Raw genomic sequence first — 143,389 nt, 5'->3', positions numbered from 1 at the left:
AAAGTCACCGATCGACTCAAACTGCACGTAGGGCACGTTGCCTGAACCAGTATAAACCCTGTGTTATTGAGTGTTAGACCACATCCGATCACAATGTATGGCAAAATTATAAATATTTACGTGTTGGTCACTTTCTGCCCGGTCGACAAAAAATGTCTCTGGACTCTTATTGGAATCGAAAGGACACGGTGTGGCTCTGCATCAAGTGTGTTGAAGCGGCACGTGCGGTCGATTGTTTGACTGCGTGTTGAACGTTAAGTGACCGTTGGCATCCGATGGCTGAAGTTTAAACAGGGACATGTGGTGGCCATCGGTGAGCCCAGACGTAGGGGCGCGTCCGGTCAGTGTGTCCGATTAGACTGAGAGTGCCCAAGGGCTCTTTGAGTTTTGGGGCTCTATAAATAGAAAGGTACCAGCTTGGGGCTCACTGTCTTGGCACTTTGACATTCCTAACATCCATGTGAGCCTAAGTAAATACCTCCCACTCATCTCCATCATTGATTCATCATCATAGTGAGATTGGGAGTGATTCCATGTGCATTTGCTTGAGTGATTGCATCTAGTGACACTTGGAGATCATTGTGGCTGCGGATTTCTTGTTTCTCTTTGTGGTTGCCGCCACCTAGATAGCTTGGAGCAGCGGAGGAGGATTGACATGAGTTGGTGATTGTTCGTGGCCATCTCCCGATGATTGTGAGGGGTCTTGTGCCTTCCACGGCGGAGAGCCAAAAGGTAACTCTAGTGGATTGCTTGTGTCATTGAGTTACCTCACTTGTGGGTAGGTTCTTGCGGTGTCCAATTATGTGGACGAGGTTCGTGCAACCTCTTAGCTGCCAAACCACCAAGTATTGGTTGACACAACAGGGACTAGCATGCCAGCAAGTACGTGAACTTCGAGAGAAAAATGGTTGTCTCTTGCCCTTTGGTATTCTCCCGATGATTGAATTGGTATTCATCTTGTGATTGGTTCACTCCTCTATGCGGCGGTATAACCACCCTACTCACTCATTTACATTCCCGTAAACTAGTTATAGCAAGCTCTTTAGTGTAGCTAGAATTGAGAGCTTTCTTTGTAGTTTAAGTTCATCTAGTGAAGCTCTTTAGTGTAGCAAGTGTGAGAGCTATTAGTGAGTAGTGACTTAGAAAATTGTGTGCCTAGTGATCATAGTAACTAGAATTATTGGATAGGTGGCTTGCAACCTGAAAGTGCAATCAAGCCCTAATTATGGGTTTTGATGATAATGACCACGCAATTAGAGAACTAATGAGATTTTATCGAGATGACAAGCAGAGAATCTATATTCGGGGATGTTACACAAAATGGAGGAGCCCCCAATTACAAATGTTGATGTCTTCAAACTCAAAGGAGGTTTAAATTCTTTTATATTTTGAATTTGAGTACAAGAAAAGTCATACTATAAAGGGGGACACAATGCTTAAGCCAACATGTGCTACCAAGTGATCAATCCTACACATATACCCTCAGTTTCATAGCCAAGATAGTTAGCACTTCACTCTTACCCTTGCTGTCTTGCCTAGTGCGGCAGTGCCGCATATGTAGAGAGGCACTGCCGCAGAGCGGCACTACCGCACTTGAGATGCGGCACTGCAATGAATTAAGTGACCATTGAGGGCTGAGGGGTATTTATACCTTTCCCCTTCCTCCCCAACGTATCTCTCATCTTCCAACCCGTTCAGTTTGACCAGAACATAGCAAAGTGCTCTTCTCTCTCTTCTCCATTTGTGACCTTGAGCTACCAAGCTTCTACATTGATTTCCTCATCAATTCTTGAGAAAAAAGGTCCCAAACTCGATTAGAGAGCAGATCCTTTGATTCCCCAACTCAAAAGAGCATTTGGTTCACGTTTTGGCCAACGGTTGTGTTTATTACTCCTAGAGCTTTGCTCCTAGCCCGCTAGAGCATCGCCCGTGGAGCTTGTCAACTTGTGTGGCAGCCCTGGAAGGTTTGTAACCATCTCTTGAAGCTAGTAAACTCACCCCTCATCGCAAGAGTTGAGTCTATTGACTTGAGAATGAGGAAGAGTTACAAAGCTCTAAGCCTTAGTGGCTAACCTCAACAACGTGGACTTAGGCAAGCCTTGATGGCGAGCTGAACTACGGGATAAATCATCGTATCACCTTATGCTTGATTTACATCATTTGCATTTCATATTGTTGTTGAGGTGATTTTTAGGGTTTGTGGCCGATCTACTTGTGTGTGGTGTTCCTATCACTTTTAGCTGTTGATCTGTGTTATATATACCTGCAGGAAGCTCAGTAATTTATCTGATTCAAGTTTCCATTCACAGTTTTTGAATTGTGCCACGAAGTTGTCTGCAGGTGCGGCAGTGCCACTATTCTGGCTCAGCAGTGCCGTAGAGCGACAGTGCCGCAGGTTGAATTTGATGAAAGTTTGAGTGTTTGTTTTAACAGGCCTATTCACCCCCCTCGAGGTTAACTAGAGATCTTACACAACCCTTGTAGAGCTAGAGCAAGTTTGCAATTCGCTATTTATGATACTAATCAAATTGCTCTAGTGATCTTGTAGATTTTTAATAGGATATTCACCCCCCTCTAGCCATATTAGGACCTTTCATGGCCCCAACGACCCACGCGATGAACTGATTCTTCGACGACGGCTTCAGGAAGGTGGATGACGCAGGCTGCGCCATTGTCGTCGGCCCGAAGCGACAAGCTGGGCAAGGTTTACACCTAGGAGCTTGTTTGACCACGGTCACTGGGGGCGTCCCTTGGCCCCGGCCACCGGCCCCCGGGGCGCTAGCCACCGTAAGGTGGTGGCTCGGCCATGGCCATGGCCAGCAGTCAGCCCCGCTAGCTAGCCATGCCCGGCCAGATCCACTGGTTACGCCTCGCTAGCCGCGCCAGAGACGGCCCACACCGCCAGGAACGTAGCCACATGCAGCAAGCTGGCCATGGACCGGCCAGATCCAGCCTCCAGCCGGCCGTGCAGCTGCCGCCCGCCATTGTCGATGGACACCACGGGCAGCACCCAGTAGGCCGCAGCAGACCCCCGCGGGTGCAGGCACCCCGGTGTCGGGCAGCCGCCGCCCCTAGGCACGGGCATCCCGGCACCGTCGAGGAGATCCGGCCCGTGGAGACCCGATCCGGCAGGGCGGCCACCGACCGAAGCGGATCCGGGCATGGCAACTATAGATCAGGCCCCAGGGAGACCAGATCCGGTTGGCTGCCGCCGCGCTTCGCAAGAGAAGAAGGTGGAGGGGTGGTGGAGGAGGAGGAGCGCCGGGGAAGGAGAGGAGGTGCACACGAGCCCCTTTTTTCGGGGCCGCCGCACGCCCGAGGGCAGCGACGGCGGCCTGAGGGGAGGCACGGAGGGGGGGCTGGGGCACTGACGACGGGGTCGCCCCGAGTCGGCCGAGGGGTGGGCGCTCGGGGGAAGGGGTGTGCGTTTTTTCTCAATTGACTTGTTTTTCCTGACACCTGTGAAAACCTGTAACTTTGTATTGGTAACTGTGTATTCGTTAATGGGTTCATTCATATAACTTTCATGTATATTCTTTTATACAAAGTAGCAACAGTTCGTATTTCTAGGAATAATTTCCCTTTCTTGTAAATCCATTTCCTGTAAGGTCACGTATAGCTTCAGATTTGTAGCCTGCAATGCGTGGGTGATGTGGCCAGTGAATGAAAATGGAAAATTGTAGAGACCCCCAACCAAATTCAAGACAATCTAAACTCTAAAATGAACCATAGCTATCATTATTCATACAAATTACAAGGTAAAGTATTTTACTTTCCTTAAATCAATTGTAGAGACTAGGGAGGGCGAAGCAGAGCATTGTACACCTCAAATTGCCTGAATACCAAGCTGATGTGCTCTCTTTATGCCGATATGCTAGCGTTTTCGCTAATCCTTCGGTTTCTGACTTACAGACAATGCTGGCATCCATACTTGATTTTTCTAGGAGGTGTTGTGAACTAAAAAACAATTTAGCGAAAAATAAGATATACCCTATCAACTGACCAGCGGAACATGTCCAGTCCCTGTTGGCGGTCTTCACAAGCAAGCCGATGCATACACACGCGTTATACATCGGCGCGATCAGGTCTAGTTTGCCAAGTGCGGTAAGGGTTGGGAGTTGAGATAGGGAGCCGTTCGAGAGCAGTTTCTTTCGAAAGATGCTGAAGCATATGACACTGATAGTCAGGGTTCGGCCTACCGGTTGGGAACAAAACCCGGAGGAGACGAGACAAATAAAAATCTTGAGAATCCCCAAAAAATATTTAAAATTTGTGGAATTTTGATTAAAAACTCGAGAATCCGAACAAATCTCATTTGACTGAAAAAATGAGATTAACGGTATATATATTTACCTGAGGTCACCAATATATAGGATAGAAAATCGCGAAATTTTGGCTGAAATTCCGAACACACAGCTAGCAGTTTATTATGCACCTCGGAGACAGACATGAAAATGTATCAACAGATAACTCACTAGTTGGAGCAATAAAATAAGCAAATTAATTAGTGCCATCCGTAATGGAGACTTGGAGTTGGAGAGTGACCTCACCCTCCGCGCGCCCCAAATTAAACAGAGACCTGCTTGTCCTGATGTTACGTGTACTTGGGCCTTCATTTCGTTTGGCGGCGTTAATCGATTCTCTTCCAGCACACGAAAAGTGAAAAGTAGCGTACTCTCCATGCATGCAATGCAACGACCGGTCTACCTCCAGCCTATCGATCCAGCTAGGGCGCGCGGCAACCGGCCGGCAAGGCTTGGGCCGGCAAGTCACCCGATGGAGTTTGGCAGCACACGACCTCGATCTGAACCATGCAATGCACTATGCATCACGTACGTACCCGTCTCCACTTCTCTCGATCATAGTCGATTGCTCAATTAAAACGCGCGCAACAAAGATCAGCAAACGTGAAAATTAAGGTAGGCACTACAGGCAGGGGCTCATCAAGACATCAAGCTAGCAGGGGCAACGGATTTTACTTTTGTTGCGATCCGTGTAAAACGTTATAAGAAATCTAAGCAGTTGAGCTACCTATATACTTATTTTGAGGGATTTTTCATGGTGGCAGAAGTGGCAATTTAGATTAAAATTTAATGGGTCACTAGCTTAGATTATCTATGATAATGGAAGGATCAGCAATTTACCATAATAGCACAGGTGGGTAAATTCAAAAAGGTTATGTCAATATTGGTTAGAGACGTACTACTGAATTGTGATGACTATATATTTCTGGGTTTTTATAAGAATTTCAAGAATTTATTTTTTCTACCGCGCCTTGTAACGAGGATTAATGTGGAGGCTTCGTTAGGACCTTCAATTTGTAATAGCTAGTGAGATATTATATAATTGGTGCTGCAATACATAGTTTGAAACATTGTAAACAGATGCATGATCGATTGCTTGCGTCGATTGTGCTGACTCTTGCACTACTGAACCGGCTGGCTTATGAAGTGCTTATAGTAGCAGATTGCATCATCATCGACACGTTGAATGCTATAATATTAGTATATGTTGCTTCCGGACGTTATAAGCCCCTGTTGCTTCCGGACATCGTCATACCGGGAAATTATATAAAGCATGGTTCAGTTCCTCACATACGCCTAACCGAATTATGAACTGTCACTGCCGTGGGGGCCCTCATGCTCCAACTTTCATGGAGTGCACTGCAAAGAATCTGATGGACATGCTGACTTGTCCTGAGAACAAACGTACACAAACACTCGTGCACGTGCACTATCGGACGTACTCGCATCAACGGCAGCGGGCAAGCAAACAAACGTTAGAATTTTCGTCGTGAGAAATACCTGCAGGTGGACATGATTCAGGCACATTTATCTCCCTTTGCCATGCCTGAAGAATCTCAGGAATCCATGGGGCCTGCATGGGGGTATGCATGGCAAAGCATGCATGCACACTCCACTGCACATATCTGCTGCCAACCTAACTCTTCTTCACAAGCAACGCATCCCGCCTCATCGCGCGCGCCTATATATACGGTCGTTGGCATGCTGCTTACTCACCAAGTCACCATCCAATCCAACACCATCACCAAGCAGAGCAAGCCTAGCAACAAGTTCCCTGTGATCTTTGTATTTTTTCGGTGATCTTTGTTCACTTGAGAGTTCAAAGTCGAGGCCGCAAGACAGCGCGCGTGCGTAGCTCTGACAATGGCATCCAGCAGGAAGCTGGTGAAGCTTGTGTTCATGGTGCCTCTCCTCGCGATGCTCTTCATGTCCGGCACTCTTGAGGCTGCAGGAGCGAACAATGACGACACGGCTGACGGCACGAACCACTTGCACAGCCCTCGCGCCAATGGATCCGCCGCCGCTCCCAGGGGCAGGTCGCTGGCGTCGCCGTCGTCGCAGAGCGTGTTCAGCGTCGACCGCTACGGCGCCCGTGGCGATGGGAGCCACGACGACACGCAGGCGCTGGCCAGGGCGTGGAAGGCGGCGTGCGCCTCGCCGCGACCGGCCGTCGTGCTCGTCCCAGACAGCAGGCACTACCTGCTCAAACTTGTCACTCTCCAGGGCCCGTGCAAGTCCAGCGTTACTCTCACGGTCAAGGGAACGCTGGTGGCGTCGCCGAACAGGGCGGACTGGAGCGACAAGGACAGGAGGCACTGGATCGTGTTCCGAAGCGTCAACAAGCTTACCGTCAATGGCGGTGGCGCCATCGATGGCAATGGCGAGAAGTGGTGGCCACACTCGTGCAAGATCAACAAGGCTCTGGTAAGTGTGGTGCCGACCCTTTGGTTTAGGGCCTATTTGGTTCCAAATAAGTCAACTACTTATAAGTTAAAAAGTAAAATAAGTGACTTATTTTGTCAAACACCACCAACTTATAAGTCACCCCTGCTTATAAGTTTTAAGTTGGTCCACCCCTGCTTAAAACTTATAAGTTATCCTTTTCCACGTGGGGCCCACACCTTTAATGAGCTTATAAGTCATCTACAACCAAACAGGCATAACTTATAAGTCACTGATTTTCAGTCACCTGACTTATGGAAACCAAACAGACCCTTATTTATCTGAATATTTGTAAGCTTGTGCTTTACTAGGAAGTGTCTAACCTAGCAGAATTGGCTTCTCTTTTCTTCAGCCTTGCAAGGAAGCTCCAACGGCTTTGTCATTCCACTACTGCACCAATCTGAGAGTGGAGGATCTGAAAATTGTGAACAGCCAACAGATCCACATGTCAGTCGAGGATTGCACCAATGTGCTACTGGCGCGGTTGTCCATCACAGCGCCTGGCACGAGCCCTAACACCGACGACATCCACATCACTCGGAGCAAGGATGTACGCGTCACAAACTGCAAGATCAAGACAGGTAAGTAGCTTGATGCGAATACTTATTCGTATCGTATACAACATATGCCACTATTGCATCTTCAAGCTTTCGGTGAACTCATCACCGCTGAATTTCGCAGGGGATGATTGCATGTCAATCGAGAACGGGACTCATAATCTTCATGTCTCCAAAGTTGTTTGTGGTCCTGGACATGGGATCAGTATAGGAAGCTTAGGAGATGACAACTCAAGAGCTGAAGTCTCTGGCATTACCATAGATTCCGTGCAACTATATGACACGACTAACGGAGCACGCATCAAAACATACCAGGGAGGAAGTGGATACGCCAAGGATATCACGTTCCAAAACATGGTCATGTATGATGTTAAGAACCCAATAATCATCGACCAGAACTACTGCGACAAGGCCAAGCCATGCGAAGCGCAAGGGTCGGCTGTCGAGGTCAGCAATGTCGTCTTCAAGAACATCAGAGGGACAACCACCACCAAGGATGCCATCAAGATGAACTGCAGCAAGAATGTCCCATGCCAAGACATTACCTTGCAAAACATCAACCTAAAAATGCAGCACGGCAAGGGCAATACACAAAGCACATGCCAGAATGCAAAATGGAGAAAATCCGGGACAGTTCTCCCACAGCCCTGCACTGACAAAAGCTAGGATGGGTTGGATTTGAGCAATTTGTAGCATGTAAATACGAGGGTATACACAAACTAGTCAAAAAATGGTGTGTAATTGTATTTGTTAATTGGTTTGTGCAACATTCTTCTAAATTCTTTTAAGCAAAGCTATAATTGATGCTTCATGGTAAACGCATTTGATATTGGGAGATGAGATTTGAATGTACACACTAAATCAACCTGGTGGCCATACATAATTCGCTGATACTCTCATAAACTTTCGGACAAGCTAGGCAGTCTATATATATTATATTAACTTATGGATAAACACTAGCGGAGGTACATATTACACCATATGTAATTAACTTCTCCCCCAAGTTCCTAGCATACTATAGAAAGAGACAATGGGTGCTAGTTCCACTCTTTAATATATTCAGCTCATTCTAGCAGTTGATGCCACATTTTCCGATATCAGGACCAGTGACCCTGGTGGTGAATGGATCGGATACATGTCAACTATTGGGAAGATCACTTGTGTCTTGGTCATCAAAGAAGCAAAATAGTGTAGCACTTTCAACCGTCGAAGCGGAGTACATTTCGGCTGGTAGTTGGTGTGCTCAATTACTTTGGATGAAGGCTACTTTGAGTGACTTTGGAATCAAATTCAAACAAGTGCAATTGCTATGTGACAATGAGAGTGCTATCAAGCTCACCAACAATCCAGTTCAACATGCAAGAACAAAGCACATTGATGTCTACCACTATTTCATTAGAGATCACCAACAAAAAGGGAACATTTGCATTGAGAGTGTGGGCACCGATGATCAACTTGTCGATATCTTCACCAAGCCACTTGATGAAAAGAGGTTTTGCAAGCTAAGGAATGAATTGAACATACTTGACTTCTCAAATATGTGTTGATGCACCTCCACTATATGACATGCCTCTCCTTCGAGCAAAGCAAGGTAAAATTGATTGTCATGTCGTTCATCCTTTGCTAAGGACTTATTTAGTGCATCTAATCATTCATATCATATCTTAGGCTCATTCATGGAAATCAAATGAATTTAATGCTTGTATGGTACCACTATTGTTTGTATGCTTAAAATGATCTAGTGGTAGCATATGACATGTTTGTGGGCTTGTGAACCTAGTGTTTAATCTAGAGAATGAGTTATAAGTATTTAACTCAACATGGTGCATGATAACCCTTATTTGAAGGACTGAAGAAGCTTGCCCTTGGATCAAACCGAGTTAAATATCTTTTGCAAGTAATCTAGATTGAACCAAATTGGAAAAATGATCCTCACTTCACATGGTTTCACCCCAACCTATCTAAAATTTGAGCTCACCTTTTGTGTTAATTGTTAATAAAGGGAGAGAGAATTCACAAAGATAGTAAGATAGGGGGAGCAAACAAATGAAATATGACATTATAAGGGGATCAATTAAAATTTGAAGCACACAAGTAGGGGGAGCAAGCTCATAAACTTGTATGTACATTACATATGTTTGCTTGTATGGCACAAGTTTTTAAATTCCCTTTCCATGCTTGTGTGATGTATGCTAGATTGTAGAAAATGATTGATGAAATGAAAACTAGCATGCATAGGAAGAGTAACTAGACTTGTGCTCACCATGTAAAAACTAGACCCTTTCATATAATGTTGATCTCACGGGGTTTTCTAGTTTTTTGTGAATGTCTAGTTACTAACGGTGCTAAGGATGGTGTATATTGGCAACTCTGATTGGTATCACGCTTTAAAGGTCCATTCTTTACACCTTAGCATCATTTGGTAGCTATTACTCTCCCAAATTTCCAATCCATGCATATGTGCAAGCTTTCAAATCCAAACTCTTAGCACAGATGTAGGGGAAGCTAATACTACCAATTTAGGTTGATAAAACTTGTCCATAATCTTTACACATGGTAATATGCTTGGGCAAGCAACATGAATCCAAGAAAATTTCATTGAATATCTTTGTAAATAGGTTGTCATCAATTACCAAAAAGGGGAAGATTGAAAGCCTTAGTTTGGTTTTGTATAATTGATGAGACCTAGCACTAACCTTTGTCATGAGTGGTGATATGAGCTAGGTTGGTGCAATCCAAGTGAGTGAGCAAGGTGAGGTCCATGGAGATGAAGATGGACAAGTGTTGATGATGATCAAGCTCTAACTTGGAAAAGAAGAAAGAGAAAAAACAAAAACTGAGAAGATCAAGACAAAGGTATAAGATAGGTTTTTGTTTTGCACTCAAGACACCATAAAGGGTGTAAGTGACTTAGGATCGATAGCCATACTATAAAGAGGGGAAATATTTGGCTAAATGGTTTATCGAGTGCCACTAGGTGCCATGATTCTTGTATATGCATTTAGGAACCTAGTGTGCTAACCTTGACCCTTGTAAAATGCTTTGAAAAATGCTAACACTCGTGCACACTAGTTCTACACTTTGTGGTTAACAAGTTGGAAGCAAGGGTGAAGCGGTTGCGGACTTAGAAAAAGAAAAGGAGGAGACAGTCCACGGCTGGCCGCTGGCCGCGGGGTGATCGGACTCACCCCGGGCGTGTCTGGTCAATTATAGCGAAGAAGCGCTGTCTGGCCGAGGGCGAGCTGAAGGACTGGACGCTGGCTCTAGCCCTGACCGGCGTGTTCGATCACTTCTTCAGGCGAGCGGACGCAGAGGTTAGCACGCGACCGGGCGCGTAGGGGCTGCGTTAGGTCATGGCTGACGTACGCTGACGTCGATAGATTTTTCACAGGCAAAGATGCGGGGAGCTGACCGGACTCCCAGGCATGTCTGGTCACTCATGACCTAACGCGTCCGGTCAACAAAAAACGTCTCTGGACTCTTACTGAAATCGAACGGACACAGCGTGGCTCTACGTCAGGTGCGTTGAAGCGGCGTGTCCGGCCGATTGTTTGACTACGCATTGAACATTAAGTGATCGTTGGCATCCGATGGCTGAAGTTTAAATGGAGACACGTGGCAGCCATCAGTGTGACTGAACGCTGGCCGATCGGACGCAAGGGCGTGTTCGGTCAGTGCGTTCGGTCAGCCTGAGAGTGCCCAACGGATCTTTGAGTCTTGGGGCTCTATAAATAGAAAGGTACCAGCTTGGGGCTCACTCTCTTGGCACTTTGACATTTCTAACATCCTTGTGAGCCTAAGCAAACACCTCCCACTCATCTCCATCATCGATTCATCATCATAGTGAGATTGGGAGTGATTCCAAGTACATTTACTTGAGTGATTGCATCTAGTGGCACTTGGAGATTATTGTGGCTACGGATTTCTTGTTTCTCTTGGTGGTTGCCGCTACCTAGATGGCTTGGAGCAGCAGAGGGGGATTGGCACAAGTTGGTGATTGTTCATGGCCATCTCTCGATGATTGTGAGGGGTCTTGTGCCTTCTGCGGCGGAGAGCCAAAAGGTAACTCTAGTGGATTGCTCATGTCATTGAGTTACCTCACTTGTGGGTAGGTTCTTGCGGTGTCTAATTGTGTGGATGAGGTTCGTGCAACCTCTTAGCTGCCGAACCACCAAGTGTTAGTCGACACAACGGGGACTAGCGTGTCGACAAGTACGTGAACCTCGGGAGAAAAATTGGTTGTCTCTTGCCCTTTGGTATTCTCCTGATGATTGAATTGGTATTCATCTTGTGATTGATTCACTCCTCTACGCGGCGGTATAACCACCCTACTCACTCATTTATATTCCCATAAACTAGTTGTAGCAAGCTCTTTAGTGTAGCTAGAATTGAGAGCTTGCTTTGTAGTTTAAGTTCATCTAGCGGATTTCTTTAGTGTAGCAAGTGTGAGAGCTCTTAGTGAGTAGTGACTTAGTAAATTGTGTGCCTACTGATCATAGTAACTAGAATTGTTGGATAGGTGGCTTGCAACCTGAAAGTGCAATCAAGCCCTAATTATGGGTTTTGGTGATAATGACCACGCAATTAGAGGACTAATAAGATTTATCGAGATGACAAGCAGAGAATCTATATTCGAGGATGTTACATGAAACGGAGGAGCCCCCAATTACAAATGTTGATGGCTTCAAACTCAAAGGAGGTTTAAATTCTTTTATATTTTGAATTTGAGTACAAGAAAAGTCGTACTATAAAGGGGGACACAATGCTTAAGCCAGCATGTGCTACCAAGTGCTCAATCCTACACATATACCCTCTGTTTCATGGCCAAGATAGCCAACACTTCACTCTTACCCTTGTTGTCTTGCCTGGTGCGGCAGTGCCGTATATGAAGAGAGGCACTACCGCAGAGCGGCACTGCCACGACTTAAGTGACCGTTGGGGGCTGGAGTATTTATACCTTTCCCCTTCCTCCCTAACGTCTCTCTCTTCTTCCAACCTATTCAGTTCGACCAGAACACAACAGAGTGCTCTTCTCTCTCTCCTCCATTGGTGACCTTGAGCTCCCAAGCTTCTACATTGATTTCCCTATCAATCCTTGAGAAAAAAAAGTCCCAAACTTGATTAGAGAGCAGATCCTTTGATTCCCCAACTCAAAAGAGCACTTGGTTCATGTTTTGGGCGGCGGTTATGTTTATTACTCTTGGAGCTTTGCTCCTCGCCAGATAGAGCGTCGCTCGTGGAGCTTGCCAACTTGTGTGGCAGCCCCGGAAGGTTTGTAACCATCTCTTGAAGCTAGTAAACTCACCCCTCATCTCAAGAGTTGAGTCTCTTGACTTGAAAACAAGGAAGAGTTGCAAAGTCCTAAGCCTTAGTGGCTAACCTCAACAATGTGGACTTAGGCAAGCCTTGGTGTCGAGCTGAACCATGGGATAAATCATCGTGTCACCTTGTGCTTGATTTACATCATTTGCATTTCATATTATTGTTAAGGTGATTTCTAGGGTTTGTGGCCAATCTACTTGTGTGTGGTGTTCCTATCACTTCTAACTGTTGATCTGTGTTACATATACCTGCAGGAAGCTCAATAATTTATCCGATTCAAGTTTTTATTCACATTTTTTGAATTGTTCCACGAAGTTGTCTGCAGGTGCGGCAGTACCGCTGTTCTTGCTCGGCAGCACCGTGGGCACAGAGCGGCAGTGCCCCAGGTTGAATTTGATGAAAGTTTGAGTGTTTGTTTTAACAGACCTATTCACCCCCACCCCCTCTAGGCTAATCAGAGATCCTACATAACCCTTATAGAGCTAGAGCAAGTTTGCAATTCGCTATTTGTCATACTAATCAAATTGCTCTAGTGATCTTGTAGATTTTTAATATGATATTCACCCCCCTCTAGCTATATTAGGACCTTTCACAGCCCCAACGACCCACGCGACGAAATGATCCTTCGACGACGCCTTCAGGAAGGTGGATGACGCAGGTTGCGCTGCCGCCGCCGCCCCGAAGCGAGAAGATGGACATGATTTACACCCATGAGCTTGTTCGACCACGGTCGTTGGGGGCGTCCCTTGGCCCCGGCCCCGGGGCGTTGGCCACCGTAAGGTGGTGGCTCGGCCATGGCCATGGCCAACATCCAGCCCGGCTAGCCAGCCAGACGCAGATCCACTGGTTATGCCTCGCTAGCCGCGCCGGAGATGCCCCACACCGCCAGGAACGTAGCCGCATGCACCAAGCCGGCCATGGACCAGCCAGATCCAGCTTCCGGCCGGTCGGGCAGCTGCCGCCCGCCATTGTCGATGGACGCCACGGGCAGCACCCAGCAGGCCGCCGCAGACCTCGCAGGTGCAAGTAGCCCGGCGTCGGGCAGCCGCCGGCCCTAGGCACGGGCATCCCGGCGCCGTCGAGGAGATCTGGCCCGTGGAGACCTGATCTGGCAGGGCAACCACCGATCGAAGCGGATCCGTGCATGGCAACTACCAATCGGACCATAGGGACACCGGATCCGGCTGGCTGCCACCGCGCTTCGCCGGAGAAGAAGGTGGAGGGGGTGGAGGAGGAGGAACGGCGGGGAAGGAGAGGAGGTGCACACGAGCCCCTTTTTTCGGGGCTGCCGCCGCTGCACGTTCGAGGGCGGCGACGGCGGCCTGAGGGGAGGCACGGAGGGGGGGCTAGGGTGCCAGTGGCGGGGTCGCCCCCGAGTCGCCCGAGGGGTGGGTGCTCAGGGGAAGGAGTGTGCATTTTTTCTCAATTGACTTGTTTTTTCTGACACCTGTGAAAACCTGTAACTTTGTATTGCTAACTGTGTATTCGTTAATTGGTTCATTCATATAACTTTCATGTATATTCTTTTATACAAAGTAGCAACAGTTCGTATTTCTAGGAATACTTTCCCTTTCTTGTAAATCCATTTCCTGTAAGGTCACGTATAGCTTCAGATTTGTAGCCTGAAATGCGTGGGTGATGTGGCCAGTGAATGAAAATGGAAAATTGTAGAGACCCCCAACTAAATTCAAGACAATCTAAACTCTAAAATGAACCATAGCTATCATTATTCATACAAATTACAAGGTAAAGTATTTTACTTTCCTTAAATCAATTGTAGAGACTAGGGAGGGCGAAGCAGAGCATTGTACACCTCAAATTGCCTGAATACCAAGCTGATGTGCTTTCTTTATGCCGATGTGCTAGCGTTTTCGCTAAGCCTTCGGTTTCTGACTTACAGACAATGCTGGCATCCATACTTGATTTTTCTAGGAGGTGTTTTGAACTAAAAAACAATTTAGCGAAAAAAAGATACACCCTATCAACTGACCAGCGGAACATGTCCAGTCCCTGTTGGCGGTCTTCACAAGCAAGCCGATGCATACACGCGTTATACATCGGTGCGATCTGGTCTAGTTTGCCAAGTGCGGTAAGGGTTGGGAGTTGAGATAGGGAGCCGTTGGAGAGCAGTTTCTTTCTAATCTTGCCAAAAAAATCTAGATTAGGAGTGACTTTTGGAAACTCTTAAAGATGCTCTTAGAACTTGGAAGCATATGACACTGATAGTCAGGGTTCGGCCTACCGGTTCAGAACAAATCCCGGAGGAGACGATACAAATAAAAATCTTGAGAACCCCCAAAAAATATTTAAAATTTGTGGAATTTTGATTAAAAACTAGAGAATCCGAACAAATCTCATTTGACTGAAAAAAATGAGATTAACGGTATATATATTTACCTGAGGTCACCAATATATAGGATAGAAAATCGCGAAATTTTGGCCGAAATTCCAAACACACAGCTAGCAGTTTATTATGCACCTCGGAGACAGACATGAAAATGTATCAACAGATAACTCACTAGTTGGAGCAATAAAATAAGCAAATTAATTAGTGCCATCCATAATGGAGACTTGGAGTTGGAGAGTGACCTCACCCTCCGCGCGCCCCAAATGAAACAGAGACCTGCTTGTCCTGATGTTACGTGTACTTGGGCCTTCATTTCGTTTGGCGGCGTTAATCGATTCTCTTCCAGCACACGAAAAGTGAAAAGTAGCGTACTCTCCATGCATGCAATGCAACGACCGGTCTACCTCCAGCCTATCGATCCAGCTAGGGCGCGCGGCAACCGGCCGGCAAGGCTTGGGCCGGCAAGTCACCCGATGGAGTTTGGCAGCACACGACCTCGATCTGAACCATGCAATGCACTATGCATCACGTACGTACCCGTCTCCACTTCTCTCGATCATAGTCGATTGCTCAATTAAAACGCGCGCAACAAAGATCAGCAAACGTGAAAATTAAGGTAGGCACTACAGGCAGGGGCTCATCAAGACATCAAGCTAGCAGGGGCAACGGATTTTACTTTTGTTGCGATCCGTGTAAAACGTTATAAGAAATCTAAGCAGTTGAGCTACCTATATACTTATTTTGAGGGATTTTTCATGGTGGCAGAAGTGGCAATTTAGATTAAAATTTAATGGGTCACTAGCTTAGATTATCTATGATAATGGAAGGATCAGCAATTTACCATAATAGCACAGGTGGGTAAATTCAAAAAGGTTATGTCAATATTGGTTAGAGACGTACTACTGAATTGTGATGACTATATATTTCTGGGTTTTTATAAGAATTTCAAGAATTTATTTTTTCTACCGCGCCTTGTAACGAGGATTAATGTGGAGGCTTCGTTAGGACCTTCAATTTGTAATAGCTAGTGAGATATTATATAATTGGTGCTGCAATACATAGTTTGAAACATTGTAAACAGATGCATGATCGATTGCTTGCGTCGATTGTGCTGACTCTTGCACTACTGAACCGGCTGGCTTATGAAGTGCTTATAGTAGCAGATTGCATCATCACCGACACGTTGAATGCTATAATATTAGTATGTTGCTTCCGGACGTTATAAGCCCCTGTTGCTTCCGGACATCGTCATATCGGGAAATTATATAAAGCATGGTTCAGTTCCTCACATACGCCTAACCGAATTATGAACTGTCACTGCCGTGGGGGCCCTCATGCTCCAACTTTCATGGAGTGCACTGCAAAGAATCTGATGGACATGCTGACTTGTCCTGAGAACAAACGTACACAAACACTCGTGCACGTGCACTATCGGACGTACTCGCATCAACGGCAGCGGGCAAGCAAACAAACGTTAGAATTTTCGTCGTGAGAAATACCTGCAGGTGGACATGATTCAGGCACATTTATCTCCTTTTGCCATGCCTGAAGAATCTCAGGAATCCATGGGGCCTGCATGGGGGTATGCATGGCAAAGCATGCATGCACACTGCACTGCACATATCTGCTGCCAACCTAACTCTTCTTCACAAGCAACGCATCCCGCCTCATCGCGCGCGCCTATATATACGGTCGTTGGCATGCTGCTTACTCACCAAGTCACCATCCAATCCAACACCATCACCAAGCAGAGCAAGCCTAGCAACAAGTCCCCTGTGATCTTTGTATTTTTTCGGTGATCTTTGTTCACTTGAGAGTTCAAAGTCGAGGCCGCAAGACAGCGCGCGTGCGTAGCTCTGACAATGGCATCCAGCAGGAAGCTGGTGAAGCTTGTGTTCATGGTGCCTCTCCTCGCGATGCTCTTCATGTCCGGCACTCTTGAGGCTGCAGGAGCGAACAATGACGACACGGCTGACGGCACGAACCACTTGCACAGCCCTCGCGCCAATGGATCCGCCGCCGCTCCCAGGGGCAGGTCGCTGGCGTCGCCGTCGTCGCAGAGCGTGTTCAGCGTCGACCGCTACGGCGCCCGTGGCGATGGGAGCCACGACGACACGCAGGCGCTGGCCAGGGCGTGGAAGGCGGCGTGCGCCTCGCCGCGACCGGCCGTCGTGCTCGTCCCAGACAGCAGGCACTACCTGCTCAAACTTGTCACTCTCCAGGGCCCGTGCAAGTCCAGCGTTACTCTCACGGTCAAGGGAACGCTGGTGGCGTCGCCGAACAGGGCGGACTGGAGCGACAAGGACAGGAGGCACTGGATCGTGTTCCGAAGCGTCAACAAGCTTACCGTCAATGGCGGTGGCGCCATCGATGGCAATGGCGAGAAGTGGTGGCCACACTCGTGCAAGATCAACAAGGCTCTGGTAAGTGTGGTGCCGACCCTTTGGTTTAGGGCCTATTTGGTTCCAAATAAGTCAACTACTTATAAGTTAAAAAGTAAAATAAGTGACTTATTTTGTCAAACACCACCAACTTATAAGTCACCCCTGCTTATAAGTTTTAAGTTGGTCCACCCCTGCTTAAAACTTATAAGTTATCCTTTTCCACGTGGGGCCCACACCTTTAATGAGCTTATAAGTCATCTACAACCAAACAGGCATAACTTATAAGTCACTGGTTTTCAGTCACCTGACTTATGGAAACCAAACAGACCCTTATTTATCTGAATATTTGTAAGCTTGTGCTTTACTAGGAAGTGTCTAACCTAGCAGAATTGGCTTCTCTTTTCTTCAGCCTTGCAAGGAAGCTCCAACGGCTTTGTCATTCCACTACTGCACCAATCTGAGAGTGGAGGATCTGAAAATTGTGAACAGCCAACAGATCCACATGTCAGTCGAGGATTGCACCAATGTGCTACTGGCGCGGTTGTCCATCACAGCGCCTGGCACGAGCCCTAACACCGACGGCATCCACATCACTCGGAGCAAGGATGTACGCGTCACAAACTGCAAGATCAAGACAGGTAAGTAGCTTGATGCGAATACTTATTCGTATCGTATACAACATATGCCACTATTGCATCTTCAAGCTTTCGGTGAACTCATCACCGCTGAATTTCGCAGGGGATGATTGCATGTCAATCGAGAACGGGACTCATAATCTTCATGTCTCCAAAGTTGTTTGTGGTCCTGGACATGGGATCAGTATAGGAAGCTTAGGAGATGACAACTCAAGAGCTGAAGTCTCTGGCATTACCATAGATTCCGTGCAACTATATGACACGACTAACGGAGCACGCATCAAAACATACCAGGGAGGAAGTGGATACGCCAAGGATATCACGTTCCAAAACATGGTCATGTATGATGTTAAGAACCCAATAATCATCGACCAGAACTACTGCGACAAGGCCAAGCCATGCGAAGCGCAAGGGTCGGCTGTCGAGGTCAGCAATGTCGTCTTCAAGAACATCAGAGGGACAACCACCACCAAGGATGCCATCAAGATGAACTGCAGCAAGAATGTCCCATGCCAAGACATTACCTTGCAAAACATCAACCTAAAAATGCAGCACGGCAAGGGCAATACACAAAGCACATGCCAGAATGCAAAATGGAGAAAATCCGGGACAGTTCTCCCACAGCCCTGCACTGACAAAAGCTAGGATGGGTTGGATTTGAGCAATTTGTAGCATGTAAATACGAGGGTATACACAAACTAGTCAAAAAATGGTGTGTAATTGTATTTGTTAATTGGTTTGTGCAACATTCTTCTAAATTCTTTTAAGCAAAGCTATAATTGATGCTTCATGGTAAACGCATTTGATATTGGGAGATGAGATTTGAATGTACACACTAAATCAACCTGGTGGCCATACATAATTCGCTGATACTCTCATAAACTTTCGGACAAGCTAGGCAGTCTATATATATTATATTAACTTATGGATAAACACTAGCGGAGGTACATATTACACCATATGTAATTAACTTCTCCCCCAAGTTCCTAGCATACTATAGAAAGAGACAATGGGTGCTAGTTCCACTCTTTAATATATTCAGCTCATTCTAGCAGTTGATGCCACATTTTCCGATATCAGGACCAGTGACCCTGGTGGTGAATGGATCGGATACATGTCAACTATTGGGAAGATCACTTGTGTCTTGGTCATCAAAGAAGCAAAATAGTGTAGCACTTTCAACCGTCGAAGCGGAGTACATTTCGGCTGGTAGTTGGTGTGCTCAATTACTTTGGATGAAGGCTACTTTGAGTGACTTTGGAATCAAATTCAAACAAGTGCAATTGCTATGTGACAATGAGAGTGCTATCAAGCTCACCAACAATCCAGTTCAACATGCAAGAACAAAGCACATTGATGTCTACCACTATTTCATTAGAGATCACCAACAAAAAGGGAACATTTGCATTGAGAGTGTGGGCACCGATGATCAACTTGTCGATATCTTCACCAAGCCACTTGATGAGAAGAGGTTTTGCAAGCTAAGGAATGAATTGAACATACTTGACTTCTCAAATATGTGTTGATGCACCTCCACTATATGACATGCCTCTCCTTCGAGCAAAGCAAGGTAAAATTGATTGTCATGTCGTTCATCCTTTGCTAAGGACTTGTTTAGTGCATCTAATCATTCATATCATATCTTAGGCTCATTCATGGAAATCAAATGAATTTAATGCTTGTATGGTACCACTATTGTTTGTATGCTTAAAATGATCTAGTGATAGCATATGACATGTTTGTGGGCTTGTGAACCTAGTGTTTAATCTAGAGAATGAGCTATAAGTATTTAACTCAACATGGTGCATGATAACCCTTATTTGAAGGACTGAAGAAGCTTGCCCTTGGATCAAACCGAGTTAAATATCTTTTGCAAGTAATCTAGATTGAACCAAATTGGAAAAATGATCCTCACTTCACATGGTTTCACCCCAACCTATCTAAAATTTGAGCTCACCTTTTGTGTTAATTGTTAATAAAGGGAGAGAGAATTCACAAAGATAGTAAGATAGGGGGAGCAAACAAATGAAATATGACATTATAAGGGGATCAATTAAAATTTGAAGCACACAAGTAGGGGGAGCAAGCTCATAAACTTGTATGTACATTACATATGTTTGCTTGTATGGCACAAGTTTTTAAATTCCCTTTCCATGCTTGTGTGATGTATGCTAGATTGTAGAAAATGATTGATGAAATGAAAACTAGCATGCATAGGAAGAGTAACTAGACTTGTGCTCACCATGTAAAAACTAGACCCTTTCATATAATGTTGATCTCACGGGGTTTTCTAGTTTTTTGTGAATGTCTAGTTACTAACGGTGCTAAGGATGGTGTATATTGGCAACTCTGATTGGTATCACGCTTTAAAGGTCCATTCTTTACACCTTAGCATCATTTGGTAGCTATTACTCTCCCAAATTTCCAATCCATGCATATGTGCAAGCTTTCAAATCCAAACTCTTAGCACAGATGTAGGGGAAGCTAATACTACCAATTTAGGTTGATAAAACTTGTCCATAATCTTTACACATGGTAATATGCTTGGGCAAGCAACATGAATCCAAGAAAATTTCATTGAATATCTTTGTAAATAGGTTGTCATCAATTACCAAAAAGGGGAAGATTGAAAGCCTTAGTTTGGTTTTGTATAATTGATGAGACCTAGCACTAACCTTTGTCATGAGTGGTGATATGAGCTAGGTTGGTGCAATCCAAGTGAGTGAGCAAGGTGAGGTCCATGGAGATGAAGATGGACAAGTGTTGATGATGATCAAGCTCTAACTTGGAAAAGAAGAAAGAGAAAAAACAAAAACTGAGAAGATCAAGACAAAGGTATAAGATAGGTTTTTGTTTTGCACTCAAGACACCATAAAGGGTGTAAGTGACTTAGGATCGATAGCCATACTATAAAGAGGGGAAATATTTGGCTAAATGGTTTATCGAGTGCCACTAGGTGCCATGATTCTTGTATATGCATTTAGGAACCTAGTGTGCTAACCTTGACCCTTGTAAAATGCTTTGAAAAATGCTAACACTAGTGCACACTAGTTCTACACTTTGTGGTTAACAAGTTGGAAGCAAGGGTGAAGCGGTTGCGGACTTAGAAAAAGAAAAGGAGGAGACAGTCCACGACTGGCCGCTGGCCGCGGGGTGACCGGACTCACCCTGGGCGTGTCTGGTCAATTATAGCGAAGAAGCGCTGTCTGGCCGAGGGCGAGCTGAAGGACTGGACGCTGGCTCTGGCCCTGACCGGCGTGTTCGATCACTTCTTCAGGCGAGCGGACGCAGAGGTTAGCACGCGACCGGACGCGCAGGGGCTGCGTTAGGACATGGCTGACGTACGCTGACGTCGATAGATTTTTCACAGGCAAAGATGCGGGGAGCTGACCGGACTCCTAGGCATGTCTGGTCACTCATGACCTGACGCGTCCGGTCAACAAAAAACGTCTCTGGACTCTTACTGAAATTGAACGGACACAGCGTGGCTCTACGTCAGGTGCGTTGAAGCGGCGTGTCCGGCCGATTGTTTGACTACGCATTGAACATTAAGTGATCGTTGGCATCCGATGGCTGAAGTTTAAATGGAGACACGTGGCAGCCATCAGTGTGACTGAACGCTGGCCGATCGGACGCAAGGGCGTGTTCGGTCAGTGCGTTCGGTCAGCCTGAGAGTGCCCAACGGATCTTTGAGTCTTGGGGCTCTATAAATAGAAAGGTACCAGCTTGGGGCTCACTCTCTTGGCACTTTGACATTTCTAACATCCTTGTGAGCCTAAGCAAACACCTCCCACTCATCTCCATCATCGATTCATCATCATAGTGAGATTGGGAGTGATTCCAAGTACATTTACTTGAGTGATTGCATCTAGTGGCACTTGGAGATTATTGTGGCTACGGATTTCTTGTTTCTCTTGGTGGTTGCCGCTACCTAGATGGCTTGGAGCAGCAGAGGGGGATTGGCACAAGTTGGTGATTGTTCATGGCCATCTCTCGATGATTGTGAGGGGTCTTGTGCCTTCTGCGGCGGAGAGCCAAAAGGTAACTCTAGTGGATTGCTCATGTCATTGAGTTACCTCACTTGTGGGTAGGTTCTTGCGGTGTCTAATTGTGTGGATGAGGTTCGTGCAACCTCTTAGCTGCCGAACCACCAAGTGTTAGTCGACACAACGGGGACTAGCGTGTCGACAAGTACGTGAACCTCGGGAGAAAAATTGGTTGTCTCTTGCCCTTTGGTATTCTCCTGATGATTGAATTGGTATTCATCTTGTGATTGATTCACTCCTCTACGCGGCGGTATAACCACCCTACTCACTCATTTATATTCCCATAAACTAGTTGTAGCAAGCTCTTTAGTGTAGCTAGAATTGAGAGCTTGCTTTGTAGTTTAAGTTCATCTAGCGGATTTCTTTAGTGTAGCAAGTGTGAGAGCTCTTAGTGAGTAGTGACTTAGTAAATTGTGTGCCTACTGATCATAGTAACTAGAATTGTTGGATAGGTGGCTTGCAACCTGAAAGTGCAATCAAGCCCTAATTATGGGTTTTGGTGATAATGACCACGCAATTAGAGGACTAATAAGATTTATCGAGATGACAAGCAGAGAATCTATATTCGAGGATGTTACATGAAACGGAGGAGCCCCCAATTACAAATGTTGATGGCTTCAAACTCAAAGGAGGTTTAAATTCTTTTATATTTTGAATTTGAGTACAAGAAAAGTCGTACTATAAAGGGGGACACAATGCTTAAGCCAGCATGTGCTACCAAGTGCTCAATCCTACACATATACCCTCTGTTTCATGGCCAAGATAGCCAACACTTCACTCTTACCCTTGTTGTCTTGCCTGGTGCGGCAGTGCCGTATATGAAGAGAGGCACTACCGCAGAGCGGCACTGCCACGACTTAAGTGACCGTTGGGGGCTGGAGTATTTATACCTTTCCCCTTCCTCCCTAACGTCTCTCTCTTCTTCCAACCTATTCAGTTCGACCAGAACACAACAGAGTGCTCTTCTCTCTCTCCTCCATTGGTGACCTTGAGCTCCCAAGCTTCTACATTGATTTCCCTATCAATCCTTGAGAAAAAAAGTCCCAAACTTGATTAGAGAGCAGATCCTTTGATTCCCCAACTCAAAAGAGCACTTGGTTCATGTTTTGGGCGGCGGTTATGTTTATTACTCTTGGAGCTTTGCTCCTCGCCAGATAGAGCGTCGCTCGTGGAGCTTGCCAACTTGTGTGGCAGCCCCGGAAGGTTTGTAACCATCTCTTGAAGCTAGTAAACTCACCCCTCATCTCAAGAGTTGAGTCTCTTGACTTGAAAACAAGGAAGAGTTGCAAAGTCCTAAGCCTTAGTGGCTAACCTCAACAATGTGGACTTAGGCAAGCCTTGGTGTCGAGCTGAACCATGGGATAAATCATCGTGTCACCTTGTGCTTGATTTACATCATTTGCATTTCATATTATTGTTAAGGTGATTTCTAGGGTTTGTGGCCAATCTACTTGTGTGTGGTGTTCCTATCACTTCTAACTGTTGATCTGTGTTACATATACCTGCAGGAAGCTCAATAATTTATCCGATTCAAGTTTTTATTCACATTTTTTGAATTGTTCCACGAAGTTGTCTGCAGGTGCGGCAGTACCGCTGTTCTTGCTCGGCAGCACCGTGGGCACAGAGCGGCAGTGCCCCAGGTTGAATTTGATGAAAGTTTGAGTGTTTGTTTTAACAGACCTATTCACCCCCACCCCCTCTAGGCTAATCAGAGATCCTACATAACCCTTATAGAGCTAGAGCAAGTTTGCAATTCGCTATTTGTCATACTAATCAAATTGCTCTAGTGATCTTGTAGATTTTTAATATGATATTCACCCCCCTCTAGCTATATTAGGACCTTTCACAGCCCCAACGACCCACGCGACGAAATGATCCTTCGACGACGCCTTCAGGAAGGTGGATGACGCAGGTTGCGCTGCCGCCGCCGCCCCGAAGCGAGAAGATGGACATGATTTACACCCATGAGCTTGTTCGACCACGGTCGTTGGGGGCGTCCCTTGGCCCCGGCCCCGGGGCGTTGGCCACCGTAAGGTGGTGGCTCGGCCATGGCCATGGCCAACATCCAGCCCGGCTAGCCAGCCAGACGCAGATCCACTGGTTATGCCTCGCTAGCCGCGCCGGAGATGCCCCACACCGCCAGGAACGTAGCCGCATGCACCAAGCCGGCCATGGACCAGCCAGATCCAGCTTCCGGCCGGTCGGGCAGCTGCCGCCCGCCATTGTCGATGGACGCCACGGGCAGCACCCAGCAGGCCGCCGCAGACCTCGCAGGTGCAAGTAGCCCGGCGTCGGGCAGCCGCCGGCCCTAGGCACGGGCATCCCGGCGCCGTCGAGGAGATCTGGCCCGTGGAGACCTGATCTGGCAGGGCAACCACCGATCGAAGCGGATCCGTGCATGGCAACTACCAATCGGACCATAGGGACACCGGATCCGGCTGGCTGCCACCGCGCTTCGCCGGAGAAGAAGGTGGAGGGGGTGGAGGAGGAGGAACGGCGGGGAAGGAGAGGAGGTGCACACGAGCCCCTTTTTTCGGGGCTGCCGCCGCTGCACGTTCGAGGGCGGCGACGGCGGCCTGAGGGGAGGCACGGAGGGGGGGCTAGGGTGCCAGTGGCGGGGTCGCCCCCGAGTCGCCCGAGGGGTGGGTGCTCAGGGGAAGGAGTGTGCATTTTTTCTCAATTGACTTGTTTTTTCTGACACCTGTGAAAACCTGTAACTTTGTATTGCTAACTGTGTATTCGTTAATTGGTTCATTCATATAACTTTCATGTATATTCTTTTATACAAAGTAGCAACAGTTCGTATTTCTAGGAATACTTTCCCTTTCTTGTAAATCCATTTCCTGTAAGGTCACGTATAGCTTCAGATTTGTAGCCTGAAATGCGTGGGTGATGTGGCCAGTGAATGAAAATGGAAAATTGTAGAGACCCCCAACTAAATTCAAGACAATCTAAACTCTAAAATGAACCATAGCTATCATTATTCATACAAATTACAAGGTAAAGTATTTTACTTTCCTTAAATCAATTGTAGAGACTAGGGAGGGCGAAGCAGAGCATTGTACACCTCAAATTGCCTGAATACCAAGCTGATGTGCTTTCTTTATGCCGATGTGCTAGCGTTTTCGCTAAGCCTTCGGTTTCTGACTTACAGACAATGCTGGCATCCATACTTGATTTTTCTAGGAGGTGTTTTGAACTAAAAAACAATTTAGCGAAAAAAAGATACACCCTATCAACTGACCAGCGGAACATGTCCAGTCCCTGTTGGCGGTCTTCACAAGCAAGCCGATGCATACACGCGTTATACATCGGTGCGATCTGGTCTAGTTTGCCAAGTGCGGTAAGGGTTGGGAGTTGAGATAGGGAGCCGTTGGAGAGCAGTTTCTTTCTAATCTTGCCAAAAAAATCTAGATTAGGAGTGACTTTTGGAAACTCTTAAAGATGCTCTTAGAACTTGGAAGCATATGACACTGATAGTCAGGGTTCGGCCTACCGGTTCAGAACAAATCCCGGAGGAGACGATACAAATAAAAATCTTGAGAACCCCCAAAAAATATTTAAAATTTGTGGAATTTTGATTAAAAACTAGAGAATCCGAACAAATCTCATTTGACTGAAAAAAATGAGATTAACGGTATATATATTTACCTGAGGTCACCAATATATAGGATAGAAAATCGCGAAATTTTGGCCGAAATTCCAAACACACAGCTAGCAGTTTATTATGCACCTCGGAGACAGACATGAAAATGTATCAACAGATAACTCACTAGTTGGAGCAATAAAATAAGCAAATTAATTAGTGCCATCCATAATGGAGACTTGGAGTTGGAGAGTGACCTCACCCTCCGCGCGCCCCAAATGAAACAGAGACCTGCTTGTCCTGATGTTACGTGTACTTGGGCCTTCATTTCGTTTGGCGGCGTTAATCGATTCTCTTCCAGCACACGAAAAGTGAAAAGTAGCGTACTCTCCATGCATGCAATGCAACGACCGGTCTACCTCCAGCCTATCGATCCAGCTAGGGCGCGCGGCAACCGGCCGGCAAGGCTTGGGCCGGCAAGTCACCCGATGGAGTTTGGCAGCACACGACCTCGATCTGAACCATGCAATGCACTATGCATCACGTACGTACCCGTCTCCACTTCTCTCGATCATAGTCGATTGCTCAATTAAAACGCGCGCAACAAAGATCAGCAAACGTGAAAATTAAGGTAGGCACTACAGGCAGGGGCTCATCAAGACATCAAGCTAGCAGGGGCAACGGATTTTACTTTTGTTGCGATCCGTGTAAAACGTTATAAGAAATCTAAGCAGTTGAGCTACCTATATACTTATTTTGAGGGATTTTTCATGGTGGCAGAAGTGGCAATTTAGATTAAAATTTAATGGGTCACTAGCTTAGATTATCTATGATAATGGAAGGATCAGCAATTTACCATAATAGCACAGGTGGGTAAATTCAAAAAGGTTATGTCAATATTGGTTAGAGACGTACTACTGAATTGTGATGACTATATATTTCTGGGTTTTTATAAGAATTTCAAGAATTTATTTTTTCTACCGCGCCTTGTAACGAGGATTAATGTGGAGGCTTCGTTAGGACCTTCAATTTGTAATAGCTAGTGAGATATTATATAATTGGTGCTGCAATACATAGTTTGAAACATTGTAAACAGATGCATGATCGATTGCTTGCGTCGATTGTGCTGACTCTTGCACTACTGAACCGGCTGGCTTATGAAGTGCTTATAGTAGCAGATTGCATCATCACCGACACGTTGAATGCTATAATATTAGTATGTTGCTTCCGGACGTTATAAGCCCCTGTTGCTTCCGGACATCGTCATATCGGGAAATTATATAAAGCATGGTTCAGTTCCTCACATACGCCTAACCGAATTATGAACTGTCACTGCCGTGGGGGCCCTCATGCTCCAACTTTCATGGAGTGCACTGCAAAGAATCTGATGGACATGCTGACTTGTCCTGAGAACAAACGTACACAAACACTCGTGCACGTGCACTATCGGACGTACTCGCATCAACGGCAGCGGGCAAGCAAACAAACGTTAGAATTTTCGTCGTGAGAAATACCTGCGGGTGGACACGATTCAGGCACATTTATCTCCTTTTGCCATGCCTGAAGAATCTCAGGAATCCATGGGGTATGCATGGCAAAGCATGCATGCACACTCCACTGCACATATCTGCTGCCAACCTAACTCTTCTTCACAAGCAACGCATCCCGCCTCATCGCGCGCGCCTATATATACGGCCGTTGGCATGCTGCTTACTCACCAAGTCACCATCCAATCCAACACCATCACCAAGCAGAGCAAGCCTAGCAACAAGTCCCCTGCGATCAGATACAAAGCTCAAGCTGCACTATCGCCTTCAGTTCTGTTGTGATCTTTGTATTTTTCGGTGATCTTTGTTCACTTGAGAGTTCAAAGTCGAGGCCGCAACTCACCACCTGCACAGCGCGCGTGCGTAGCTCTGACAATGGCATCCAGCAGGAAGCTGGTGAAGCTTGTGTTCATGGTGCCTCTCCTCGCGATGCTCTTCATGTCCGGCACTCTTGAGGCTGCAGGAGCGAGCAATGACGACACGGCTGACGGCACGAACCACTTGCACAGCCCCCGCGCCAATGGATCCGCCGCCGCTCCCAGGGGCAGGTCGCTGGCGTCGCCGTCGTCGCAGAGCGTGTTCAGCGTCGACCGCTACGGCGCCCGTGGCTATGGGAGCCACGACGACACGCAGGCGCTGGCCAGGGCGTGGCAGGCGGCGTGCGCCTCGCCACGACCGGCCGTCGTGCTCGTCCCAGACAGCAGGCACTACCTGCTCAAGCTTGTCACTCTCCAGGGCCCGTGCAAGTCCAGCGTTACTCTCACGGTCAAGGGAACGCTGGTGGCGTCGCCGAACAGGGCGGACTGGAGCGACAAGGACAGGAGGCACTGGATCGTGTTCCGAAGCGTCAACAAGCTTACCGTCAATGGCGGTGGCGCCATCGATGGCAATGGCGAGAAGTGGTGGCCACACTCGTGCAAGATCAACAAGGCTCTGGTAAGTGTGGTGCCGACCCTTTGGTTTATTTATCTGAATATTTGTAAGCTTGTGCTTTACTAGGAGGTGAGTGTCCTGACTTAGCAGAATTGGCTTCTCTTTTCTTCAGCCTTGCAAGGAAGCTCCAACGGCTTTGTCATTCCACTACTGCACCAATCTGAGAGTGGAGGATCTGAAAATTGTGAACAGCCAACAGATCCACATGTCAGTCGAGGATTGCACCAATGTGCTACTGGCGCGGTTGTCCATCACAGCGCCTGGCACGAGCCCTAACACCGACGGCATCCACATCACTCGGAGCAAGGATGTACGCGTCACAAACTGCAAGATCAAGACAGGTAAGTAGCTTGATGCGAATACTTATTCGCATCGTATACAACATATGCCATTATTGCATCTTCAAGCTTTCGGTGAACTCATCACCGCTGAATTTCGCAGGGGATGATTGCATGTCAATCGAGAACGGGACTCATAATCTTCATGTCTCCAAAGTTGTTTGTGGTCCTGGACATGGGATCAGTATAGGAAGCTTAGGAGATGACAACTCAAGAGCTGAAGTCTCTGGCATTACCATAGATTCCGTGCAACTATATGGCACGACTAACGGAGCACGCATCAAAACATACCAGGGAGGAAGTGGATACGCCAAGGATATCACGTTCCAAAACATGGTCATGTATGATGTTAAGAACCCAATAATCATCGACCAGAACTACTGCGACAAGGCCAAGCCATGCGAAGCGCAAGGGTCGGCTGTCGAGGTCAGCAATGTCGTCTTCAAGAACATCAGAGGGACAACCACCACCAAGGATGCCATCAAGATGAACTGCAGCAAGAATGTCCCATGCCAAGACATTACCTTGCAAAACATCAACCTAAAAATGCAGCACGGCAAGGGCAATACACAAAGCACATGCCAGAATGCAAAATGGAGAAAATCCGGGACAGTTCTCCCACAGCCCTGCACTGACATAAGCTAGGATGGGTTGGATTTGAGCAATTTGTAGCATGTAAATACGAGGGTATACACAAACTAGTCAAAAAATGGTGTAATTGTATTTGTTAATTGGTTTGTGCAACATTCTTCTAAATTCTTTTAAGCAAAGCTATAATTGATGCTTCATGGTAAACGCATTTGATATTGGCAGATGAGATTTGAATGTACACACTAAATCAACCTGGTGGCCATACATAATTCGCTGATACTCTCATAAACTTTCGGACAAGCTAGGCAGTCTATATATATTATATTAACTTATGGATAAACACTAGCGGAGGTACATATTACACCATATGTAATTAACTTCTCCCGACCAAGTTCCTAGCATACTATAGAAAGAGACACCCACTGATAAATTACGACACAATGGGTGCTAGTTCCACTCTTTAATATATTCAGCTCATTCTAGCAGTTGATGCCACATTTTCCGATATCAGGACCAGTGACCCTGGTGGTGAATGGATCGATACGAACCCACAGCAGGGAAAAGATCGATGCAAGGAGGATAGCCCATACAACAACAATGGTCGGCGTGCGGTTCTGCTTCCCCATGAGGCCCTTGAGGAAGGGGTACAAGTGGACAATCACCCAGAAGGCGAAGAAGAGCTTCCCAAAAAGAGGTCCCCATGACTGGTAACCACTATTGATCGCATAGGAAGTGCCAGCAACCACACCGACCAGGTTGATGATCAGAATAGTGGTTGGTGGGATCAGAAGCGTTGTCCACTTGAACATGTAGAGCTCGGCAAAATCACCTTCTTCATCAGTGGCCTTAGAAGTGACAGTGAAACTTGTGTCAATACCAGCAAGCACCTTTAGGAGACCCTGGAAGACGGCAAATAAATGCGCAGAAATACCACCAATAACCCAAAACTGCTCATTCCTCCACCATTCATCAATGCCAACACCACTCCACCTCATCTCAAGGATACCAGTGGCAAAGATCGAGATAAAGAGTGATATAAACCAAACACTCTCTAGGTTACTAATCTGCATTCAAGAAAAATAAAAGCAGTCAGAATCAATTCTTTGCAATTCTGCCTGCACAGTACATAAATGTGTGTGTTTTACCTTTGGGATGATGAACTTCCCAGTGAGAAGACAAACTGCTGGCAGTATGCAGTACAGGAGGAGTGGGATTGATGTGAGCGGATAAATTGTTGTGTTAATATAAGCAAATCTCTCCAGGAATTTAAGCCGTCCTCCATAGCCATACCATATGGGACAATGCCTGCTGAAAAGAATTTCAATGGAACCAAGAGCCCACCGAAGCACTTGATTCAAACGATCCGAAAGGTTGATAGGAGCAGATCCCTTAAAAGCTGGTCGCTTAGGCATGCAGTAGATTGACCGCCAGCCTCGAGCATGCATCTTGAATCCAGTGAGAATGTCTTCTGTAACAGAACCATAGATCCATCCGATCTGCGGTGCACCATATTAAAGACAAGAAAACATCAATTCAATAACAAATATATCATTTCCAACAACAGAAGTAGATATTTATCACAAAAATCAAAGGTTTTATGAGCAAACCAGACAAGAAACATCAATTCATATCTCAACATTTCCTTGCGTGTGCTAGTAGCAAGTAATAGCACGAGCATCAGCAACGCTGATGTTACTAGTCATAACTTCAGGAGTAATTACCTCAGTTCCCCAGTCAGTTTTGTCCTCATAGCCACAGCTGATGACATGAATAGCTTCTTTCAGAAGAGACTCTGGAGTTGCTGATTGTGGAACACCGCCATACTCCATCAGAGTAGAGGCTACAAAAACACTGGACTGGCCAAATCTCTTCTCCAAGCTCATTTGAGACATAATCAGCGATTTCTCATCATCAAATTGAGAACCTATGAAGATTGTGAAGTACAAGATAAAAGATCAAGGATAAAAGAAAGGTAACTCTACTTGTCTATGGTACCTTATATTTACAACAGATAAAAACAAGTAAATGGGCAGCTGAATCGTGGTGAACAAAAATCAGAAATATTGAATGCACATCTACTCGAATTAAAACACACACACACAACTCAATGATACCTTCAATCCCTTCCTCTATATCTTCAAGATTAAATACTGGTACAGAACTGTCTGCGTGTCTGTGTGACTTCTTCTTTTCCGACCTCTTCTTAGATTTTGACGTCTTTTTCCTTCCCCCACAAAGCGAAGAGAAGAAGCCTGGTTTTTTCTTTTTGACTGGAGGCTCATAACCATATAGGGCCGTTCTGTTAAACACACAACCAGTTCCCACATACACTGGCCCTTGAATGCCATCAAGACCTCTCAAGTTAATCTGCAGCAAACAGAAATACAGATAATTACCTGGCACATTGCGCTCGGATTCTCAAAAACTTCATCACATAACAAGTATTAGCATCACTAATTCATCAAGTTTTCTTTATGCCTCATGAAAATGTGGAAGTGGATGCCCAAAAAACTTTAAAAGGATAACGCTAGCTTACATCGAAAAACACAGTGTTCCTGTTTGCATATCGGTCATTCCTATCAATACCATCAAACCTCTGAGGAAATTGGACATAACAGACATTCCTTCCTAGGTTTGGGTCCATAAGGAAGCACATAGCTTCTCGGAGAGCCTTGCTATTATTGATGTAGTGATCACAGTCAAGATTCAACATGTATTGCCCATTAGTAAGGACAGCTGACACACGAACCTGCAGAAAACATTCAACCTCCATTACATCCAAGTAACTAAAGTTCGCAAGATGCATTTTGAAATTGTTTGTATTTAGCCACTCACAAGTGCATTCATGGCACCAGCCTTCTTGTGATGTTGGAATCCAGGACGTTTTTCACGAGACACATAAACCAAACGAGGAAGTTCATTGCCTTCAACGTCAAGGCCTCCACTGTGACCTAGGAAAACCTGAGAATGACCACAATTTTGAGTTTAAAGTGCAAACAACAATAATCATTCTGTGCTGGGAATATATAAAGGGCGTATCCAGTGCAGAGAGCTCCCGCTCTGTGCGGGGTCTGGGGAAGGGTGTCAGTGGCAAGCCTTACCCTCTATGTTGTGGTCAAATAGTTTAGGGCAAAAAAAATTGAGCTTAACCTGAATCATTCCAGGATGGTCCCTAGTATTGTTCCCAGGCCAAGGTGTACCATCTTGCATGATCCATCCCTCCTCAGGAACTTTTTGTGCCTTGGCTACAAGGCCATTGATACGGACTTTGAACTCTTCATATTCTCTCTGTCAAGTATGTTTCAAAATACAAATTAACGTCATACAGCAGAAGGAACTGCCAAAACCTACACACAAATATATAAATATCAAATATACCTTCATGGCCCGGCGTTCTTTCACAAATGAAGTTTGAACTTTGTCCTTCAAGTAATCAATTTTCTGAGCAAAGTACCACTCCGGGGCCCTAGGCTCTATGTTGTACTTCTTACAGAACGGAACCCATTTTCTAGCAAACTCTGAAGTTTCAGAGAGCGCATCAAAAGTCAGCATAGCAGCTCCATCATCAGAAACATAGCAAGATACCTTGTCAACCGGATAGTCGACAGCAAGGATGGAAAGCACAGTATTTGCAGTGACAAGAGGAGGCTCCTTCATAGGATCCACAGTACTGACAAAAATATCAACAGGAGCTAATTGAGATGGTTCACCTTCTCGGTCGTACCTGACAATGGAAGTAGCATTGTGAAATTGTCAGTCATAGAACAACAAAGACAGTTTTGAGTTAGCAGTAAATACTTCACATCACCTTAAAGCCAGTCTATCAAGGTAAGTTTCACGGTTGATTGGGGACCACTTTGGGAACTGATCCAAAATCCAGGACAGAGCAAACCAAATCTCGCATATGACGGATAATAGCCACAGTGGATATGCATTGTTTACAGGATGTGTGATACGGTAGCGCAGGAATATGCATAGAACAACCAAACGTAGCACAATGACCATTCTGTATGGATTTATTCTGGATGAAGGAATTGGCACTTTCCTAGAAAGAGGTTGCCGAGTTTCATCATTCCTGCAATATGGATCCACAAAGGTTATTGCTAAAAGTAACATGAAAGTCAGCATTTACATGTTTGATAGCGATAGCCGATATCTGCATTCATATAATATAATATAATATATAAGTATTTCCTCTGAAATCAGTGATCTACATAAAATTTGTTCAAAAGGCATGATTTGACAAACTGTCTTAGATTTCTAAACACACCAAAGTACAAACTACTGTTAACACTACTAGTACAGATAAAGGAGGAAACATTAATTATTGGTACATTTGGAGCTGGCTAAAGGTATACACAAGCATATGCGAACTTACAGTAAGGCATCTTCCATGTTATAATCAGTAGAAGCATCAATATCATCAAGTCGACGCCCTTCTGATGGAGCAATGCTTGTCCCATTGGTCATAGGAATTGCACCTTTGTCCTTCATTTTCCATCCATCCACTCTCTCTTTCCATGCAACATTGCCAAGGCTACCAGAGAACTCCCTCGATGGGTTTGCTGATACGAACCAAGACGCAGAAATTAGATCGTAGTAGATGCAGCAGTAGCCAACAAAACATGAGATATTGATGATTGATAAACATACGAGAATGATTGACATAAGGAAATTGATGTCCACGCCTGCCAATGTTCCCAACAGGAGACATCATATGATCAGGGGAAGCTCCAGGAATCTCTCCTGAGATCTGTAAAAACAATCCATATGAAGGAACTGAACATTAGTTCTGTCTTCTGAACTATATTTAACATAATCACCTTAAAAGTCTAAAGTTTCAACTCCAACCTGGCTATGAGTTAGTGACGGGATATATCCACGAGGGATCTCACCACTGTCATACTTCCCATGCCCAATCTCACCGCTGTCATACTTAGCCAGGCCAATATCACTGCCACGTGAGTTTGTCCGCCAGGTGAGCATCCTCTCAGCAATCTTTTGCTTCTGATCCTGGTTGCCGGATGCTTGGTAGTTGTAGTCACTCACATCGTCAGCATCCACATCCTCATTTTCCTCACCGTGTACTGGTGGGCTCCCTAAACAACAGAACACAATTGAGTAAGGAATAAGATTTGGCCGTGGTTGAAGCCAACAAACTCCACTCTTATTTGCTGCTCTTGGCGGCAATGCAACACAACTCAACACTACAATTTGAGTACAATCCACTGAAAGAGGTAGCTTACGGTGAGAATCTGAATAAATTTGCCAGCCACTGAATTAACACCTGCTCCTAGCTATTAAAATGCAACTACCTGATTGGTTTCAGTAAGCCTAACCTGCTGCACTTAAAATAACCTAAAATATGCATGGAAATGAAAGAGGTTGGCATACCCTTGTGGCGCTTGTACTTGGTCTTGCACTGCGGGCACGCCTGGGTGCCGTCCTTGCGCTCGTACTCGTAGCAGGGGCGGCACACGGGGAAGCCGCAGACGTTGCAGGCGGTGAAGAGCTCCCCGTCCGCCGCGGTGCCCACGCCGTCGCCACAGATCTGGCACACCTGCCCGGCCACATGCTTCCCCGAATTCTTCGCACGCGCAGAAAGAAACAGACAAAAAAACACACAAAACACCTTCAGCTCAATCCCCAAACGAACCGCTGACGAAAACCCCAATACCCATCCCCGAAATGCCTGCCACTCACCGCAGCGTCGCCGCTGCCCATGGCGCACCAATCCGAGCCTCTACGGTTCACAAAGGCCGGACCCCCACCGACTCACCGCATTCCTCGGCTTCCCCACCCGCGTGCCAGCGCCGAATCGCCCCCGGGCTCGCGCGCCGATGGGAGGAGACAGAGGCAGCCCAGCCAAGTAGTGGTGGCGGTGGGAGTGGCAGTGGCCCTAACCCAGTGCTCACCTCACCTCGCGCGGGAGCAAGTGGTGGCGCTCGCGCGAGAAGGCGACGGAGGGGGGGAGAGAAAAAGGACGCGGCACCGACGAGACGGCGACGTGGGGTGGGGGGACGCGCGCACGACGCAGTGCCGCGCGGATTGGATCGGCGCGTCCGCTCGGTGACCACCTTCCTTGCGGGGTTTAGCGATCGGCGATTGAGTGATAAACCCCGGGATTTTGCGGAGTAATTTTGGATTCGCGTGCGGGGGGTGGAGTTGATCTGTCCTTGGTTTTGGTTATTTGCACCCTGTTCGTTTGTTCATAAATGATCGTAAATTTTCAATTGGAGGTAGTGTTTTTCTCTCATATCAAACTAACCAGTGATAAATAATCCACGGGAGGCCCGGTGGGTGAATGGGAAGGGATTAGCCGTGGAGTGGGGGTCGGCGGTGAGCTGGACGGGGACCACGGGACAGTGAAGTGGGGGAGTCCGTGTCGACTGTCGTCGTGGTCGGCCGCACTGCACAGCTGGAGACTGGAGAGGGCGCGTGGGGCCGGGTGGCAGGGACTACGGCAAAGCGCGACAGCTGGTGATTCGTTGGCTGCCGCTAGAGTAGTGCCGGAAGGACGGGAATGAAAGAATGGCATGGAATGTTATTTTTTATATATAAGGAATGTCATGGAATGGAATGTTTGGATGCTGATGGTCAGCAGCTGCATATCTGCTGTCAGTCAGGCCTCGTTTAGTTGGCAATTTTTTTAGCAAAATGACACTGTAGCACTTCCGTTGTTATTTGGTAATTAGTGTTCAATCATAGTTTAATTAGGCTTAAAAGATTCGTCTCGTGAATTTCGTCTAATCTGTGTAATTAATTTTATTTTTTATTTATATTTAATGCTTCATGCATGCGTCCAAAGATTCGATGTGACGAAAAATCTTGAAAAATTTTGCAAAATGGAAGGGAACTAAACAGGCACTCAGCCAAACAATTGAATTTCCGCTGTGTATAGTGTACAAATACAGTACCAGGAGGGCAGGAGGTCACACTGCCCCCTCCATGTTTGTGCCAGTGCAAGGTTGAACTGATCGTCAGCTCTAGCTCGAGGTAGTGCAATGTTTTATGGATATTTTCCGACCGTATTAAGATCGAATATGTTTAGAGGGTTCAGATCTGTCCGTATCTGAATCTGGATTTTCAACGTATGATACCGTATCCATATCCGAATAATAAAATCGCATATTTATGATGTCGACATTCAATCGTATCATATCCGGTATGGTTGATAATATCCATATTCGAATCCGAATCTAGACAGAAATATGAAAACAAATATAATATGAGTAATATCCATTCGTATCCGGTCCGTTTTCATCCATGGTCTTTGCACATGCAATGCAACATTCAATCGCGACCGTCGAACCAAAGGCAAAGTGAACTAAACGTGCTCTGCAGGCACATGTGGTTCAGCTTTAGCAGAGCCAGACACATCATCGCTCACTGAATTCTAGAGTATTAAAAATGAATGAAAATGAACAATAATTTGGGAACAACTCTTGTTTTCATTGATTTCTTAGATTATATACAAGTGAAGGGTTGCGCTGTATGGACGCCGTACGGACGTCGTATGGACGTGACTGTTCAGGAAAAGTCAACTGTTCACTGGAACAGTCTACTACCGAAGGGACATGCCCCTTCGTAGTGCTAACTGCTTATACTAACTAACTGCTAATTCTCTTCATCTGTTGATCGAATCTTCTCCTTGATCGAATCTTCTTTGAGATCAATGCTATGCTTGGATTCCTCGAAAAACCCTATGAGAAAAATCTAAGGAATATGTATGTATAGATATGCTATAAAAACTCCTTTAAACCTTATAGAAAAATAAGAAGAAAATAGCATATATGAGTGTGATTTAAATAAATCATTATGTCATTGGTATCCCATTAAAAACCCCGGTGGGAAAAATATAGGAGATACGATATATAGATTACTCCCCCAAAAACTATTTCAGAAAAAATATAAGGAGCAATATAAAGTGATATGTCGCTAAAACTCCTATAAAAACCCAGTGGAAAAATTAGGAGAAAATATGACGACATATTATTGGTATTGCCTCTTGGATAACTCACATGAAAAACCTTTTTCGGAGAAAAACCATGGATGAGTTGTGATGGCAATATGTGTCTTTGATATTTTCCACAAAAACCCCGGTGGGAAAAAATTGAAAATATAACACATGCTTATGTTAATATTACCTCATTAAAAACTTTAACAAGAAATCTTGTAAGTAAAACTTGTGAAAGAAAAGAGTATAATATGATGCTGGTACAGATCAACATTTAGGAGATGTCTCCTCCTGATTTTGGCAAATCTCAAAATCGCCGCATACCAATTCCATGTACCAATTTTTAAAACACAGAAGTTGATAAGGACTTAGTAAATAAGCCAACGAGATTATCACATGACTTGATTTGCAAGATGTTTATTTTTCCATTTTCTTATAATTCATGGGGATAAAACAGTTTAGGAACAATATGCTTAGTGATATTGCTCTTTATGTAACATGTTTGCATCTATGTAACACAAGCAGAATTATCTTCATAGATAATTGTAGGTGATTCAAATAAACCAATACCATATGACTGTTGTATGTGATTAATCATTCTACGAAGCCATACGCATTCTCGTGATGCCTCGTATAGAGCAATAATTTCAGAATGATTAGTAGAAGTCGCTATTAGAGTCTGCTTAGAAGACTTCCATGAAATACATGTACCTCCATGTAGGAATACAAATCCTGTTTGGGATTTTCCATTATGAGGATCAGATAAGTAACCTGCATCAGTATAACCAATCATACTGAAATCATGATTTTTCTTGAAGAATAAACTAAGATCCTTTGTGCCATTAAGGTATCTGAGGATACACTTCGCTCTCGTCCAATGACGCCGAGTTGGGTCCGCACTATGCCTAGCTAGTAAGTTCACTGCAAATACGATATCAGGCCTGGTGCAATTTACAAGATACATAAGTGCGCCAATGACATTGAAATATGGGATCTCTGGTCCCAACATCTTTTCCCTAATATCCCGTGGTCTAAATGGATCTTTCCCTATTTCTAAGGAACGAACAACCATCAGAGTTTTATTATGGTATGATTTATCCATATTGAATTTCTCCAATATTTTCTGGATATAGGCTGATTGATGCACTAAAATCTCTGAAGGACGGTGCTCAAGTTGTAAGCCTAGGCAATACTTGGTCTTACCCAAATCCTTCATCTCGAAATCCCTCTTTGGATGTTTATGTGCTTCATCTATATTCTTTGGGCTGCCAATGATATTTAAATCATCAACATACACGGATATGATACAAAATCCCATTCGAGATTTCTCAATGAAAACATATGGGCAATCATCATTGTTAGTGTTTACACCAAAATTTGGAAAGAAGGTCGCAGTGACTCAAAAGCCCCTAAGATCATGTCATCAAGGAATCAATTACGTGCAGATCGAAACTAGCCGATTCGGATGCAAGAATTAGAATCGGCTTTCTTCAGATGGCGTCAGCAGATAAGGGCAAAGGCTACGAGCAGCGCCAGGACAGAATGTGATGGACTCTCAAAAAGTGAAAGATTAGAGTCCAAGTCATCTTAAATTAGGAATGTTTTCTTTATACTTAGGATTGTAACGAATTGTGATCGAGTAGGTTTCATGTTTAGACCCCAGGTATAAATATCAAACCCCAGTTATTATAAAAAACAATAATCAATCAAACACAAGTCAATTACTTTTTTCGGCTCTGGCCACCCCTTAGGAGTAGGAGTAGAGTAGATCTCGGCGAGTTCTTCAGCGAGTACGGCTGCATCGATTCGGTCGACCTCCACTACTTGTCTGTAAGTACCATCATGGTTTATACCTCTGTTCATATGGCTGCATCGATCTAGTCGACCCCCACTGCAACTCTAGAATAGGCTAGTTATCGACTCTTGCCTAGTTCAAGTATGGCATGTGTGATTCTGCCTCACACCCCACTGCTTGAACTAGATCAAGGTCAAGTTATCGGCTCTACCTTAGTATGACAGTCTTTGATAGATTCATTAAGTTACCGATATTGCTTATTGATTTCATCGTTTATCTAATTACAGCAATATCACTCTGCCCGATTGAGATTGATCTGGATCGGCCTTATATCTTATTTAACTCATCGTTTACTAATTTAAAATTGATCTAATCTACATCTTAAGCGATGAGTTATGTTTTTATAGGCTGTTTTATATTAATCTTAATCGTACATAGCGTGCGGTTAAGGTATGTTCGATCTTGAGTAGATCTATTGGTTAGCGAGAACCATCCTATGGCCCGTCATCACGGTCTGTGGGATTCTGCCTCTCATAGTCTCACCCCACTGTTGGCACCGTGGAGTAGGGATCGTTAGTTGATAGACCCGTTTCTGAGAAGGCATGACCTTAACTGTACGCTATGCCTGAATCGACTGTTTAGTCGATATTGAGCGTTTTCACGAACAGTTCACATTGCAAGATCATTGAAGTAGAGATAAGTTGAAAGATATGTTAGCCCCATGATCTTATTATTGTATTACGGCCTGCATGATTCTGCCCCATGCCCCACTGATATTAGTAATGAGTTAGGGTCATCGAGTCTATTATTGTTACTACGGCCTACATGATTCTGCCTCATGCCCCACTGGTCACGGCGATGGGTGAGATCTAACATGTTCATTAGAATTATCTTTATTAAATGGTTAAGTGGTGTTGAATTGTCTCTTTATATGAAAAGGAGTTTGGTTACTTGTAATCATTGGCTCAGTATAAACCGATCATCATTGATATCTTATTGCCATTGATTAATATTTGCTTAAATAATATTTATCCTGAATGATAACCGATTCTTCTTATACGACCCCATGAGCTTTAATCGATTTATTCTTATGAACATGCTAGAATCGACTATTCAGTCGATCTCCTCTCATATCGACTTTCAGAGCCGCACATTCAGGACTGTCTCACAACACCGACATGTTCCGCCCTTAATTACTGATGAGCTCTCTCTCCTTATCAATTGCAGAGTTAAATTAACTGGCATGTCTTGGGAGGATTGCGTAGGATCGACCACCCTTGCGCTGAAGCTAGGCAGATCTGCTCCATCGAGCGGACCCTTCCGGCTTGCTGCGTGTGTCCTCGGCACGGAGACAAAAATTCTGTGTCGACACATATTTCTGGCATGCCCGGTGGGACACCACAATCGTCATGGTGGCTCACAACAACGACAACATCCTTATGGTACATTATGAAGATCTATCTGATAAAGATAAGGATACCATCAGCAAAGCTGCAGAAGAATTTCAAAAGAAATGTTTGTTGTCCTACACCAAAACACGTGATAGCATAATTATTCAGAAATTTCCACTACCAAGAGTTCTACTACACGGGCAGATAGATATAGTCGAAGCTGAAGATAGGCGTTTCTTTATGGAAGCCATAGACAAATTTGTTCGTAATGCCATATCAAGCCACAATGAAGCTTTCGTTGACGCATTTCACAACGTCATGAAAGAGGCGATTCATGGAATTCCAGTTGGTCAGGTTAAATTGACTTGTTACAACATTCCAGATCCATCGACTCAAGGGACTAATCAAGTTGGTACCAGCCATCAAGAAGCAGCACCAGCTGGTAATGGTGATGTCTAGACACTTCAAGGTTCATCTGAACAAACTTTAGGTACTACTACGAATCAGATACAGTACAATCCTAGACCGTCAATGCAGCATGTGAAACAGCCGGTGGGGCAAGGTCAGAATCAGGTGATCAATTTTGGCACATCAGGCCACATACCATTGTCGGCTCAAAAAATAGCACCATCAATTTAAAGGATCCATAGAGATATAGATCCTTATGTCTATAATCAGAGACTTCAAGCAGCGAGCCAGCAAAGAACCCAACAGAGTGAGATTCTACAAGGCTATCACTATGGCACGGATTATAACACCCTCCACATGATGCCAAATCTAGGATATCAAGGCACGCAGGATCTCAATCCACAGATGGGTCAGCAAGTACCGAGAAACCCAAATCCGTAAGCTGACGAGTTGCTACTAAAGGTGACCGAGATGATGAGGAATTAGTTCGGTCTAAAGCCAAAGGGGCTGACCTTTTCGTACAAATGCTCGTATCCAGAATGGTATGATTTGGTCGCTCTTCCTACAAATTACAGGCTCCTAGAGTTTGCCAAGTTCACCGGTCAAGACAGTACAAGCATAATAGAACATATCAGTCGGTATCTTACATAAGTGGGCGAAGCGTCAGTTGAAGATGCCCATCGAGTTTGTTTCTTCTCCTTATCCCTGTTAGGGCCAGCCTTCACTTAGTTTTTATCACTACCAGTCAACTCCATTACCAATTAGGCTGACCTAAAAAAGAAGTTTTATACATATTTTTATACTAGGACTGGAGAAAAGAAGATAACCGATTTGACAACCATGAGACAGAGGACTAATAAATCGGGCATTGAGTTTCTTCAGAGATTCCAAGAGACTAGGAACTTGTGCTTCTCATTAAACTTGGCCGGTGATTAGCTAGCTGCTTTAGCTGTCCAAGGAATGTTGTCAATGTGGAAAAAAAGCTGCTAGGACAAGAATTTGACAACTTGGGTCAATTGGCTCAACGAGTAGCAGCGCTCAATAACCAATTTCAGAGTATGCGCAAAGATACCCGATTTTAGAAGAGTACCACCATAGCCGAAGCTTACAATCCATACTCAACATATGATGGCTATGAAGATGAAGGAGATGAGGTTGCTGCAGCTAAATAGAATTGGGACAAGAAGATAGTAATGGTGCCAAATTCTTGGGGAAGAGGAGTCGGGAAGAGCTATGAATGGAATTGGGACAAGAAGACAGTAATGGTGTCAAATTCTTGGACAAGAATACCAGCATATGAAGAGATGGTTGCCAAGCTGACGGTTACCCACCAAGCGATATTTGATAAGTCAGTCAAACATCAGCACTTGAAGGCTTTATACATGAAAGGTTTTATTGATGGGAAGTCGATGAACAAAATATTAGTGGACGGAGGTGCTTCTGTCAATCTTATGCCTTACACTACTTTTTATAAGCTTGGCAAGGGACCAGGAGATTTGCTTGAGACCGACATGATGCTTAGAGACTTCGGAGGGAATACATCTAAGACCCGAGGGGCAATAAACGTCGATTTGATAATCAGGAGTAAAACTCTGCTCACCACGTTTTGTCATTGATGGAAAAGGCTCATACAGTTTACTCCTTGATCGTGACTGGATTCATGCAAACTGTTGCGTGCCATCAACCATGCATCAATGTTTGATTCAATGGCATGGGGATGATGTCGAGGTGGTTCGCACTGATGAGTCTGTGAGCATCGCAATAGCCGATCTAGTGTTTTGGGAATTAGGAGACTTCGAATGCCTTTCTGGTAAAACATGGGAAGGAGGCTTCATCAGGATTAATAATGAGGGCCAATAGCTGGTTCAAGCAATCGGCTCTGAAAGTTTGTTTTAATCAATAATCGTGGTGTCGCGTCGGCCATTGAGTTAAGGAAAAATAAACATTGAGTATTGGAAATGGGTTTAGGCCGACGTATGTGAATGCTGAATTAAAGTGTAAGTGCGATTCAGAGTTAAGAGAAGTTCTGTTTCGCTTAATAAGATGCTTGACTTGGATTGATCGATCGTTTGATCTTTGGAATGAAAAATGCATCAAGAGATGTTATCCTAACATCTGAATTTGATAGTAGAATTGTTCTCGGCTCCAATAGTCGGTACCAGGAGGGTCTCACCTCTAGTTCAAAAAATAAAAATCTTTAAAGACAGTAAAAGTCAATACGATATGTATCGCCTATAGAGCAAAAACAGAAAGAGCAAGAAACATTCACAGTCATACGCAAGGATGTCACACTAAAGCACAATCATAAAGGAATAGGAGTCTTCATTCATCGGTTCATCCTAAATACAAACTAGTCGAAGACCTTGTTCACCACATCCTGAGCGGGTGTGATATCCACGATGGCCTCTGCCACTACGGTGAAATCTTCTATCAGATCTTCATGTCCCTCAGGGCCATCATCGATCGGGAAGCCAACCTCCATGGTGTGGAGATCATGCCTGGTTTGGACCTACGCCGCAGCTAGCGCCACCAATGCACTATGACAAACACCGTGAAGGGCAATCTCCTGGACACAGAATGGGATGTCTTGGAGATGAGCATCAATGAGGGAACCCCTGGCATTGACGACGTCCATGGCCACATTTGCCGCTAATTGAAGAGACTCCAATTACACCATTTGGGCTGGCGATTGCAAAAGAATATCAAGACGAAAGCAACGGAAACCAGAATGGAAACATTCATGGAGCTCATCTTACCTACTACCACGGCGTCAGACTCAGCCAGCCGCGCTTAGACGGCATTGGTCTCCTCCTCTACCGCATTAAGAGCAGCTTGGAGGACTCCCAGATGAATCTCTAGTTGGCCGTTGTTCCGAATCGCCTCAGAATAGCGGTCCTCGACCGCCCTCCATTCTCAGAAGAAGCATCGGGCATCATCACCGTCATACGAGTTGGAAGAACTTGACGATGAAGCCAGCGCGGAAGATGCAGCGTTGGCGGGATTGTCAGTCCTAGGAAAAGGGTTAAGGCTATCATTCACAATGAGTTTATAGGCAAGTCAGAACAGATCATCATCATGAACAGGGGTTGCCAATCTTACCTTATGCGTCGGAGACGCTGGGTCATCGGCATGTCTTCTGTTGGGATCTCCTCTACCACGCGCAAAAGGCAACTGCAATTAATAGAAGGTGAAACGCCACTCCACAAATGTTGAAATACGGCACTATATAACTAAGGATAGGAGATCGAAGGGCTCTCTTGACAAAAGTCGTGTTTTCAGACCTAAGTGGGATTGAGATCGGGAGTCTAGAATCGGTTATTTGCAAAAGAATCGGCTCTTTAGCCGAAGCGGAGGTGATCAGTTGACTGTAGTGATTCTTTAAACCTCCCACCTGTTCGAATGCCCCTTGGCCAAAGGGGTTTCACGGTCAAACAAACTCCTCTGAGCCTGTTTCACCTTCAGGACCTGATCTTCAAAAATGTAAAAGGGAGACAAGACTCTGGGGAGGGTTGAGAATAGGTTGCCCTTGATGACCAAGAGCAGAGGAGCTAATATGACCACCTTATGGACTTATGCATAAATACAATGCAGTCTTTCTTTGGGAAGTTCAAACTGGATCAAGGCGTGTTACGTTGCAAAATGATTTATCAAGCCAAAGTCTACCAGAATTTTGCGATGGATGACTTTAAAGACTTGAGGTGCCTTCGGCTGTGTGCTCTTGAAAAGGCATTGAAGCCAATAAACCGAGGGTCCCAAAATATTACGATTAAAAGGTCAAGAATGAGTAATTCTCTGAGATAGATTTGGTCTGGAAAGTAAAATTGCTGATCGAATCAAAAGGCAGTAAATCTGGCAAAATGGTTGTCTAATTAGGAAAGACCTTATCGGATCGAGCATTGTGTGCCAGGTAATACTTATATTTTGGAAATGCTAAAAGAAGAAGAAGGATTTAGCAGAGCAATCAGATGGAGAATATTTAAAGGGATATTACCCTAATATTTGGATTAATATTTGATAACCAATTTGCTCGGTTGTTAGCTCTAACAGCCGATACCAGAAGGGTATCATTTCTAATGTGAAGAAAAACCCAGAGGGGTAAAAGCCGGTACAAAGTGTATCGCTCGCAGGAACAAAGCAAACACGGACAAAGTGATACATATATTATACAAGAGAAAAGGGAAAATCACTTAAGACGGGGAAATTGTTTGCTAATGTCACCTATTACAAACTATTGGCTGGAAAACACTTTGGCTACTATATCATCGGCCTGAGAGATAAGGGCTACGAAATCAGCGGCACTAGAAAAATCCTCGATCAAGCCTTCATAATCCCTAGAGTGCGCCGTGGCTGGAAAACCATGGGGAAGGAATCGAAGCTCATGGCCAGAATGGACTTACGTAGAAACCAACACCATAGCGGCACCATGGTGAAGTAGTGAACGCCGTGCAAAGCAACCTCCCTGACATGGTTCGGGATGTCATGCAGATGAACCACTAGAGCAGCGCCTCTGGTGTTGATGAATCCCGTCGCATATTCCACAGCCATTCGAAGACTCTCTAGTTGAGCAGATAGATCTAAAAGGATTCAAAGGGAAGGCAATCAGAGTCTCGAAAATGAAATTGAAAAGAAACGAGAGCTATGACAGGTATCTCACTCGTAATTCTAGCTTCGGCCTTGGCCAACCTATCCTCCACCGAATCAACCATGGGAGGTGACCGACATTGAACCATGGCCAGGGCCAATTCTGCGAAGGAGAGACATTCAGCGAGACTCTGGCCATGTCGATCAATGGAGGCGAGCAAATCATCATTATTAATCCACCTCCTTTGATGACAAGGGAGCTAGCGGCGAGCTATCGATGAAGAAGGCCCTAAAGTCCGAACAAAGTCGGCCCTATTCCCCGAGGCAGTAGGGGCATCACAAGATATACCCTCCTAACGACGAAGGCGCTGATGTGATGATGCAGATCCGATGAGGGCCTTCTCAGGAAACCTCTTGCTGTTCTCCATAACCTCTAGACCTATGGGAACGTAGGAACTATGCTGAGGACGCAGAAGGTTTGAAATGAAGCGAGTTGTTTTTCCCGGCTGTGGCCCGGAAATATATAACCTAGGAAGGCAAGGAGATAGAATCGACCGAGAACATGGGGATGAAACCAGATGCGGAAATGGATAGATGCTCTAGAATATCAGGGGAAGGATAACGAGGGGGTAACAAATTTGGACTTATTGTTTCCCCAAGATGCAAAATATCACGGGATGGATACAGAAGATCAGCCCAAGATTACTTTGGATTGAAGGGAGTTCGAATCCCCATAGGGGTGAAGAATTATCATGAAATGAATCACATCGGCCCGTTAAGGAAATTATGATAGAAAAACCACCTACCCAACAGGCACCCAACTGATTTCTCGGTGACCGAGGAACCGCTGGAAAGAAGCTTGTGGTTTCCCCACTAAGCGTTTGATCGAGCAAACGAGGGGAAGGTGTCCATACATTTTGGCCCCTGCAAACACTGGAACAGCTCTGTGGGCATGGATAGAAGACCTAGGCGGTGTCACAAGGGTTTTTCTAACTACAGTAGTTGATTCTTTTGCTTGACAAGGCACCAAGATGAATGACACGATCACCCTATACACAAGAATTCTTCTAACCACTCAGGATCTACATAGCGAAAAGGATAGACCATAGAGGATCTAGCGGAGTTGGGAACACTCAAAGAGGCAGATAGAAGGGAAACATGGCTGAATTGTTGAGTTTGCTCTCGCAAGGGTCGAACAGACATTTTATAGTCGGCCTAGAAGATGAATCCAAAAGCCCGTGAAGCAATAATGCTCCGTAAAAGTTTTTGAAGCATGGACTCATGAGCTGACATAGGTGGCAACAAACAGTGGACCCCAAATCAAGATTCTTTACCCATGACTGTGGACCTATCGGGAACACAAACATGGTAATTTTGGAATAAAATTTCTTTTATCCCAAAATTGGGGGGGGCATGTGTTTACACCGAAATTTGGAAAGAAGGTCGCAGTGACTCAAAAGCCCCCAAGATCATGTCATCAAGGAATCAATTACGTGCAAATCGGAACTAGCCGATTCGGATGCAAGAATTAGAATCAGCTTTCTCCAGATGGCGCTAGCAGATAAGGGCAAAGGCTACGAGCAGCGCCAGGACGGAATGTGATGGACTCTCAAAAAGGAAAAGATTAGAGTTCAAGTTATCTTAAATTAGGAATATTTTCTTTATACCTAGGATTGTAACAAATCATGATCGAGTAGGTTTCATGTTTAGACCCCGGGTATAAATACCAAACCCTGGTTATTGTAAAAAACAACAATCAGTCAAATACAAGTCAATTACTTTTTTTGGCTCCGACCACCCCTTAGGAGTAGGAGTAGAGTTGATCTCGGCGAGTTCTTCAGCGAGTATGGCTGCATCGATCCGGTCGACCTCCACTGCTTGTCTGTAAGTACCGTCATAGTTTATACCTCTGTCCGTATGGCTGCATCGATCCGGTCAACCCCCACTACGACTCTGGTATAGGCTAGTTATCGACCCTTGCCTAGTTCAAGTATGGCCTGTGTGATTTTTCCTCACACCTCACTGCTTGAACTAGATCAAGGTCAAGTTATCGGCTCTACCTTAGTATGGCAATCTTTGGTAGATTTATTAAGTTACCGATATTGCTTATTGCTTTCATCGTTTATCTAATTATAGTAATATCACTCTGCTCGATTGAGATTGATCTAGATCGGCCTTATATCTTGTTTAACTCATCGTTTGCTAATTTAAAATTGATCTAATCTACATCTTAAGCGATGAGTTATGTTTTTATAGGCTGTTTTCTATCAATCTTAGTCGTGTATAGCGTGCGGTTAAGGCATGTTCGATCTTGAGTAGATCTATTGGTTAGCGAGAACCATCCCATGGCCCGTCATCATGGCCTATGGGATTCTGCCTCTCACCCCACTATTGGCACCGTGGAGTGGAGATCATTAGTTGATAGACCCGTTCCTAAGAAGGCATGACCTTAACTGTGTGCTATGCCTGAATCGGCTATTTAGCCGATATCGAGCGCTTTCATGAACAGTTCACATTATGAGATCATTGAAGTAGAGATAAGTTGAAAGATATATTAGCCCCATGATCTTATTATTATATTATGGCATGTATGATTCTGCCTCATGCCCCACTAATATTAGTAATAAGTTAGGGTCGTCGAGTCTATTGTTGTTACTACGGCCTACATGATTCTGCCTCATGCCCCACTGGTCATGGCGATGGGTGAGATCTAACATGTTCATTAGAATTATCTTTATTAAATGGTTAAGTGGTGTTGAATTGTCTCTTTATATGAAAAGGAGTTCGGTTACTTATAATCATTGGCTTAGTATAAACCGATCATCATTGATATCTTATTGCCATTGATTAATATTTGCTTAAATAATATTTATCCTGAATGATAACCGATTCTTCTTATAAGACCCCATGAGCTTTAATCTATTTATTCTTATGAACATGCTGGAATCGACTATTTAGTCGATCTCTTCTCATATCGGCTTTCAGAGTCACACATTCGAGACTGTCTGGCAACACCAGCGTGTTTCGCCCTTAATTACTGATGAGCTCTCTCTCCTTGTCAATTGCAGGGTCAAATTAACTGGCACGTCTCGGGAGAATTGCGTAGGATCGACCACCCTTGTGCTGAAGTTAGGCGGATCTGCTCCATCGAGCGGACCCTTCTGGCTTGCTACGTGTGTCCTCGGCACGGAGACAAAAATTCTGTGTCGACAATTAGTGTATCCTTTCTTTAGAAGGAATTCCCTCATTTAGTTGTACCACATTCGTCTCGACTGCTTCAAGCCATATAATGACTTTTGTAGTTTTACACAATACATGTTGCGATTTGCATTTGGATTTAGAATTTGAATTCCATCGGGAACCTTCATGTATATGCCTGAATCAAGTGACCCATATAGATATGCTGTCACCACATCCATCAACTGCATAGATAGATGATTTTGAACTGCCAATGATATTAAGTATTGGAAAGTAATTCCACTCATTATTGGAGAATAGGTTTCATTGTAATCAATGTCAGGTCTCTGCGTGAACCCTTATGCTACTAGCCTCGCTTTATATCTCACCACCTCATTGTTCTCATTCTGTTTCTGGACGAAAACCCATTTAAAGCCTATAGGAAAGACTTTGGAAGGTGTAGGTATTGCAGATGTGAATACCCCTCTTCTAGTGAGCAAAGCTATCTCAGCTTGAATTTCTTCTTTCCATTGAGCCCAATCTGAGTGCTTTTTGTACTCTGCCATGGTCTTGGGATCTGGATCATTGAGAAAGATTTCTACAATTGCTACGAAGAAGTACATGTCAACAATAGTAGTCTTACGATCGTATGATTCTTCAGAATCTATGTAATTGATGGAAATTTCTTTTACCCCATTATTTGACTCAACATTTCCCAAAACTATGGAGTCAGGGTGTTCCGATATCCCAGGATCAGAATTTGGATGCACCGTTGATCCGGGTTGTGGATTTGGTCCTGATGTTGGATTTTTATCTACTATTGGGTGCCTACCAACTTGAGGTTGGCTTGGATTTACTGATTTAGAGGATTTAGCCCTCGATATCCTCGGATGCTTACTTGTAGCATTATCCTTAGGAGCGGCCGTACTTCTCCCCCTCTTCTTTGGAAGTGGAAGTTGAATGGTTTTTATTGGTACCTCCACTCTTTTGGGCGCATTACGAGTAGGATAAGAGAATTTAGTGACACCCTTATAATCAGTAAATGCTTCTGGCAGGTTATTTGTAATATGTTGCAAGTTTATGATTTTCTAAACTTATTATTCAGTCTCTAGAGTACGTGGATCTGAGGGGGGCATTCTAGATGATTTCTTGGCATTTGTTTTGGTACTTGAAATCTCTCCCTAATGCCGGGAAATGATCCTCATTAAATATGCAGTCAGCGTATCAGGCCATGAATAAGTCCCCTGTAAGAGGCTCGAGGTAGTTGATAATTGATGGAGATTGATATCCCACATAGATACCAAGTTTCCTATGTGGGCCATAGAAGTATGCTTAGGCAGTGAGATCGGTACGTATACAACGCAACCGAATTTTCATAGATGGGAAATATAATATGCAGTTGGTCGCAATTAAATTAAGTCAGCAGCGTGTAAGACTGCATGACCCCAACACGAAGTTGGTAGGTTGCAATTTTGTAATAACTGTCTTGCAATGAGTTTAATTCTCTTAATAAGTGATTCTGCTAAACCATTTTGTATATGGATATATGGGATAGAGTGCTGAACTTGAATTCCCAAAGCCATATAATAATCGTTGAAAGCCTTTGAGAAAAATTTAGCAGCATTGTCCATTCAAATTGATTGAATTTGATGTCTAGGATGATGTGCTCTAAGTCTAATAACTTGAGTAATAATTTTTGCAAATGCATGGTTACGTGTGGACAAAAGACACACATGAGGCCATCTAGTAGATGCATCTATTAGAACCATGAAGTACCTGAACGATCCAGATGTTGGCTGTATGGGGCCACAAATATCTCCTTGAATGTGTTTAAAAAATTTAGTGGCTCATTTTGGATCTTAACGGACGATGGTCGTACGATCAATTTCCCTGTAGCGCATGAAGTGCACATAAAATCTAAAGATTTTGGGAATTTAGCAGTATTTAACTCATGACCTTTAGAATTACTGATAATTTTTTGCATCATCCCTATACCAGGATGGTCAAGGCGTTCATGCCAAATTTTGAATGCATCAACATTCTGAAAAATTACCTTGTACGCAACATGCGGTACAGGTTTGATGCATGTGTAGTACATGTAACACCCCAGGTGTTTGGCTTCCACATTTGCACTTGCATTTCATGAACATGAGCATCATTCATCCATTCATGAGCTTATATTGCATGAAACATGTTTTTGAAACATTGCAACATATTGTTCTATTTCATGTGTGATGATTTTATGAGATGAATAGTGTGCAACACTCAAGTGCAACATGTGCAACTCACTTTAGTGAAACATTGCTAGTTAGTACTATGCAACAAGATCATGAAACATGTGAAACATGACTATGAAACAAATATAATATTTCATTGGTTTTTCCTTGTTTCACTACATACAATGCTAGATTCTTGTGTGACCAATATGTGGTGTGGCTAATAATTTTCTTAAGCAACTTAGTTATACTTAGAATGTCATTCGGAACATTGTTCATATTTATCATGTTGCCTAATTATGATTTCAAATAGTGGTTTGACTTGTTTTGACCCCTAAACTCTTTTGTTTGACCATTTAAAAAGTACAACTTAGAGTGTTTGCATGTCTGAGCAATCTAAAGCAAAGTTATAGAAAATTTTATAAGGAACAAACTTTGTTTAGAAACCAAGTCATGAAAATATGCATAACATGCTCAAAAAGGGCCCACAAGTCAGTGTTGAGGGCTGATTCAAGACTTAGAAAATTTTCTAAGTCTGAATTGCAATTCCAGTTTGATTGAGCTGACTTTGGCTTGATGTAACTCATGATCCTTTGAGAATTAGCTGGTGATTTCTAAAGCATTGTTGTAGCCCTATCGTAGCTCTACAATTTTCATGTATATTGTTTGCACTGATTCTTCCCAGTTTAGGAGATCAGACGCTATAAATCTTTGCTGTCAGGCTCGATCGGGTTCACTAAAACGTTGCTACAGTATCAACAGGGTTCAGAACTCGACGGCCATGTGGATGACACCCGTCGACGGCCGCCTGACCGCGCAGGCCATGCGTCGCGGCCGTCCTAGCGCTGCTGGCCACTGCTTGAACCCATGCCCGTCTGCCGGCTTGCTCGCCATTTCATTTCTTGTTTTCCTTCGCCTTCCCCGCTCGCCGCAGCAGCGCACCACCGCTCTGCCATTGCCAAGCGAGCTCCGCCGTCGCCTAGCGCACTCGCCACCACAAAAACACAACCTCTAGCTAGCCCACAGCTCTGCCGTATCCTCCTCTACCTCGTCGACCTTCTAGCTGAGCCATCCGAGCCATAGGTGAGGGCCATTGGCCGTTTTTCCGATGCCGTCTCCATGGCCGCACCTCGCCGGAGCGGAGCTCACCGTGGCCAACCACCACCGGGACCCTCTCGTCCTCCTTTCTCTGCTGGGTTAGCTCCGTGGTGACCTCATGAGGCTTGTACCGAGCTCGAAAGGGGCATTGGGGGCTCACCGTCGTTCGTACACCGCACTGAAGCTCCGCCGTGCCGCCTTGGCCGGCGATGTGCTACCTCCGGTTAGCTCTAGGTCTTGCCGGTAGCACCATTCGACGCGGCTCGTCACGTAGATCATGTAGGTGCCCTCGGTGTCGCCAGAATCCTCGCCGTCGGCGAGCTAGGCCACTGTCGCGCCGTCGCAAGCCGCCTCCCCTGTTCTGGTGTCGATGACAAGTGGGGTCGGCTGACACGCGGGTCCCACGCGTCAGTGACCGTTTAGCTGTAGGATAGTTCAAATTTGTAGATTTGAATACTGTTTTGTGAATTTTGTATCTCCAAATTGGTAGATCCAAATGGTGTGATTCAAATTTTGGTAGAATCACAGTGAAGTCTAGTATTTAAGAAAAATATGACATGAGCACTTAAAGTGGAAATTTTGGATGAATAAAATAGGAACTTGAAATGTGTTTTTAAATGCATGCAAACTTATTTAAATTATATCTTGAGTTTATGTGCTCCAAAAATTATGAAAGTTTGTGGGTAAGCTATTCTTGCTTAGTAGAAGCTCTGGTAAAAATTTGAGAGTCATTGCATATATGGTTTTTGAGTTATAGATTTTCCTTTTATCATTGATTGATACTTGTGTGAATATTTGTAAATTATCTAGGAATCCTATGACCATGAAATTTTGTGGGGAGTATCCTAGTACCTAAAGGATGCTAGAAAAAATATGAAATTTGTTGCTTGACACTTTTCACTAAGGTTTCCTAATTATGTTATTTTAAGCCATTATGTCTTATCATTTTTGTGTAGGCTGTTGTACTTGCTCAAATGGTGTGAAATTTTTATAGTGGTCTACTTAGAGCATGTAGTACCTACTGTAATTTTTGTAGATTTAATGGTGTAGTTTTCATATGTGTTTACCATTTCCTCTAATTAATTAAATAAATTAAGAAAGGTATTAAAAGAAATGTTTTGGTGATGAACACCCTACTTTCTGGTGTTCTTGTGATATGTGTAATAAGTGAGTAAAGTTAGTTTTGTCCAATTATGTGTTTACATCATAAGTTAATAATTATTTTGTTTGCATTATGTCCATCTGGACAGTTCTGGGGACTTTATAAAGTTCCCCATGATAATTTGATTTGCCGTGAATGTGATGAATACACAAGTTGTAGATAATTTATATATCTAGCTCCTGTCAAAATTTGATGGCATTTGTCCTAGTAGTTTAGGAGCTACAACTATTCAAAGTTAGGTTCTAGTTTTGCCTACTCTCTGTCTTGTGAAGATAGATTTTTGTTGATTAAAGAATTTGACCTAGTAAAGGTTAGAATCATGCCTTGAGGTCTGAAAATTAATTGTAAACAATTTCATAAGCTTTCTAGATTGTCTTGTTGCATGTCATTTGGAATTGTAGATCTTCAATTATGGTCAATTTACCGTACCGCTATATAGTCTCTATTTTGCTGAAATACAGATGCTTGGGTGTATGCTTCGTTACAATGTCATTGTTAGTTGTTTAGGGGCTAGCCTAACTTGAGAACATGCTTAGGTGCAGGTGCTAGGTCCTTAACTGAAGATGAGCAATTATACATTAGGTTGTATAAACTTTGTAAGTAAAGTGATTTGAATAGAGCTTAAGTTGGAATATGCGGACTGCAGTGAGCATGTGCATTCCCCGAGCATCCCTAACTTCGTTCATGTACATCCCTGATATTTATTGTGCGCATACATGCAATAGGTGTGCCAGAGGGAGTGACGCTACTGGAATTCGAGGGAGCCAATCAGGAGGAGGAGCCCGAGGTGCAGGAAATCGACGAAGCAGCCGCCGAGGAGGAATTGCCCGAGTGCCCTGACCACCAACCGTCCTCTTTCCTGAAAGGCAAGCCCTGGAGCATATTAAGCCTCCCATGTTTTTACAAATACATTGAGTATCTTTTATTCATTGATGATGCATTAAATATAGGAATCGGTTGGAACCAATTGTTGCATTATATATCCAATCTTGTCCAGATATCGCACTGGAATCCTATTTAAGTTCAGGAACAGGTTAAATGCTTAGTCATGCTTAGTGCGGTAGAAGTCAGGTGATTTCCTATCACCTGTGAGCTTTAGGATGAGGTGGATCATGGTTGGCTATATTTGCTATCGTGGAAAAGAACCATGTGAATAATGAATTAAGACTAGGCGGAGTCTTGTATAGGTTTGAACATAGTGACTCCGTCTGTGTCGTTTAAGGACCAATATATTGTATGTCCTCATGTCATGTTAAACGTAGCCTAACACTTAGCTGGCCGGATAAGTCATTCCGACCGCGAAGCCGAGTAGCTCAACTCAGGCTAGGATCCGTGGGGGTTGGATGCATTTTGGAGATAGTAAGGATGTGCGGAGAGCCATTAGCATAAGTCCAAGGGGAGTCAGGTGCTTAAAATCCTGCACTTCCTGGCAGAGTGGTTCTCTGAGAATATAGGGCGGCCCGGACCCGTGTCTTTTCTTTTATTTTTCTCCTGAGTTGTACTAAAGGTGACTCGTTGCGACCCTGATGGGGGAAGCAGGGTTTGTGTTTAGGAATACCCCTCTAGCTGGATAGGAATCAATTCAAATCGCCATCTCTCGGATAGTGAGAACTTGACTGAGCAGCGGCAACGTAGATTCAATTAATTTAACGATATGGTTAAATGGATGACGATGATAATGTTGCCACGAATTATACCTGCTATGGTTATTATTGTTTGCACCTTAATCAAATGATTGCTTAGTATATGTGCTAATATAGATGACAGGTTAATGGCTAAAAGTCACTGCTAGTTCAGGTTAAGAGCTAATCATTATTACTTATGCTTTTCCGCAAAAAGAAAGTGTCAGCCAGATCCAATAAATTAAGCTATGCATAATCCTTGGTGTCATTTATTTTGGTTTTCGACGGGTAAGTCTAGCTGAGTACATTCTCGTACTCAGGGTTTATTCTCTCTTGCTGTAGATGACCTTCTATATCAGGGATTATGTAAGTATTGTCTCCACCCGGTGGGTGATGAAGACTAGATCATGGGCATGATCTCTGTTTCTCTTATCTGAATGCTTTTACGGGTTGTGATCAGTGAACCAGTATTTATATTTGAACTCGGGTGTGTAAGTTAAACTATTTCCTTCAGCGTATTTTACAACACTTGTTTTGTAATAACGATGACTCTGAGGTGATGTAATCTATTTGCAACCGTCTGTGAAATATAGTGACGTACGATATGTTATGTTGAATTACTGTGATCTTGGTTGTATGCAAGTTGGTTTGAAATCCTTCGAGATTTCAGTTGACTACCAGGTTTATATGGGCTCAAGTGTGAGAATTTAATCGTTTCGGTGATTGTTTTTGTACTTGTACTCTTATAAATTGGTCGGTTCTGTGACAGCACAATCCGGATGGAAAAGAGAGAATTTTCTCAACAATTCGTTTGCCATATTCGCTATTTTTAGTAACAAGGAGAATTTTCTCATTATTGTCATCACGGGTTTCTATATGGAAACCATTTTGATGGATATCTCTATAACTTAACAAGGTACGCTTTGAATCAGGATACAATAATTCATCCTCAATTGTAATTTGGGTACCCATGGGGAGTACAATAGTGGCACGACTAGAGCCAACTATTGTAGCATCGCGCCTGGCGATTGTCAAAATATTTCCTTGTCTTTTGTAAGAGTTTGGAAATATTTTGTTTCTCTAAGTATAGAATTAGTGGTACCACTGTCCACTAGGCATAATTCCTCCTTCATCAGATTGATCTCCGTAGAAACTATATATAAATAAAGAATTTGATATGAAACTCTTTGATAATATATAGAATACATACTTTATTTATTGAATATCAAATGTGTACAATACATCAAATGCGTACAATACATTTATTGGGTATTCAAACTAAATAGTGATGACATTATTAAATATTTACAACACATAAGACATAAATTATTTTTAACTATTATAATCACTAGGACATAAAGACATGAGAATCTAAGGGATTGTGAGCCTATTTAAAGTCTCCAAATATGTCGTTGGATGCATATTCCACGATAATATTCCCTATATCAGCAAGATCCTCGCCTCCTCGTATGATGTTGTTACTTGGTTCCATTGGAACTTGTTGTGAACAACCAACCTCATTCCTAGTGGTGTCAGGTCGAATGTTAAAGTGGGCTTCATACTTCTGTCCTAGTGCAGCACGTCCATGACCCACAGACTTTAAGTAGAGATCAACAAGATGACTTGGGGTACGACATTTCTTTGTAATATGGTTATAATAACCACACTTCTAACACATAGGTTTGTCATTCCTGTGTTTGAAAATGTTCTTACCCTTGTTGGAAACACGAGTTTGTGATTTCTTATTGCGTCTGCGTAGTTTTTTACCTTTCTTGGAATTTCCCTGAGGATGGGTCTTAGAAAATCCACCATCAAATTTGGGTTTATTCTGAGTGTTGGCATGTACTTAGGCAATGGAGCAGACCCTACGGGGCGCTGTTGATTATTCCAAACCATAAGTTCAGAATGTTTTTTGGCCTCAAGTAAAGTTTGTATAAGCTCAGAATAAACCTAGAAATGCCTTTCATGGTATTGTTGTTGAAGAATCTTTTTAGAGGGAAGCATAGTAGATAGAGTTTTTTCTATTTTATCCGCATCTGTAGGTTCTTTCTTGTAGAATTGCAACTTTGAGCAAATCCTATGAACAACATGGTTGTAATCACTCATAGTTTTAAAATCCTATAAGCGAAGTTGCGTCCACTCATAGTTGGCCACAGGCAGGACAAGTGCCTTTTGTTGTTCATAGCGTTGCTTAAGAGAATTCCATAGATTTAGTGGGTTCTCTTCCAACAAGTATTCAGCCTTAAGGTCAGGATGAATATGGCTCCTAATGAGATATAGGGCCATGTATACATGTTGATCTTCAAGTGGTGCAACACCCTCTTCAGGTGGTAACACAGCTCGATAAAGTCCACGGGACGCAAGACTAACCTTTACGTCCATAGCCCATGTGGGATAATTGTGGCCGTCTAGAGCAAGCAAATCATACTCTTTGACGGTCATTGATCCTACACGAGGTAAACCATCAAAACATTTTAAGTTATTAAAATGTTGTGGTATGTTGTAATTATGGAATGCAAAATAGAGACAAGATAAATCTTGTATTATTAATGTTGTAAAAATCTCATGTGCATAATAAAATAATGGAGGTAGTCACCATAAGAGTGTAGACCTCAAATTGGGCATAGTATGTATTAACAGTAGATGCCAAGTAATTATGCAAGTTGTATAAACACGTCTTAAGGTAGTCATCAAGAATGATGTAGACCTTAGTCAATTCGCAAACGAATTGGGTACGCACGTTGAGGATAGTCACTAAGTTGTGGACTTAGTGTAGATCCCACAATAGCAACTATGATGCTACCTTGTGTATGGCCAATAGGAATGTGAATTAATGGTAGTCATCTTTGTGAAAAGATGTAGACCAAATATTCTCATTTGTGATGTTGGGTACGCACGTTGAGGATAGTCACTAAGTGTTTACTTAGTGTAGATCCCGCAGTAGCAACAACGGTGCTACCTTGTGTATGGCCAACAAACAAATAGGGAACATGCGCGTTATACAATTGATGAGAAAATATATATAAAATGTCACATCCATTATTTAAGCGTGTAGTGCTTTAAAGTCAAAAAGCATAAAAGGGGCTTAAATAAAATGATCGATTGCAAAAGTGATTAATGAATAAATAATTTGCAAGATCATGGTCGTAATAACAAAGATATTATTTATTGGATTTGCCATACATACAGGGACAAATACTTTGAATAATATCATAAATGGATATTTTACAATGATAAAATACCACAAGTACAACTATAGTCAAAGTCAGCGACTAAACATAAGAGCACTTAATTTTACAGCACATAATTATAAGAGACTAACATAGTCATTGACGAATTAATGATGAAAAATAAATAAAACAGATAAGAAGCCAGGCCAAAGAAAAGCCATTTTCATTTTGGGCCCATCTTGGTCCAGTCGGCATGCATAGTGGAGAGGAGGGAGGGCAGGGCACCGGCCTTGGGCCGGCCCATTGTCGCGCGCAGCCATAAAAGGGGGGTCGGGTGGCAGTCAACCCTAACTGCTCACCACCGCTGCCATCTCGGAGGCCATCGCCGCCACCGCAAACCACCTCGTCGTCGCACTCCACTACGCCACCGGTGCCGGTCTTCAGTTCGAGGAGGAGTCCCCATCCTCCGGGGAGTAGAAGCTGCTGCCATCGACGACCATGTTCAACACCTCCGCGCTTGGGAGGCCAAGATTCCCTAGGTTCTAGGTTCCCCTGCGGATGTCGGGGCGCCTATCCACCGCGGCCACCCTACGACTAAGAAGACGCCGAATCGTCAGGGGCGTGGTGGCGCTGCCCTCAGCAGAAGTTGGAGGAGCCACCGGGAGAGCCTTCTCCTTCATGCGGGCCGCAGCCTCCACACGTGTCGCGGGCGAAGGAGGAGCCATTGGCGGGGTCGCCGCCGGAGGAGGAGACGAGGGTCTCGCATGTGCCGGAGGTGGAGCCAAGGGTCCGGCCCTATCGAGGAAAAGTACGGCGAGACGCTAGACTTCGCTGCGCTGTTGAAGATGTCATCGATGCCGAGGCCGGTCACCACACCCTCCTCTTCCTGAATCTTCACGGCGTCAAGCATGGGAGCAGCCCGCGTGTTCAGAAACCATGGATCGAGCGGGGGGACGCCGTTGCCTATCGCCACTAGAGTCAGAGAGGCTGGTGTGGGCGTCGGCAGTGAGTATGAGTACTCGAGCGTGTGCGGGATCGAGGTGAACTCCTTACAGAAGTCGCACCAGAAGCGAGACGGTGACGGTGCCGGCGACATCGGCTCCATGGGGACGTACGCGGGTATAGCGACAGGCTCGGCAACCACTTCATCAATGGGTGGCGCCGAGGCTTCCACGACTGGTGCCGCCGGGGCTTCAACCGCTGGAGGCGCAGCGTTGCTGGGGCCGACACTGTCCAAGCCAAGGCGAGGAGATGGTGGCTGGCTCTGCAGACGAAGATCACGCGAAGGAGAAGCATGGCGGCCACGAACAGGAGTCCATCGACGGTGAGGAACTACATTGCAACGGAAGCCACGAACAGCGGAGTCGAAGAGGTGGCCGAAAGGACCATGGCCATGACCATGGGCAATGTTGCGGCGAACACGAGGCCCAAGGCGCTCGAAGACGCTGCGGCGTTGTCCATGGTGGCCGTGGTGGCGGATCGGGCCACGACGAACTCCACCGACGCGGTGAAGGGCGAAGAACAGTTGACAAACAACATGTGACGGTAAGTCGATCCTTGCCATGCTTACCGATGGGGGTTCAGAGGCATTTGTTGCCTCTGCGTTCTCCTTCTCTCTATCTAGAAGAGCGAAAGTACTGATAACATGTTAAAAATGAATGAAAATGAACAATGATTTGGGAACAACTCTTGCTTTCATTGATCTCTTAGATTATATACAAGTAAAGGGTTGCGCTGTACGGACGCCGTACGGACGTTGTACGGACGTGACTGTTCGAGAAAAGGCAATTGTTCACTAACAGTCTACTATCGAAGGGACATGCCTCTTCGTAGTGCTAACTGCTTATACTAACTAACTGCTAATTCTCTTCATCTGTTGATGAGATCATTGGTGTTTGTTAGGAACGGACACCGTTTCGTAACACAGAGGACGGCCACGGTTGACGCGTATGCCACGCGCTGTGCTCTTCTAGTCGCAAATCCATATGTATTAAGCCTGTCGCCGGGTATTCATACCCAGTATTCAAATCCATACCCATGTGAAACGGGTTAGGTATGGGTAGAAAAGCGCTTACCCGTTCGGGTATGGGTAATCCAGTGACATGCGGGTACGGTCCTAGTCATCGTTCCCTAACTTCGTCGCTGGCTGCCCAAATCGTCCGAGTCCGACGAGCCTTCCGCTGCTGTAGATCGATTGTCTTGTTCGTGCTCGAAGACGGTGGCGCCGGCCCTCAGCTCCACGCCCGCCTACTCCGCCCAGCGCTGCTCACCTGCGCGACGCCCCGACGGCCACCGTGCCTTCTTCCGCTGCTCCATGTCTGCCTGCTCCGGCTGCAGCTCCGGTCAGCGCTGCCCCCTGTGGCAGATTGCTAGGTCGAGTACTAGGCATGCCTTGGTGGCCGCACGCCAGAGGGCCCCATAGGATGGAGGCGCCGCCCCGGCCGACGGTGCTGGCGCAAGGGTCGCCACTCCGGCTGTGCCTGTGCTTGCTCCTTGCGTCGCGCGAGCGGACGGCAGTGGCGGCGGAACCCGGCCGGTGGAGGGCTCCGGCGAAGGGCATCGCGCGCGTGCCGCGGCCGTGGCGGCAGTACTCACTGCTCAATTTATCTAATGAATATGGGGAAATCGGGTATGAATAAAAGTGGGGAGGGTAACATGTGGATAAGCAAGATATGGGTATGAGTATGGATATGTACTAGTACAGGGCGCGCGCCATCGCGCGCATACGTGCCACAGGAAAGACTTTTAAAGACGGAGAAAATGTGCTGGATATATAGACTGCAATATAAGTAATAAGGTACATATATTCAGGATGTGCATATTACATATATTGTTCAAGGCTGCAAAGAGGATGGTGCATAGGCGTATACTATATGTGCTGGTACACGCTTTATACATTCGATGGTCTGTATATTACATTAGGTAGAACTGCATAGTTACTGATGGCTTGATGCTGCTCTGTTAGTATTTTGGTTCACGATCGGAGAGGTCGCTGGTGAATGAGGCTGTGCTTTGGCTCCTAGGAAACTGAACCTTGGAATCCCAAAGCCTAGATCGTTGCAAGCTTGCACCCTGCAGTGAATAAAAAGCATGCCAATTAAGAAGCAGGAATTGTGTCGATAATACGTATGAAACAACAAGGTAACAGAAGACATACAGGTTAGGGAAAAGGGAAGCAGTAGCAGAGCAAGTGGTCTGGAGATAAATCAAGCTGACAAAAAATGCAGCGCCAGAACCAGATGGAAACGGACAGGGAAGAAAGAAGAAATCCCTAAATCGGGAAGCGACAAATCACTGCAACGGCCCTGAACTTGTCCTAGGATGCAACCAAAACCAACTGTAGCAGTTCAAAAATTAGATTTAGTAGGACAATTGGTGGACATGGAAAAATGAAGCCACAAAATATGATTCCATCTTGCAAATCAGGAAGATTGGTAAAACGAAGCACTAAAATATGAAACAAAAACCCATATGAAAGCAGTCCATTAATCGATACTGCAGAAAGGTCCATTACCTTTATTATAACATGAGAAGAACGAACACATCAGCATCAGTGTCCACACCTAGAGACTGCAACGGATTAAATTAAATTCAATCAAATTAGGCTTTCTACCAAAAAAACAGTAACCATGCAAATTAAAAAAGAATTTGATAAATCCCACGTCAAAACATTCCCATGGACAACAGAATAAGAAGTATCAAGTGAACCAATCCGAAATATAAGGATCCACACACTGACACCAAAAAAACATACAAACACAAAAAATGAGCAGACACCAGCACATGTAGCGCCAACTCTGAACATGGATATCGAGTTACCAAATTTTGTAAGAATATACAACCATTGCAAATCACATGAGCCTATAGCAAGGACCCTCACCATAGATCTATATTGAGTCAAACATCTAATTTTTGTTGCATGGCATATATATTCAGTTCATGTAGCGCCAACTCTGAACATGGATATCGAGTTACCAAATTTTGTAAGAATATACAACCATTGCAAATCACATGAGCCTATAGCAAGGACCCTCACCATGGATCTATATTGAGTCAAACATCTAGTTTTTGTTGCATCTAATGCTGGGCGGCCAGATTTGGCGTACAAAGAAGCATTTTTTCATATAAAATACAGGCAGTAAGGCACGGGTCAAGCCTAAATTGATAAGGCGATCGCTTCTATAAAAGGCACCATAGGCATTAAGGTAGGATACTATATTTTAAGCTGATCGCTTTTTAGAAGCAACTATTAGAATAGGCGAAAGCAAAAGACCATACAAAGCACTCTCAACTGGTTCCTGAGATGTACAAACTGGAAAGACCATATGAAAAATAAATATTAGCTACATGTATGAGCACAGCAAAAAGGTGATCAAAGGAGAGAACCGAGCCCAAGCAGCCATGGCAAATACAGCATATCTGAAATCGAAAATAAGAAACAGTAGGCCGAAAATAAGGTTCTCACCAAAACAGGAGACCGTCTCTAAACACTGCTTGCTCAGTGAATCGCTGTGAAATACCGCCTTTTGACTGCACCGCAAGGAGCAAAGAAATTAGTGGTGGAACTGATTGGACAGGGGCGCTGCAATTAAAAATGGGCTAGCATTGTTTAAGGGCCTGTAATTTCGATCGTGGAGCCAACAAGCTAACAACCAGTCACTCCAATACATAGGAAACATTAGTAATACAGGCAACATAATTATGGCCAGGTTTTGTCAACCAATATACAGGCCATCTAGAGCTGGTAGCTATTAACTGTGGTGACCAGAAGATAGCTGAAAATTATTAATTATATATTTTAAACTTATGGTAAGCTTGAGCTGTCTATTTAGGGAGGCTATGATCCTACCTTTTATGTTTTATAGGACCACTGAAGCTAAAAGACAAGTTTTATAGGACGGCGATTATACCTTTCTTGTTGTATAGTGCAGAATGTTGGCCAACGAAAAGACGACATGTTCAACAGATAAGTGTCGCGGAAATGCATATGTTGTGTTGGATTTGCGGTCATACAAGAAGGGATCGAGTTCGGAACGATGATAAACGTGATATATTAGGGCTAGCATCAATTGAAGAAAATCTTGTCCAACATTGAGATAGTTTGGACATGTCCAACGGAGACCTTCAGAGGCACCGATGCGTAGTGAAATTCTAAGTCAGGATAGTAACGTGAAGAGAGGTAGAGGAAGACCGAAGTTGACTTGGATAGAGATAATAAAAGGAGACTTGAAAGGATGGAATATACCCAAAGACTTAGCCTTAGATAGGAGTGCTTGGAAAACAACTATTCATGTGCCTGAACCTTGATTGCTTCTGTTGGGTTTCAACTCTAGCCTATCCCAACTTGTTTGAGACTTAAAAGCTTTGTTGTTGTTGTTGTTAATGTTGTATTATGATCTTACCTTTGGTCTACGTAGACCATAATGCACAAGGTTAAAGTGTTTAGAGATTTATTGAAGCTGATATACCGCCCGGGGATAAAGCGGTAAGGTTACAACAAAATTTGGGAGAGCTGAATTTTTTTCCCGTCAGTCTGAACAATGGAATCCCTCTGCTTTGTCTTGGAGAAGTAACCACACAGTAATACAGGAAGTGTAAAAACATGATGGTACCTCAGTCAGATGGTATGGAAACTAAAATGATCCAGGGAAAAATAATTAATACTGAGGCTGCTCCACAAACATGGACACCTTGATGAGGCCAATGTCCTTGGCACTCACGTGGAAGCACTGCCTGCACCACATAAGGCCTCACTTCCTGATGAGTCCACGAGGGACCCGGATTCGAAAAAGCATATTGAGAGAAACAAGGCTATTTGGTCGTATTGTAAAATATACTCTATTTACATGTAGGTAAAAAGTGGTCCATTTTAAACATTTTTTTATTAAATCAGTTCAACAGATATTAATTCCCTGACAATGCAATGTTTCTGGTAGGCAGTGAATGACACCCTACGGTTGAGCAAGACACTATCAGACTACTCAGTTGTTATGATCATAATCCAAGATTAATTACAGAAGGCATTGAGCTAACCACGATCATACTCCAAGATTAATTACAGAAGGCATTGAGCTAACCAAAAACAGGCTAATTTCATGAGGTGATCCAAACAAAAAAAAAAGAACGGCTATCCAAAAACCTTTGCATACACCCTCGCTAACAGGCTGTGCCATGAAAAATTAATCTAGGTAGCAGCCACTCATTCAAAAGGACAAACATATTTTTTGAAGGATGACACATGTAGGTTCACTTACTGTGATGGTAGTTCTATACCTCGCTTTCAATTATGTCTCTAGCATTCTCTCTTCTTCGTTACTAAGAGTGTTTTCTCTAGATGCAGAAGATTAAACTTCTTTTGTTGTTGTACTGGGCCACGACGTGCTGCAAAGAAACCATAACAGAAATAGGTCAAAGCAAAGGTGGGATGCTAAAGTGGATCAATACAAAAAGTAACATCATAGCAAGTGTCGTATATAGTAGCGATGTGGTTTTGAACCCATAATGCAGAAAGCAGGTTGTTAGTCCTATCATCATAGCAAGTGTCATATACAGTCTAAATTAGAAGAAGTTTCATATACTGTGCTTTTTAGAAGTAGGATAAAGAGAGACAAAACAATGCTTTGATAAGAAACTATTCACATTAAGCGATCTGAAAGAATCATTTGAGGAGCACAGCTATGTTTTAATTTGAAAATCTTTCAAAAACCTAAGTTTTCTTAGCAGGAGATGCAAGGATGACTAGATTCTAATCCGTTCCATTCCTCAACCACCCAAGATGGTGTGGTAGACACTTCAAAGTTCACATATGTAGGTGAGGTTTGCAGTAAGGTAATATTACTATCAATGAATTCCTCGGCTCCTTGGAAGAAGACTATCGGCTAGAATACCTGAGCATATTTCCATACTGCCGGTTAACTTGTGTTGCTATGATCGAGTTTGTTGCTAGCTGATAGTTCATATTTGTGCAATCGATTTGGCATGATATTCTTCGGCAAGTCACATATACAAATACTTAATGGTCAATAGCAGGGAAGAGACCGATGTTCATGATTATTGCCTTTAGATAGCCTATTATAATTATAGACTCAGGGGGCAGCTCCTAGTCGACTAAAGCAGATGGACAGAGATGTAGAGAAAGAATAATTTTGGAGTTATTAAGATCAAAAAGAAGATAGAGCTGATGCAACTTTCAGTGATTGCGATCAGATGTCGTCGGCTCAGGAAAAGAAGATCATCGGATCGAAATAGTTCGAAGCATGAAAATTCATACTCCGAACTAGAGGGGTATGTGTTTACACCAAAATTTGGTAAGATTTCCCTGCAAAGGAAGAGATCGGCCGATGATGTCTAATGCAAAAAAGATCTCCTAATTAATGTATATTTACGAACCAACCGAGGAATATTCTTTAAAATATTTTGAGAAAAGCATAATGTCCAAGATCTCTTGACGTGAGGATAAGAGACATCTGGGAGCATGAGTTAGTTTGCATATACGTGAAGAAAATTGAAGGAAGCCAGCCAGACTCCATATGTATCACGTTATACGGGCTATCTCCAATACGAATCGGTCTAGAAGCAGTACATTGATATCCAAAAGAAAAACATACCGATTTCATTATCATTGAAAATTGGCATACGTATGACTGAGTACAAGGAAGCAAGCAAGATGGTCGAATTAATATATGTACGTATACATGGCATGCATGTCCTATATACCTTGCAACGATCGCCATATTTCTTACTATCAAAGCAGCGAGCCTCGGCCGCTCCTCAGGGTGGCCACGGTAGCATATTTATTTTGTCCCGTTGGATCGTCGCTTCGACGTTCAGATTCAGTTCCAGCTACTGTTCTGGAGCCTTCGTTCATCTACTCTCCGTCTCTTTACTGTGACCGTCCTCATCCTCATTCACCCCCTCGTCCCCTCCGTCGCCCGTAGCATCCCTGCCTTCGCTCCTCCCTCCATGGCCCTAGATATGCTCTTTCCTCCGTCCCTCTCCCTCTTCCTGTGGCGGCGGCGTAGGCGCGGTGGCGCGGGGCCAGCGGCGCCACCCCTGGCGCGCCCTCTGCCACGGGCGGCGCACCCTACCGCTCCGTTGCGTGCCCGGCGCTACCTCCCCAGCGCGTCTAGGCCCCACGTGCCAGCTCGGCCACAGCCCCCCAGCGCTCGTCGGCTCCGGCGCCACAAGACACAGGTGAAGGTGGCCTCCCTACCTTATTGTCCTCCCTTTCCCTTGTCGGTGCCAGGGTGCAGCGTCGATCTGTGCTTGTATGCCTTCTTTGCTAGGGTCCATCTGGGGTCTCCATGTCCGGATCCGGTCTTTTCCCCACTGGATCTGTGTACAGCACCAACAGTTAAGCCTGGGGAGCCATGGACGATGGTGGCATGGGGGAGAGCCGCTCCGGCCACACGATGAGAGAGGACTGCCTAGGTGCGCTGGCAGCGTCACTCGACCTCCATAGGTCGACGTTGGTCCTCCGGTGATCGCACCTTGACTGTCCAGATTTACTCTCCCGGTTGCTTACTGCATCTCCACGTGACACCCTCCCAATGGTTAACAGCACCAAAAATATCTTGCCTTCTTCTCTCTTCCAGATTCAGATCCAGATCCGGTCTCTCGATCTTCTGCACTAGCTACACCCTTTTCACTTGACTTGGATAGATGGATAGGTACCGAGGAACATGCAACTACACGTTGTGATTATTGATGATCCACGATTTTGTTGGTAGGCACCACTACTTTCGGTGTTTTTTTGGGTATTGCTCGCCCTTTATGCGTTACTGAAAATCAATGATTTTTGCACATCTATTGGAAAATGAGCTTGTCGTATCCAACCAGGTTCACGTCGCTGCGCCACGGTCCCTACGACTATCTTATTGGTAAGATCTGATACTAGCCTGGTCGATTTGGTACATCTATGCACCGGTTTCATCGATATGTATTCCATTTATTTTTTCCAGATGCATCGGCACTTCATTTGGGGGTAAATCACTAAACGCCCTGGTGAGTCTGCCATAGTGCCATCTACCTCTTCGTATTCTTGATAGTTATTTGTGTGTTGATGGCTGATGCTACTTGCCATTTACCTCTTGCAATTTAGTGACCATCTGCTGCTGCAGCTCCGGCAAGATTAATGCTTGGATATTGGAGATGTTTTCTTTAATTAGTGATGTTACATGGTTTAGGTTAATGTATTGCATGTACCCACATTGCAGTGGAGCTATCTTTGTTTAAGAAATAATTGCATCAAATTATGTGTTTCATGTCCTGACACCGGGCATTAATGAGGTTATTAATTTGAAAGTTTCTGTCGACTGTTGTGCTCATTTTCCACGACATCGCTGGTTGCATTTATTGATGCAGTATTGATTTTGATTCGTCCTTACTCAGGTCATTGTTTACCTTCTCTAATTATGGTCTATCTTTCCAATAGTTATAGAGACGCCAATGGCATCCACTGCTTCTATAAATATGGCAACCTTTAAACTACAATATTTCAGGTACATCCCCATTTGATCATGTTATCTTTATGAGGTACTTAGTTTCCTTATCATATCGCAAGACTCATCTAATTAGACACTTCAGTTTTACTTGGTTTAGGAGGCAACAATGATTACTGGTTGCATCTACATTAAGTGACAAGAGGCCACATCTTTTTGGTATTTCGCTTCTATACAGTGCTGCTTCATGTGCTGCAATGATTTATTGTGTTCGTTTAAGATAAAATATTGCCTTTTCGTCTCCATTTTGATGCGCAATTCCATTTCTGTTGCCTGCTCAGGTTTAGTACAGTGAGATTTTTCCCTTCAGGATGGTATATAATTCTAGTCTGTTATTTTTCCACTTGATAACATTTTCCATTATTTTCTAATATTGCGGGTTCTAATTATATTCGTCAGATAAATTGGTTAATAATGTAGTGACCTTCCCAACCTTACAAATGTCCTCCCATTCAGCTCTAAAATCAAACCGATGGTTCAACTTAATACAATCAATTTCAACAACTATGTTTACTGCTCAGCATCCTCGCTGAGTTTCATTCATCGTTCTGTGGCCAATAGTGCCTACACAATTTTTCAGGATACGTTCCAGAGCACGCTCTAAGTTTGAGTTGTTCTCCTTTTTACCTGATGATGTCTTTTAGCCTTGTAGGTGATTTCAATTTTACAATAGCCATTTCCTTTATGACTGTCTTTCAGTTTCGATTCGTTTTAGATCGTTAGCTGCAGTATTGTGTTCAGTATGGATTTATTTTTCTCACACAAGGTTTTGCATGCAGCTGGCCTATCGACGGTAGCACAAATTTTGCTACCCGTGCCATTCATGTTGTGGCAGAAAAAAACTGAACATGTCTCAATGCGCAGTGCTGCTGTTGTAATCTTTTCAGCATATATAAGTGTGTGCCTATGGTGCCTACACTTAACATATGGCATCACCCTGCCCTCTTCTCTATGTTCTCAGTATGCAAACATGGTTTCTATTTACTCAATTATATGCACTGATTCTGTAATGTACTTTCTTTGTACAGGGACATCATTCTTACCTCAGTGTGCCATCACGGGCAGCTTGCTGATGGTTGCAGGCTTACAGGCTTTGAACCTATAGGGTCTACCGAATGACAGAGTGGACGATCGGGCTACCAGTGCTGGCATCCCAGCAGCAAGGTAATATGGATTATGTGTTTTTTTTTCAGCATGCTCATATCATAGCTCATAAGAAAGGATGATGCTTTCTTTTTCTATTTATCGTTTACATTTTGTGGCCTCTTACTCTAGAGTAATAAATATGTTGAGCCAACTAGGAAAAATGTTAATTGCTTGGTCTACGCCATCTTTTTCAGACTGAACTGTAATTAAGAACTATAACACTACTACCTTTCCTAGGCTCTATCCCTTTCTGTTGTAGGCACTATTCCTTACTAAACTGTTGTGAGACTTTTCAACATATCAAACATTTCATGCTTTACAGGTGACCAATTCGAATGCAGCCACTACGCGGAATGCATGCTGCTATCAGTCATTTGGCAAATTGCTCGGACATGCACACTCCATGCCATCATCTTACACTTCACAGACCAGGTAGATCTAACAAAAGCAAATGGATAAACATATTCATCCAGCAGCTGTGCGGTGTGCCTCACTCTCCATTGGTGAGCTTTCTGACCGTGAACCAAAATACTAAGAACCTTGTCAGCACCATCAACCCAGATGTATAGCCGCTCCGTCAACCATTGTGTGTAAAAAATATGTTGTTATGTGTAAGACAGCATTGCTACTTATCATGCCGCCTAATGTACAAAGTCGCTCTGTGCTATACACTATTATGCAATGTATAAAGCACTGCCTATGCAATCAGTTTAGAACATCGCTAGACTTAAGTAGTGCCGTTATGTAAAATATATACCTATCCTGCTTGTAATACACTGTCAAATATTTCTCATGCAAGTGCTCCAACCTACATAAAAACCAATACTCCAGCTTCCCTATATATATATAATGGATGCATTTCCACCTAACTTGCGATGCGCGCAATGACGCGCATAATGCACTAGTGAAATACTATTATGGAGGAACCTCGTCGATCTAGGACATTACAGCCGGTGCTGAAGATGGATGATGTGACGGTAGGCTTTTGGCAAAGTGCAATATATGCAGGGAAGGGATTGACTAGACCTCGGACTCCAATCCACGCGTCGTGGTTCAGGGAAAGAAAAGGAAATAGGAAAGAAACACATGCGTCGGCGTGGTTACCAGGTCAGTGCAAGGTTTGGCCTGGGACAAGCAAAAATAGGAGACGTAATGGAGTTGGACTACGTATGGCCAGATTAACTGGAAATCTTTGCGTACGTATGAAAGGATCTTATTCTTGTACGCAAAATCCAGCAGCCCTATAAATAATAAAGGGTCATGGCAAGTTGTAAATATACACACATCAATCAAAATCAGTTTTTACTTTTTTGACTTCACGTCAATCCTTAGGAGTAGGAGTAATGTAGATCTCGGCGAGTTCTTCAACAAGCAAGACTGTATCGATCCGGTCGACCTTCGGCTTGCCTATGAGTACCGTCACGGTTTATACTTTTGTTTGTAAGACTGTATCGGTCCGGCCGACCTCTTATGAGCTTTAGTATAAGTTAGTTATCGATCCTTATCTAGTTAAGTACGGCTGCCATCGGTTAAGCTCGATTTCTCAAATTTCTACCTAAGTGTGGCATCCTTCGGATAGATTCATTAAGTTATCGATCTTGCTGATGTTCTTATTATCATTAGTTTCAGCAATATCAACATGTCCGATCGAGATCGATCTAGATCGGCCTCACATCTTTTAGTCCATTTATTTTGCTATATTGTAATATTTTTTTACTTTAAACGATGGATTATATTTTATCGGTCATTCTACTTTGATCTTGATCATGCATAGTACGCGGCCAATGCATGTCTGATGTTGAGTAGGTTTACTAGCTAGTTGAATCTGGTCTATAGCTTGCTATTATGGCTGTAACGATCCGGACGATCCCCACTGTTAACACTTTAAATCAGAGTATGCTAGTTGGTAGATTTGCTTTCGGCCAGGCATAACCTTAGTTGTTTGTTATGCCTGCATCAGCTAAATAGTCGATTGCCCGTACTTTTAACACTTATAGTATGTTTTCATAATTCTGTTAAATGTGAATAGATCTATTTACTTTAAAGATTTAATCTGTTATCTTTATTATGGCTACCATTGATCCGGTCGAACCCCACTGTTAAAGATAATAGGTTAGATTTGATGAGTTTATAAATATATTCATATTAAATAGTCGATTGTTCACATGCTATAATTATTTTCTACCTCAATTGGCTATTTTAGCCGATTCGACTGTGCTTTCACACATATAGCATGTTTTTCATGAACCTGTCAATATATAGATGGTTTTATGGATTCTTTGGCTTTAGTTTGTTATCATTATCATAGCTGTATCGATCCAGTCCAACCTCACTGTTGATGGTAACAGATTAAATTCAGAGCGTTTGTAGATTCATTTGTACTAGACAGTAGATTTGTTCACATATTATATCATTTCTCGTTAAACTTATCGGCTCAATGCTTTACATTGGTTATATCCATCTGCTGATGATGTTTCTTTATATTACTTATATTTGGGTGTATAGTACTTGTTCTGTCTAGATTAATCAATCATAATAAATCGCTATGACCCATGAGGCCATGAGTATCGGTTATTTTGAATTCATACCATCATCATTGATATTAGCCGATAATCTTCAATCCAGCGATCCTTGCTTTACTGATATGCTGGATATCGACTATTTAGTCGATAGCCCCATTGAATCGGCTATCTAGCCACATATCGGAACTGACTGGTGCAACATCGGCATATTCCACCTTAAACTACTGATTATTCTCTTCTTGTCAATTGCAGGGTCAAATTGACTAGCACGCCTCCGGCCTCGAAGCTGACCAATCCTGTGTTTGAAGCCAAGCGGATCTCTGGGCTTGTTCCATCAAGTAGATTCTTCCGGCTTGCAGTATGTTGATCACATCGCCACATTTCTGTGTCGACAGATTTGGAGTATCATAAAATGAGTATATAAACATACTTAAATTGATCAATGTGTATGCACACATACACAATGTTCACTATTAAAGGTGGGAGTAGCTGTAACAGAACCGCCCAATTTATACAAGATCAAGTACGGCTGTCTCCGCTAACATGTTGACACGCGCATAATTTCACTCATATAAACCCGGTAGTCCGTCGAGTGTCCCGAAAGACCTCGGTAAATCAACATCACAACCAAGATCGCGTGATTAAGCAAATACACATCACATACGTAGGGTTGCAGCGGAAAATAATATTACAAGTGGATTCATAAATAATAGTACAAGTTTGGGTTTCAAAACCGATTAGTGAAAACAACATAGCTTTTAAAAGATTACATTAATATATGTTCCAAATACATTGCTAGCATAAGTGACATCATCCGACAAAAGCATATAGATGAGAAGTAACTATAGAATCACCGAGCCCATCGACGGTTAGCCACCATCTTCAACAGGCCGAGAACTTCACCTGCAACATGGTGGGATAAACCCTGAGTACGAGATGGTACTCAGCTAGACTTACCCGTCAAAACCAGAAATAAAGGACACCAAGGGTCATGCAAGGCTTATAAGGTGGGCTAGCTTAACACAGTTGCATAAAAGAGCTTATGAATATAGTGACCAATTAAAACTTAGCATCAAGCTTATCATCATTTACCTGTCCACTAGATTAGCACCTGTACTAGAGCACTCACTTATTAGGAGCAAACAATATTAACCATAGCAGGTATAATAAGGCTGTCATCATCATATCATTATTTCTGAACTATTATGTTATTTAGTGTATCTACTTTGGAGATAAGCCCATCAAGTTCTCACTAACAGGGAGAGACGGCGACTCGAATCGAATTACAACTCAGCTGAGGGGGTATTCCTAACTCTCACCCTGGTATACTTTGTAAGGGTAGCCGTGGGTCACCTTTGGGACAACTCAGAAACCAAATTCATAGGTTCGATCAGCGCCAGCACTCTCAGGGATTACCCTTCTGCCAGGACGATCAGGACTTTTAAATCACCTGCCCTTGGACTCACGCCTACGGCTTCCTTCCGAGGCACACTTTATACTTATCGACTCCCGGCCTGAGGTGAGCTACTCGGCTTCGTGGTCGGTCTTCGGACATGGCCAACTAAGAGAGAGGCATGCGTTCAACATGAATAGGAAAGGCTCCAAGATTCAGTCCTTAAGCGACACAGACGGAGTCACTACAAACCGGCAAGCCTCCGTCCGGTCTTCATTTCAAATTAAGACAGGTTCTTTTCCACGATAGCAAATATAGCCAACCGTGCCATATGTATATTCCTATATCTCGCAGGTGACAGGAAATCACCTGACTTCTACCGCATTTAAGCAGGGCTAAGCACTACACGAACCTAAGCTACATAGGATTTAGGGTATCAATATCTAGACAAGGATTGGGTAACCAATGCAGCAAGTGTTTGCATCCAACACCTAAACTTAATGCAACAATATATATGTAACAATAATACTTTAACTGCATTTTGGAAATTAGTAGGCTTAATATGCTCCAGGGCTTGCTTGGGATCCGACACAAGTCAGTTCAGTTAGCTTGCACCGTCCTGGTGACATCTCAGGTCCTAGCACTTGCTTAGTCCTTCCATCTTCGGGATAGATCCATCAAACGCTGTCTTTGGGTTTTGCTCCAACATCGCATCCTTCACGTGGTGCATCTAGCGTACCTAGATGAGATGCAATATGCAAGTGTATGAATACATGGAAGTGCAATAGACAATGCATCGCATGCAGTAAGTAAGACAAGCACAAGGTTACATTAACATGCACAAGCACTTCGCATTGTCTACTTTAAATATCGCACAATTTATCATCCCACGATAGCAAAGAAGACGACAACACCAAGCATGACACAAGTTTCCCAAGATCTCAGGTACTCTAACTCAACCATCATCAAAGGTATGAGCCACACTTAGCAATATACAAGCAAACAACTATAATTGGAATCTGTCAATTTCTGGACATGCAAACAACAGCTACAAGATTTGGCTATAATTGGAGTTACACAAATCCAAATGACTTACAAGAAGACATTCTGGAAATCTTATGAAATTATCTACATTTCATCTATAACCATCATAGCATGATTCACAAGTTAAGTAGGTAGAAATTATACATTTACAGAAACTGGTCCACAATTGACAGAGAGCAGCTATTTCTGAAACCCAACTTTCAACAGGCATAACTCACTAACCACAAGACCAAATACCACCAAATTTTAACATCAGCTAGATACATGAATTATCTACAACTTTGTTATTATCACCAAAAGCTCATTCAAATCCTAACTAGATCAAACACTAGCATTTTTCAGATCTGCTCAGAATACAATCAAAACCTGACAGGAGACTTAAAAGTCATGTAACTCCTACACTATCAGGCCTATGGCCTTACAGAACACAAGCAAGACCATGGAATTTGCTACAACTTTTGTATTCACAACAACCATAGCAAACATTATTTACACCACGAAAATAATTGCATAAGCAAAACTGCAAATGCAATCCAATAGCAGTGGTACAGAAAACTGATAGGAACTTCAGAGAAGCATAACTGGAGTTCTAGATCTCCAACAAACATGAACCATAACTTTTTGAAAATCTTAGGAAGTTACCTACAACTTTCTTATTCTCATATTAAAATGATTCTACAGTTAGAAGGGTCAATTAATCCAATAATTGCATCTCTGTCCAAAACATAGACAGAAACTGACATGCCACTTTAAACAGCTATAAATAGAGTTATATATGTCCAATAAATGTGGTTCTAGACTTTTTAGAAATCTTAACAAATTATAAACAACTTTGTTAGTAACACCTAAAGCTAATTCTACTATTAAGGAGGCCCCACAATAAGAACAAGGAAACCCTCTCTCGGTTTGGGCAGAAACAACCACAGAGATTTAAGCAAGTATAACTCAAGATCTACTTAACCAAAAATCATGATATTTAGCTTTTTAAAAATCTTAATAAAAGTACTACAACTCATGTATTATCATGAAGTCATGATTCATAACTTAACTAAGCCAATTAATTAAAACATGCAGGACTATTCAGAATAGGAGCAAAGCAATATAGTACATTTGTTATTTTTAAAACTCTAAAAATATACATCCTACACTTCTGAAATTTTTACCAGATAACAACAATAACCATGTGAGCACTCCATAAAAATTTCACATTTATTTGAGCAAAAGAACTACAGTTATGAAAAAGACAAATACAACTAGCATTAAAAACCTAACTGCATAAATCTATTTTTACAGCTAAACCTTTAAACTAAAATATGTAATATTATAGATCTAGTGCATAGATAATTTCACAAGGATTCCAAAAAGTCATCATTTACTATTTTACGAGTTTTCTACAAATTACTACGAATTTGCAAAGTGGAGCATTCAAATCTGTAAAAACCAGAGAAAAGGAATTGAAATCTTGCATCGGGGTCCCTGTGGAAAACATAAATTAAACGTCAGCGAATCGACCCTTCTCGACACTATTCACTGGAGTCACTAGTTCTTCACATAACCCCTGCCTTTTCCCTTATTGCCGCGCGAGCTCCATCGTCTTCCACCTTAGGACGGCAGCGCAGGGGAGCGGCCGGCTCGTGGCTCCGGCGGCCGTGGTCGTCAACGGCGGCGGTGGAGTGGTGGGGAGGACTAGGGGGCCCGCATGCACCCATAGGGCTACCCAGCTCGGCCCGAGGTGGCTTATGGCTGTGTGGCCATGGCAACCAGCGGCGGCGACGTCAGCGACTCCGAGGACGAACAGCACAGGCGAGGGAGGGAGGTGGCTAAGGGGTTCGACGTGCACAGCAGGTGAATGCGAGGGCGCTGAGGCTCTTGGCTCGCACCGCAGACGAGCGGAGGGTGGTGGCCACGGAGCTCAGTGGCGGCGTCCATGGCGGACGCGCTCTGGCGTGCGTGCGCGCGGAGGAAGAGTGCCAGGGTGAGCGGAAGCGAGTGAGGGAGGCAAGGAGACACACAGGCGCTCGGTTTTGGAGCAGCAGGGCGAGAGGCGGCGCGTGGCATGGAGGTTGGATGCGCATCAGCCATGTCAGGCGTGCTCCGGTGCATGACGGCCACGATGCCATTTCGTCAAACACGTGGCGGGCATCAGTGTAGGCAAGGTGGGGAACCGATTTGGGTTGGCTCGGGTTCGAATTGGACATTGGGCCAAAAACAAAGTTTGCTCACCTTGGCTTGCTCTACATATTTCATTTAGTTACCAAGGTCATTAGGGTAGTAGATTAGCGGATAATTGGCTCCTAAAATGCCACTGTCAACAACTTAATAAGGATTAAGCCTTGCTCGGTTAGGACTCCAATTTGTTGGTCAAAACATGATCAAACTTGACCCAACTTTTTACATGCTCTTCTCTAATGAAATATCTCCAACTTCTATTTTTGGGTCAAAGCATGATGCTTAATAAAAACTCAAGAACGCGGCATGCCAACCTAATGACAATGAATTCCAGACTTGGAATAATTCTAAGTGCTGAAAACAACAGCAAATTCGATCTTGTGACCTCGATTTGACTTACTTCCAAGCTGATCTAGCTCTTAGTCCAAAAACCAAGTTTGTTCTACATGATATGGACTACAACTTTCATTTAAAGTCCAACCTCAAAACTGGTATAGAATCTACTGTTCTACTTTGACCAAAGTAGGATCACAATGAAGCTTAAATTATCCTTTTTGATCCATTGGAGCATTTTCTGGCCACCTGCTCAACATGAATCCTTCATAACTTTTGTTCATGAGTGCAAGTAGAGTTGTTTGAGCATGGTACCAAGGTTTGGTTGATTTCATAGGTTTCCATCCACTTGATAAAGCAATTCATGCAAAGATATGACTTATCATTTCATGTGACTTTTTGATTCCAAACTTCATAAAACTTTTCCAGTGATCCATATAGATGGGTATTGACGTGAGACACATGAAGATATTCCAATAACACCAGCCAAGCATATATCTTGAAAAGACCTATATGTAAAGCAAGGGTGCAATATCCGAGTTTAGGTTGGGGCTCATTTCCATAGGTTTGACCTTGACATCTTCATCACCACTTAACATGCCATGTTTGAGTTTAAACCCATTGCTTAACTGGTGATAAACACCTAGGGTGTTACAGTAACTACTCTCGGGGTAGAAAAAATGCACCCTATAGATATAGAATAGATATAGATATAGGTATATGTATAATCCTGGCGTTATAGAAGCAGCTTTTATACACGTTTAGGTATGAGCATTTGAAATACCATAGACACGTATAAGCACGTGTGCGTGTTCACTAGTATAAATTAAAGGCACCCTAACAACATTCGAAGGTACTTCCTCCATCCATAAATGAATCAATTCGTAGAGTTGTCTTAATTTAGATATAGAATAGATATAGATATAGGTATATGTATAATCCTAGAGTTATAGAAGCAACTTTTATACACGTTTAGGTATGAGCATTTGAAATACCATAGACACGTATAAGCACGTGTGCATGTTCACTAGTATAAATTAAAGGCACCCTAACAACATTCGATGGTACTTCCTCTGTCCATAAATGAATCAATTCGTAGAGTTGTCTTAATTTAGATATTTTTTATGTTTACAACAACAACAACAACAAAGCCTTTAAGTCCCAAACAAGTTGGGGTAGGCTAGAGTTGAAACCCAGCAGAAGCAATCAAGGTTTAGGCACGTGAATAACTATTTTCTAAGCACTCCTATCTAAGGCTAAGTCTTTGGATATTTTCCATCCTTTCAAGTCTCCTTTTATTGTCTCTACCCAAGTCAACTTCGATCTTCCTCTACCTCTCTTCACGTTACTATCCTGGCTTAGGATTCTACTATGCACTGGTGCCTCTAGAGGTCTCCGTTGGATATGTCCAAACCATCTCAACCGGTGTTGGACAAGCTTTTCTTCATTTGGTGCTACCCCTAATCTATCACGTATATCATCATTCCAAACTCGATCCCTTCTCGTATGACCGCAAATCCAACGCAACATACGTATTTCCGCGACACTTATCTGTTAAATATGTCATCTTTTTGTAGGCCAACATTCTACACCATACAACATAGCAGGTCTAATCACCGTCCTATAAAACTTGCATTTTAGCTTCTGTGGTACCCTTTTGTCACATAGGACACCAGATGCTTGGTGCCACTTCATCCACCCTGCTTTGATTCTATGACTAACATCTTCATCAATATCCCCGTCTCTCTATAGCATTGATCCTAAATATCGAAATATATCTTTCTTAGGCACTACTTGACCTTCCAAACTAAGATCTTCCTCCTCCCGAGTAGTAGTGCTGAAGTCACATCTCATATACTCAATTTTAGTTCTATTGAGTCTAAAACCTTTGGACTCCAAAGTCTCCCGCCATAACTCCAGTTTTTGATTCACTCCTGTCTAGCTTTCATCAACTAGCACTACATCATCCGTGAAAAGCATACACCAAGGGATGTCCCCTTGTATGTCCCTTGTGACATCATCCATCACTAAGGCAAACAGATAAGGGCTCAAAGCTGACCCTTGATGTAGTCCTATCCTAATCAGGAAATCATCCATGTCTCCATCACTTGTTTGAACACTAGTCACAACATTGTTATACATGTCCTTAATGAGCCTGACGTACTTTGTTGGGACTTTATGTTTGTCCAAAGCCCACCACATAACATTCCTTGGTATTTTATCATAAGCCTTCTCCAAGTCAATAAAAACCATGTGTAGGTCCTTCTTCTTCTCCATATATCGCTCCATAACTTGTCTTATTAAGAAAATGGCTTCCATGGTTGACCTTCCGGGCATGAAACCAAATTGGTTCATAGATATCTGCGTTATTGCTCTCAAGCGATGCTCGATGACTCTCTCCCATAGCTTCATAGTATGGCTTATCAACTTAATTCCCTGGTAATTAGTACAACTTTGAATATCCCCTTTATTCTTGTAGATCGGTACCAATATACTTCTCCTCCACTCGTCATGCATCTTGTTCGATCGAAAAATATGGTTGAACAGCTTGGTTAGCCATACTATAGCTATGTCCCCGAGGCATCTCTACACCTCGATTGAGATACCATCCGGTCCCATCGCCTTACCTCCTTTCATACTTTTCAACGCCTCTCTGACATCGGATTCTTGGATTCTTCGCACAAAGCGCCTATTGGTGTCATCAAAAGAGTCATCCAACTAAAAGGTTGTGTTTGTATTCTCACCATTGAACAATTTGTCAAAATACTCTTGCCATCGATGTCGGATCTCATCATCCTTCACTAAGAGATGCTCCCTTTCATCCTTAATGCACTTAACTTGGTTGAAGTCCCTTGTCTTTCTCTCACGAACCCTAGCCATCCTATAAATGTCCTTCTCTTCTTCCTTTGTACTCAAATGTTGGTAAAGGTCCTCGTACGCTCTACCCTTTGCCACACTTACAGCTCGCTTTGTAGTCTTCTTTGCCACCTTATACTTCTCTATGTTGTCCACACTCCTATCATGATACAAGCGTTTATAGCATTCTTTCTTCTTCTTAATAGCCCTTTGCACTTCCTCGTTCCACCACCAAGTATCTTTAGCCTCGCCTCCACTTCCTTTGGTTACTCCACACACCTTTGATGCCGCATTTCGAATATTGGTTGCCATCTTCTCCCACATGTTGTTTATGTCCTCTTCTTCCTTCTAAGAGCCCTCTTTGATAATCTTTTCCCTGAATACCTCTGACGTCTCCCCTTTTAGTTTTCATCACTTTGTTTTTTTAATCTTAGCTTGTTTATCCCTACGGGTACGCACCTGAAAACGAAAGTCTGCCACCAAAAGCTTATGTTGAGAAACAACACACTCCCCTGGTATCATCTTGCAACCCAAGCATGCTCATTTGTCCTTTCTTCTTGCTAGGACAAAGTCAACCTGGCTAGAATGTTGTCCGCTACTGAAGGTCACTAGATGAGATTCTCTCTTTCTAAAGAAAGTGTTGGCTATCATCAGATCAAAAGCTATCGCGAAGTCCAGAACTTCCTCCCCCTCCTGATTCCTACTACCATACCCAAAACCTTCATGAACTACCTCAAAACCTTCGCTTGTAGTATCTACATGTCCATTAAGATCTTCTTCTATAAAAAGCTTCTCACTACTAGGTACAACTCTAATCAGGCCAACCAAGTCTTCCCAGAACTATCTCTTAGCACTCTCGTCGAGGCCTACTTGGGGGGCATATGCACTAATTACGTTCAAGACCATATCACCAATGACAAGCTTGACTAAGATAATCCTATCTCCTTGCCTTCTCACTCCTACCACCCTATTCTTGAGGCTCTTATCAATCAAAACTCCTACTCCATTTTTATTCACGTCTGTCCATGTGTACCAAAGCTTGAAACCTGTATTGTCCACCTTCTTCACCTTTTAACCCTTCCATTTAGTCTCTTGAACGTATAATATATTTACACGCCTTCTAGTCGTGGTATCAACTAATTCTCTTAACCTACCTATAAGCGACCCTACATTCCAACTACCTAAACGGATCTTAGTTGGTTCGACTAGCTTCCTTACTCTTCGCACCCGTCGACTCAGATGTGAAGACCCTTGCTCATTTTTCACTTCACCCGGACGCCGATGTAGCGCGCCACTAAGGAAGCGACGACCCGATCCTTGCTCACTTGACACCATGCCCAGATTACGACATGGCGCGTCACCAAGGGGGTGTCGACCCGGCCCTTGCCCATTTAACACCATACATAGGTTTCGATATGGCGCGTCGCTAAGAGGGTTACGCCCCAACGGTTTTCTTTCGGGTTTCATCTTTATTAGAATGACTAGATTTAACATTGGCTCGCCACGCCTATCACAACATTTCTCCTTTACCAGGGCTTGATCAAATCAAATTAATAGAAAAGAGCACATAAACAGTTATGTCACCAAATAAAATATTAAAAAAAAATATTTTAGGGTGTATCTCATGATATTAATTTAATATCATAAATCTTGTTGCTTATTTTTATAAATTTGACAAGCGACTTGAAAGAAAAACATGTTCGCTCGAACTTATCAGTCTGACTTGTCAATCATGGAACAATGTTTTTCTCTCACAACAAATCAGCTTCAACTGGCTTATCAACCGCAGAGTGTATAAATTAATTTATCCAGATGAATATACTACAGTAGATGGCACGTATTTGACATTAGAACGACACAGTCCGGCCCAAAACGTGGTCCAAGACGGAAGGCTCATCAACTCGTATGCCCTGCAACCAAAGCCCACGTAAACAAGGCACGTCACGTAACTAAAGCCCTGGACCAGGCCGGCAGGAGGAACCAGGCCCGTGTTGCCTTGGCTCGTATTGTGCAAGCTCGTCTTGTTTGGTAGCCTGTTTCACCTCATGCTGGCTGGTCATCGCACGTGATTGGTTCCTTGCTTCACCTGCTTGCTTCCGCTCGTCAGAGACTCCATAGCCTTAGTTGGCCCTCCACGAACGCGGAGAATCTGGGCCTGTTTGTTTCCCTGGATCAGCCTCTGGGCCGTGCCCGCCGGGTGCAGGGGGCTTGTTGGTTTCCCTGGAGAGCAGCTGGGCCTAGCCAGCGCGGGCATTAGAGCAGGCCGGCGCCAGGCTCCCGGGTCTACGTCTCCACCGAGCCTGGCTACGGGGGCTCCTTTGCACGAGCTGGACCAGGCCACACAAGAAGAGCTGCCAACCAAACGCAAACAAAAGGTAAAGATGCTGCATGCAGCATGCCGTCGTCCAGGCAGCGCCAAAACAGTCTACCAATCATGCCCTAAAGTCACCAACGCAGCAACCGAGCAACTCCCCACCTACTGCCACTCTGCTAGTACATACATTCTCTGCCACTCCTATATAATAACCTACCCCCCCCCCCCCCCCCCCCCCCCCCCCCCCCCCCCCAAGCGCTACCTGCTCAGTGCCCATCTCCTTCCAGCTTCCACTGCGCGTTGACGAACGAAGACTAGCTAGCTGCAGGCGGAGTTTGTTTTCCAGGTTAGTGCTTTCGTTCCCCTTTGCTGTTTTCCCCGTAAAATCTGCTATCTGCTGTTGGCAGATCTAGCTTTACTGGTCGGTCTGAGCTTAATCTGGCAGATCTGCCGCTGGCCGCACGCTGCCTATGTTTTGCTTTCATGGAAGCTCTGTTGGTCTATCGGTAGAGGTCAACGCGGAGGAGAAAGAGCTAAATCGGTGACCCTTCCATATCCATAAGAAACAAAGATTTCAACCACCAAATTGCTGATGTAGTTTTACCAAGTTGCTGATATAGTTTTGATTATACTAAAGAAATTTGTTCTTACAGAATCTGGATCAACCGATGGTATAACTAATCAAACCCATAAATCGAAACCTTGATCAGTTTATTGTCTAACCAAGTCTAGATAAATGTACTTATACAATCTATGATGATGGTTGCTATGTAGAAAATCGAGAGAGGTCTCTTGCCATAATCATTAATATAGACACACTAATTTTAAACACATCAACAACTAATTTAATTAGATATTAGAATTACATATTTTTAATATGGGTCCTCAAATAAAATCACAGAGCTTGGTTTATGTAACAATAAATGGATAGTGCAAAAATTAAAGTTATCATATATTTAGTTATTTCTATGCTTGCAATGAAAGAAAAAATATTTTAATTCAATACGTGCTTAATTGGATATTGTTATACTTGCCAACATTAATTTATATTATGAATGTTATGACCATTATTAAATAAATTATGGATTTAAAGCTTTATAGAAAGGATAAAACATAAATATGTACCATTGTCTTGATCGTTTGATAGTTCTTTTTTTCCATGTTTGCTAGTAATACTTTAGGTTTAGAATAAAAAATAGATCATATTTAAACAAACATCAGATCTGTTTTACATAACAGATAATGCACATGAAAAATAAATATGTCTTGATAAAATGAGCGGGAGGTATACTATATATTAGGCACACACAATTTATCAGCGGTTGTAAATTTTAGTAGATGATATTTGAATTCTTGATTTCTGGTCAGATGATACATCTATACATTTCTTGACAGTAACTAGTCCCTGATTGGTCATCGGTTGGAGCCCCGGAGCTGGAGGTATATGGTTACTTAGCACATGCAATCTTTATTTCATTTTGTTGGTTGTCCAAGAGGCGCAAGTGCATTCTTATCAATGTCTTACGTACTCATTTGAGTAGATACACAGATTATTGCAGCTTGTGGATGGCACCTCAAATTTTCTTTTATTCATTTGACAGTTATTGCTCCTTAATTTGGAACATGTATATGAAGGGCTCAACTTGGATGCAGTACAATCAAGCAAACTACATTTTATTCTAATTAACCTAGCAGTTTAATCAGTCCTGTTACACCTCAACTCTGATATCCATCACAAGCAAAGGACTGGATTGCACGTCTTCTCCAGGTTTGAGTCTCTCTATCTGCTTACTTAGAACTAACCATGGTTCTGCATGTCCATGCCACTTTGATCATCACACATGTTGGTGTTTATATCAGCTTTAATTTGCAGCCGTGGGCCTTGTAGAGCCAGTTCAGTGATTGGACTTGCAGTGGCGGTTGAGGCCTTAGATCCACCATCCATGGCCGCATTTCCGCGATCTCACCACGATCCTCCAAATATCACGGTGGCGCCTTCTCCCCTCCCTGGCATTCGTGAACATGAAGCCGCTCCTTCTCTTTTTCCAACCAGGGGAAGCAATAATTTGGTCCATGCAAGCAAGGTGTTTCCAAAACGTGTGCCACTCTATTTATTGAAGAAGATAACAAATGGTTTCTCTGTTGACCGTGAACTTGGTACTGGTGCATATGGAAAAGTTTACAAGGTACGACTTAAGAGGCAGACATGGTGTCATAGTCATTTTCTGTTTTCACATGTTATATGCTTGCATTAAACCATGCTTTATATGCGATGTTAAGCAGGGAGTGCATAAAAATGGTGAAACTATCGCTGTGAAGTTGCTTCATTCCATGCCTGGACTTGATGACGAACGTTTTGAGGAGGAGTTTCACAACCTTGCAATACTCCAACACAAGAATATTGTGCGTCTTGTTGGCTTTTGCCATGAAATTCAACGCGAATTCGTACTGCATGACGGAAGAATGATTTTTGCTGATAGCAAACATATGGCGCTCTGCTTTGAATATATGCATAATGGAAGCCTTGATAAGTACATTTTTGGTATTATTTTGCTCTTCTTTCTCGTATGATCAGTTTATTTCTCTTGAAGTAACCATTCTTCAAATTTACATTTTGAGACACTGTTTGCTCCAACAGATGAATATAGTGGTCATGACTGGCCCACACGCTATGCAATAATTAAGGGGATCTGTGAGGGTTTGAAATACCTTCACGAGGAATTGAACCCTCCTATTTATCATTTGGATTTAAAACCAGCTAACATATTGTTGGATGATAATATGATGCCAAAGCTTGCGGATTTTGGTTTGTCAAAGATTTTTGAACAAGAACGGACGAAAATCACAAAAAGTTGTATAGGAACACAGTAAGATTAATTATTCATGAATTACACTTGCAATGAATTATGTTTTGTGTTTCATCATATCAGTAACATGAATGATGCCTTATGCAGTGGATATCTACCACCAGAATATATAGATGATAATTTAATCTCAAATAAGCTGGACATATTCAGCTTGGGTGTCATCATCATAAAGATTATAACTGGACCTACAGGTTACACCCAGTGTGCTGAAATGCCTTCCAAGCAATTTGTTGAGCTTGTAAGAGAACTTTCCTAGAAATGATGATTAATTGTAACTTTTCTGGAAATAGCACTTGCTCTATACTTCATTTTTCTATGTTCTGAAATAACAGGTACATCAAAGATGGAAGAATAGGTTACAAGCAACACCAGTAGATGAATATGCACCGGAGACATATTCTGAACAAGTAATGAGATGCATTGAAATGGCTTTAACTTGTGTGGAGACTGATCGGCACAAAAGACCGAGTATAGGGGCTATAATTGAGAAGCTAAATAAGATGGACACAACTACCGACCAGGTATAGTCACTAACGAGTAACGACACTCTTTTCATTCTTGGTATAATTCACCTCTTTTCTTGTCCTCTGTTCGATAAAAATCATCTTCAAATGCTTTAACCATCCTATTAGTAATAGGAGGTCTTTATTGAAGTTTCCATGTTAATTCTCATGAGACACACTAAGGAAAAAAAAAGATAAAATCCTATTTTTTCAAAAAAATATGATAGATCTAGCTTAACTTGTAGACTCTAATCGCCACTGATAATAGGCAAAAATGGCTATCGAACACTGAAAGTGAAGTCGTATTGTCCGCGACACCAAAAAAAAGTCCAATTGTTTGGTGGATGCTCTAGTTTGTGATAAATTTATGGGAAGACATTGTGTCCATTATTAAAACATTCATTCATTTCTAACCCAGGAGGAGAGAGGACAATAGTGAAATTACATTTTTGTCGTAGTCCCTTTCTTCCTCTCTGTATTTGTATTCTTTCTCTCCCCCTTTCTCTATCCTGCACACCATGGCTCCTCCCGTAGTCCCGTCTCCCTCCTCCGCCATGGTGGCCCCCCTTTGCGGTCTTCTCTCTCCTTCCTCCCTCTCTCAGCCCGGCGAGATACTCTTGTGCTGCAGGATGGCTGCGACGCGCGTAAGCCCTCGGTTGGGAAGGGGACAGTGTGCACGCGAGCTCCGAAGGTGGCGGCGCTATGCACGCGAGCTCAGCTAGGAGATGGCGGTTGCGTGTGGTGGAGCTCGATCAGTGAGGCGGTGGCGTGCGTCAGTGCGTGCGAGCTCTGCCAGGGCGACGGCGGCACGCATGCGACCTCAGCTGAGGAGGCAGCGCAATGGCATCTGGGCAAGCCCTCATGCCTCCTCTTCCATGGCCTCTTCCTGCAAATGCATCGTTGCACCTCCAACTCCATCCCACAACCTTGGACGGTAGATCCGGTTCAGAGGACATAGTGATGTCTCCTTTGTCCCGAGCCTTGATCTACAACGCCGCCTTGCCTGTGCTTGCCCCATTGCTGCAAGGTGCCTCGCCGTGCGCCCTATGTGTAAGCAAAGGAGTAGAGAATACAGATAGCAAGCAATCAACAGAAGAACAAGCAAGAATCTGGGAAGTTGAGTTCGTAGACGAAGAACAGGAGTGCTTGAGAGTTACAGTGTTCTGTTTGTAATTGATTGATATCCTCCACTCTCTCTGTCTCTCATTACATATACTAGCCAAACACGGCACTAGAGCTAGATATCGAGCTGGCTCGGCTCGGCTCGGTCTGGCTCTGTAGGATAACGAGCTGGCTCGACACTCTCGCCAGCTGTTGGTCGATCACTTCCACTCCGGCCCATGGACTCGTATGTTGGGCCTGTGGATACGCTCTCCTCGATGCGGCCCACGCCCGACCTGATTGTTGTCGTAGAGATCGGTGTGGCCGACGTCGTCCTCGTTCTCTTCCAGGCTTGATGGTGTAGAAGTACGGGTGCCGACATCCCCTCCCCGATAAGAACCTGCTTGCCCCCAAGCAGGTGCTCGAGGAAAGCGCTGACGCAAAGTCTCCATGTCTTCCCAAGTCGCCAGAGCTGATGGCATTCCTGACCATTGGATGAGAGCTTGGAGGCGAACATCAGTACCAACCTTGGTGACACGTTTCTGCAGTACTCGCTCAGGAACCTACAGACCATCAAGTGAGGAGGGTAATGGTTGAGCAGTGTGGGTTACCGGGACCGCCACCTTCAATTGAGATACATGAAACACCGGGTGGACTGAGGATGACTCCGGCAGCTTCAACTTATATGCCACAGTCCCAATCTTTTCAGTGATCAAGTAAGGCCCGAAGAAGCGATAAGCAAGCTTTTGGTTTGCTCGTGCGGCAACAGAGCTCTGAACATAGGGCTGCAATTTGATGTATACCCAAGTGCCGACATTGAATGTATGTTTAGTGCGACGTTTATCAGCTTGACTCTTCATCCGATTCTTAGCATGGTTAAGCTGATGCTGAATCAACAATTGCATAGCCGACTTTTGCTGAAGCCAGTCATCAAGAGTATCAACTGAACAAGCAGAAGACGAATCAATACTGAGCTGCCTAGGGGACTGACCATACAGGGCCTCAAATGGAGATCGGTGGATTGCCGAGTGCCAAGTGGTATTGTACCAAAGTTCTGCAAGATGGAGCCAATCAAACCACTTGCTGGGAGCAGCATTAGCAAAACAACGGAGGAAGGTTTCCATGCATTGATTTACGCGTTCCGTTTGCCCATCGGACTGCAGGTGGTACGCAGAGCTGAGGCGAAGATCCACTCCCGCCAAGCGAAACAGCTCACGCCAAAGTTGGCTGGTAAATATCCGATCACGGTCTGACACCAAAGCCATTGGAAGACCATGGAGGCGATATATGTGCTGCATAAACACCTTAGCAACAGATAGCGCACTGAATGGATGCTTCGGAGCGACAAAATGGCTATACTTTGAGAAAAGATCAACCACTACGAGGATGCAATTGAAACCATGAGATATTGGTAATCCCTCAACGAAATCCAAGGACATAACCTGCCAAGCGGCCGAAGGAGTTGCCAACGGTTGTAACAGACCTGGGTATTTGACCCACTCTGGTTTAGCCAGCTGACACACTGGGCAGCTCTGGACAAAGGTTGTAACATGTTTCTGCAAGCTAGGCCAAGCAAACAACGACTGAATGCGCTTGAGGGTAGCCGACTGAATGCGCTTGAGGGTAGCTGGAACGCCTGAATGACCCCCGACAGGTGAACTATGCAGAGCTGTAATCAACTGCTGTTGTAAAGTAGTATTGTTCCCAACCCATATATGATGCTTGTACTTAAGAAGACCCTTGTCAATGGTGAAGTTGGGTACTGCCTCCGGATTGGTAGCTAATTTTGCAAGCAAGGCAGTTGCATGAGAGTCATGCTGATAACCGACAATGATGTCGTCAAACCATTGTGGTGTGATCACAGAAAAGGCACAGCAAGTCTCCTCAGGATGGACCCTGCGAGACAGAGAATCAGCAGCACTATTATCACACCCCTTCTTGTATATGATGCGATACCGTAGCCCCAATAATTTAGTGAATTCTTGCTGCTGCCAAACTGTATGAAGTTGTTGATCATTGAGGTGAATCAACGCTTTCTGATCAGTGTAGATGACGAAATCGGCCAGCTGTAGGTAAGAACGCCACTGATCTACTGCTACCAGAATAGCGAGATACTTCTTTTCGTATGTTGAGGGGCCCTGATTCTTGATACCCAGTGGTTTGCTTACATAAACGAGTGGATGTCCATTATTTTGCAAAAGAACCGCCCCAACACCAGTCTGACAGGCGTCAGTCTCGATGGCGAACACTTGAGTGAAATCAGGAATGCCCAAACATGTGCCGAACAAAGAGCCTGTTTCAGAGTATCAAAAGCTACTTGATGTTCCGATGTCCAAACAAATAATGTGTGCTTCTTGAGAAGTTGGTGAGTGGCTTCGCGATGACTGCAAAATTGCAGACAAACTTTCTATAGAAGCCTGTCAGGCCTAAGAATCCCCGGAGCTCGCGAACATTGGCTGGTTGTGGCCATTCTTCAACTGCCGTGACCTTGGCAGGGTCAGTATGAACGCCTCCACCACTCAACACATGGCCCAAATAGTGTATCTCTTGTTTGGCAAATTGGCATTTCTTGAGCTTAACAACCCAGTGATCCTTGGCGAGAAGTGATAGCACTTGCTGTAAGTGTTGCAGATGTTCCGTATATGAAGAACTGTACACGAGAATGTCATCAAAAAATACAATGACACACTTGCGTAGCAAGGGGCTTAGAGTGCCATTCATGGCGCCTTGAAACGTTCCTGGTGCACCAGATAATCCAAAGGGAACGACAGTGAACTCATAATGTCCTGCATGTGTCGAGAAGGCAGTCTTATGTTCTTCACCTAGCTGAAGACGTATCCGGTGATAACCGGAGTATAAGTCCAATATGGAAAACCACTTAGCTTGCCCAAGCTCATCCACTAATTGATCAAACACAGGAATTGGGTACACAGATTTGACTGTCAAAGCGTTGAGGTAACGATAGTCAACACAGAAACTCCACGACCCATCTTTCTTGCGGACAAGCAGCACTGGGGAAGAAAACGGTGATGTACTGGGTTGGATTAAACCTTGAGCTAACATGCTTTGAACCTGATTGTCAATCTCATCCTTGAGTTGGGGTGATATCTGTAAGCTCGAATATTAACAGGTGTGGCTCCACTAACCAAGGGTATCGCATGGTCACTGGCACGCTTGGGCGGCATAGTATCAGGCACTGTAAACACCTGTGGAAAAGCATCTAGAATATGCTGAACGTCAGGTGGTACTACATCTGACTGAGCTGAAGTGGTCTGAATCTCAACAGGAAGCAAATGGAAAACCATCTCAGCAGTAGATGCCGAAGAAATCCCATGAAGTACGAGTGGAGCACCATCATATGGTAGAGATATCCACTTAGCTTTCCAATTAATTTCCATGGGGCTATAACGTTCAAGCCAGTCCATTCCTAGAATCAGGTCATAAGAGTCCAACTGAAGAATCCTCAAATCATGTTGGAAAGGGTGACCCTGCAGACAAAACTAACAGTCCAAAATAGATGATGTACAGTTCAAGATCTATCCATTGGCAATCTTCACGGAAGCCTTGACAGGAACCCGAGCCAACTGAGGTAACTGAGCAGCAATGGAAGCAGCCAGAAATGACGATGAACTTCCGGAATCAACCAACACGACAATAGGAAGTCCATGAATAGTACCGTGAAACCGAATGGTGCTGTCATTCGGGCGTCATGTGACAGGGCCAGAAGTAGCTACTCCTCAGGTTCATCAGTTTCTTCAGAAGTTGACTCAATATTGAAGAAATCACATACTTCTTGCATTGCCTGTAATGAAACAGTAGCTGCACATTTGTGTCCTCTCACCCACTTCTCAGCACAGACTTCATAGAGACCCCGGGCACGACGGTAGGCCCGAAACATGGAGAGCTTGTCATCTTGGTCTTTGATAGGAGCCTTGTCGCCCAACACCTTGTCAGCGCCAGGCAGCCGCGGCAGTGAAATCACCGATTTGTGTTGTGGCCTGAACCCCATCCTTGTGTTGTCAGGCTTCGGAGCTGAAGCGGCCACCTCCTCTTGCAATAGAGCCAACGAGTACGCAGTATCGAGAGTAGAAGGACACTGCATTGTAACAACCATCCTAATATCATCCCGTAAGCCATCCATGAACCGAGAGGTGAAGTAATGCATGTCAGGATCAGGTTGATAGGCTTTAAGCTGATCAAAGAGGGTGGAGAAGCGCTCGACATAGTCGGTGACAGTGGATGTTTGGCTTATATGGAACATTTGTCGCACAAGTTTGTCACGCTGATCACGGCCAAAGCGATCGTGGAGCATTTTGCAGAAATCAGGCCAGGGTATGCGATCGGGTTGGGGAATGGACTCAATCCAGCGACCAGCTACTCCACGAAAGTTCATGCGAGAAATTTTGACCCACTGGCGCGGAGGTACTTCATACACGTCGAAGTAATCCTCGGCTTGAGATACTCATAAGCGAGTAGTCTCACCCTCATAGATAGGAAAATTTTGTTTAGGTAGTTTGCCTAGATTTGATGGATTGGTGTCAGGAGGATGGACACGGGAATGAACATCATATGCAACCCCATGAAATAGAGAGACATCAGATTCGGGCTCAGGGAGCGTACCATTGGCCGGGGAATGCAATTGGGAAGAAGTTCCCCCAATTCCATCCACCCGTGTAATCGATTCTTCGTGGTGCCCGCTGGGCCGAGCAACCGTGTTGCCGGCAGTTGAGCGTGCGGTGGCCTGCTCTAACTGAGGTGGTGTAGGGGAGATCAGTCCTATCGACACCGAGGCGTGGTCGAGGAACGATCGATCCCAGTACTTGGTGAGCTTATCCACCTTGAGCTTCAGATCGTCCACTGCACCCTTTGGACTCGTGGCGCCATGACTCCAGCGCACCCGCGGATTTGACGACGGTGTCGACACGGGCGTCCTGGCACTTCTCTGCTTTGGTGATGAGGGCGGTTTGGTGGATCTCCGAGTCGGTGATGCGACGCTCCCAGTTGAGGTCGGAATCGACGAAGCGCTTGGAGATGTTGTCGTCAACCTCGGTCAGGCGCTTGTTGAGGGCGTTGTCGACCTCGGTGAAGCGCTGATCCAGGTTGCTGCTACTGTTGGTGAAGCGTTCCTCCAACTTATGATTTGATTCGGCGAAGCGGTTCTCTATCTGGGTCTTCTGCTCGGCGAAAAGGCGGTTCGACTCGTCCAGCAGGAGCATGGAGTCGGGATTCATGGCGCCTCGACTACAAGCAAAATGGGTATAGTGTGAATGCGGTGGCGGTGGTGGTGGTGGTGGTGGGGATCGGTGATCCAGTGCCGCTGACCGAATCAGATTGCTCGCGTCCCTGGGAATTACGGAGATCGAAGCGCGGGGGCGAATCAAACTCGACGACCCGAGGCGTTTGCAAGCAATCGACGAATCGGACGGTTGAAGAAGAGTAAGCAGAGGAAAATGGAGGAATCGAAGGAAATCTGACACCAGATGTAAGTAGAGGAGTAGAGAATACATATAGCAAGCAATCAACAGAAGAAGAACAAGCAAGAATCTAGGAAGTTGAGTTCGTAGATGAAGAACAGAGGAGTGCTTGAGAGTTACAGAGTTCTGTCTGTAATTGATTGATATCCTCCACTCTCTCTCTCATTACATATACTAGCCAAACAAGGCACTCTCGCAAGCTGTTGGTCGATCACTTCCACTCCGGCCCATGGACTCGTATGTTGGGCCTGCGGATACGCTCTCCTCGATGCGGCCCATGCCCGACCTGATTGTTGTCGTAGAGATCGGTGTGGCCGACGTCGTCCTCGTTCTCTTCCAGGCTTGACGATGTAGAAGTACGGGTGCTGACACTATGGCCATGTGGCGTTGTGCTTGCTTGCCTCTTAGAATGCGGCGCGTCTGATCCACAACTACGCACCTGAATGGCCGCGGCTAGCTACCGCCCGGCGCCCTACACACAACACCTGTGAAAAGAAGGAAATATGCCATGGCGACAAGAAGCTCGAGCTCGGTTCATACAGGAGGGCTAGGAGGGGAGGCGTTGGGAGGTAGGGAAAGAGCCGTGATGGTTCCCACCTATATTTGTGCAAGGGGAGAGAAGACTAGAGAAAACAAGGGTGGAGGAGAAGAACAAAGAGCTAGCGGCAAAAGGCACATTTATTTCACCATTGTTCTTTCTCCTCCCGAGGCAAAAAAAATGATTATTTTAATTGCCATGGTGTCTTCTAGAAAATTTGTCACAGACCAAAGTGTCCACCAGGCATCGACCAATTCGAATTTTTTCGATGTCTGCTGGCAATGCAATATCCCGTAGCAAATTATGCTTTGATAATAATATCTGTTGACTCTAATATGTTTTATAAGAAATTATCCACTCCTGCCATTGTGAAAACAACATACAGGAGCCCCCTAAATTTCCTTTAAAAATACCCACATCTACCATTATGAAGCATAATCTAAATTAATCTCCTAAATTTGCATCAAATTACCTTCCCTATCACTATGATAGATAATGCCTTAAATTTACATCTAAATTACTCACCTCTACCGTTATGAAACATAATCTAAAATAACCTCTAAATTTGTATAAAAATACTTGCCCTACCATTATGATAGGTAATCTAAGTAACTATTAAATTTATAACTAAATTACCCACTTATACCATTATTAAGAACAAAGTAAAATGTCCTTTACATAAAAATTACCAACAACAACTACTACTGCTACAAGAAAAAGTTTAAATGACCATAAATTATTCATATATGTGCTGCTAAATTACCCAATTCTATTACCATTAAGTAAAAAAGTGAATGTTGTGCCATCGTGCATATCAAGTATACATACATTCATGAGCATACAAATTTATTTGTATGTTTTACCAATCATGGAAAATGTTCACTTAACAACGCACGTACCAATTCATTTAAAATTATATTAATTTCCATGAAAATAATTAATGTAAGTGGCTAATTTAGATAAATTTATGTATTTTGACTAGAACATTATGATATATCCATAATATAATTTTAACACTATTTTTCTATAAACAAATAGTACTACACATATAATGTTTTGATAGAGGAAATTCAACATCTCAAGCAACGGAGAAGGTTAGTATAGCCCAAAGATGGTCATGGTCTCCCTGGTGTTTAAAATTTCTTTGGAGTAAACATGAATGTTACTATAATTAATCTAAATATCAATATCTTTTTGAGGTTCATCGGCCCCTCCTAAATCTTACTCCAAGATTCACCTTCTATCTTGAGCAATGCAGTGCAGGCTTAAATGGCCATTTATATCATCATAGTAATCAACATGTAGTCTAGAACTTTAAGACCTTACATTTAATGAATACAAAAGGAGAGTTTTGAGTAATAGGCACAATAAGGAAAATAGTTTCAACTTCACATATTGATAAAAAAAATTGCATAGCAACTAATAAGATTTAAATTTAAAAAGTTAAAATAAAGAATTATGACATCACGAGACATAAGATGCAGCAAGAACTATCGTAGCTTAAAATAAGATCTCAACTAAATGCATGCTGGATATATATGCATGGAGGTGCTATGCAAACGAAGGAAAAAATATTTATATGGATGTAAAAAAGATACATAGTAATTGATAAGATTATGACAGGTGGATAGAGATTGTAGAGTACCAATATTGAGTATTTAGAAAATGGACAAAGATAGAGTGCAAGCAGAGATAACTAATAATTTTGGTTAGTTGTAAATACTAAACATTAAAGTCTAATGCTTATATTTTCTAATATTCTAGTTCGTGCACATGGAGTACCACGGGTTGATAGACTAGTATGCAAAATTATCATGCCTCAAAATAGTACTGCGATGGCAAATGTTGTTTAACGTTGACCATTTCTTGATGCCTTTTTTTATACATTACTATAAGGCCAGTCTCAATGAAAGTTTTAAAGGAGTTTTATTTTCATTTAGTGTTGTGGCATATCAGCAAATTTGCTGAGTTGACATGTTAATTATGAAGAGAGAGATAGATAGTTTCGTAGAGTTTCATCTAGATGAAACCCGCTCTTAGAGTTACCAGCACAAAGTTGACGTGTCAGTTTGTGTGATGAAACTCCCCACTGAGACTGGCCTACTCATGTTTCAATTGTTAAGTCTAACCACCAGATAATACAAAGGAAATTATTTCGGCCATTAAATTTTCACAAGCACCTCAACAGCCTAGAATCCCAGATGCTGAATTGTTTTTTATTTGTTGAAAGTTGTAGCAAGTGACATATATAGGTAGGAGTACAATAATACTTGTAGTTAAGACTCAACTCATCTCGCATAACGCATCTTTCCAGTACTCTGGATAAATGGAAGAGGAAACTCTGCATCGTGTATTTAGGAACTCCAGCACTTTAATTTTCTTATTAGAATAAGGCTTCTGATATCCTCTTCTGAAAATCCCATCTCCAGGTACTTCCAGTGGATACATCCTCGTCTCCAGCACAAGCATCACTGCTTCCTGCCACTAGCTACACCACACAAGCAACAACCAACATAAAGGGAGTTAGCAGACTGAGAGAGCACGTACAGTACACAATGCGGGACCTGGTGATTGGGTTAGCCAAGTCGGTGGTGGAGGTGGCCCAGAACAAGGTCCAATCGGCAGTCGAGTTATATCAGGATCCCGAGATCGGGGAGTTCATAAAAAGAGAGTTCGGTATGATCCATTCCTCCCTGGTGTTCATAAAAAGAGAGTTCAGTATGATCCATTCCTCCCTTAAAGTCACTGACGAGGCGCACATCAACGACGTCGTTGCATGGGACTGGCTGAGGCAGGTGCGTGAGCTGGCTTATGACCTAGAAGACTGCATCGAGGTCGTCTTTTTCCTGAGAAGGGTCGATTCGCGGAGGAACCACCTGCCCTCGTGGTCTCGTCTGTTCGCTTGCCTCGACGGACTGTGTTCTTCACTCGCAACAGCGCTCGCAACAGTGCTCGCAACACCAATAGTACTCGCAACAGTACTCGCAACAGTACTCCCAACAGTGCGCGAAACAGAAACAGTACTCGCAACAGTACTTCCAACAGTATTTGCGACAGTACTTTCAACAGTACTCGCGGTAGTACTCTCAATCACGTTAGTTTTAGTCGTGGTTTATCAGCTAAACAAATATGACATATACTGGACAGTAGTTTCAGTCATAACTTATCAGCGAGACAAACAGAACATGTACTGGGTAGCAGTGTCTATGATCGAGGCGTTAAGGGTGAGGGTGAAGGACTTTAGCCACAAGAACTCTCGGTACAGCTTCATCAGCAACTCTGGCTCCAAGTCCAAGCCCGTCCTCGCGCAGCAACAACCGGCGCCTCCCAATGCTGTCGGATACGACACAGGAAGACACCACATCTTAGGGGATCTCACCCAGCTTATCACCGACAAGGACGATGCTGACCTTCAAGTGATTTCGGTGTGGGGGGCAGACGGAGGTATTGGGACGACATCCATCATCAGAAGCTGCTACAGTGATCCAGAGATCATTCAAAGTTTCATATGCCGAGCCTGGGTCAACCTCACTCACCCATTCAATCCCCGTGAGTTTGTCCGGTCCTTGATGGCTCACTTCTACGCAAACAGTTGCCAAGAACGAAAAGGAGCAGTCATTGGTGTTGATGTCCTAACTGGTATGGATGCGAGTGCCGATCTCCTCAGTGAGTTCGTTCAGATAGTTGACAAGAACAGGTACCTCGTTGTCTTGGAAGACCTGACCACCATGGCAGAGTGGGATTCAATCCGGACGTTCCTTCCCAACAGAAAGAATGGCAGCTGGATCGTCGTGTCCTCACAGAAATACGAAGTTGCAAGTTTATGCGTGGGACATTCGTATCAAGTATTGGACCTGAAGCAGTTGCCGGGTGAACACCATATTTGTGCTTTCTTGAGAGAGGTAAACCTGAAAACACCCGCCAGTTACCTTAATTCTGCAAATAAAATTACTCTCTTGCTACTTCCTATGTTATAAATGTGTCGAATATTTAATTGTATTAATTGGGGGCTACAGTAAACTTGTGTTGTAATTAGCAATAGAGGGTTAGGTGAGCTAGATATTGACTCTTGTAACCCGGTCCCTCTATAAAAGGAGGGGGCTGCACTTGTAACCTACTCAATCACGATAGTGAGAAGCAACACAAAGCAACAGTGTAAGAGCCCTGTTGGTTAGGGGCCCTAGGGTGGCTGCGGCTATGGTGGCGGTGGCTAGGGTTTAGGGGAGGAAGAGGGGGCGGCGCAGGGGAAGAAGAGGAGGAGGTGACGCAACACACACACACACAGAGAGAGGAGAGGGATAGGGAAGCCCTTAGGCTGTTCTTTCTTGACCACAATGATTACATAGTCCCTCTACTTATAGTCCTGGGTAGACTTGTATTCTAAGTAATCTAATGAGGGAAGTCCTTATAGACATGGACTCCTCCCTATCTACTCTCAACCGATCCCATTCCTATTGGGGATCCTCCGGGTATGGATAGTGGAGCGGTGGGGACCCGCCCTTGCCGTGCGCGCCTCCTTCCTAGGCGGTGCCCACCTTGGTTGTGGCACTGCTGCTGCCCCTGGCACCTAGGCCAGATGGGCCTTCAACCCTCATTGGGCGTATGACATCACTCCCCCCTTCTCCGATCAGCGCGTCCTCGCGCTGAAGTAGTGTCCAAGTGTTGACGCCGTCGGGTGGATACGCTTGTCCTGGGAGGATGGCTTCAATGGCGACGAAGAGGCGGCCACGAATTGGGTCTGCAAGGATGAGGTTGTCCCTCGTGCATTCCACACGAACTCGAGGCGGTAGAGTAGGTTGCTGATGTAGCTGTAGAAGAAGTAGGTGTATGGCCTGATTGTTCCCTCCGCGGTCATCGTTATTCGGCGGGCTGCTAGCAGCAAGGTGCGGCGGACCGCGGCGTCAACGGCAAAGTGTTGCATCTCTTTCGGTGGAGCCGTGAAGTTGTTGGAGTGATTGGCGATGTCAGGAAGCAAGTAGGTGTTCACCCGTCGCCAGATGGTGGAGTTGGAGCGTGTAGCTGGCGTTGTTGTCAGGTCCAGAATGGTGCCGAACATGAAGTAGCCCTTCTCGAACTCGTTAGGGGATAGCTGTTGTCGGTGTTTTGGACCGGGGGTCCTCAACCAACGAGTGAATTTATACTGCGTGCCCCTAATCCCGGATGGTGATGCAAAGAGACACAAGGTTTATACTGGTTCAGGCAATCGGTGCCCTACGTCCAGTCTGAGAGAGTGATCTTGTATTCCTTGCACCGAGGTGCTTGTAGTAGGGGTTTACAAGCAGGGCGAGAGAGGGAGCCGGTCCCAGGTCTCGGCGTAGAGTGGTAGTGCGAGTTGCTTGAGATGTTGATCTCTCGCAGTGGAGTGCGTGTTACAAAGTGTTGCGCGTCGCTCGTGCGGGTGTGTTCCGCGGGTCTCTACCGTTTCGCGCGTCTTCCCCCTTAGAAGCAGCCCTGGTTGCTCCCTTTTATAGTCGAAGGGAGGCACAGGGGCGGTACAGGTATTAGCTACGTGGCATTCTTCTCTTGGCGGAGGCGGTATGTCTGAGCCCTGCAGCTTGTCACTATGGCGGTATGGTCGGTGGAGCGGTTGTCTTCGGTGCACTGGAGCGATGCGCCGGTCACGCTCGATCCTATGCGACGTGGGAGCTCCTGTGGTGGCAGGCGTGCCCTCTTCTATAGGAGGCGTGCTGGTCACTGTATGTTTGACCAGCGCGGAGTGCCGAGGCCGGGTTGATGCGACGGCACGGGTACGCTGATTCCGAGGCTACAGGAGCTAGGCCCTGTACACGACATGGGAGCTCCTGCAACCCGACGCAGGGTATGGCACGTTCTGCGGGCGTGGTGCCGGTCGCTGTATGTCGTCAGCGTAGAGTGCCGAGGCCCCGTCGGTGCAGAGGCTGAACCATTGTGGGGGGCTCGGTGAGCGCAAGTCCTGAGGCTACAAGGTGCAGAGGTGGGTAGCCGAGGCTCGGAAGGAGCGGTTGGGCTTTCATGCCGATTCCGAGGCTATAGGGACCCGGACATGACCCTCCACGCCGCGCTGTCCTTGGAGCAGGGGTTAGGCAGCACAGTGTAGCACGGGTGTCAGCTGTGGGCACAGTGCCGAGTACAACGGCCGGTAACCCCCACCCCGTCCTGTCCCTGACTGCATGGCGTCGATGTGACTCGCGTCTCGTCGGCCACTCTGTTGTACTGCGCCGACGTGCGGCTGACGTTGCGGGAGTGGTTGGACGTGTTAGTTGGACGTGACATTCTGTCAGAGAAGTCGGTCAAGGCGGAGGCGACGGGGTTGTTGCCGAGCCGGCCTCGAGCGAGGCGGAGAATCGGTGCTTCGTCCGAGGCCTTGCGGCGTGGGCCTCGGACGAATCGGAGAATCGGTACCTCGTCCGAGGCCTTGCGGTTTGGGGCCTCGGGCGAGGGGGCCTCGGTCGAGGCGGAGGGTTGGTACCACGTCCGAGGCCTTGCGGCACGGGCCTCGGGTGAATCGGAGAATCGGCCGAGGCTTCATGGTTGTTACTTGGCTTCGATATTTACAAGGTCTAAGCAATTTTTAGGTTCTTGCTTAGGGTGCCCCTTTTTATGGTATCCGACAGTAGCCCCCGAGCCTCGGGGGGAGTGCGAGCACTCTCCCTGAGGTTTTGACGAGACTTGGCTCGCAGCAGCTCCCGTCGGGATTGTATTTTTCTGCTCGAGGCCTCGGTGGGTGCGCGCGAGCACACCCGCCGGGTGTAGCCCCCGAGGCCCTGGAGGAGTGGATTTACTCCTCCAGCGGCTTTTTCCCTATCGATTGTGGGGTTTTATCGCGTTTGCCGGACCCCTGAGTGTGAGTTCGGGTCGCTGGGTCTTGGCTCGGTTGCAGGAAGAGCCCCCGAGCCTCTGCGCGGAGCAAGAGGGCGATTAGGAGTTTCCCTGTCTTTTTTGTGCGGCCCTCGCGCATCCTTTTCGTTCGGAAGGAGGGATGGAGCATGCCAGGCTACCCTCGGTGGGCACGAGCGGTGACACCTCCGGTGAGCTGTTATCGGGTAAGTCCGAGTGGAGGCCCGTGCCCCATTTGATAGGGGTCGGCTAGCGGTCTAGAGACGTGCTCCAAAAGTACCAGAGGGCGGGCAGGAGCGCCCGTAAGCATGCCCCGGGGACGTAGTCTTCGGCCGAACCTCGTTACCAAACATCGAGTCTCTTTTGCGGTGTGTGCGATCTCTCGTGAGCATCTCGCCTAGGTAGATCCAAGCAACCGCTTCCGCGTAAGGTGCCAGTATCACAACATCCTCCGTTTTCTTTTAGCCTTAGTCTTTGTTATGTGTGTGATTGATCCTTCAGCGCACGCTGGATTAATATCCCGTCTACCATATTGAGTATAGTATTCGTATTTCTCTAGGGTTAGAACTAAGCCATTGAATTATCGCACTTGCTCCAAAACTTCAATGCCATAAGATTACAAGAAGAATACTACTTTCTTAACACATAAAGGCATGTACAACCCAGAGACAGGGGTCGTCTGTACGAGCCTCGAATCTGACGTAGAGACAACTAAAAATTATTTCACTGTCTGTGAACTATTTATTGTTGTGTATATAGCCTAGATCAATTGTCAAGACTATTTTGTATACTAGTGTGTTGCTATTTGCTAAAAAAACGGATCAAACTTAAATAAGATGAACATGATTACAATATTTTAAAATAATCAATATAAATGATATATTGTATATAATTGCAACATCTTTATCTATTTTCTTTGTTTCCATAGCGCAAGCAACTGCTACAGATTTGACTTCAATGAAAATTTCACTAGAAAGATCCACAAAGAGGCACACATCCTCTTAGCCCCGAGTCAGCCAAAAACAGCTACCATTTCACATTATGAAAATAGCATAGTGACAATGTTTTCCATGTATTAGCCAAACACAGTACCATTCCACGCAGCTAATCAGGTAGGACAAAATCATTTTGCAAACTATTGATTTACTGGCTAAACAAAGAATATGCATATTCAGTGAAACATTTGAGTAAGAAACAATACACTAACCGCTCATACATGACAACATGTTCAGTAATATAATTGGAGCTTTGAACTTTTCCAGAACATGAACATATATGAATCCAGTTTTCAGATTACAGATAACAAAAACATGGCCATCTATGACTCTAGTTTTCAGATAACACTAATACACCAATTTTCAGATAACAGATAACCAATTTTCAGATACTGGTAACTGAAGCCAATGCGAGGCCACCGACGGAGCTTTTTGGGTGCAGATGACGTTGCATGCCCATCATCACCCACCGTCGTTGTCATTGCGCCGCACAACTGCTGCCGCCCTCTTCTGCTCCCGCGACTATGCATCTCACAGCCCCACCCCACACACTCGCCGCGTCTACGACCTCACACAGTGTTGCGCTCTTCTGCAGCACGGGACCAGCTTCTGCCATGGATTAGGGGCGAATCGGCCACGCTAGATCCAGCCATCGAGGAAGTTGCCGCCGGCCGCCACCATGACCAATGGGGATGGGTACCGCCGCCTCGCCGCCACCGCGACCATGGTGTTTGTGGCTGCCGCCGCCGCCATGCCATTCCTAATCGAAGCCGACACAGACGGGGAAGAAAGCGAGGACACCGGGGAGTTTGGCGCGCCGCACCATCCTGTGCGCGCCCAAACCAGAAACTGCGCATGCCCACGCGGGAACCAAGCACCCTGTCGACTAGTGAGGATGAGGTCCTACCGCGCGGCTCTCTCCGTCGACTGGCCTCGGAGTACGGGCCTTCCACGTCGCCTCGCGAGACGACGGGGAGACCGTCTACTGAGCCGAGCGGGGGGAATTTTGCAAAATTGCCGATATGGAGAAGGGAAAAAGACGAGCGATGTACATGCCCTGCATTAATTAGACCTTATGCAGCATAACTGAAATTAGCATAAATGTACGAAGTGTCTTGGTTTATGGTTATCCAGCATAACCAGCCAAGTTTGATTTCTTTGTTTATAATGTAGCCAACTCTATGTTGTAGTTGAGGTCTCATATTTATAGTAGAGGTACGCAGAGTAAGAATATTTTATTTTTGTTTATTAGCTTGTTCAAATATGCATTATCTAAGTACAATGAAATCTAGTTTTCTGGCTAACGTTGTATTGGGCTGCTTTGAGCACTGTGAAAGCCTACATAAAAGTCTATACGGACAACCAAACACGCTAAACTGTGCACTACACAAGCCTTGATACAAGTTAATGCATGTACCCAATCAGATCCATAGTGTATTGGAGTATTTCTCCTTATACCGATGCCATTAATTATAGCATATATTTGTTCCTATATGACATTGGGCCCGAAACTAATATAAAACGGAACAACTCTACCTAATAGCCGTACTCCCTCTGTCTAGAAAAAAAAATGCAATTCTAGCTTTGAACCTGGACACGCGTCGTGTCCAGGTTCAAAGCTAGAATTGCGTTTTTTTTCTAGACGGAGGGAGTACATGGTTTAATGGTTGGATTTCGTGCCAAAACTGTATCACTATCATGATACAACTTTCCTCTTTCTTCATTTGTCGATTGCGGGATCATTTATTATCACCCACGTATGACATTATAATAACTTATAAATCTGTATTTAAATTAACCATCTAACATTGTGAAAGGTAATACAAAGTAATAACTCTTAAATTTGCATCTTGCTTAACTAACTATGCCATTATGAAAGTTAAAAAAAAAAGACTGCCATTATGAAAGATAACCTGGCGTAACCTCTAAATTTGCATACTTCAATCATTATAAAAAGATAATTTAAAGTAAACCCCACATTTGCATCTAAGCTACCAGCTCTATCAAAGTAACCCCTACATTTGTATCTAAGTTACCCAGCCCTATCAAAATAACTCCTACATTTGCATCTAAGTTACCCAGCCCTATCAAAGTAACACCTACATTGATTTTGCCCCTCTTATAACTCATCTATAACCCCTCCTCCTCATTCATATTTTCTGGGTCCGCCCCGTATCCATCCATATTTCGGTTATAATTTTTCGTGAACCCACGGTGGTTCCTGGTATTACTCGAGCTAAGCTATAGTTGTTCGGGTTTACCGAGTTAGTTTATGATGGTTGCACCATAAGAGGTACGATATTAATTTTTGAGTGAAGTGCATGGCCGTTCTCAAACTTACATCGGTGTGATATGCCGCTACTAATAATCTTAAATTGCATCGTTTTGGCCTAAATCTCTGTTAGGTCTTAGTGGCCATCCAAACAGGTCAGTGCTTGTGCCTTTGTGCTCATGTGGCATGTTGAGTGTGTGGTGATGTGACTCTAATATGCGGGGCCAATGTAGGACTGGATTGCTTGACATAGAAGCTTGGAGGGGTTTATGTGAAGATACAAACTTCCCCGGGTTATTTCCCAAAACTATCATCATCTTCTGCAGCAGTGGGCAACAATAGCTGGCTGGGGTTGTGCAGCCCATCATCCATCGATGCTTGCGGCCAATGGGGTTAGGCTGGGATAGTGCAGCATGGCTAATCGGGAGGAGGGAGGGGGAGGGAGGCAGCGACAAACGGGGCATAGCATTGGGCGGTTGTGACATTGGCGGTAAGCGGAGTGCGCACATGGGGTTGGGCGTAGGTAAGCCACGGTTGGCGGCCGGCTCGGTGTCAGCGCCCGGAGTTGGAGAGGGAGATAAGGGTCGAAGGTACAACAACGAAGATCTTTGTAACCGGCTACACCGAGGTATAGAGCTTACAAAGGCGAACTCAATGGTGATGTTGGATTTTGCCAAAGAGCCTCAGATGTAGAGAAATTGCTCATCGGAGTTCTGTCGAGTTCCGTCACCGGCTCACCGCACCCATGAGTCAGCCTCTGCCATCCAAATCATTGAAGTGTGACTCGCCTCCTATCTCTCTTCTGCCCCATCATGTCCATGCCATCTTTGGCCCACACCTTAGAGCTTGCACCCTCTGCCGCCCATCACCAGGCTAGCTCGTCCGCCTATGCCTTCTCCAGTTCTCCCCCTATGGCCCATGAGTAGCACGAGCCAATCGATCATGGCCATGAGAAAGGTAGGAGAGGAGAGATGGAGCTGATATGTGGGTTCTACATGTTGGGTCAATGACAACACACACTTCGTATGCCACATTGATACATGGGTAGGGTCAGATTTGTTTGGACGACTAAGAGACCCCATTAGAGTTTAAGGCCTGAACCGATGCAATTTAAGAGTACATGGACCAGCAATGACATAATATAAGTTTGAGGATCGGCCATAAATTTTACTCTTAATTTTTTTTATTCATATTCATGTGATTAAAATTTCTGCACAAAATTAAGAACTTTTTTTTCTGTCTTTTACCCGTTTCTTATTTTTAGGGTTTTGAAGACGCTGGAGATAAAAGCGAGGCCAACAATGATAGCACATCGACACGAAGCAATGAGATATCAACAGAGTATGACTTCAGCCATAACCAGAGGAATGTCTATTCCTCTTACCACAGGATCGTCCCCAACTCTAAAATGAAAGCAGCCAGGGACTGGATGCAGAATTCTTCCCTTGTTGGACGCCGATTGCAGATGGATCAACTTCGTCACTGTACAGTTCAGGCACAAATGAACCATTCTCAAGTTATGTCTGTTTGGGGGATACCTGGCGTGGGGAAATCAGCTCTTGTCAGGAACTTGTACTGCGACAGGATACTAGAGAACCAGCAATTTCAAGAATACGGTTGGGTGGGTTTATCACACTCCCGACCCTTCAATTTAAGGGACTTCTCACGGAGCTTGCTTATGAATTTTCATTCGGAGTCTCTTCAAGCCAAGGAAACTGCACCCTCTAATATAGTGGGGATCAAAGACGCCATTGGAAAGTGTCGTGAGGTTCTAAGCACACGTCGGTGCCTTGTTGTTATCGATGGTCTTCAGTCCATACAGGAATGGGATTTGATACAATCTTCGTTGGTATCTAGACACTCTGAATCTAGAACTGTCATCATTGTGATAACAACTGAAGCAAGCATTGCAACATACTGCGCAGATAAGGAAGAACTTGCGTTTAATGTCAAAACTCTAGAAGCTGATGCAGCCTTTGATCTCTTCAAAAATGAGGTGTGTTTCCTCGATCTGCCCAGTATATAGATCAGAAGTAAAACACATACATAGAAACAAACATGTATATACATGATATCCTGCTACTTCAGTAACCTCGGTATTTTCCTACATGCATGTATGTCCTTGCTCGTACTTACCATTTCACCCAGGAACATCTAAATATGGCATCAGATAATAATTGATAAGTTTATCATGTTAGATAATTAGGCATTTTCAATAGCAATTTAATTCAGAAAAAGACGATAAACAAAAGGTTGGTGACATCATACATGTTTGATCTAAGCATGAACGTCATGTATATGATACTAACCAGCAAGGTAAGTACACAAGACCTTACTGGATAACGGAGAACAGAGGCATACCCAGCGGCAGAGCTGGATGCGCTAGTCGACATAGTGCCTGTCGGTGTAGTCGTCCCGCTCGTTGCAGTGCAGGAAGGAAGCAGTGCCGATCACCAGAGACGTGCGTCGGCGCCGGGAAGAAGAAGACGGTCGATGCGAGTAGTCGTGCCGCCAACGACACTCCCCAAAAACATGATTGCCGCCCTTCACCCGAGCAGGTGAACTCAGACGGCAGGCGTTCCCGAGGCTCTACTCACCCAGTTCCTATGCGAGCAGGGAACTAGGACGGGGAGAACCAAAGAGTAGCAGAGTGGTTGACTCCGAAGCGAAGAAGAAGATGACTGATGGAGGAGTTGGGAATATATGCTCGCGGTAGGGAAGCGATGAGTCTCAGGAGGAGATCAGGAGACGGAAGAGCTCTCTCCATCAAGGCTCAGCCAGCGGTAACGGGTGAAACTCCCATCATCAAGTCGCCACTGATTAAAAACGGAAGAAACTCCCGTAATTATACGACTTAATTGGCAAAACATGGCCCCGTCCGCTCGCCGCCTCCTGCCTCGCCTTGCCTCGCCACAGCCACGCCCACGCCCACGCCTCGGCCGGCGGCGGCGCGCACGCGTGTGGGACACCTATGTCCTTTTCTCTGCTTCTCAATATAGATGAACAATATTCAACCATATAAACGGAGTCAACGTCTAGTCAAAATCCCGTACGGTATTAAACCATACACCGCGCATTATTACGGGCCATAGAGTTTATTTGATTTATTAAATATTATATGGGCCAAGCCCATAATATATCCAACAATCCCCACCAAACTCTAGGGTTCGTAGTAAACTAGTCTCAAATCCACATTTCTTTGATATATCAGTGTTTCGATGGAGACTGTTAAGTTGAACATCCATCTAGAGCAGTAGTTACACTCAGTCACAATTGAACAATGGACTATGCCTTGAATTGACAGTTTTGTGTGAAGTGAGTTTCACTAAAGTTCTTAACTGGTACTAGGCTGCAAAAGGCATCCTCTCTATTTGAAGCATATAAGTCACACTTCACGGCCTTTCATGAGTATCTAGAGATTACCCATATCTCATAGATTGTAACTAGCAATCGAACTCATATAGATGTGTTCCTTCTAGGATGTCCTGTAGGACAACATCCCTGCTTTAATAAGCCACTCGGATCACATTAAGAAATTAACCATGCTGCCTTACAGCATTGGAGAAACGGTGCATCTCAAACGATTCGGGCCTTAACATAAGGGGTCTCTCCCTCAATCAACCACTAGCTTGTTTCACCATCCTACTTCAAGGGATCTCCGATCACATAGAACATGTTACCACTATAGAATGACTTCAAGTGGGTCTCAAGCCCAACTCCCTCGATGCACCTTCTCTCACATTATGTGACAGACCTTTAGTAAACTGATCTGCCAGATTTTTAGATGTCTGGACATAGTCCAATGTAATTACTCCGGAGTTTCTCAGTTTTCTGATAGATTTTAACCGCCTTTTCACATGCCTTGTAGACTTCATGTTGTCCTTAGAACTGTTCACCTTAGTTATCACAGTTTGGTTGTCACAGTTTATAGAAATAGCTGGTATAGGTTTCTCTACAACCGATAAATCCATAAGGAGTTCACGAAGCCACTCGGCCTCAGCGCTAACGGCGTCTAATACTGTGAGTTCTGCTTTCATTGTAGACTTCGTTAAGACAGTCTGCTTGCAAGACTTCCAGAAAACAGCGCCACCTCCAAGCAAAAACGCGTATCCGCTTGTGGCATACAGTTCATCAGCATCAGATATCCAGTTAGCATCACAGTTACCCTCCAGTACCCTCGGGTACCTGGTATAGTGAATGCCATAGCTCATGGTTCCCTTCAGATAGCGCAACACCCTCTCAAGAGCGTGCCAATGTGTATCTCCCGGATTTGAAACAAACCGGCTAAGTTTGCCCACAGCAAACGAGATATCAGGTCTTGTTGCACTAGCCAAATACATTAGTGAGCTAACAATTTGAGAATATCTCAATTGATCATGTGCTATTCCGTGATTTTTTCTTAATAGCACACTTGGGTCATAGGGAGTTGGAGAAGGCGTGCATTCACTATAAACAAAACGATTTAGCACATTTTTCACATAGTGGGATTGCACAAGTGTTACCCCACCATTTCCTTCTCTCAGTAGCTTAACGTTAAGAATAACATCAGCCTCACCCAAGTCTTTCATCTCAAAATTATTAGACAGAAAATCTTTCACTTTCTTGATCACATTAATATTATTTCCAAAGATTAAAATATCATCCACATACAAGCACAAAATTACACCTTCTTCCCCACCATACCGATAATAAACACATTTATCAGCTTTATTCACTGCAAAGTCGGCTGATGTCAAAGTTTTATCAAACTTCTCATGCCACTGTTTAGGAGCTTGCTTTAGACCATACAAAGATTTTAATAATTTACAAACCTTACCCTCTTAACCTTTTGCTATAAATTCATCAGGCTGATCCATGTAGATCTCTTTCTCAAGCTCTCCATTCAAGAAAGCTGTCTTAACGTCCATCTGATGAACGAGAAGACCGTGTGAGGCAGCCAAGGACAACAGCACACGTATGGTCGTCAAACGGGCAACTGGTGAGTAAGTATCAAAATAATCATCTCCTTCCTTTTGAGTATAACCTTTAGCCACTAGCCTCGTCTTATACTTCTCAATAGTACCATCAGGCCTTAGCTTCTTTTTGAATACCCATTTACACCCCAGTGGTTCAACCACTTCCCAAGTTTCATTAGACATAATAGAATCCGTCTCACTTTGAACAGCTTTCTTCCACAAGTCAGCACCAAGAGATGAATATGCCTCAGCTATGGTTGTGGGAGTGTCATCCACAAGGTATATACTATAGTTTTCACCAAAGGATTTTACAACCCTCCGTCTCTTACTCGTTCGAGTGACTATATCATTATCCTCCTCAGGAATTTCTTCATGGGTTTCAACATCAGCGTGTATTACCGGTTCATGTGTCTCAGGCAGAAAATATATTCATGACTGGAAGTGCTAGGTGTATTCTTCATGGGAAATTCATTCTCAAAAAATATCGCATCTCTAGATTCCATAATTGTACCAACAACCATGTCAGGAACACCAGAGTTTATTATTAAAAATCTATAATCTACGCTATGAATAGCATAACCGAGAAAGGCACAATCAACAGTTTTTGGTCCAAGCTTTCGCTTTTTGTTTATTGGCACATTCACCTTTGTCAAACAACCCCAAGTTTGCAGGTAAGAAAGATTTAATCTCTCCTTCTCTCATTACTCAAATGGTGTAATTTCTTTGTTCTTTGTGGACACCCTATTCAGGACATGACACGCTATCAATATAGCCTCACCCTACCATTCCTTAGATAGTTCTACAGTCTCTAACATGACGTTAACCAACTCAGTTAGAGTGCGGTTCTTTCTCTCTGCAATCCCGCAATCCATTGGACTGTGGTGAGTATTGTGGCGTCTTCTCATGAATAATTCCATGCACCGCGCAAAACTCAAAAAATTCGTTTAAGAAATATTCTTCCCCGCGATCAGACCGCAAATGTTTAATTTTCTTTTCAAGTTAATTCTCTACCTCAGCTTTATAGATCTTAAAATAATGCAACACTTCATCTTTTGATTTTAATAAATACACATAGGAAAAACGAGTGCAATCATCTATGAAAGTTATGAAATATATTTTGCCACCTTTGGTCAACTCTCCATTCATCTCGCACGTCAGAATGGATTAGTTCTAACGATGCCAAATCCCTCGCCGCAGCAGCCTTGTGAGGCTTGCGAGGTTGTTTTGATTCAACACATACATGACACTTAGAACCTTTGACCACATTGAATTTCGGAATTAAATTTAAACTAGCTAAGCGAGTCATGCAACCAAAATTAATATGACATAATCGCGAATGCCCAATATTTATCTCATCATCGTGGCTCACATGGTTCACGAAATTAAAACAAGTATCTATCAAAGACAAGCGGAACAAGCCTCCGCTCTCATAGCCTTTCCCAACAAAAGTACCATACTTAGAAAGTACGCACTTATTAGTCTCGAATACAAGTTTAAAACCATCACGACAAAGCAAAGAACCACTAATCAAATTCTTCTTTATTCTGGGGACATGATGCACGTTCTTCAGCTGCACGGTCTTTTCCAAAGTAAGCTTCAGATCGACCGTGCCAACACCACGTATAGCCGCACGCGCCCCATTCTCCATCAACAAGAAGGAAGTCCGCCCAACATGATAAGAAGAAAACAAAGAAACATCAGCACACACATGTATATTTGCACCAGTATCAACCCACCAATCAGGTGAATGACAAATTGAAAGAACAGTGGGCAATAAATTACCATGCCCCGTTGTTCCTGCATCAGTCTTAACTGTGTTTGCTGTTTTCTTGTTTGGCTTCCACTTAGCCTCCTCGCACTCTCTAGCATAGTGCCCAGGCTTGCCACAAGTGAAACAATTTTCCTTTTCCTTGTTCTTCTTCTTCTTCTTAAAAGGAGTGGTAGACTTTTGTTTGAGTTTTTGCTGGAATTTCTTCTTTTGGGGCTTAGGATGATTCTTCTGTACCACATGGGCACTCAAACTCCCCTCACCGACCTTCTTGCCACGGACATCTTTTGTTCTCGCCTTCTTTTCAACATCTAAAGAGCTAATGAGCTCAGCAATGCTAAACTCTTGTCTCTTATGTTTCAGAGAGATAGCAAAATCTGTCCAAGCCTGTGGCAGCTTAGCAATGATACAGCCTGCCACAAACTTGTCGGGCAACACACATCCAAACATTTTAAGTTCTTTTGCCAGTGTTTGTACCTCATGAGCTTGTTCCACTATAGAACGGCCATCGATCATCCGGTAGTTATGAAACTGCTCCATAACATACAACTCAGAACCAGCATCATACACTCCATATTTAGCCTCAAGTGCTTCCCACATGGCCTTACCAGTCTGAAGCGGCACATATGCATCTACTATGGAGTCTCCTAGCACGCTCAAAATTGCTGCCTTGAACGTATTGTCAGCATGTTGGAACGCACGCTCCTCAAGAGTATGCGGCCCAACAGCCCAAGGCTCAGCAACAAAGTAGCGGTGCATAACAGTCAACCATAATATGCACCTCTGCCACCACCTCTTATAGTGAGTGCCCTCAAACACATTCGGTTTCAGCATACCCACAAAGCCAACTACCGAAAATTGCCTATCACGTTTTCGGATTGTTAGGTAATTAGGCATTTTCAATAGCAATTTAATCTAGAAAAAGACGATAAACAAAAGGCTGGTGACATCATACATGTGCTTGTGTGATCTAAGCATGAACATTATGTATATGATACTAACCAGCAAGGTAAGTACACAAGACCTTACTGGATAACGGAGAACAGAGACATACCCAGCGGCAGAGCCAAGGTTGGTGACATCATACATGTGCTTGTGTGATCTAAGCATGAACGTCGTGTATATGATACTAACCAGCAAGGTAAGTACACAAGACCTGTCGGGTTCATAAACCCAGGGTCCCTCATGGACCGGCTTCCCAGCAAAGGTTTGGTCCAGCAGACGACGCTGTGAACAAACGCGCAACACCTAGGCCGGCCCAAGAAACCTAACAACAGGCCTAAGGGAGGATCCAATCTCCGACCGGAAGGCCTCGCTAAGGAGGAACAAACGCTCGCTTTCAACTTTAGCCTGCCTCTCCGACCGAAAGGCCTGGCCAAGAAGAAACAACACCGCTTCTGACTCTAGCCCACCTCTCCGATTGGAAGGCCTGGCCAAGGAGGAACAAACGCCGCTTTTGACTCCGACCCGCATCTCCGACCGGCGATGCACCGAACCCCCTGCTTACAAGCTCTTCTCCGGCTGACACAGTCAGAGCCGACTAGAACCAACCGACCGGGGACGCCCGCTCGGTGAGGACCAGGAAACGGACGCAGCAAGTAAGACAGGGCACTCAAGTCAACCACGATATCGAGGACTGTACCTTGCACACCTGCAGGATAGTAACCAATAGGACATGTCAGAAGGGTGCCCTACAACTTTCTAGGCATGCCAGAACCCGAGCAGTGTTGTGGGCGCCGACATTTGACCTACAGTATTGTAGGCGCCATCAACTCCCATACCAGACAAATGTGGTAAGGCTCCCTCCACATGCCTCTGGACATCAACAGTGTTGTGGGCGCCGTCATTTACCATACATAGTGAATACGGTAAAACCTCCCATATGCGTCTGACAACAACAGTGTTATGGACGCCTACCATCATCTCGTACCAGATGGCGTGGGCAACAAGACTTAGTAGCATGTGTACTCTCTTTCTCTCTGGCTTGTAAGGCCGTCCCCTTCATCTATAAAAGGGGATGCGCTCCCTCCCAACAGATCCATCAGTTCACTCACACACACGATCCGAACAACCAAGGATCCCAACGAACAACATACGTTTGAACACTTAGCACATAACGGAGCTCCCGTCACTCTTGGCCCTTCAGACCAGAGTCAGACTGGACCTCTTATACTCCCCATCTTTCTCCCTTCCGTTTGTAACCCCACAACAAACTTCGAGCACCTGGGCTCAGGAATAAAGTCACCGACCGACTCAAACTGGACGTAGGGCACATTGCCTAAACCAGTATAAACCCTATGTCATTGAGTGCTAGGCCACATCCGATCACAACGTACGGCAAAACTACAAGTATTTACGTGTTGGTTATTTTCTGCACCGACAAGACCTTACTAGATAACGGAGAACAGAGACATACCCAGCGGTAGAGCCGGATGCACTAGTCGACATAGTGCAGGTCGGTGTAGTCGTCCCGCTCGTTGCAGTGCAGGAAGGAAGCAGTGCCGATCACCAGAGACGTGCGCCGAGGCCGGGAAGAAGAAGACGGTCGATGCGAGTAGTCGTGCCGCTAACGACACTCCCCAAAAACGTGATTGCCGCCCTTCACCCGAGCAGGTGAACTCGAAGACGGCAGACGTTCCGGAGGCTCTACTCACCTAGTTACTGTGCGCGCAGGGAACCAGGACGGGGAGAACCAAAGAGCAGCAGATGTGGTTGACTTCGGAGGCTCTACTCACCCAGTTCCTGTGCGCGCAAGGAACGGGGACGAGGAGAACCAAAGAGCAGCGGATGTGGTTGACTCTGAAGCGAAGAAGAAGATGACTGACGGAGGAGTTGGGATGTGGTTGACTCCGGAGGCTCTACTCATCCAGTTCCTTTGCGCGCAGGGAACCGGGACGGGGAGAACCAAAGAGCAGCAAATGTGGTTGACTCCGAAGCGAAGAAGAAGATGACTGACGGAGGAGTTGGGAATATATGCTCGTGGCAGGGAAGCGATGAGTCTCAGGAGGAGATTAGGAGACGGAAGAGCTCTGTCCATCAAGGCTCAGCCAGCGGTAACGGGTGAAACTCCCATAATCAAGTCGCCACTGATTAAAAATGGAAGAAACTTCCGTAATTATGCAACTTGATTGGTAAAACACGGCCCCGTCCCGCGACGCCCACGCCCACGGCCCGGCCGGCGGCGGCGGCGCGCGCGCGCGCGTGTGGCACACCTATGTTCTTTTCTCAGCTTCTCAATATAGATGAACAATATTCAACCATATAAACCAATTCAACGTCTAGTCAAAATCCCATACGGTATTAAACCATACACCGCGCATTATTACGGACCATACAGTTTATTTGATTTATTAAATATTATATGGGTCAAGCCCATAATATATCCAACATATCACAGTATGACAGAGATCATAGAGTATCTATATGAAATATTTTATTAGCTGTAAACATTAGTGGTAAACATCTTGATACTTATGACTACTAGATTCTAGTCCAGATGTGAGCATGAGTTGATGGACTAGTGTGTATAATTATATAAGTACATTATGTGAAAATCCTACGCAAATTAATGGTAATTAAGGTCAGTTGTTGATCTGTTTGAATGTACAGGTAGCATCTAAGAAGACTCTATTGTCCGCTTCACCGTCTTATCGCGAAAATGCGGTGCTGCGAGAACTTATTTCAAAGTGCGGGGGCCTTCCCTCAATAATAGTGGCTATGGCTGGCATATTGGCTACCAAGGCAGCGTGGATGGACGCTGCAGGTTCCATCAATCTGAGGTTTATAAATGAGGTAGAGATGAACCCGGAGTTTGACAGCCTATGGGATCTATTTAGTTGGATGCATTCCTGCTTCCGCACTTGTCCGGATTCCATCAAGCCATGCATCTTCTACCTATCATGTTTTCCTAGAGACCACAACATTCGGCGAAGGCGTCTAGTAAGGCGTTGGATCGCTGAGGGCTACTCCAGGGACAGTGATGATAAATCTGCAGAGGAGAATGGGGAGGAGTTCTTCTCCAAGCTCCTCAATCTGAGCATAATCCAACCGGAGTCATCAGCCATCAGTGACGCAAGGGTGGTCTTATGCCGAGTCAATGGTTTTTTGCGTGAGTGCATCCTGTCACGGGCAATGGAGGAAAACCTTGTATTTGAGCTGACCGACACTAGCAGCCCAACCACCAAAAGCAGTGGACGTCATCTTGTCATATCTGAAAACTGGGACAGAAATATGACTGTGTTCCAGAGGATCGACTTCTCACGGCTACGGTCAATGACAGTGGTTGGAATGTGGAAATCATTCTTCATCTCCAAAAGTATGAAGCTTCTCCGGGTGTTGGATCTGGAGGATTCATTAGGTTTAACAGATGCAGATGTTGAGCAGATGGTAAAGCGGCTGTGTTGCCTCAAGTTCCTGTCGCTAAGAGGATGCCGTGGGATCTTCCATCTACCTAGCTCAATTGGTGGTCTGAGGCAGCTTCAGACTTTGGACGTGATGGACACCTCCATAGTCACTCTGCCAGCAACTATCACCAAACTACAGATGCTGCAGTATATCCGTGGGGGCACGCCTAGTATCTCATCAGAGGATCCATCAGTGCCAAATGCTTCTTCATCCTGGCTGTCCAAGTTCCACCATCTCAGTCATCTTGTTGGTGTTGGGGTGCCCAGTGGGATCAGGGAACTGAGGTCCTTGCACACGCTTGGTGTAGTTAATATAGGTTCTTCAGCGGGGGAGGCCATACTGAAAGCGCTAAAGAAGCTCACCCAATTGCGCAAGCTGGGAGTGTTCGGCGTCAACAGGAATAACAGTATGGCGTTTTCCTCTGCAATATCGGGTCATGTCCATTTGGAATCCTTGTCAGTGTGGTTCGACAAAGAAAGTCAATGTTGTTTGGATGACACATTCCTACCTTTAAAGAACCTACAGAGCCTCAAACTGTACGGGCTTGTAGACAAATTGCAAGTTTTACAGATCGACCAGCTTAGCAAGCTCGCAAAGTTGGATCTAGAGATAACCACATTAAGGGAATGGGACATAAGGTTTCTTGGCGAGCTACCAAAACTATGCATTCTGCGCCTTTGTGTCAATCAGCCTGAAGATGTTCGGCTCCATTTTTGTGTTTTTATAGATGGAGTTGAGCAGCGCTCTTATCAGAAGCTCAAGGTCCTTGAGATTGCTTGCATGTCCAGCTTACATGTGACTTTTGGATCAAAAATAATGAAAAACCTTGATCTGCTGAAATTTGACTGCTGCAGTGGGTCGTCACATCAGCTTTCTGGCCTGGTTCATCTATCTAAACTCAAGGAAGTCTGGCTGAAGGGCTCCTACGAGGAAACACTGAAGCATGACGTGCAGGACCAGCTTGCAGACCATCCAGGGAAACCTGTGCTGAAGCTGGAGGAAGAAGCACCACGTCAGTAGACCTAATGGATACTGCTCTGAATGTCATTTCTCCCTGTCCACGCATTGTCGCATTACCGTTTGTTATATACAACTCGATCGGATTTTCTCCATCTAAATGCTTGTGTGTACCTGTCCTAGGCAAAAAAACAACATGCCAACAGACACTGAAGCATATTTGGTACTTCATCTTCCAAACAGATGCATGTTCTCCTAATTGATGGACAAGTTTAATTTGTGTACCAGGATTGAACATTTGACCTTGCTGCCGCAACAGTTCTATTTATATCGTCATGCAATTTGGTTTTATGGTGGAGAATCTATCATCAGCGACCTCCTTGTTCTTTCAGATTAATTGTTTGCGATTGTTTTTAATTTTTCTTTGGAAATATGTTGTGTTGACTGCTTTTTTTTTTGTTGCTATATCCTCTTTTGATGGCTTCACGTACACTTGAGGTATTTCTTTTCGCTAAATCTATATGGCGCTCGGGTGATTCTGGGTGTCGTGTCACTCGATTTCTCTGCCATCCATCTGGTGGCATGAACGGACGCGATGACAGATGGGCGAAGCGCGCGCCTAATCCCGCGCACTCCACTCTCCTATGGCCCCGCCGCATGCACCGGAAAAGGCATCGCATTAACTCGTGCAGTGGACAGCGCGCCTCTTTCGTCCTCGCTCCTCTTTCTTCTCGCATCCTTCTCTTTCTTCCTCGCCTCCGACCCCACTCCGGCGTCCGCACACCGGCGTGCCGTGCGCCGCGTGCACCTGCGGCCCTGCGTAGTTCTTCCTCCCCATCCCCACTCGTCCAGTGCCAACGCCGCCGCGTCGCAGCCCGGGCCGAGGTGCTGCCTTGTGCAAATTCATTTCTTGATTAGTAGCTACAGATTACACTTCAATGGCCCCGTTCGTTTCGTAGGCTGAAACATTCTTCCGGCTGATTTGCTGTGAAAGAAAAATGCTCTTCCGACTGGAAAATAAGTTGAAAAGTACGGATTATAAGACAAACGAACAGGGCTAATGTAGCATATTTTACTATGCCTACATGGGTGTAAGTTCTATGTGTTAATTGGTGTAAATTAACTCTTTATAAATTAGAGTGGTCATTTGGATTACTTGAACAGTTCTCTATGTTTTTTTTTTGCTTTTGGTCTTCTTCTAATTTGCCTTTCATAGAAATGATCGGTTGAATGTGTCTTTCTTCTATGGTTTTTTTGCTTTGATCTTCTTTTAATTTGCCTTTCATAGAAATGATCTGTGAATTCTGTCTTTTTTCTTTGTTTTTTTTTTTTGCTTCGATCTTCTTCTAATTTGCCTTTTATAGAAATGATCTGTTATCTGTCTTTTTTCTTTTGATTTCCTGCTTTGTTCTTCTAATATGCCTTTAATACAACTGATATGTTTAATCTGTATTTTTTTTTGTTTTGTTTTTTATCTTTTTCATTTCGTTCTTTGGATTTTGTTGTGGTTATGGGAATCGGGTGACAGATCACCTTGAATCACTCAATTTCTTTTGTATGGTAAATTTGAGTGATTTTATCTCTTCTGTCACTCCGGTGACAGGAGGGTGTAAATCACCTGAGTTTTCAGTAGATAGATCCTTTCTTTTTCATCTACTCTAATATGAATGCACTAATCAGGGCCCTCAAATCCATTCCAGTATACACTAGCATATGGGACCTGCTCATCATTCGGCCACATCCACTATCGTTTCAAATCAAGTGAGCTATGGTGGCGCGAGAGAGGAGCACGGGAGATGACACGGAGAGGTCCGATCGATGGCACAAGGAGGAGAGCCACGGTGTGTGTCAGTGTGTGTGTCGAGTGTCTCACCGAGAGGAGAGGAGCCATATTAAATGGGCCTCGCGGGAACGGGCGCCAAGGAGGGGAGCCGCACCAGGCCAAGGGGCTATTGCGCGTACGGTCGCGCTCGCGATTCCCGGCCTGCGTCCGCGTCCGCGCGTACGGTGGCATATAGGCCCGAGTTAGCAGCCTATATGAACATGAAGTGGGCCGGACCGAAAATATTGAAGCAGGTTTAAAATACGCATTAGTTTGAATCGGGCCACTGATGCTAATCATGAAAGAAAATCGAGATGAGCATGCCTACCAATCTTCTTGTACCTGCGCGCGCACGTCACAATTTGATGTCAAGGTGCGTACACATTGACCTTTCGCGTACACATACACATTATGGGCGTATGATGTCTACATCACCACAATGTTGCAATGCTCTGTGTCTGTTTGCCTGCTGATACGTACAGCAAGGAGCAGTTTTTGTTTCATTTCTGATTTTTTTCATTGTTTCATTTAGTCTCAGTTTCACGAGGTTTTTTAAATGTTTTTTATTTTCAGTTTTCAGAAATTTTTTAGTTTCATATTTCAGTCATGTTTTTTTTTTAGTTTCATATTTCAGTTATCCTTTTAGGTTCGAATGTCTTTCTAAATCCTGCATATTAGTTGCCTCACTTGTAATATATAAGTTGTTACAAAAGAGTAGCCATCGCATACATAAGTTGACACAAAAGAATTTGCCCCTAGTTTCAGTTTTCAGTTAAGTTTTTTTTTCATTTTTTAATTCAGTTTTCGGTCATTTTTTTTAATTTTTTTTAGTTTTAGTTTTCAGTCTGTTTTTTCAGTTTTTTTAGTTTCATTTTTCATTCAACTTTTTTTTTACTTTTTGTTAGTTTCAGATTACAATTACTCTTCTAGGTTCGACTTCCTAAATACTACATATTAGTTGCTTCACCTATAATGTATAAGTTATTACAAAAGTATAGACATTGCACACATAAGTTGCCACAAAAGAATTTGCCCCCAGTTTCAGTTTTCAGTCAAGTTTTTTTCATTTTTTTAGTTTCACTTTTCAGTTATGTTTTTTTAGTTTCAATTCTTAGTCATCCTTTTAGGTTCGAATGTATTTCTAAATCATGCATATTAGTTGTATAATAATTTACCCTCTAAGTTGGCACCTTATGACATGCTTCATCTAATAATTAGCCCCTCAGGGTGCAGCTTATCTTATTTTGGAATGCTACTTTTGTCTTTTTAATAAATGTTCCTCCAATTTTCAGCTAGTCATGTTTTCCGGCTTATATAGTGGGTTTCATAATAACTTATCCCTCTAGTTGACAGCTTATGCAATGCTTGTTCTAACAATTTGCTTCTAGGTTGTAGCTTGTCTTGTTTTGTATCGCTACCCTCATTTTTTAATGAATGCCCTCAGTTGACAACAAGTCATGTATCCTGACTTTTTTAATGTGTGTTTATAATAACTTGCCCCCTAATTGACAGTTTATGCAATGTTTATTTTAGTAATTTGCCCTCTAGTTTGCAGCTTGTCTTGATTTGGTCTATTACTCTCTTTAGGGATTAATAACTTTATGTAAATACTATAACAAATTTATTATATTTCCATGGTAACAATCGATGTGCATACCAAATTAAAAACTTTAGTTTATTTTTGAAGTAGCAAGTTTAGTATTACATGGTAGCAACTTTTTTTTCATAAATCTCCTATCATATTTTTACACATAAATTATTACTAAAATAAAATTCTTCGAAACGTAGGCAGGTGGGGTTTAGTTTTATTCGTCTTGTCACGTAGAACATATCGATGTAGACGAAATTAAAAATGGATAAATGATTTAAAAGTTAAAGCAATTCCAAAAAAAAGTTTTGGTTTTACGCTTACGTCAGTTGCATGCATTTGATGTCGCGCATGCAGCAGGACTGCAGCGGGGTCGAATCATTGTACGGGAGCAGGTGGACGGCAGCTAGAGCATCTCCAAGAGTTGGTAAAATCTCCTACTAATTCTAAGTTTGTAGAAAGATCCACAAAAAAAAATCTATTTCCAACAACTCCTAATATAATCTCTTAATATTTTAGGAGTTGGTAAAAATCCTCTTCATCCACGTAACTTTACGCGCCGCAGCCTCGCGCGTATAGTTCGTGTATCGTGGACATGCCGTCGACATCCTCGCACTCGTGCAGCGTCGACGCGTCTTCCGGCACCTCGACGCCGCACTTCCAGAACGCGGCGACGACAACCTGCGCGACCCTGGTGAGCGGGCTGCCGGCCAGCGGCTGGTACCGGCGGTACTCGGTGGTGCCGGCCAGGATGACCGCGACGGCCAGCACGCTGAAGAGCACGGGGATGCCGTACCCAAGCTCCCAGCTGACGCTGGACTGCACCCACACCAGCACGGTGTCGCCGAACAGACAGCCGAAGTTGATGGAGAGGTAGAACCAGTTGAAGAAGGAGCTCTGTCACCCGTGCTCCTCCTCGTCGGACTCGTCGAACTGGTCCGCGCCGAACGACGTCAGCACCGGCTGCAGCGCGCCGCCCAGCGCCAGCAGGTATAGCCCCGCGTAGAAGGTCGCGCTCTCCAGCGCCACCGCCACGCTCACCGTGAGCACCACGAAGGCCTGAGTACGTATGTGCCGGAAACAAAACAAGAGAACGGCGACGAGGCCGGGTGGGTGAGCTTGCTTTGCGACTCTGCGTCTGATGGTGGACGACGACGTACGTACATACCACGAAGGAGATGACCAGGAAGAGCGCGATGGTCCAGTATCTGCCGAGGAAGGCGTCGGCGAGGAAGGCGGCAACGAGCGGCGTGATGGAGCTCGTGCCCATCCAGTTGGTGACGCCGTTCGCGGCGGCCTTGCTGCCCTCATGCAGCCGGTCCTTGAGGTAGTTCACTAGGTTCGTCGACACGGGGAAGTAGGCCATGCACTGGACGATGGCGGCGGCGGCAGGGAGCTCGCGGTCTCAGGGTTCGGCGTGCCCTATAGTTTCCCGTGATGGAAAAGAAAAAAAACGCAACATAATTCATGTGGGCTCCAAATTTGATTTTTTAGATGCCATTTATTAGAAACCCTTAGAGATGATCTTCTTTTTTCCTCCCTAAATCTTTTTAGGAGTTGCCAAACTACAAGTTTTTAGGAGAAAAAAGTAGGAAACTCTTGGAGAGTATCTCCGAGAGTTTTCAAAATCTCCTCCTAATCCTAAGTTTTTAGAAAGATCCATAAAAAATCTATCTCCAACAACTCCTAATACAATCTCCTAATATTTTAGGAGTTGGTAAAAATCCCCCTCATCCACGTAACTCGCAGCCTCCGCGTATCCTTCAACTCCCGCGGCCTCGTGTACGCGAGTCGGCGTCTCCCCTGTATCGTGGACATGCCGTCGACATCCTCGCACTCGTGCAGCCTCGACGCGTCTTCCGGCACCTCGACGCCGCACTTCCTGAATGCGGCGACGACAACCTGCGTGACCCTGGTGAGCGGGCTGCCGGCCAGCGGCTGGTGCCGGCGGTACTCGGTGGTGCCGGCCAGGAAGACCGCGATGGCCAGCACGCTGAAGAGCGCGGGGATGCCGTACCCAAGCTCCCAGCTGACGCTGGACTGCACCCACACCAGCACGGTGCCGCCGAACAGACAGCCGACGTTGATGGAGAGGTAGAACCAGTTGAAGAAGGAGCTCTCTGCCACCCGCGCTCCTCCTCGTCGGACTCATCGAACTGGTCCGCGCCGAACGACGTCAGCACCGGCTGCAGCGCGCCGCCCAGCGCCAGCAGGTATAGCCCCGCGTAGAAGGCCGCGCTCTCCAGCGCCATCGCCACGCTCACCGTGAGCACCACATAGGCCTGAGTACGTACGTGCCGGAAACAAAACAAGAGAACGGCGACGAGGCCGGGTGGGTGAGCTTGCTTTGCGACTCCGCGTCTGATGGTGGACGACGACGTACGTACGTACCACGAAGGAGATGACCAGGAAGAGCGCGATGGTCCAGTATCTGCCGAGGAAGGTGTCGGCGAGGAAGGCGGCAACGAGCGGCGTGACGGAGCTCGTGCCCATCCGGTTGGTGACGCCGTTCGTGGCGGCCTTGCTGCCCTCATGCAGCCGGTCCTTGAGGTAGTTCACTAGGTTCGTCGACACGGGGAAGTAGGCGATGCACTGGACGATGGCGGCGGCGGCAGGGAGCTCGCGGTCTCAGGGTTCGGCGCGTCCTGTAGTTTCCCGTGATGGAAAAGAAAAAAAACGCAACATAATTTATGTGGGCTCCAAATTTGATTTTTTAGATGTCATTTATTAGAAACCCTTGGAGATGATCTTCTTTTTTCCTCCCCAAATCTCTTTAGAAGTTGCCAAACTACAAGTCTTTAGGAGAAAAAAGTAGGAAACTCTTGGAGATGCTAGCCAGCACATATTACCTGGGCTTGCTGTGAGTTGGCCCGAATCCCATGGAGGCCTTGTTTCGTTACTCCTATAAAATTCCTATTATATTGTTTGGACACGTGTATAGAATATTAAATATAGATAAAAAAATAATTGCACAGATTGTGATTAATTTGCGAGACGGATTTTTTAAGCCTAATTAGTCCATTATTTGACAATGTGGTGCTATAGTAAATGTACAGTAAACATGTGCTGTCGACATATTAATTCGGCTTAGTAAATTCGTCTCGTGAATTAGTGAGGACTTCTGTAATTTGTTTTATTCTTATTATCCGAATACTCTCACGTGACACCACGATGTGACACCCAATATAATACCCCTAAACTTTACCTCCTGTATTTATGGCCTGTTCGGCTGGTATTAAAGCTGGCTGAAGCTGATTTACTGTGAGAGAAAAATACTGTAGATTCTAGCTGATAAGCCGGCTGATAAGTTCAATCGAACATGCCCTTAAACACAGCCTGAGCAATGTCGGGGCGCACAGAGGGGTCGTGCGCTCCCCCATGGCCCGACAGGTCACGCTATAACGCGGTCCCTTTGCCAGGGTGGTGGCGTGGGAGAAAGTCCGAAAAAAGACAAGCAGAGGTGAGTTTTTGGTGAGATAAGGTAGGAAGCTCCTTAGACTGTCTCCAACGACGTAACCCAAACACAAAATAGGTAGTTCACAGTGTTTTAGGTACCGAAAATACGCTCCAACGGATGACTCAAAATGAGGACGCATTTTGCGTTCAAGCCGATCCGAGAGGCAAATAAGCGTCTCGAGAGAGAGACGACGCAAATCCTGAAGCCTGATCTCGAAGGTGCCGCTCGTGGTGGGGACGGAGGCGGCTCACGCGGCGCCCCCTGCCGGCAGCAGCAGCAACCGGCGCAACACCACCGGCGGCCCCTCCCTTCTCTCCTGCCTCCGCTCCTCCCTCGCATCTCTCTCCCTCTCTCTGCCTTCCCTCCATTTCTCTCACTTCCCTCCTGAAGCGGCGACGCCGTCCCCAGCCCTCGCTCTGCCGCTGCCGCTCCTCGCCTGGTCCTCCCCGGCCCCCTCCCCCGAGCCCTCCACCTCGCCCACGGGCTGGGACGCGGTCTGGGCGCTTGAGGACCAGCAACGCCGCCGCTTCCACCGGATCTGGGAGCACGGCGTCGCGTGGAAGCCCTCCTCGCCGGGCGCCAAAGGGGCTGCGCCGGTGTCGGCGCTGACGCCCGTGGTCTTCCGCCTCGACCACGGCGAGGAGATCGACGCCGATGGCAACTGCCTCTTCATCGTCGCGCGGACGGCCGACGCGCGCGAGCTCAGGCACCGCGTCGTGCGCCGGTTCACCGAGGTCTACACCGCCGCGGGGGAGGACGACAAGGCCGCCATCGACGCCGCCGTGAGGCACCTCTACGCGCCGCCATCCAGGAGCTCGTTGATCTCGGCATCCAAAGGTACCACGACTCGCGGATCTGCCCTTGCTCGCTGCTCACTGCTTGCTCAAATCTTTTATTTGATTTTCTCGCCGGATCTCGCGTCGGAGCTCGCAGCTCGGTGGCCGGCCACGGGGAAGACGAAGACGAAGGAAACTGGAGTCTTCTTTTGGGGTCGTTGTTGGAGAAGGCAGGATTTGGGTTCATGACCCGCCTGTACGTGACTCAAATGCTTGGAATAGGTCTCGTGTTTGCGTTTTATCGTTGGAGACAGTCTTACACACTAGAGATTGAGCTGAGAGGGGAAAAATTCCATGTAAACCGTATCCACTACAACCTCTGTGCATACATACCTAGCTCTTCCTCCGCTCGGCTTTGACGCACGACTAAGGATGGCAACGGGGATATACCCGTCGGGTATCGCCGGAACGTTCTCTTCCCCGCTACGGAGAATTCATCCCGTCCCTATCCCCATTAACTGTCTCAGGTATAGATTCTTGCACATCCCCATACCCGTCGGGTATCGGTCGGGTAACAGATACCCGACGGGTACTGTATACCCGATAAACAAGGACACTTGGGGTCGCAGCTTTGCAATCGGAGACGTTTCTTCTTCACCCGGGTATAAGTGTCGGAGTCTCGGAGATGCCGAGGAGAAGGAGCGAGGTTGCGAGGAGGACGAGCAAAGGTGGCAGAGAGACCGAACTGAGGAAGCGAGGGGCACGAGCGCTCGTGAGACAGGCGTGCTTGTGCTGCTGGTGGAGATGGTGAGGAAAAATTGAACGAGGGTTCCTAGAACACACAAACTATATATATGACTGTTCAGATTTGGACCAAAATACCTATGTTGAGTTTCTTTGGGCCTAATACTCGCATGACAGCTCAAATAGTCGGGTTCCCCAACGGGTAACGGGGACGGGTAAACAGGGAACGTTCCCGTACCCGCTATACCCGTCGGGTATGGATTCTTTCCCATTTAGATGCCCGTGGATAAAGATATGATCCCATCCCCGTCCCCTAATGGATCAAATACCCGTCGGGTATCGGGTATCGGGGCCCCGTTGCCATCTTTACGCACGACTCCCTAATTCTCTCTGACTCGACTCCGCTCGGCTTTGATGCACGACTCCGCATGACTACACGCGCGTTGGATCCATCTATCTGTACATGTGGCAAGCATCTAGGAGTATGTATGCACAGGAGCACCGTGGATACTGTATCCATAGTTTTTTTTCCCTGAGAGGAGGGGGAGCTTTGGAGGTCTCCAACTTGAGTTTTTTTTAGGAAAGTAGAAACTTGAGTTGGACCTTTGTTGGATTAAGTTTTTTTCTAACACAAAAGTCTGGCATGTTCACTTGAACTTATCAGCCGACTTATCAGCTAGAATCTACAATATTTTTCTCTCACAACGAATCAGCTTCAGCTGGCTTATCAGCCGGTTTTAATACCAGCTGAACAGGCCCTCGTAGAGATCCTATTTAGAGATCCTTTGCATAAAGGTCAAATAAGATTAAAGATCCTGTGGCTTAAGCTCCATGTGTTGACAATTAGATCTAGAAAAAATAACCGCAACATAATTTATTTTTTTAGAATATGGCCATGTTTAGTTCCCCAAACTTCTGAATTTGGCACTATACAAAAAGAAGATTCTTCGTCACATCAAACTTGCGGTACATGCATGAAGTACTAAATGTAGACGAAATAAAAAACTAATTGCACAGTTTGATTCTACTTTGTGAGACGAACGTTTTGAGCCTAATTAGTCAATAGTTGGACAATTATTACCAAATACAAACGAAATGCTACATTGCGCTACAGTGCGCTGCAGTGTATTCGGCGGCGCCAAATTCGACCAACTAAACGTGGCCTATATATAACAACCACAGTAAATTTTGAGTGCTTAAACCGTACGTTCCATAGGTGGAACTTACCAAGTCAGTATAGAGAATTTGACCCGATTAAGAGAACCCCGGTCCCCGGTGAGTCACACAATGCCATGAGTAGCATCAAATTAACTCGTGTGAGTCGTCATAGATTAATTCACAAACCAGTTTTACAAATCAACATGATCAGGGTTAAGGCCTCCGTTTTGAACACAAAAACTTTAAAGGAGCTAGTTGAATTTCAAAATTTTAAAACATATATAGGCTAAAAACGTCTACCAAAGAGGGTCGAAACTCTTTTTTCTTTTCCTATTGTCTAATAAAACTTGCGACAAAGCTTTTGCCGTCCTTTAAAAAAAAAGGTCTAAAAGGAATTTATAACGAATTGATATGTTTGTGTCTTACACATTCCACATTCCACATTCCACGAACAAAAAATAATAATCGTGTTAGAGCAATCAAAATTCAAACACCATGAGCTGATCTGTCCTTTTGGTTGGAAAAAAAGAGTTGATCTGTCCAATGGGTTATGGCCGCACCCGCACAGGTAGAGAGGGAGTGTGGGACCGGGTGGCAGTGACTGCGGCAAGGCGCGACGCTGGTGAAATACGGCCCCACACGTCGGGTAAGGTGGGAGTTTGCGTCGGCACGTCCGCTCTCCTCCACACCAATCCCGCTACTCCTCCAAACAAATTCCGATCAAGTGAGGTTAGGGCTGGGCGATTCTGCTTAGGTTAGGGTCTACGGTGCGACGGCACACGGTAGATCGACGTAGACCTGATGCTGCCGATGGAAATAGATGGAGAGAGCCCGGGATCAGCAGACGGGAGGACGAAGCCAGAGAAGAAGAACCGCTCGCCTTCTCCGACGACCATCCGGCGCAATTTTGTCGGCGGGGTGGTGGTGGCGGAAACAGCAGGCGCATGGACGGGTGCGAAGAAGGCAAAGGTCCAAGAAGGCGCACCTGCTTATGAGGATCTCGACATTACTGCTGCCGCCGATGTGATCAACCCTGAACCGGAACAAGGGGCGGAGGGGCAAGTCAAAGGCTTCTTTGATTGGAGGCAGGTCAAAGGCTTTGATTGGACCGAGGCTGATGTCAAGGAGGAAACCGATTCCTTCGGTCGTTAGACTGCCTATTTATCCTCTAGATAGCGCTACAGGCAAATAGTTCAATACCTATTTTTGGTCTTCTTCAACAAGAAGACCCAAAAGACAACCATTTTTGCAAATGTATCTTCAGGAGAGAGGATACTCAGATTTGGGTTATGCCTCTCCTGACACCCAAAATAGGTCTTCTATATAGGTATTCTATTGAAGGCTATAGATATTGTGTTGGAGATGATTTGGTTCCGCAATGGGTCTCCTGTTGGAGTAAGCCTTACTTTGGCCTTCCTGACGAAGATGATGACTATTGGAATTTCTGTGATGAACAACGGACTGAAGATCTGCAGAGACGCCTAGCCGTATATCGCATCAGAGCTCACAAGGTAAACATATAGATATCGGTTGGATGTGGCGAGATCATATAGAACATGACAATTTCTACTTTCAGTCGGCCACACTTGCATCTGTTTCATTTATAACAACCTTATTATGCCTTGCCTTACTTTTGTCGATATATCAAAGGGAGCGAAGCTGAGCGATGCAGAGGTGATGTCCATCAGTCCATGCTCGAAGAAGATGGGTATTTCCGCGATTACGAGTGCAATCCCGAGTGGTACTTCGACCACAAACGCTGCAGGATTGTTGGATTCCAGGACTACCAGCGGCTAGCTCTCCATGATTATGTATGTAACACGTAGGCACTACTATTTCTCAAATCCATTCTTGTTGCTAAGCCCACGTCACCGCAATGCATGCTGTTTTGAGCCACATTACACAGTCTGTGTTGTCGTGGATCATCTATGTTCGCTCATGACTTTGAAATGGAGTGGTGCCTGCCTTGTCTCCCGGCCGGTCAATGCAGAATTGGCAGAGCTAATGCAGTGGAGTGGTAGTGGAACATCCAGAAATAAAATACACCCAGCAGTTATAAGTTGGCACCAGATTTACTTCCTTTCCCCATGTCTTTGGTGCCACCACTTGCTGTCAGTACTCAGCAGTGACAAAACAAAACGTGTAATTGTTATTTTTTTTTTCTTTGTGCAGGGTTACCAAAACTGGGCTTATTACCACAAAGCCTGTAGTACACTTGAGAGTGATCAACAATTTGTCTACTTGTGGGAAAAGCTATCAGATAAAACCAAGGTATGCACGATGTTATTGACTCTGATCATTTTTATGCTCGTCTCTATTTTGAGATCTGGAAACGGGTTGCTAAGCAGAAGGTTTGGGTTTTTGTCCGAATATGCAGAACTAAGAAATTTACAGTGCTCTTCTTTCAATTTGTTCCGGCTTTATATGTTTATTAATCACAGGGACATTTTTTCCCCTCGAACATTGGTTAGATGAATTTCAAAGATGCTTTGGATGAAGTGAACGACAAAGCCATGTGGCCCTTCCGCTGGGCTGAAGTGAAAGCTGAGCTAGAAAGCGATAATGTAAGTCTAAGTTGCCCTTCTTCACAGGCGTCATTCGCTTATAAATCTATTCTCTATTGTATCCCCCGTGCCTAATTCTTTCATATTTTCTCTCCAGTATAAAAGATATGTGGCTGGCATAGATAAAAATGTAAGCTACTTTTGTCTTGGAGATCAGTGTCCTACTGGAATTTTTCTTTGCACTAAAGCTATTTTTGTCTGTATGTAGCTTGAAGAAGGTGAAGCTTATTGGTTGATCGTGGAGGCTGTCAAAAAAATTGTTAGTTGATTCTTTTTTACTTTCAAGATTTTAGATGTACCTTTATTCTTGTTTTTAATGCATTCTAAATATTCGCTTGACTTTGTTTGTCTGGAAGCTAAATTCATTTGCAGGTTCCAAGGCTCAAGACCTATTATGAGTATGCCAAAAAAAAGTTAGATATTGCAAAGAAAATAGGTTTGATCCCCTCCAGCCCCCACGCAAGTATGTAAATTTTGCCAGATTACATGCTTATTATTCAATAAGATCAGACGACCCGTGGGTTCTAACATAACCTGTACAATAACTCTACTTTTAGGCTCTACCTGACGGAACAGTTTAGAGGCCACTGCAAAAATCAGGGATGTCAGGAGATGATAGCAAGGAAGGGTGGGCCTTTAATCGTCCTGTTCGTTTGGGCTGGTTTGGCTTATAAGCCATGGATGAAAGTACCGTTGGCTGGTTTGGTGTGAGAAAAAAATAATGTTCGTTAGCTGATAAGACATGGTTTATAAGCCAAATACGACCAAACGAACATGTTGATGTGTGCTAAGCCCTAAGGTTGTCCGCACCGCTGCGCGCTAAACGGCCCTGTATCGCGCACGCGCGCCTATAAACGCTGCACCACGCGCCTGTACCGCGCACGCGCGCGTAGTGGCCGGCTACGCGAGCGCTATTTCCAGAGGCTGGCTGTTCACACGCCAAACACTGTAGCGAGAGTGAGAGAGAGTTGGGGAGAGAGAGAAAGGGGGAGGGAGGAGAATAAAATATGGAATAGTGGGTATAGAGTATAGGATAGAGATAACACGGGTGCGGAAGAAATGGGTATAGAGTAGAGAATCTCGATGACTAGGATAGAATATTCTTTTTTTAGAGATGGAAATAGAGGTGGACGAGTGCGGATAGCCTAAAACGGATCTAGTGTTTATTTGGTTGACAGTGTTTAAGTTAAGCAGCTTCCTTGGATATACTGGAAATGCATGTTCTATCAAAATGCTAATAGTAAAAGAACCTATAGTTTGTTCAGCTCATTGAATCATGGATCATCACAGATGCAGCTAACCGTCCTAGCTTTATTAGGGCCTCTTTGGCACGGCGTACGCCGGCTTTGGCTTCATCTATTTTGCGTAAATCGAGACACTGTAGCGTGAAGCCGTTTTGTAAGCCGGGGTTAAAATGAACTAGAACCCGGAAAAAACCAGTTTTTCTGGCTTCACCGGCTTTGGCTTTACCGGTGAAGCCGTTTTGGATGAGCCGTGCCAAAGGGGGCTTTAGTCTTTTAGATATAGCAGGCATATGCCTCAATTTTCACCTATTATAACTGTTTTGACGGACCGTCTCCAGAGCTACTCTGTTGTGCCTGTCAGAGCGCGCGTCTTTTCTCTCGCACGCCGCCTGCCTGACTAGGAGGAGATAATTGGAATTTTACCATTATGAAATTTGGGCTTCGCTCGTTTGTCATCCGCAAAAGGGATTCGCTTGTTTGTCATTATAAAACTAGACACACTTCCTGGAATGCCATTTGAGTATTTTTTTTTGCCAATTTTTTTTCGCGGCCTCTTTTCTTTCCCGTTTTGCCCCTACTCACCACCCGCTGACGAGTGGGCCCGTCTTGTCATCCCCCTCCTCCGACTCGTCCCAGTCGTCTCCGCCAAAGCCGCGCAGGGACCGAGCAAGCCGCACGGACCCCTTCCGACTCCCCGGTCCAACTCCATCATCGAGTCCCCGCTCCACCCTCGTCAGCCGCAGCCGCTCCCTTCCCCCGGTCTCGCGTGTGCCGGGTCAAGGCCGCCATGGACGGCATGCCCCGAGCTCGGGTCCTTGCCCCTTCCCTCCCCTCCTCGGCCTATAAAAGCCACCCTCGACACCGCAGAGGCACGCCGCCACCACACCGCCCCTCCCCGAGCTCTCTCGCTTGCTCCAATGCCCACATCCGCTGCCGCCGCCGCCATAGCCAAGCCAGCTCAAGCTCGCCCAATCTACCCGCACAGGCCACCATTCGCCTCTCCTCTTCCTCCGTTGGCCTCGCAAGGATACACCGCACCCGATGCATCACTTCATGCCGTTGATCCATGTCGTGGCGATGTCGGCGGGGTGCTGGTGAGTGTCTATCCCGTGAGAACGAATGGGATCGAATGGATGGATAAGGATGCTGGTGAGCGGGGGCAAAACAGGAAAGAAAAAAGGCCGCGAAAAAATGATTAAATTTGGCAAAAAAATATTGAAAGGGCATTCTAGTGTGTGTGTCCAGTTTTATAATGGCAAACGAACGGATTCCTTTTGCGGGATGACAAACGAGCGAAGCCCACATTTCGTAATGGCAAAATTCCAATTATCTCGACTAGGAACTGTTGTGGTGGCCTCCGATGGTGGCCTCCGATAGCGCGCGTCGTCTCCTGCATGCCGCTGGACCGACTCGTGCTTCCTCGCACGCCATTGGTTTTGATCATGGAGGCTGTCAAAAAAATTTGTTAATTATTATTATTATTATTTTAGATGTACCTTTACTCTGGTCTTTCAATGCTTTTGTCCAAATTTGCCTGATTTTGCTTGTCTGGAAGCTAAAATTATTTACAGGTTCCAAAGACTCGAGACCTATTTTCCTCTTAATGAAAAACGAGTGAAACGCCCGATCGCAAAAAAAGAAGAAGCCTAGAGACCTATTATGATTATGCCAAAAAGAAGGCAGAGAACATGGGTTTGATCCCCTCCAGCCCCCCCCCCCCCCCCCCCCCCCCCCCCCCCCCCCCCCCCCCACACACACACACACACAAGTATGTAAATTTTGTCAGCAATCATGTCGGTTTACATGCTTATTGTTCAACAAGATTAGACGCCTCCATGGGTTCTAAGTTCTAACAAAATCAGGGAGGTCAGGACATTTTGGTGGTCATCAGGTCACTACAAAATCAGGGAGGTCAGGAGATGATGATAGCACGGGAGGGCACGCCATTGATGGTGATAAGCCTAAAACGGAGTCAGTGTTTACTTGGTTTACAGTGTTAAGTAGCATCCTTGGATATACACTGAAAAATGCATGTTCTATCAAACTGGTGATAGTGAAAGCACCTAATAATTTGTCAGCACACTGAATCATGGATCATCACTGATACAGCCAACCTTCTTAGTTTCAGTCTTTTATTAGATGCAGCAGGCTTGTGCCTCAATTTTCACCTATTACAACTATTTTGACGAAACTGAATTGTCCCATTAGGGGATCTGTATTTTTTCCCCGAAAGATCCGGTCACCTGAATTTCATTCATTGATAAGTATAGTAGAGATTGATTACAAGGCCATATTCAAGAACAGGCCTTATGGACCTTATGGAAGCAAAGAAATGTTATTATTTTCAAGAACAGCCGGAAAGATGAGCAGGCCATATTCTTCGAAATAAAGGATGAGTGTTATCTTTGGTCGATTTCAGGCGGGCATGCCCTTAAGTCTTTATCAGTTGCGAATCTTCCCATTATGTAATAGACTAATGTAACTCTCTAAACCTCCATAGCTTAGGCTGTGGCCAGTCGCGCCTCTCGCGCATGTAACAGTTGTTTGCTGACCCCTTCTTATGATAAACCAAAGCCGGATAACCCTGTTCGGCTGATTCAATAGTGTACTGTGAGAGAGAATAAGCTGAAAACATATCAGCCGAACAACTGTTAACCTGAAGGGGTCAGCAAACAACTGTTACAACGTAACTCTGAACTTGTGATAGGTCAACGGGAGCGCGGCTTCTCTAAGCTTAACCTGAAGCCGCGCTCCCGTCGACCTATCATTTTGCAAAGCCTTGGCCACGGACCGACCTTTTCTTTTACAACACCTTTGATTCGGGCTTTTGACGCACGCGCAAATTCGCTTTGTTTTTCGGATGTGTGTTGGAAACTAAATTTACTTTTTGAGATTTCAGAAGCCAGTACTCAGTTACTCACCACGTAAAGCAGAGGCGGCAATAGCCAGGTGAAGGGTAAGAAACGGGCGGGACACTAACGAAACCTACTACAAAGTCTCGTCCGTTGTCGCAACAAAACTCTGAACGTGCGACTTTGTTCTCCCATGTCGCAACGTAACTCTGAACTTGTGATGTTCTATCCAACCAGCAGTTTCTGCATGCGACATCATCTCGAGACCTTGACCAGCCAGGAATAATCTGTCTGGGACGTCGCAGACCGCCTTTCGTTCGTTCGTCACAGTTCACAACCCTGAAGTGCCCGTCTCCATCCGTTCCGCCTGGACTACGGCGAGCGCCAGCGTGAGTGAGACGGACGGACGGGCATCACGCCGTCGCCGACGTTACAGCCACGAAAGATGCCCGGCGGTCGTCCCCCCCTCCCGGTCAACCACACCTGTCCTCCTGTCCCTTTCACGATCCTATCGTATACTACCTTGGATCCATCCCCTCTTCAAAAATTGCATGGCCCCTAAATCCAAATCGGGGTGGCCTTGTCATGAGGAAAAGGGCAAATCGATCGAGGGCATGAAGCTACCGACTGACGTGCCGAGCAGGGCGATGGGTCTTTCCTTTCCTCAAGTCGCCATGCCATTCTTCGTCAGTCGCGATGATGCGCGACTGCCGCTAACGCGGTGTACTCCTACAGATATGTATGGTCGTTCCTGAAGATAACAGACATGTACAGTAGCTTCTGATCATGATGCATGATCAGAAGAAGCTTAGGACTTGTTCGGCTGGTCTATAAGCCACTTGTGCTAATTTGTTAGGAGAGAAAAATATTGTATCGTGACTGAGCAGCCGAACACAGCCGTGCAATGCTACAGTACCGATCATGGCGATGGCTGTATACATACAAAACAGACAGATCGGAGAAGCAAGACCGCAAGAAAACCTCCACATGTTTGCAGTAATGTGATGTGGCCGTATTCTATTCTCTGCACTGCACAAGTACGTAACAGCTCTTAGTTGCAGTGTTGGGTTCTGAATGCAGTATGTTTGCAGGGTTAAGCAAACAGTTCGTTCAAGCACCACCATATGCATCGATATAAGTACAAGCCAGGATAAAAAGAGGGAGAAGAACGGCCATCCTGTGATGGATCACAGGCATCACAGGGAACCAGGCGGTACGTATACAGCTTACAATTTTTTTTTACAGTTAGGTTCTCGGATGCAGCGGCGAGCGTGCATCGATCACGCACAGAGAGACAGAGAGAGCTAGCTATGGTCGTAGCCGTAGGCAGCAGCAGCAGCAGCACTGGGGATCGGAGGTGGTAGGGATCGCCGGATGGATCGGCTAGAAGAAGGAGCGCTTGGTGGGCACCCTGCCGACGGCCTTCATGAAGTTTGCGAGCTCCAGCACCTTGGCCAGCTTGAGGCCCCGCTTGGCCTCCGCCGACGCCCGCTTCTCCTCCGCCTTGCGCCGCGCCTTGGCGATGTCGTTCTGCGTCTTCTCCACCGCCTTGGCGCGCTGCTCGTCCAGCTTCCTCTGCGCAAAGGAATCAAGGAATATATCCAGTCAAAAAGACAGCACGCATCTTTCTTCTGTAATTCTGTTAGTAGAGCCAGTCGCCCTGTCCAAACTGAAAACAGTCAAGTTGTCGAGGAGGAACAGATTGACACGCGATGCAGCTGTTTATAGGGTGCTCAGGGACTCAGTACGAACATCGACCACGCACAATAAATAAACAACTTACGAAACCTGTGAAGCTAGTTTTTTCTTTCCTTGTAGAAATTAGTTGCATGAAGAAAATGAGTTTGTTTTTTAACAGACATGAGGCAAGAGGAAAATTGAACCCACTGTTTTCCTGCAACAGGACTGAATAACTAGAGCTACTCTGAAGGCACATATGACCCCCTCTGTTTCAGTTTGCCCATCAGAATTCACATAGATGCTACCTAATTTCATCGATAACCAGCTTGAAATCATATTGATTTCTGCAAGACCACAAGCATGGTTGGCAATTTAGCGCACATGTGCTTTGCTTGTCATGTTTTACACCCCCCCCCCCCCCCCACCCCCCACCCCCCATCCCCTTCCTCCTGATGAAAGAACCGTTAACATCTGGTGTAGCAGATTTAGATTCGCCCAATTTAGAAATCAAAGACCATCGGCTGCATGTGTTCATCAGAAATCGAGAAACTGATTGTGGCGCGTCGTTATAATTTTCACTATTTCTCGATCTTAATATAAAAGATGGGCAACGTATTCGAGAAAAAAAAGAAATTGAGAAACTGTTAACAGAGATTGCATCTAGTATTTGCGTTATTCAGATTAACAAGTCATTGATTGATTGATGAAAATAAATTAAAGGGAGCGAACAAAAGGGTTATTATTTTGAGAGATTTTACCTCGATCTTCTTGAGCCATGCGGAGGCCTCCTCCACCTGCTCGGTCTCCCATCCGTTGATGACCACCTCCTCCCTCTTGAAGCGGTTGTTGATCTTGGCCACCTCGGCCGTCTGCCACGCCGACACCTTGGTCTCCACCTCCTCCTTCTTCACCTGGCTAGCCTCCACGTGCGCGGGCGGCTGCGGCGTCGGCGTCGGCGCCGGCACGACCTCCAGCCCGGCGTCGGCGGCGGACGCCCTGGACCTAGCGGGCGTGGCGATGGGGTGGCTGTCAGGGACGATGGCCAGCGGGTTGGTCTCCTCCAGCTCGTCCTCGCCGATGCTGGTGAGCTGGTCGGCGCCGCCGTCGTACCCGCCGTTGGCGCCTCCGCCGGTCTGCATGGTCGCCCCGGCGGCGACCATGGCCGTGAACTCGCGGCTCATCGTCATGAACTGCTCCTCGGACGAGAAGGAGCGGTGGCTGGCGGTGTCCCAGGACCTGGTACGCGCGGGGGGCGTCGGTGCGTCGGGCGTCAGAGGGTGGATGTCGCGGAACGTCGTGACCTCGACATCATGGCCGCCGTCGCCGTCGTCGTCGTGGTGGTGGTTGCTGGCCGGGCTCGGCGCCGAGGGCACTGGCGGTGGCGCTGCTACTGCCGGTGATGGCGGTGCCTGCTGCTCATGCAACATGTGGTGGTGGTCGTCGCCGCCGGGGAGCTGCCCGTGCTAGGCTCCACCATGCATGAGGAGAGCGTGGTGTGGTGCTGGTGCGTGCGTGCGAGCGTGCCAGTGCCTGTGCCCGGCTCGGCTCGGTGCGGACCACGGAGTTTATCAAGGAGAGGAGGATGGGCAGGCAACCCGAGCTGGGTCAGTCAAGTGATGGCCATGGCTGATGGGAGATGGGATGGGGTCTCGGCAGGCTCGTCCATTGGCGCGCGCGGGTGACACGTAGCTGTCGGGGGAATCGCCCAAGTTCCCTTCCGGTTCCGGTGCATGCACTGCAGTCATCACAGCGGCGTGGGTGTTCGTGTTCCAGCTGCATGCCTCACTTCCCGTGCACCTGGAGATTGGCGACTTGACTACTGCAAATGGGAGCTTGTTTAACCCCATCCACAGATTGCCCCGAATGTTTCTTGACACTGTCAGTTTGCAAGTCGCAGCACTTTTGACTGTGTGTGATTCTGATAAGGGCTTTATTAGAAGTACGCTGTTAATGAAAAGCTAAGGCTCTGTTCAGCCGGCTAAAACTGTTTTTGTTGCGAGAGAAACTAGCTGATAAGTTCAGAAACTGACAGTGGCGTGTCACAGTACTTTGATAGGCTTCTTTTACTACCTGTTGGATGGATAAGCTCCTTCCGTAAGAAGATGAAGGCAGGGAGAAGAATCTCCCATCGAGAAACTTCTCTTTGTCCTTTTTTTTTTCTCTCCAGCTTCTTGTCGTGTACCTAAGCGCTGAACTGAAGCTTCCAAGCACTATTAGTAGTATAGCAGTAGTCAGCCTTTTCGCTTAGTCGTATTTGATTTATAAGCCATAACTTATCAGCCGACGAATAGTATTTTTCTCTCACACCAAACCAACCAATAGCATTTTCAGTCATGACTTATAAGCCAAACTAACCCTAACAAACACGACAAGTACTTACGGCTTGTACAGAGCAGTCAAATTAAGGATACGATGAGCACAATTCGCAACAAGAAAAGGCTGCCCTTATCTACTGCCATTTTTTCTTCTAACTTGAAACCAAACTTAGACCAACCGAAAATGCATGCATAGTGTCGGTGTTTTAGACCGGGGGTCCTCAACCAACTAGTAAATTTGTACTGTGTGTTCCCAATCCCGGATGGTGATGCAAAGAGACACAAGGCTTATACTGGTTCAGGCGATCAGTGCCCTACATCCAGTCTGAGAGATTGATCTTGTATTCCTTGCACCGCGGTGCTTGTAGTAGGGGTTACAAGCTGGGTGAGAGAGGGAGCTAATCCCAGGTCTCGGCACGGAGTGATAGGGGCTGCTTGAGACGTTGCTCTCAGACAGCGAGTGAGTATGCGTGTTACAGGGTGTTGTTTTTGTGTGTGTCTGTCTCCCCCCTGAATTGGCCCAAATCCTCTCCTTTTATAGTTGAAGGGAGGGCTAGGGTAGTACGTGCGCTAACTATACGGCGTCGTGCGAACGGAGGCGGCGTGTCCGAACCCTGTAGCCTGTTCCTATGGCGGCGTGGTCGTCGGAGTGGTCCGTCCTTGAAGCGCTGGGGCGGCGTGCCGGTCACGTCCGATCCTGTGCGTCATGGGAGCTCTAGGGCTACCTCGAAGCGGGCGCGGCGGTCAGCGTACGGGTCGCTGTGGATTGACTGTGCACGAGGCCGAGGCTCGGTCGGTGCCGAGGCCGAATCACGGTGGGGGTCTCGGCAGACATGAATCCCGAGATAGCCGAGACCCTGGTGCAGAGTGCCGAGGCCCGGAGAGAGCGGTTAATCTGGTGTGCCAGTTCGGAGGCGATGATGACCCAGGTCATGCTGCCTATGTCGTGTTGTTTTCGAGGCGGGGATCGCGGGGCACAGTGTAGTGCGGGCGCCGATCGTGGGCACAGCGTCAGAATACAGTTGCCGGTAATCCCCGCCGTGCTCTGTCTCAGCCGGTTATGTGCTGATGCGACCTTATGTCCCGTCGGCCACTCCATGGTGTCGAGCCGTCGTCCGGCTGAGATCGCGGGAGTGGTTGACATATTAATGGGACATGACATGCTGTCGAGAAGATCGATCGAGGCAGAAGCGACGGGTTGTTAACAAGTCGGCCTCGAGCGATACGGAAAATAGCTTTCTTATTCGAGGCTGTTCGCACGGGGCCTCGGGCGAGACGGAGATTGGGCTCCTTGCTGAGGCCTTGCATGAGAGAAGCCTCGTGCGAGGCGGAGATTGCGCCAGGATGCTGAGACCTCCTGTGCGAGGCTCGAGGCGAGGCAGAAAGCCTGGTGGGCTCGGACATGGCCGGGGATGAGCCCATGACTTACCCTCTAGCTTTGTTTTTGATGGGATTTAAGTGATCCTTTTGGTGTACGCTCGGGGTACCCCATTCTATGGTACCCGATAGTAGCCCCCGAGCCTCAGGGGGAGTGCGTGCACTCTCCCTGAGGGTTTGTCGAGGCTTGGTTTGTAGCCGCTCCCGTAGGGATTATGTTTTGTTTCTTGAGGTTTCGGTGGGTGCGCGCGAGCGCACCCGCCGGGTGTAGCCCCCGAGGCCCTGGAGGAGTGGAGTTACCCCTCCAGGGGCTTTTTTCGTTTTCGTGTTGGAGTGAGGAGTTTTTATCGTATTTGCCGAGCCCACAAGTGCGAGTTCGGGTCGCGGGGGTCTCGGCGAGGTTGTAGGAAGAGCCCTCTAGCCTCCGCACGGAGCAAGAGGTCCGTCAAGGGTTCTCCTAGCTTTTTGTACGACCCTCACGCTTCCTTTTCGCTCGAAAGGAGGGTTGGAACGTGCCAGGCTACCCTCGATGGGCATGAGCGTCGCCACTTCCGGTGAGCTATTATCGGGTAAGTCCGAGTGGAGGCTCGTGCCCCGTTCGCTAGGGGACGGCTAGCGGTCCAGAGACGCACTCCAAGAGTACCAGAGGGTTTCTCTAGTGGGTGCCGAGGGCCGTTCGCTGGGCCTCGGTGGCTCGGTGCCTCCCTACGGTGGGATCCCATTCGGAGACCTCCCTGCCGGTCTCGGACACGACTTGGGATGCCCCGAGCGACTGCTCGCTTGGGCCTCGGCCATCGTAGGCTCGCCCCAAAGTCATCCCTAACTCTGTTGCCCTGGGGTGGCTGTCGAAACCTCAGGGGGGCCCAACCTTCGAACCCCTGAACCGTAACGGGCTCGGTGCCCTTATCGTATTGTAACGAAGCTTCTAGCACGGACTCAGGTCGTTCGTCTTTGTCTTGGGTGCAGGAGGAGCCCCCGAGCCTCCGCCTAGAGCAAGAGGACGGTCATGGGTCCCCTGGCTTTTTTATTCGACCCTCACATATCTTTTTCGTTCGGACAGAGGGTTTGTTTGCTGAGCCCATTCGGGTGCGAGCCGGAGCCGCTGGGTCTCGGCAAGGTTGTAGGAAGAGCCCCCTAGCCTCTGCATGAAGCGATAGGGCCGTCGGGAGCTCCCCTGGCTTTTTATACGCCCCTCGCGCGTGAGGGTTTGTTTGCCGAGGCCCCTTTGGGCGCGAGCCTTGGTCGCAGGGTCTCGGCGAGGTTGCAGGAAGGGCTCCCTAGCCTCCGCATGGAGCAAGAGGGCCGTCAGGAGCTCCCCTAGCTTTTTATATGACCCTCGCGCTTCCTTTTCACTTGGAAGGAGGGGTTGTTTTGCCGAGCCCCCTCGAGTGCGAACCGGGGTCGCTAGGTCTCGGCAAGATTGCAGGAAGAGCCCCCTAGCCTCCGCACGGGGCAAGAGGTCCGTCGGGGGTTCCCCTGGCTTTTTTGTACGACCCTCACGCTTCCTTTTTGCTCAGAAGGAGGGGTGGAATGTGCCAGGCTACCCTCGATGGGCACAAGCGTTGGCACTTCCGGTGAGCTGTTATCGGGTAAGTCTGAGTGGAGGCCCATGCCCCGTTCGCTAGGGGACGGCTAGCGGTCCAGAGATGCACTCCAAGAGTACCAGAGGGTTTCTCTAGTGGGTGCCGAGGCCGTTCGGTGGGCCTCGATGGCTCGGTGCCTCCCTACGGTGGGATCCCATTCGGAGACCTCCTTGCCGGTCTCGGACACGACTTAGGGCGTCCCAAGCGTTTCGCTTGCTTGGGCCTCAGCCCTGTATAGGCTCGCCCGTAGTCGTCCCTGACTCTATTGTCCTGGGGCGGCTGTCGAAACCCCTAGGGGCCCAGCCTTCGAACCCCTGGACCGTAATAGGCTCAGAGCCCGGTTCCTTCATCTGAAAGGAATAGGGCGGGGGGAATATCTTCCCCATCGGCTCGGCAGCGGGTGGCGCGCCTTTTGAGGCGGTTTCCTGGGGAGGCGAAACAACGCCTGCTGCCGTAGTGGCCGAGCGTGACGCGGTGGATGGGACGTAACTGTTCCCGCAATTAATGAGAAAGAAGTGGGCGCGTGGGCGGCAAAATCGGATCGTGGTTAACTGCGCCGGATTGAGGGGAAACTTCCCTGATTTCATCGCCCATCCGTTTCGCCTTCACCCTGCATAAATACTCAAAGAATCTCGCCCCTCCACACCTTACCTTGCCTATGTTAGCTCTGCCTCCATCGAGCCGTCGCTAGAGCAGCGGGTGCCGGGAAGAAGAGGGGAGAAGAGCGAGCCAGGGAGAAAGCGAGAAAGAGCGAGAGAGTGAAGGAGAGAGAAAAACTCACCGCCGCGTCTGATCCCTCCACCGCACTCATGGCCGGCGACATCATTGTCATCGAGGCGGACCCTTGGGATCCTTCCGACGTTACCGTGGAGACGCTCCAGTCGCTCATCGACGGCAGACTCCTTCGTCCGGCGACGGACCCCAACAGGCCAGAGTGGATTGCGCCGTACAGCGAGCCAGAGCTGAGGCCTCATAATGGCTACGTCGTAAGCTTCGTCTCCTTTCATGAGCGTGGCCTCGGCGTCCCGACGGATCAGTTCATGCGGGCGCTCCCGCACTACTATGGCGTGGAGCTCCACAACTTCAACCCCAACTCCATCGCACAGGCGGCCATCTTCGTTGCCGTCTGCGAGGGGTACTTGGGGATTGCTCCCCATTGGGAGTTGTGGCTCCATCTCTTCCGGGCGGGGCACACCACTAAGCCGACGAGCACGTCGGGTACGAGGAAAGCGACAAGGGCCGGCGGCTGCACTCTCCAAGTGCGCCAGGACCGCCAGCACCTCTACTTCCTGGCCCAGCTCGCGTCATCCAATCGCCGGTGGTACACGAGCTAGTTCTACCTTTGTAACGACGACCGAGGACTTCCCCCCTACACTGGGCGGATTGTGGGGAGCTGCCTGGAGAGGTGGAAGTACGGTGTCCCGAAAGACGACCAGCCCAAGCTGCAGCCGCTTCTGGAGGGGCTGGAGAGGCTACGGGGCCGTGGCCTTACCGTGGCTGTGGTCGTGGCTGCCTTCCACCACCGGAGGGTGCTGCCGCTGATGGCTCGGTGGCGGTGGCTGTTCGAGATGAAGTCGGGTGAGCCCATTGAGGGCATCCGGATGTCCTCCTCTGCCCTTTCTGATGAAGAAATTCTTCGTCGGGTGGGGGAGACGGTAGAGGCAAAGCTGAGGGGCGGCAACTTGACCCCCATCGCGATGCGACCGTCGTGGGGGTTCCTCTCGCTGGTAAGTCGTGTGCCGCTGTAGCCCCCGAGCCTCCTCCGTTTCTCCTTACTTCTTGTTCCATTATGCGCGTTCGTTGTTCTTGCAGGGGATGAGGGACGTGCGCTCCTCTCCGCCGCCCGTTCCTGAGGACGCGAGGTGGCGGGTGATCAACCGGGTGCACGCCGACACGTAGAAAAAATGGAAAGACACCAAGGCGGCGAAGCGCACAAAGAAGATCCTCGCGCGCGAGGAGCTGGACAAGCGCCGCCGTCAACAAAGGAAGGATGGTCTCCCGTTGGAGGAATCCCTGTCGCCGTCGCTGTCGACGGAGGCCTCGGACAGGGATGACGAGGGCGAGGTAGGGCAAGGTCCCCTAGACCATCTCCCTGACGTAGTGGAGGTGGTGCCCAGGGCGTTGGCAAGCAGCCCGGCACTCCTGGGAGGAGGAGGAGCGGACCCAGGGTCCACAATTGCCCGCTCCATGGCCGAGGCTAACACGCCCGAGGCACGGGCGTTGGGCAAACACGCCGTTAGGCCAGTGGGCTCGGCGGTGGCGGTGGAACAAGTGGCGGCGGAGGCGACGTAACTGCCCCCGCAGAGGACCGAGGGGGCGCCGGGGTCCGTTGAGGACCAACCGGCGCCGATGGACACGGAGGCAATGCCTCTGCCACCACCGCCGCCTTTGTGGATGAGGGTCACCGTGGCGAAGCGGTTGCCGCCCCGCTCGAGGTAGGTGTATTTTCTGGTGGGGTCGTAGTGCCTTCCGTTCGTTCTTTTGTCTTGTGCTGACCCTGTGATCGTCTTGTCCTTAGCCAGAAGCGACCTGCAGATGAGCTTCCATTGGTGCCCCTTAAGGCGCTCAAGGTGAGTCCCGGCTCCTCCGCCCACTGGGTGGCAGAAGGCACAAGCCGCTATACAACGCGGCGCTGGCGTCGGCGAGGGCTGACCCGAAGGAGCCGGCCACCCAAGGAGGGGCTGTCGAGGTGACCCCAACACAGACGGGGGAAGGAGTGCTTTCGCCCCGCGAGGGCGAGGCTCATGAGTCGGATGGGGCCGGCGTGCCCTTGGTTGCCGAGGCCCCTGGGTCCTCCGAGGCTAAGGCGACGGAGGCCGGGGCGCCCAAGACCGCTGAGACCGCAGTGGTGGGGGTCGGTGTTTCTGCGACCACCGAGGCCACGATGGTGGAGGCCGGAGCCCCCGAGACCGTTGAGGCCATGACTGTGGAGGCTAGAGCCCCCGAGATCACCGAGGCCGACGTGATGGCGGCGAGGCCGTCTGCCCAGGAGGTGGAGATGAAGGCGGCGGAGGCCTTGGTGGCGCCCTTGGTTCAAGGCCCGCCGTTGTTATGAGGGAGCGTTCGGGAGGCGGAGGTCTATCTGATCTCCTCCGACGATTACTTCCCAGGTGCGGGGGGTGGTCGACGCTGAGGAGACCGGCGCCATGGAACAGCCGGCTCTGACCTTGGGTGAGGGAAGCTCGGCCCTCGTGCGGGTGCGACCCGAGCCTCACGGGTGGGATCACCCGCGTGTGTTGTGGCGGAGCCGGGACGACCCTGAGGGGGAGCCCCTGTTCGCCCTCGAGGACGTAGCCGAGGGCGGGCGTTGGGACACCTTCGAGCAATACTGCCAGTTGGCGGAGCGATCGCTACGGACGGTGCTGTCCGTGGTGGCCGATGAACTACCCGGAGTCGTCCAGGTTTGCGTTTCCTTTCTCGTGCGACGTTGTCTTTTTCTGAGTTTTGTTGCAATCAATGACCCCTATTCTGCTTCCCTAGGAGCTCGAGACCCGGTCCCTTGGGAAGTCAGTCTTTCTCCAGCAGGAGAGGGACGTTTGGGACCAGCTCCAGCGGCAGACGGGCCTGCTTGCGGGAGCCAACGAGCTTCTGGCGGCGCGGAGCGCGGAGGTGGAGGACCTTCGGCTTCGTTGTGCCGACGCGAGGGTCAAGGTGACCACAGCCTAGGGGTAGGTCGCCCCTTTGACAGCACGGGTCAAGGAGTTGGAGGAGGAGCTTACCCGCGTTGCCGGTGATCAGTATGCCTTCAGGTCCCGGGCTGAAGAAGCGACGGCCTCGGGCAAGGCCCTCGCTGGGCAGCTAGGGGCGAAGGAGAGTGCGCACCAGCTGACGAAAGGCGCCTTGGATGAGGCCCTTATGGCGGTTGAGGCCTCCCGAACTGAGGCTATGGTCTGGAGGGCAAAGGCCGAGGGTGAGTACTATCCCCCTCTTTTTCTTCATTTTTCTTGTGTTTTGCCTCCTAACTCCCTGATGTGATGCAGAGCTGGGGAGAGAGGTATCTAGAGCTACCAAGGCTTCTCGGATCGAGGCCCAGCGCCTGAAGGAAAGGGCCGAGGCCTCCATGGCCGAGGCCCAACGCTAGGGAGAGAAGGCCGAGGCCTCTCGGGTCGAGGCCCGTCGATGGGAGCAGAAGGCCAGGGGTGAGTTCCGCAGGCTTCCATCCCTTTTTTGGCTCACTTTTTCTTCGCACTCAATCTCACTCCGTTTCCTTGGGCGCAGAGTTGGAGGCGGAGGTCACTCGGGTGGCTGAGGCTTCCAGCGCAGTGCAAACGGTGCTCGAGACTGAGATTGGGGAGCACGAGGCGCTGAAACATGCCGCCCTTTCCGCCTGCGAGGCCTTGGAAATCAAAGGGGTTCAGTCAGGTAGCTCCCTTGGGAGCCGTTTGATTGCGCTGAGCAGCCAGATGCGCGAGCGGCTCCAAGGAGCGCTGCACACGGGTGTCAAGCGGGCGTTGGCCGTCATCTCCTCTCACTACGTTGGCGTCGACCTCCCGGCCATCAGTGATGGCTATGTCTTGCCTGATGATGATGAGGAGGCCGACGCGGCGGTCACGAAGCTGATGGAGGCGGCGGAAGGCCCTAGCATGGCGCTGGCAATGCTCTTCGAAGAGGAGGTGGTCCCTCCCCTACCGTCTGCCGATGCTGGAGGCCCTGAGGCTTGACCTGGGCCCAAGGGGCCATGTAAAAATAGAGTAGAGTAGGAATTATCTTTGTATCGTAACGCTTGTGGCCGTCGAGGCCTTTCTTTTTGAAGTATTTGTGTTTCTTAGTTGTTTTTCTCGTGTTTCCGAGCCTCTGCCCTCTGTTGCTTCTGATCAGATTTCTTTTGCAAAACGCCTCCTTGGAGCTTAAGCCTGTCCCTTGGGCGAGAGGTAGTGAGGGAGTGCCGTAGCCCGGAGGCGTAGGCTGTCTCGCGACTCTACCGGCCTCTTGCTTAGGAAACAGACTTTGGTCCGAGGGGTTTTTACAACCGATTCGTCAGAGCGTGCTAGAGACTTGGCGTAGGAATTTTTTTGAAAAACGACTGAAGAATGGTGCGTGGGACTTAGGGGGAGTCCCCCATCTAGCCCCCGAGGGAGGCTGGGTTCTGCAGAGGCAGAGCCGAGTCTCCCTTACCGTGTTATCGTGTTGCCGAGACCCACGATGGGCTCGGGGGGGATTCTCGAAAAATTAAACCAACTAAAGAACGCTTCTTAATTGTATTCCGAGAAACAATATATACAATGCTTGGAAATTTAAGGATAAAAGCGACGTAGCTGTTCTATGTTCCAAGCGTTGGTGAAGATTTTGCCCTTCTCGTTGGCTAGCTTGTAGGTCCTAGGCTTCAGCACTTGGGCGATGATGTACGGTCCTTCCCATGGCGGGGTCAGCTTGTGGCGGCCCTTGTTGCTCTGTGCTAGCCTCAACACCAGGTCGCCTACCTTCAAGTCTCGGCCTTAGATGCGCCGGGCCTGATAGCGCTGTAGGGCCTGCTGGTATTTAGCCGAGTGCAGTAGCGCGACATCTCGGGCCTCTTCTAGTTGGTCGAGGGCGTCCTCTCGGGTGGTGTGGTTGCTTTGTTCATTATAGGCTTATAGCCTTGGGGAACCATATTCCAAGTCAGTGGGGAGGATGGCCTCGGCCCCATAGACCAGGAAGAAAGGCGTGAACCCCATGGCTCGGCTTGGAGTGTTCCTCAGGCTCCAGATGACCGATGGGAGTTCGACGAGCCATTTCTTGCCAAACTTCTTCAATCGGTTGTAAATTCTTGGCTTGAGGCCTTGTAGGATCATGCCATTGGCACGTTCTACTTGGCCAGTTGGTCCTTGGGTGTCCTACGGCCGACCAGGCCACACAGATGTGGTGGTCATCGCAAAACGTCAAGAACTTTTTGCTGGTGAACTGTGTCTCGTTGTCAGTGATGATGGTGTTAGGAACCCCAAACCTGTGGATAATGTCAGTGAAGAATAGCACTGCTTGCTCGGATTTGATTCGATTGATCGGACAAGCCTCGATCCACTTGGAAAATTTATCGATTGCTACCAAGAGGTGGGTGTAGCCCCTGGGCGCCTTCTGCAGAGGCCCGACCATGTCGAGCCCCCATACAGCAAATGGCTAAGTGATGGGGATGGTTTGGAGGGCTTGGGCCGGGAGGTGCGTCTGCCGTGTGTAGTACTGGCATCCTTCGCAGGAGCGTACTAATTTGGTGGCGTCGGCGACCGCCGTCGGCCAGTAAAACCCTTGGCGGAAAAGCATTTCCTACGAGCTGTCCGAGGCGCCGCATGGTGCCCGCTAGGCCCCTGCATGCAAGTCCCGAAGCAGGGCTCGGCCTGCCTCGGCGGTGATACATCATTGGAGGACACCGGAGGGACTTCGCCTGTACAATTCGTCATTGCTAGAGGACGTAAGTCTTGGCTCGGCGCGCAAGCCGTCGGGCTTCGGTCCTGTCACTAGGAAGCTCCCCCTGATCAAGCCAATCGAGGAACATGATTCGCCAATCCGATGTCCTGGTCGGTCTGCGGAGGCTCGGTGTTGATTTCCATGACCTCGGGCTTAGGTCAGGAGGGTCTCGGCAGTAGAGGGGGCATCGAGCCCTCGCTGCGGATTCCACAGGTGGGCCCTCTTCTGTTACCTAGGTGTAGTCAATGGAAGGTTTGTGAAGGTCCCTGGCAAAGACGTTCGGGGGGACTGGAGCCCGTGCCGAGGCCATCTTTG

At 46.1% G+C, this 143,389-nt stretch overlaps 6 protein-coding genes and 3 pseudogenes across 9 annotated transcripts; 5 read left to right on the top strand and 4 right to left on the bottom strand.

Moving 5' to 3' along the window:
- The first annotated feature begins 6,167 nt into the window (after nt 1-6,167).
- Nucleotides 6,168-8,004, top strand: LOC136479413 (polygalacturonase ADPG1-like). Its single transcript, XM_066477290.1, has 3 exons — nt 6,168-6,728; nt 7,099-7,327; nt 7,428-8,004. Exons 1-3 carry the CDS (start codon nt 6,168-6,170, stop codon nt 7,967-7,969), a joined length of 1,332 nt encoding a protein of 443 aa, XP_066333387.1. The 3' UTR covers nt 7,970-8,004.
- An 8,830-nt stretch (nt 8,005-16,834) lies between these two features.
- Nucleotides 16,835-18,671, top strand: LOC136479405 (polygalacturonase ADPG1-like). The gene is made up of 3 exons (XM_066477285.1): nt 16,835-17,395; nt 17,766-17,994; nt 18,095-18,671. Exons 1-3 carry the CDS (start codon nt 16,835-16,837, stop codon nt 18,634-18,636), a joined length of 1,332 nt encoding a protein of 443 aa, XP_066333382.1. The 3' UTR covers nt 18,637-18,671.
- An 8,205-nt stretch (nt 18,672-26,876) lies between these two features.
- LOC136485304 (polygalacturonase ADPG2-like) lies at nt 26,877-29,206 on the top strand. Its single transcript, XM_066482241.1, has 3 exons — nt 26,877-28,106; nt 28,216-28,444; nt 28,545-29,206. Exons 1-3 carry the CDS (start codon nt 27,546-27,548, stop codon nt 29,084-29,086), a joined length of 1,332 nt encoding a protein of 443 aa, XP_066338338.1. The 5' UTR covers nt 26,877-27,545; the 3' UTR covers nt 29,087-29,206.
- Nucleotides 29,207-29,322: 116 nt separating this feature from the next.
- LOC136485209 (probable cellulose synthase A catalytic subunit 2 [UDP-forming]) lies at nt 29,323-35,207 on the bottom strand. The gene is made up of 14 exons (XM_066482160.1): nt 34,736-35,207; nt 34,427-34,619; nt 33,884-34,131; nt 33,686-33,785; nt 33,411-33,597; nt 32,841-33,107; nt 32,411-32,756; nt 32,183-32,320; nt 31,868-31,993; nt 31,569-31,781; nt 31,147-31,399; nt 30,754-30,956; nt 30,178-30,528; nt 29,323-30,096 (listed from the first exon to the last, which is right to left on the bottom strand). Exons 1-14 carry the CDS (start codon nt 34,754-34,756, stop codon nt 29,512-29,514), a joined length of 3,231 nt encoding a protein of 1,076 aa, XP_066338257.1. The 5' UTR covers nt 34,757-35,207; the 3' UTR covers nt 29,323-29,511.
- A 45,930-nt stretch (nt 35,208-81,137) lies between these two features.
- On the top strand, nt 81,138-113,820 carry LOC136484334 (uncharacterized). Of its 4 annotated transcripts, XM_066481634.1 has the most exons (12): nt 81,138-81,232; nt 82,282-82,326; nt 82,488-82,654; nt 82,760-83,072; nt 83,170-83,428; nt 83,525-83,753; nt 83,841-83,991; nt 84,086-84,274; nt 93,799-95,271; nt 102,717-103,448; nt 111,785-113,341; nt 113,434-113,820. In XM_066481634.1, exons 4-12 carry the CDS (start codon nt 82,830-82,832, stop codon nt 113,473-113,475), a joined length of 4,875 nt encoding a protein of 1,624 aa, XP_066337731.1. In that variant the 5' UTR covers nt 81,138-81,232; nt 82,282-82,326; nt 82,488-82,654; nt 82,760-82,829; the 3' UTR covers nt 113,476-113,820. The 4 variants fall into 4 exon arrangements, with proteins under 4 accessions (XP_066337731.1, XP_066337704.1, XP_066337721.1 ...); XM_066481607.1 differs by having other exon boundaries at nt 111,785-113,820; XM_066481624.1 differs by having other exon boundaries at nt 82,747-83,072; nt 111,785-113,820.
- A 3,678-nt stretch (nt 113,821-117,498) lies between these two features.
- On the bottom strand, nt 117,499-118,312 carry LOC136454857 (protein NRT1/ PTR FAMILY 8.1-like; annotated as a pseudogene).
- A 341-nt stretch (nt 118,313-118,653) lies between these two features.
- On the bottom strand, nt 118,654-119,827 carry LOC136454849 (protein NRT1/ PTR FAMILY 8.1-like; annotated as a pseudogene).
- A 4,064-nt stretch (nt 119,828-123,891) lies between these two features.
- On the top strand, nt 123,892-126,213 carry LOC136454843 (uncharacterized; annotated as a pseudogene).
- A 4,633-nt stretch (nt 126,214-130,846) lies between these two features.
- Nucleotides 130,847-133,015, bottom strand: LOC136484983 (remorin 4.1-like). Its single transcript, XM_066481966.1, has 2 exons — nt 132,180-133,015; nt 130,847-131,316 (listed from the first exon to the last, which is right to left on the bottom strand). The coding sequence occupies exons 1-2, from the start codon at nt 132,846-132,848 to the stop codon at nt 131,125-131,127; spliced, it is 861 nt and encodes a 286-aa protein (XP_066338063.1). The 5' UTR covers nt 132,849-133,015; the 3' UTR covers nt 130,847-131,124.
- Between the last annotated feature and the right edge of the window lie 10,374 nt (nt 133,016-143,389).

The sequence above is a fragment of the Miscanthus floridulus genome, chromosome 1 (genome assembly GCF_019320115.1).
Source record: "Miscanthus floridulus cultivar M001 chromosome 1, ASM1932011v1, whole genome shotgun sequence".
NCBI lineage: Eukaryota > Viridiplantae > Streptophyta > Magnoliopsida > Poales > Poaceae > Miscanthus > Miscanthus floridulus.
This window is presented reverse-complemented; position numbering and strand designations above follow the sequence as displayed.

What these genes read in the sequence shown, in the direction of transcription:
- LOC136484983 (XM_066481966.1), bottom strand. Translation starts at nt 132,848, where the DNA reads ATGTTGCATGAGCAGCAGGCACCGCCATCACCGGCAGTAGCAGCGCCA. An exon ending in CATGGCTCAAGAAGATCGAG is followed by an intron (nt 131,317 to 132,179) that starts GTAAAATCTCTC and finishes TCCTTTGCGCAG; the next exon opens with AGGAAGCTGGACGAGCAGCG.
- LOC136485304 (XM_066482241.1), top strand. Translation starts at nt 27,546, where the DNA reads ATGGCATCCAGCAGGAAGCTGGTGAAGCTTGTGTTCATGGTGCCTCTC. An exon ending in GCAAGATCAACAAGGCTCTG is followed by an intron (nt 28,107 to 28,215) that starts GTAAGTGTGGTG and finishes TCTTTTCTTCAG; the next exon opens with CCTTGCAAGGAAGCTCCAAC. An exon ending in AAACTGCAAGATCAAGACAG is followed by an intron (nt 28,445 to 28,544) that starts GTAAGTAGCTTG and finishes TGAATTTCGCAG; the next exon opens with GGGATGATTGCATGTCAATC.
- LOC136484334 (XM_066481607.1), top strand. Translation starts at nt 82,830, where the DNA reads ATGGCCGCATTTCCGCGATCTCACCACGATCCTCCAAATATCACGGTG. An exon ending in CCTTGATAAGTACATTTTTG is followed by an intron (nt 83,429 to 83,524) that starts GTATTATTTTGC and finishes TTGCTCCAACAG; the next exon opens with ATGAATATAGTGGTCATGAC. An exon ending in CCAAGCAATTTGTTGAGCTT is followed by an intron (nt 83,992 to 84,085) that starts GTAAGAGAACTT and finishes CTGAAATAACAG; the next exon opens with GTACATCAAAGATGGAAGAA.
- LOC136479413 (XM_066477290.1), top strand. Translation starts at nt 6,168, where the DNA reads ATGGCATCCAGCAGGAAGCTGGTGAAGCTTGTGTTCATGGTGCCTCTC. An exon ending in GCAAGATCAACAAGGCTCTG is followed by an intron (nt 6,729 to 7,098) that starts GTAAGTGTGGTG and finishes TCTTTTCTTCAG; the next exon opens with CCTTGCAAGGAAGCTCCAAC. An exon ending in AAACTGCAAGATCAAGACAG is followed by an intron (nt 7,328 to 7,427) that starts GTAAGTAGCTTG and finishes TGAATTTCGCAG; the next exon opens with GGGATGATTGCATGTCAATC.
- LOC136479405 (XM_066477285.1), top strand. Translation starts at nt 16,835, where the DNA reads ATGGCATCCAGCAGGAAGCTGGTGAAGCTTGTGTTCATGGTGCCTCTC. An exon ending in GCAAGATCAACAAGGCTCTG is followed by an intron (nt 17,396 to 17,765) that starts GTAAGTGTGGTG and finishes TCTTTTCTTCAG; the next exon opens with CCTTGCAAGGAAGCTCCAAC. An exon ending in AAACTGCAAGATCAAGACAG is followed by an intron (nt 17,995 to 18,094) that starts GTAAGTAGCTTG and finishes TGAATTTCGCAG; the next exon opens with GGGATGATTGCATGTCAATC.
- LOC136485209 (XM_066482160.1), bottom strand. Translation starts at nt 34,756, where the DNA reads ATGGGCAGCGGCGACGCTGCG. An exon ending in CGTCACTAACTCATAGCCAG is followed by an intron (nt 33,786 to 33,883) that starts GTTGGAGTTGAA and finishes TTGTTTTTACAG; the next exon opens with ATCTCAGGAGAGATTCCTGG. An exon ending in TATAGAGGAAGGGATTGAAG is followed by an intron (nt 30,957 to 31,146) that starts GTATCATTGAGT and finishes CAATCTTCATAG; the next exon opens with GTTCTCAATTTGATGATGAG.